Genomic DNA, 144,179 nt, shown 5'->3' with positions numbered 1-144,179 from the left:
ATTTAGACTCATTTGTTCTATAAGTACTGGAAATTGGCTACAGAGTTACATAGAGCCTACTTTAAATAAAATATATTGTTTGAGTGGTAGTCGCTGCTCTTGATGTATTCTGTGTTTTTACCCTAATTTGTTACAAAATAAAGTAGACCAACACATGCTGAAATCATTTACCAATATTACTATGTTAGATTCAGGCCTCTGGATGCTAGTAATTTGCTAAATATTTATACACAATTGAGGCTATAAGATTGGATATTAATATACATATTACATTTTTATGTGTTTCAACATGTGAGGTTTTATCATAAAATTTTAAGTAGTTGTTTATAATTTCTTGTATGATAGAGATACATGTATTTTTAGAAGGGCGGGAGTAGTCATATTTGATTTAAAAGTAAGAAAAAAGAGACCTACTCCATAAATAGATAATGACTCTCCTTTATTTCTCTATGTCTACAAGAATTAAAAAGTATATGTTCTATTATTTTTTTATAACCAATTTTATTGTGTTTACAGAACAGACGCCATCCAATGCAATACAATCATATAGAGCAGAGCTTCTCTGGGTTCAAATAATACATGAAACAGTTAATTCAAATAGCAATCCCTTCATGATTTGATCCCATGATAAGACCATCACCTCCCCATACTTTATCATGCTTTTAGGGACAACCACGTGCCTCAGATTTTATTGTTGTGCACACCAGTCAACTCTCTTGAGCTATGATTGTATCGTGAGGGATGACGGTTTCCAAAACAGATGGGCAGCATCTCTTTCGACTACTATAAAGGCCTATCCTATAAAGATCCGCTCATGCGGAATCCCCAAAGTTCCTCCAGGAGACCCAGAAGTGCCGTCCGGGGCCCAAGTCATTTGAATTGAGTGGCCCACGACTGCTGAGATGTAACAACCCACCCCACTGGGAAGTCCCATGCCACAGGATAAGTCTGCAGCAGCGTGTTCATGCAGCCTGAGCAGGTGGGAATATCCAATGTATGCGGCGTGGAGACAAATAAGTTTCATGTAGGTAGTTGATCCGGACCATGCACAGTCGTGAAGACATCACTTGTTCCCTAGGTGCCAGACACGCCCCTCTCCAATTGTCATCATCCAGTTCATCCACCCACCTCTGCTGCAGATAGAAGAGAAGCTGTCAGGTGTGTTAGCAATAAATGAGCTGTAAGTTACAGATATCACTCCCCTTACATCAGCCTACCATAAGGATGTTGGCTTCAGGCTGGCTGAAGTCAGAGTCCTGGGCATCCAGGGGGAGGTGGGTCTGTAGGGCATGTCAAAACTGAAGGAAACAGAAGAATTGTGTATGGCATAGGGCATAATGGGCTTTCAGTTCTTGAAATGATATCAGTCCCCCCTGGAGGACATCTCCCAGGTACATAATTTCAATGGAGTCCCAGTGGGCAAAGCCTTCGAGGTTGGAGACCTGCTGAAACCACGCATCCTGCCAGAAGGGGGTTAGACCCATCAGATGGCGGTTCCACTGAATGAGGCGCAACACTGCCCTCCAGAAAAGCACTGCCACACATGTGCAGAATAGCGTAATTAGTGGCATGTGGCCCCCATTGAGCAAATAAAGAAGCCCTCAAAACCCAGAAGATGAAGGTCTAGGCAGTAGGCAGGTTCATTCCAGCCCCCTGCAAACCACTCATTTATGGGCACCAAATGTGTCTCTAGAAGGAAGACTTTTGTGCTGAATTGAATGCCACACGATGGCACTTCCCAACCCATACAAAGGATATATGTCAGGAAATGGAACCATATACTGTGGATCGGATAAGGGAAGTTTGCCAAAATGTATAAATAGCATTGCAGAAACATAATTTTAAAGAATGTGATGTGTCCCATGGACATACTATTAAATTTAATAAATTTGTAATACCAAATTGTTGTTTGAAAAAAAAGTTCCCTGTGCAAGTTCCCAGCACATAGATAAAGTTCTGGAAATGTTCAAATGTATTTAAGCATTGGATTCAATCATTTAAGAGGTCTCACTGAGAAAGTAACAAATTTGTTAAAGGAGAAAGGGTCTATACAGGATTCTTCAATATCAAGTCATAACAGGAAAAAAAGTTTTTTAAATTAGTAACCAATTGAATGCCTGTCTCAAATGTAAGCTTTATGATACATGCAAAATTACAGATATTTCACTTATCCATCTCCTCATTCACTTAGAATTTAGCTCTTAATATTTTATTATTAAAAATGACATACATTTTCTTCAATAGGGAGGATGACATACTTACCGTAATCAGAGAAATCGTATATAATACAATGGTGACACAGCATCACATTTATAGAATCTTAATCATCTCCTCCAAAAGCTTTACAGAGGATTCAGCCAAATAGGAAGATTTCACATTGAGAAGTTCTGTAAAATTATTACTTGCCCCTGTAATTGAATTGGTAAACACTGTAGCTAAATCTTTTATTTTAGATGAAGCCCAGGAAAAACAGGTGGCTTATAAGATTTAACTACTACAGATTTTGATTACAGAAATAATTTCAGTTTTATCAGAAGTACTTTTATAAATCAGTGACAAAGACTGTATTTTTTCCAAAATAACCGGTAACAAGCTTTAAGGATTATACATTAAAAGAAGACTCTCGTCAGCATGTTCTGCTACTTTTAAATGATTAGTCTCATAATTAAAACCAGAAATAGTAGGGTCATCTATGATTTTGGTTAAAAAAAATTCTAACGCTACAACAAAGCTCAGTGAAGATAAAAGACAACATTGACATTCTCCTCTATTCAAAAGGAAATAATGTGAAGTTGAAACATTAAGAAGGACAAATGCTTTAGGGTAAACATAAATTAAGATGTCATAGATATTAGTATGGGAAAAAACTTTTACAGTTCCAAGGAGTTAAAAATAATATTCCATCCTACTCTCTCAATTGCTTTTTCTGCATCAATAGTGATAGCTGACAAAGGAACTTGAACATTAAGAGTATTACATAATATACCATGAAAGAATCTAGTACTGTCAGAAGACAATCTCCCTGTTTTTTTGACAACTTAGGGGCATATTAACAAGCCAGGCGATAAGATTATCGCCGCTTTAGCGGCAGAAAACTGCCGCTAAAACGGCGATAATGGGCTTGATAATATGCTCTATGGAATTCCAATTGAAACCCATGTTAGATGTAAAGGACATCTAACATGGGCCTCAATTGGAATTCCATCGAGCATATTATCAAGCCCATTATCACCGTTTTAGCGGCAGTTTTCTGCCACTAAAGCGGCGATAATTTTATCGCCTGGCTTGTTAATTATGCACTTTAGTTTAAAAAATAAAGGTTTGAGATGTAATGCTAGATTTTAGCAAACATTTTGTAATACAATTTTATTAGAGAATTAGGTCTATTATTTTTATATATAGTGGGATCTTTCTTCACCTTCATTTAAAAGAAGACAAATTATATCATCTTAAAAGGAGACATTTCCAATACTATTAGATGTGAAAAAGTTCATAATTCTAACAATTTAGGAAGAAGAATAGTGAAAAAGATAGAATAAAACTTTACTGAAAAGCCATCGGGACCAGGGGCTTTACCTACTTTCGAGTCAGACATTGCATTAATTACCACCTCAAGGGATATTTTTTGTTCTAGAGAGGATATATTTAAATCATCTCTGAAAGTCTTCTGGACAGAATCTAAATAGGATCCAGTACCTTCACCATTGGAGATAATATCAGGTACTTCAATAAGAATTTGTGAGCATCTTTATATATAAGGATGCTCACAAATGTTTTCACAATATCTTTATAGGTATAAGTTCTACAACTGCTCAGCAATTACTCTATAATTTAGTTTTCACACTATATTGAATTTCACTACATTTGAGAAGAAACTGAATTATTATTTAAGTGGAGCTTAGTTTTAACCAAATCCTGTAGTACCTTATTCAAATGTGATGTTTAAAATTGATGTTCTAAATGTTTCTATTGCTTTAAATTGTAAATATTATTTAAAGTTGCATTGGATTTGTTTATCATTGCTTTGACTTAAAAACAAAATGTATTATGAGGACTGAGGAGGTTGCTCTGAATGCATCCCAAATTATTTGAATTGATGAATTAGAGTTTTTATGACTATCAATCTATTAATGACAAATGTCTGACATTAGGAAGTAAAATTTGAAATATTTAACAATGAGTTATTAAATCTCCAATAATTAGAATGTTTTTTTAATAGAGATTAAATCAATTTTTGTAACCATAGAAGCATGATCTGAAATAATCTGCAAAAATTATTATTCCTTCTTTTAATGTTGAATTGCAAGGCCTCTATGAATCAACTAATGACTTCTGAATAATTAGGTAAGTACTGCTATTTAAACTAGGTCAATATGGCCCTCAAACTGAACATCGTTAACACATTTACAAACTTGTTCGTAATGCAAGCTCCGTAATACACAGCATTGTCTACAGGTAAACACATAGGGCATCATAACAATACCAGTCAGACCGATCTGATTCCAACCACAGAGGCCAGGAAAGTTGCCACTGCCATATGAAGATGCAACTGCTGCTACCACTTTGGTCTCTTCTACGATGGTCACATACCCCGGAATATGTTGCTGCAAGTGCATACAAATCACAGGAAACATGATGTGTACACATATACATGATATATTTGGGGCTACGCCTTCTGCTATATGTACCCCATTGCTGGTGTGTAGCGATCTGTGAACAGTTCAGTCAATGGGGATACATGCCACCAATGGACTTACCTGCATTCCGGTGTCCACAGGGTCTTACTCTTTGTGCTTCCACTGCCGCGGTGTAGGGGGGACCTGGAGAAAGGGATCCACGATCGACGCTGTCAAAGAGAAGCTGATGCACCCCAATCCTTTTGTTTTTTTTGTTTTTTCGGCATGTAAATATAATCTTTATTGCTTGACTAATAAAAATCATTGCAATCGAAAAATGTTCACATCACACGACATTTAAAAAGAGTACCACATATATACTATTTAACATTTTTCCAATACAATCATAGTAATATCCACACAAAAAACAAATGAAATCACCATACATCATTAATTACAACAACATCGTATTGCACATTTTACAGTTTAAAGTGACAAGGTGCACAACATACTAATTCCCTATATCTAACAACAAGAATAAAATCCATTAAAAAAATACTGCATTAATTTCTACAGCAGAATTTTACACATGTTGCATTTTAAAGTGCTAACATGCAGTAATTGAAACGTCTACCATATTAAAACACTGATAAGGTGCATCAAAAAGTTACTGTAACGGTGAAACTTCTATTGTTACATTTCTAGTTGTCACCCTAGCAGCACGGTCACTAAGATAAACAGGATATAGACAGTATGCAGACTATAAGGTTCCAGTGCCATTAAAATAAGAAAGCTCAAACCTATTATATCAGACATTTTTCAACTGCACCTAAAAAGTTTACCAGTTGACATAGTGGAACCGATTCTCCAGATAATGATTAAAGCCTGACGAGCTGATCTAACCACGATCCTCAAGAAATATAGTTTCAAAACGGTACGTTGAATGATAATCAGCTTGGGGCACACACACACTATGGGGGATATTCACAAGAACGTGTGATAACTACCGCAAGAGTAGCGTAACGCAACTTCCAATATCGCAGCCTATCGTGGGAAAATAACCCTGTGTCAACGTGGAATTCACAACAAGGCGGTACCCTGCGATAGTCCGCCGACATTGCGCACAATGTCCGCGATACAACCACCACGACGGAGATTAAACACAAACCACAACACCAAACAACACGCAATGAGCCAAAGAGCAATGAGGAAATCAGCGATAAGAAGTGCCAGGCCTGCATCACACACCTGGCAGACCAAACAAATCACCATAAAAGCAGAAAAAACACCCACACCCAAACTGACCTACACCCAAACACCATGTTGGCAGCCGGAGCAGGCGCAGAGGATGAACGCAACCCCACAAGCACCCCGGACGACCAGCCTGGGACATCGGGGACAGGGAAGGGCAAGGACAAGAAGATGAGGAAGACGAAGTTCAGTCCGCAGGCGAACAGGATCATAGTCATGGAGGTGATGGAACACCATCAACAACTCTTCATCACCTCCAACGTGTCATTGGGCACCAAAACTGGAATATGGCAGGACATCGTCGACAAGGTGAATGCCATCGGAGAGCACAAGCGGACAACGGACGAGGTCAAGAGGCGATGGAATGACATCAAGCGGAAGACCAAGGAGAAACTCTCTGCCAACCAGAAGGCAGCAATGCAGACTGGAGGTGGGGGCCCAGCCCCACAGCTCATGCTGGATGACATGGAGGAGCTGGTGTCGACAGTCATCAGTGTGGATACTGTGGCCGGAGTCGGGGGACCGGACACTGCTCGACAGGATACAACACAACCGCAACAGGGTGAGCGACCACCAGGTACTGGGGGGACGAGTGGAGATGGGCACGATGGCACACATGCACAATCAAGCAGGGCACAGTACACATCCACAATGACAGTGGCACCTCGCTCAGACCCACAGACTGTCACAATGTACAATGCCATGCTGTCAGAATGTCAACCTGTACCATGTGGCTACATACGTGTGGACACATTGTAATACCTCATCTCTCCTTCACATCACAGGGGCATCGTCAACACCTCCTGCAGAGCAGTCCCAGCCACTCTTCACTGATGATGAGGAGGACAACACCAGCATCGACACACAAGCCCTCCTAGACATCATTGACCTCATCCACGACTCACCTCCAGGATTAGGGCAGCTCAGCTACATTGAGGAGACCCCACCCAAACCACCCAGCAGAAGGCACCCAAAGCCCGGCACCCTTCCTAGTCCCCCAGAAACAAGAAATGGCCTTCCAATGCCGTGTGCTGGAGGGCCAGAGGGAGACGGCTGAGAAGGTGCGGGTGGGGTTTGAACTCATGGCTGCCAAACTGGATGCCATCCTTGGGTGTCTATGGTGTCTATGTCAACCACATGGTCTCCAGCGAACCCTGACTGACAATGCTGGAGTCATGACGCGGAGAGTAGAACAGTTGTCTGCTCAGAGTGGCTCCAGTGATACCAGCTGTGAGCTGGCACACACGCAGAGGCTCATGGAGGACATGGTGCGTATGGAGGTGGAAAGGATGGCAGCCACCGCTGCACATCATCGGAATGTAGCTGGGATCTATCATGCCCTTCAGACCTCCATCATGGCATTGCTGATGAATACTGCCTTCCACACAGCATCCACGTCCCCGCTCCCTGGTGTGTCAGTGCCTCACAGTGCGGCAGACGAATCCACCCAGGCCCCTGATGTTTCAGTGGCACACAGTGCAGCAGCCGGGACTGCAAGGACGTGGATGGGTTTGTGATCAGGAGGCACTAGCATTCATGTCCGCCACCTGGCCTATTTCTGCTTGGTGCCGCACATGGCCTCATGACCTTCCACTGACCCCCGATACACTCATGGACTGCCACATCCTGTTCCATGACCAATGACACGGCGGACAGACTGCAGACTTTACCCTTCCTCTCCCGTAGTACATGTCATTCCCGGATAGACTCTGGCTGGCCCTCCACGGGCCCATATTGTGTAGTGTGCTCGGCATTACTCTGTACCGCTCCAGCTGCAGAACTGCACTGGATGTGCAAATAAACATTCAGTGATGCACTGCTGTGTCATGTCTTACATCATTCAGGTATGCATGTGTGGATTAATGGGGGGATAGTGCCTTCCCTTGCGTCAATGATGTTCATCCTGTGGGATGTGAGTCTGAGGGTGCGACTTTGCATTTTGTGTACCTGGCCCCATGAACACTAAAACAGGGACACACGCATCAGTCACTTCCTTGTCCGGACATGGACTGGACCACACCCTGAGCCCTCGAGTCATTGTGGCAAGCCCTGTGCTGGTCCAGCGTATGGCAGGCCAGACCACTCCAAAGAAGCACCAAGGGGGGGCATCATCGCTACCCGTCGCAGGCGTACTCACTGGTGGTGTGCAGGTCACTGGTCTAGGTGTCAGCATGTCACAGCCACTCCCTGAGGGCAGGTTTGAACACACACCACACCCATCTGGCACAGGCATCCCTGACCATGTGACTCCGCCAACATAAGGGGCCGACGACGTCACATTCCCCACTTCCGGTGGTGACTGGATGAGGGCTGCTCCACGCTTCTCATTCATAAATGGCCCATGAGTTGTTGTGCACAGGGTTGGTGGCATCTGAGGCCTGGCGCACGACACAGGCCTACCTCCACGTGGCGCTGACTGAGCTTGCACAGGGTTAGTGGCACCAAAGACCTTGCGGCCGGCAGTGGCCTGCCACCACGTGGTGCTGACTGTGGTTACACAGGGTTAGTGGCACTTGGAGCATTGTGGCTGTCACAGGCACTCCGCCCCGGGCTTGTGGCTTGCAGCGGTACATGGAGGGACTTCCCATCTATGCGCCAGTGGCAGAAGGTGAGCAGTGAGGCCTGGGTGTGCATGGGTGGCCATTCTCCGATGGGCGGTGGGAGGGGTTGGGGTGCCTATGCCTGGGTGTGCAGGCAATGTTGTCTTGTGCAGGTGTGTGTACTTAGCCAGTCATGTATCTGGACTCTGTTTCAGCTGGCGATTCTGACTCAGATGTGTGACCTGGTGAAGTGCGATACATACCTGCAAGTGGTTGGAGACACACCGGTGGCGGCAGGTGAGCAGTGTGGCCTGGGTGCACAGGGGCGGCACTGTCTCTCTCTCCCCCTCTCTTCTTCTCTCTCTCCTCCTCTCTTCTTCTCTCTCTCCCTCTCTCTTCTTTTCTCTCTCTCTCCCCCTCTCTTCTTCTCTCTTTCCCCCTCTCTTCTTCTCTCTCTCCCCCTCTCTTCTTCTCTCTCGCCCCTCTCTTCTTTTCTCTCTCTCTCCCCCTCTCTTCTTCTCTCTCTCTCTCTCCCCCTCTCTTCTTCTCTCTCTCCCCCTCTCTCTTCTTTTCTCTCTCTCTCTCCCCCTCTCTTCTTCTCTCTTTCCCCCTCTCTTCTTCTCTCTCTCCCCCTCTCTTCTTCTCTCTCGCCCCTCTCTTCTTTTCTCTCTCTCTCCCCCTCTCTTCTTCTCTCTTTCTCTCTCCCCCTCTCTTCTTCTCTCTCTCCCCCCTCTTCTTCTCTCTCTCTCTCCCCCTCTTCTTTTCTCTTTCTCTCTCCCCCTCTCTCCTTCTCTCTCACTCTCCCTCTCTCTCCCCTTTGCTCTCTCTCTGTCCTTTGATGTGCGGAGGACACACCTTCTCATCATGATTTTTGTCTTGCAGGCTGGGACCTACGGATTGTCCCGAGGGGAGCTGCCATGTGTCTTCATTTCATTTCAGTGTTCATTTTAATAAAGTTTCATTTGCTGCTTCGAAAGTGAATCTGTGCTGCTCTTTTATGTGTCAACACATGCATGTCACCAGTTGTGATTGTGCAACGTCATGCGGATTATTTTGTGCATGTTTAGGTGTAGCTGATGTGGCATGTCTTTAGTCGGGGGAGCCAGAGAGGGGTGGTCCTGGGGGTGGTGTCGGTGGGCATTGTGGCCCCCTTGGGTGTCCGGGCCGCATGATGGATGGCTCCATGGCTTCTGTTGCCCTTCGGGTGTGGCCCTGGGCTGGTCTCCCTTTTGTGGTGCAGGCTGCCGTCCGACTTTACACCAGGTCAGAGCAAGTGTAGATTTACTGGTGCTAACACGCCTTATCGCCTGTTTTGTGTTTTTATCACCGATGTGACTGGTCGTTGTGAATGTTGTGGTGCGCTGTTGTCGCGGATTTTGGCACGGGAATGATCATTCTGCATCTCATTTGCGATAGTTGCGCAGGTTCTTTGTGGCGATGTTTTTTGCGGTGCTTTGGGCTGTTAACACCAGCTTGTGAATGGGATGATGGATTTATCACAACTTTGACTGTGATAAAGTGCCATTGACTCGGCGATAGTTTCTTGTGAATATGCCCCTATATGTACTAATGTTGGACATGGCCCTTTTTGCAGGGTCATCCCTACATTTTTTGCCTTTCTCCTAGTCTTTTTTTCCTGACATGTTGTTGGTGGTTTTAAGACTCTGGGCACTTTTGCACTGCTGCTCAGTGTAAAGTGTGTGTGCTCTCTGTGATAAACATGGCAAGATTGGTCTACACCTGTTTGGCCTATTTAATTTACCTGTCAGTCCCTTGTAAAGTGGTATCTCATATACCCAGGGCTGGTAAATAAATGCTACTGGTGGGCTTGCAGTTCTGATTGCGCCACCCACCAAAGTAGCAGGGCCTGTGTGTGCAGTGTTACTGCCGCTGTGACGTGACACCTAAAGTGTGTGCCATGTCTGTGACCCCCCTTTTACTGCATGTCAGTCACCCCTAAGGTAGGCCCTAGCTAGCCCTATGGGCAGGGTGCATTGTAGGTAAAAGGTAGGACATGTACCTTAAGTGTTTGACATGTCCTGGTAGTGACAAACAGCCATTTTGGTTTCTCACTACTGTGAGGCTGCCCTCCCACAGGAATGCATTGGGGATTCCCTGATAAGTGTTTCAGTGGTAATTCCTGATATGAGAGGAGCAAGTTGGTTAAGTTTGGTATGTTTGGAATAATAATAATAAATGCTACGCAATGGTGTGTGCAGATTTATTATAACTATTTTAGAAATGCCACTTTTAGAAGTTGGCATTTCTGTATACTATGTGTCTGCCTGACTGATGCAGATTGCATGTCTTGCTTTGGAGTGACAGGGACCCAGAACCCAGGCAAGTTGCCTGACTGTGGGCAGGGCTAAGCGGACGGCCGACCAATAATAGCATGTCCGTAGCGGAAGTCTGGCCTGAGAGAGAGGCGGAAGCCTTCCCCGCCTCCGAGAGAACCACGCGTGTCCCAGAGGGGGAAGAGAAGCCAGGCAGGAGCCTACCCCACACTGGCAAATGCACAGAGATGACGGAGACTTCACTCCATGGGTGGGGGCCTGTGAGGTGAGCAGTGACCCCGAGGCAGAGACCAGAGGAGGCCGAGCAGCAGTCTTCCTCCCGACCGACGGCAGGAAAAAGGAGGAGTCTCCGGGGCTCCTGCAGCAGACTGGAGAGGTCCCTGAAGAGACCCGGTGAGTGGGGCTCAGTTTGGTTGGTGCCACTACGGATTTCCTTTGGGGTGGAGTTCAGGGCCCAGCATAGCAGCCCCGGTGCGAAGGGGCTGAGAAGGCCCTGTGGGTCCCAGGGCTTTGGCTTGCCAGCTGCCCTGCCGGACAGTGGGCAGCAGCAACATTGGGGGCAATTGTTCTAAGAGTCCCGGAGTGGGGCTCAGACAGCACAATTAGTGCCAGGGCCCAATTTCGCACTCAGCTGCACCGCAGGAGAGCAGGCAGCTGCTACATGGGGCATTGTCATTTCTTGAGGAGCAAGGAGGGGGTAAGATGCCTCCCGCGCCCCAATGCCCAAGGCACGTTTAGTGCCAGTGCCATGATTGTTCGTCACAGCTACACCACGAGAGAGAGTGGGCCGCTGCAATGTTGGAGGGCATTTTTGTTTTCATGAGGAAGGAGAGAGATACACTCCTCTGCCCCAGCGCATTGTGCACTTTGCTTGCTGCATAGACAGCCAGAGGGCTAATTGGATAGCCCTGGAGTAAGCCCTGACATTTGGGACAGAGGGCATTTGAGGCCCAGAAAAGGCTAGTTGGCATGGGGGTAAGTTTTAGGTTGGTAGGGCGCAAAGCCCTAATGTGATGCTCCTCACATCATGTGTTTATGCCTATGAAGATTTATGCACCATGACCAATGCATAATGTATTTCTGCCTCTGATGGTTACGCAGAATGTGTTTTATGCCTAAGATGGTATATTGCTAAGTACAGTATTTCACTAGTAGTTACTGGTTGTGTTTTACATTTGCTACTTGTGCTTTGTGATGGTTCTGACAGTGGCTCAATTGGCCCTGTCCTGTATATAGTCCCCTGTGAATATTGCTTAGTGCCAGTTGGCACAGTATATATTGTGTGATTATGTGCTAATGTGTTTATGATAACACAAAGGCTATTTTTGTTAGATAACCTTGTGTGGAGTTTCTTTTGTGGTGTGCCTAGTGTGTTGCAGCGGTGTGTGTGTTGTGTAAACGCTTTACACATTGCCTCTGGGATAAGCCTGACTGCTCATGCCAAGCTACCAAGGAGGTGAGCAGGTGTTATCTTCTGTGTGTAACTCCCTTGCCATGATTAGAGTGGTGGTTTGTGCCTGATTTAGGCTCAAGCCCTAGCCAACCAGAAATCCCATTTCTAACAACTAGGTGCAGATTCCGATCCGGTAAAAAGGCCCTACGAATCGTCGTACGGAGCGTTTTCTCCAGTCGACGCGTACCCGGTAAACTGTCATTACAACCCAGGAAGTACAATTCGTACAGAAAGGCGATTTCCGTACGGATCGTAGAAAAGACCATAAAGGGGAAAATTACCTTACGAATCATCTCCGGAACAGCCTGTATGCTCCGTCCGTACGAATGTAAGCAGCGTTTTATGGACCAGCAAGTACGATCCGTCCCTACGGCACTCAGTAGGGCTCTTTTTTTACGGGAGCCAAAAACTGCTGTAAAAGCTGATTCCCCAGGGGTATGAGTCGTACAGGCCCCCCCACCCCAGCTCCGTATGTATGCGCCGTACCCCCAGCCCCGTATGTACGCGCCGTACCCCCAGCCCCGTATGTACGTGCCGTACCCCCAGCCCTGTATGTACGTGCCGTACCCCCACCCCAGCTCCGTATGTAAGCGCTGTACCCCCAGCCCCGTATGTACGTGCCGTACCCCCAGCCCCATATGTACGTGCCGTACCCCCAGCCCCGTATGTACGCGCCGTACCTACACCCCAGCCCCGTATGTATGCAACGTACCCCCAGTGCTATGCGCTGGGGGTACGGCGCGTACATACGGGGCTGGGGTGGGGGTAGCTGGGGGTACGGCGTGTACATACAGGGCTGGGGTGGGGGTATGGCGCGTACATACAGGGCTGGGGGCACGGCGCATACATACGGGGCTGGGGTGGGGGTACGGCACATACATACGGGGCTGGGGGTACGGCGCGTACATACGGGGCTGGGGTGGGGGTACGGCGCGTACATACGGGGCTGGGCGTACGGCGCGTACATACGGGGCTGGGGGTACGGGGCTGGGGGTACATCGCGTACATTCGGGGCTGAGGGTACGGCACGTACATATGGGGCTGGGGATACGGCACATACATACGGGGCTGGGGTGGGGGGACCGTACAACTCGTACCCCGGGCACAAGTGTACCCGGGGTAGGGGTCATACAGAGATCGCTCCATACGGGACGTTTTCCATACGCTTGTGCATTCGGAACACTGGTACGGATCGGACTTGTGCGCTCGGACTTCACTTTTACGACTCGTACATAAAACTGTCCGGGGACGTCTCGTAGACTTTTCCCGAGGTGATTCGTATGTATTTTTCCCGTACAAATCGTACTTCACCGTTTGAACGGTACTTGTACGATTTGTACGTAAAAAAATACGGATACGAGTCGCAAGGGGAAAAAAAAAACAGGATCGGAATCGGCCCCCTAATGTTTCTTGTGGCCATCCACATAGTCTGCAATTAAAGTCTGGCCACTGCTTAATCCATGATTGTTGCCCTCTTTTGTTGGATTTATTCCCATTCTTAACCTTAGAATAATATTTTTAAGCTTTGCTGAGAAATATGCAGTCAAATATGGCTGAATGCATAGGGATTGGTAGGAATTAATCACATACCATGCATAATTTTCCCCACTAATGCATTTTTGTCCAGCTTGTGTGATTCAGCTTTGATATGTTTTTTTAAAATCAACTTATAATTGGCCATTTTCAGATCTTGCAATGCAATTTGCAGACCAATATCCCTTAGGGAGGGTGAAATATGAGATCTCCATTTAGTAGCATAAGCAGACTTATCTATTTCTAACCAATAAATGTTACCTAAGGAAGCAGGGGCTGATAAAGACAGAGCGACCACACATTTCAAAAATTCTCCTTTTGATACCAGGCACTGTCTATGGAGACCAAACTCTAATCTTATTTCCGCTTGGCACACTGAATTGGCAATCCCCAAAGTTGCTTTAAAGACCTTGACTACCAATAGATCCAGGACCTTCGTATCTTTTCCTCTGGTGATGGGTGAGCCATATATGAGGGTTAGTTGTAATTTAGCTTTGATTACTTTAAGAATACAGTCATGCGATTGACAATTCATTGATTTTTTTAAACATTTAAAAGCGAGAATCAAGGTTACAGTTTTGGCCCTTAGGTCCTTAAAATGGAATTTGAAGGATACTCGATTATCGAACACCATCCATAAATATCTATACATTTAAACAACCTCAATTAGGCCTGCTCTGGCCTTCCATGAACTGAACTTCTGTTTAACAGAACCAATTTTCATGACTTTGATTTTTTACATTTAGTTCAAGGCCATTCTGTTGTGTATAATCATCAAAGGCGGTAATACGTCTTTGCAGGCCAATAGGAGTATGGCTCACGAGGATAGCATCATCAGCATATTGAAAGTAGCTGATTTGCACCCCCCATCCCAGGAACATTGGTTTCCGATGAGTCGAGGCAGTTGGTGGTACATTGGTATTGTCTGCTACACTACCATGCCTTTTAGGTGGCTGTATTTATCATACCCTACATTTGAACTCATATTGAGAAAGGTGAAATTCATGTATCTATGTTTATATTTGATCATTGGGACTAGCTGTATCCACTGTGTATCCATGCCTACGGCCTTATGGAGTTGTATTTTCTCAAAACATAGATATTTACTCGTGGATCATATCAACTTTGTCTTGTTTGGTGACCTCCTTTTCAAACGTTACACTCCTTAAACCAACATGGTAGAAATATTGGCTAGTGCTGTTGCACTATTGTGACGAGCGTAAGTCTTTTAAATTTGTTGATATTGGTATTTGACTTTTCTCCATTTTCGGTCTATGATAAAAAAAAATTGCACTTATATGTCTGCATAGGAGTTGTGTTAGTGGATGGTTGTAGATGTTTTATTCTGACATTCTTTCAAAATTCAGTTGAGCACCAGAGGCACTTCTCCATGGATGAGGACTCACTTTTGATACTATTTCTAAAATATCACCATGGCTGGATTGACTAGAATATAAGGTGTGCCTCTGAGAAGTTTTTGCATTTCATTGCATAGTTTTCGTACAAGTGATTTCACTAACCACACCTGGGACACTGCACATGTGATGCACCTCTGAGGAAGGCAATTTGCTGAAACGCGTCAGGTGCCTCATCATCGTTGTTGCCTGTGCCAATAGGAATAAAGCTCCTTTCTCCAGAACCAGGTAATGGCGCTTTTTTGTGTTGAATGTTGAAATACGGGAAATGCTGTCTCCCGCATGCCACGACTGCCCTGCAGGGGTGGGGGCCCTCGACAACAGCGAGCTGTTTAATATGGGGGCGGCATGATCCGCTTGCCCCACTGTGAGCTTGAGGAATTACCAGCGATTATTGCAGTGAGAGGCGAGAAAGGAAGCCGAGCAAGGCTGATGCCTCCGCTTGTCGGGTTCTGGACACAGCGCCTTATGGACATTGTGGGGCTACAACAAAGAGCTTGTGTGCTCCAGCATTTGCCTAAGAGCCGTACTTACCTGCAACATCACGCTGGGTCTGTTAGTGTGGCCAAACATCACCATGACTGCACGGGTATTCCACTGAGGCTACTGATGAATTATGGGACTTGCAGTACGGCAGCATTCAGGCAGGTGATTTCACTAACCACACCTGTGACACTGCACATGTGACGCACCTCTGAGGAAGGCAATTTGCTGAAACGTGTCAGGTGCCTCACCATCGTTGTTGCCTGTGCCAATAGGAATAAAGCTCCTTCCTCCAGTACCAGGTTATGGCGCTTTTTTGTGTTGAAAGTTTAAATACGGGAATTGCTGTCTCCCGAATGCCACGACTGCCCTGCAGGGGCGGGGGCCCCCGACAACAGCGAGCTGTTTAATATGGGGGCGGCATGACCTGCTTGCCCCACTGTGAGCCTGAAGAATTACCAGCGATTATTGCAGTGAGAGGCTAGAAAGGGAGCCGAGAGAGGCTGATGCCTCTGCTTGGTGGGTTCTGGACACAGTGCCTTATGGACAGTGCAGGGTTACAACAAAGAGATTGTGTGCCCCAGCATTTGCCTAAGAACTGTACTTACCTGCAACATCACGCTGGGGCTGTTAGTGTGGCCAAACATCACCATGACTGCACGGGTATTTCACTAAGGCTCCTGATGAATTATGGGACTTGCAGTATGGCAGCAGTTAGGAAGGTGATTTCACTAGCCACACCTGGGACACTGCTCGTGTGATGCATCTCTGAGGAAGGCAACTCGCTGAAACAGGTCAGGTGCCTCACCATCGATGTTGCCTGTGCCAATAGGAATAAAGCTCCTTTCTCCAGAAGCAGGTTATGGCGCTTTTTTGTGTTGAATGTTGAAATACGGGAAATGCTGTCTCCCGCATGCCACTACCGACCTGCAGGGTTGAGGGCCCACGACGACAGCGAGCTGTTTTTGATGTTTAATAAGGTGGGCATGACCCGCTTGCCTCACTGTGAGCCTGAAGAATTACCGACGATTATTGCAGTGAGAGGCGAGAAAGGGAGCCGAGGAAGGCTTATGCCTCCGCTTGGCAGGTTCTGAACACAGCGCCTTATGGACATTGTGGGGCTACAACAAAGAGCTTGTGTGCGCCAGCATTTGCCTAAGAACCGTACTTACCTACAACATCACGCTGGGGCTGTTAGTGTGGCCAAACAACACCATGACTGCACAGGTATTCCACTAAGGCTCCTGGTGAATTATGGGACTTGCAGTATGGCAGCAGTCAGGCAGGTGATTTCACTAACCACACCTGGGCCACACCTGGGACACTGCACATGTGATGCACCTCTGAGGAAGACAATTCGCTGAAATGCGTCAGGTGCCTCACCATCGTTGTTGCCTGTGCCAATAGGAATAAAGATCCTTTCTCCAGAACCAGGTTTTAGCACTTTTTTGTGTTGAATGTTGAAATATGAGAAATGCTGTCTCCCACATGCCACAACCGCACTGCAGGGTTGGGGGCCCCCGACAACAACAAGCTGTTTTGGATATATATATATATATCTCAAAGCTCCAAGGTTCCCACTGCGGAAGATGCACCACCTGAAAATTTGGGGTCACGGAGCTCTGTATCACGGAGTCTCAATGTAGAGGCATCCATGGAGGATTGACAAGCTGGATGTGCAAGTGGAGGCCCATTGGTGGGCTTGAAATGTCTCAGAGAGCGGCACATAACTGAGGCACACACCACTAGACCCACAAACCAATGCAGACTAATTTGAGTCGCCCATTGGTGGGCTCATATTTCAAAGTGGGAGGTGTGGCCAATATGCCAAAATGAGTTTCGCGCTTCTGAAGAGTGCAATGAGTACGAAACGGGTCAGGCGTGAATCGACAGGCATGCTGTAAACTGGATCCGCTCGCCGACCCGACTTTTACCTCATGAAGGTTGCTGCAGTGGATGTCAGAGTGCGTCTCCACAGGTGGTCGCCAGTAGGTAGATATAGTTAGGACCTATTTTCTATAGGAAATCTGCAACATTCTATTTGAAATAACTTTGGCGCCGGTTGAAGAATCTTCACGAAATTTTTAAAACTTTTGGCGAGCTCCGGTCCGCTCCTATCCTGAAAGTCTCGGGGTGATTCGTCAAGCGGGGGCCGTGAAAAAAGGGGGTCCCAAAACGTGTTTTCCCCATGCAATATCCCATAGGACCTTTAGCCGCAGATAGATAGATAGATAGATAGATAGATAGATAGATAGATAGATAGATAGATAGATAGATAGATAGATAGATAGATAGATAGATAGATAGATAGATAGAGAGATAGATAGATAGATAGATAGATAGAGAGATAGATAGAGAGAGATAGATAGAGAGATAGATAGAGAGATAGAGAGAGAGATAGATAGATAGATAGATAGATAGATAGATAGATAGATAGATAGATAGATAGATAGATAGATAGATAGATAGAGAGATAGATAGATAGATAGATAGATAGATAGATAGAGAGATAGATAGAGAGATAGATAGAGAGAGAGATAGATAGATAGATAGATAGATAGATAGATAGATAGATAGATAGATAGATAGATAGATAGATAGATAGATAGATAGATAGATAGATAGATAGATAGATAGATAGATAGATAGATAGATAGATAGATAGATAGATAGATAGATAGATAGATAGATAGATAGATAGATAGAGAGATAGATAGATAGATAGATAGATAGATAGATAGATAGATAGATAGATAGATAGATAGATAGATAGATAGATAGATAGATAGATAGATAGATAGATAGATAGATAGATAGATAGATAGATAGATAGATAGATAGATAGATAGATAGATAGATAGATAGATAGATAGATAGATAGATAGATAGATAGATAGATAAACACACCATCCAGCTCCCACAGAGTGAACCCATAGAAGCAGGCACAGACACAAGGCTGTCAGGGTATGGCATCAATGTATTCCTTATGGACACCCTCAACCCATGAGGTAAAAAAAGAGACGTGTTTCGGCAAAAGCCTTTATCAATCTAGTTGGCGCCATTTCATGCACTCTATATATAGTCACTCCTACTATAAGTAAACAATGAACATAGAAGACATACTTTCCAATGAGACTCCACAATGGATAGCTCACAGAGCCTATGACGATGTACTGCAAAATGATGTCCACAATATTAGTAAGGCCTTTCTTGAAATATTAAAATGCACAATGCATGATTTAAACAGCTTACAACAATTCCCTCATACTGGCTGACATAGATCAAATAGCATTTGCAGGCATTGTGTGCTGAAACGTTATAATGGGAATCCTATTGAACAGCTAAAAGTGCTGCCAAACTAAAACCTCTCGTAACTCCTGAACTCATAAAATACAATGTATTCATGATTAATATTCAAAACCATAATACTGCTGAAAGTCATTCCCTTGTTCCGAGGAGACAATTCCAGCCCCAAAGTAGATACCACCTCTGATCACATTAATGCCGAGACGCGCCCTCTGACCTCCATTATGCAATCTGAGTTAGCTCCTGAACTGAATAAAGATGCTGCATTCCAACACAGTTATAAAACGGCATGGCAACGTAAAAATGGTAGCCGCACTCCGGAGTATAAATGTACAACAAGTGTGCAATGTCAAATATCGGCATAAATTCCCACCACTCACCGGAATTCAAATAACAGGACTACCAATCCCAGAATTCCCCATGATGATTGAAAAAATTGCCCTCAGGAGATACTGACAAATATTGAATACCGGAGGTATTGAATAGAGGATACAATTTGACCAGGGCCGGGGTGAGAATCTCAAAGTCTAGAAGAATAGCTGTCCTTGAAGCCTCGGTGGCCCTAGACAGTGCCTTATTGGTTCTGAAATCACACGGGCAGTACTCATAGTGTTATAAAGTGATACACTCATAGAACTCTTGCTGTTGTATAATTTATATTTGGTAGGTGCACCAGAAAATTAAACAAAATTTCCCTTATAACCTACTATCAACCGCCAATTTTCACAATAAACTACAGACAAGTGTTGTTAGAAAAAGAAGACCCATACACTCAGTTATTTATTGGTAAAAAAAAATTACTTTTATTAACACAACACAAATAAATGGAAATGTAACTTTATTAGAACAACAGTAAAACATGAAAGAAGTGGGTGAGACTCCTCCGGAAGAAGCGTACAAAACCTGCGAGACAAAAAAGAAACATAAGTATGTGTGCCATGTCTAAGAGAAAAAGAAAGGTAGTGAGAATGAACGGAGGAAAGTGAGAATTGGACAGAGAGAAAGTGGGTGGAAGGGAGAAGGGGAGGGAGAGTGAAAACAACAGAGGGAGGAAGACACAGAGCGCCGGCCTACTGCACCCAGCCCTCACTGTTCACCTCCCGTCACCCGTATGTCTGGGACGCTGGGGTCCACGAGAATGAGTGCAGTCCAGCAAGTCCTTAAAATGAAACAGAGATATGAATGAGGCCAGAGATTATATTATTATCTATGGCAACATCGCTTGCCTGCACCTGTGCACCCAGGCTGCTGCAACCCAGCCCCTTTCTTCGCTCTGTGCTCAATTGCATCTCCTGCGCGCCAAGGCTTGACTGCTCACCTGCCACAACGGGTGTGTCCAAGGACGTGCTGGTGTGAGCTCCAACTCCGGGGTGCCGCTATCAGGGTGGCCCAGCAGGTCTCCGGTCGGGGACGGTGTCTTGATACCACGGTGGAAGGCGTCAGAATGCCTAGGGCATCATCAGTGGGTGAGCACCTGCTCCACCCATTTTGGCTCCACTAACCCAGTGTCTGAAAAGGGAGAAAAAATATAATGTTGGAAACGTCTTGAGGTAAATGAAGGTTTCTTTCAACGTTAATAGAGAACACCAGTTGAGTGCATCCTATCTTCTTGAAGTACGATCTTCGAACTGTTAGTGGTAATCGTGGTTCAAAGAGGAGTTGGAATGCACGAGAATACACAAGGTTAAATAATAATATGTTATGCCAATGTTCACATACAAAGGAACAGAGCGCATGCTAGAAGCATAATGTGCGTGTGTAATGCAGTGGCGCAAGCCTGTGTACATGTACACTTAGTAATCAGCTCACTACAGTGCCCCAAAAGCCAACGCCACGTGTCTGTAGGGCAGCACTGCCCGCTGGCTCAGGCCTACAGTACGGTCCAGCAGGTCCTTAAAATGAGTCAAGGATTTGACTGAATAAGGTCAGAGATCACATCGGTATGCAGGGTAACATTGGTTGTTCGCACCTTTGCACACAGGCTGATGCACCCCACCCCTCCCGCAGCACTTCATTCAACATGTGTCTGTAGGGCAGCACTGCCCGCTGGCTCAGGCCTATAGTACGGTCCAGCAGGTCCTTAAAATGAGACAGACATGTGACTGAATGAGGTCAGAGAACACATTATTTAGCAGGGCAATATCGCTTGTTTGTACCTGCGCACCCAGGCTGATGCACCCCACTCCTCCCGCAGAATTGCGCTCAATTGCAGCCCCTGTACACCCAGGTCCCACTGCTCACCTGCTGTCATTGTTGTGTGTCCAAACACGAGGGGCAGCAGTGTTCACAATTCAGGTGCAGTGTTGATTGCGACGATGGTTTATGCCTTATGGATCACTTTTTTTATTGCGCATTGTGATATGCGAGGTGGATGCGGTCAGATCAACTGAGGCAGTGTAGAATAACTGGGACATGTGGTGCCGTTGTTATCCTATTTATACGTACGCAAAGTGGGCTGGGCTTGCATACGCCAGGGGAGCGTAGGGGTGTGAATAATAGTTCCGGGGACCTGGGAATTGTTCAGCTCCTGCCTGTCTAGGAAGTGTACTTATGTATGTTTCTGTTGCAGTTTTGACATCGCAGAATGCGCAGTTTTTTTTGATGTAGCATGTACCGGGAAGGCGGCAACGATCGCTATATTGCTAATGAGATGCTGTTCGAAAACTTTGAATGGCCAAAATCACATGTCGTTGTCAAGATTGTGGATATGAGCAGACACTCATGTCAATGGTGTGCGGTATGAAAGTGTTGCTATCGCGAAGCGCACACATGTGAATGTGCTCGGATAGAGAGAGGATCAGCAGTGAGACTACGTCATAAATAGTGATAACGTTCATTATAGTTAGGGCTCCCGGTTTTCCGTTTTTACGGATTTCTACATATAAATACAGACGGAAAACTATATTTCCTTTGTCTGTATTTATATTTAGAAACGGCAAAATACTAGCAAATTTTGCCGAGCTCCAGTGCAGAGTTTCCTTGCCATGCCCTGTTTATCCGTCTCCAGCCGCTCAACCATCTAATCACCAGTAAACTCTTTCACCCGCGTCACTTTCGTCCCCCTTGTCCGACTCACTACACATGCGCGAGTCACCTTACTCATCCTGTTCAAACCACTTGTCATCCCCACTGCAATGGTGTAACATTAGCCCCCAGAAGCTGAGCACGAGCAGAGAGAAGCGAGAGGTGAACCCAGGCTGATGGAACAACCCAGGGGTAAGCGGGGCGCAAAGGGTTCACAGGCTCCATAGTGGCAGAAAGAGGCAGAGGGAATCTTCCCAGGAACCCGACCACTTTGTGCGCTTGCCTCAGCTTGACACAAAAGCCTCACAGCTTATGTATATTCATTGAACGTGTGTGTGTGTTCATTTAGACTTCCTATGCACTGCGGGATTGTGGCTTTTCGTGTTGTTGTGAAACCCGTAACCTGAGGCCAAAACACCAAGGCTCATTTGCACATCAGTTCTTGGCATCCTTTAGAATAATACAGTTTACCTCTGCGAAGACCCCTCACCCTCCCCCCCCACTACCTCTGAAGTTAGGAAAAATCTTATGCGTGACTGTGAAGCCCCCTCGGGTCTAGCCAGCGCTATATAAAACTCCCAATTAAGCCCCCGCGGTGCAGTGCCACCCCCCCCCCCCAGCCTCGTTAACAAGTGAATGGTCTTTTAAAGACCTGTGAAGTACTCGAGTGCGGCTGGCCGCTCGAAAACTGTCTCTGTGTGTGTGCCTGTCAGCATCGCCACTTCCCCCCTCTCTGCCCAGGATCTTCTGTGCCCGCCCAAGTTCATCATCAAATGAGTAAATATTAGGTGGACATGAAACCTGCATTCATACATCGTCCTTTCTGTCGGTGTATCTCCCTGTTCCTCTCTACGTGCCTGAGTGTGCACTGTCTGATTGTTTTTGCATAGGGTGAGACTGAGTTCAATCCTGTCTGTACTTTGTCTGTGTGTGTCAGCCTCTGCATGTTGGGTTGTGGTTATAGGTACCTGGCTCTCCCTCATACAAGTGTAGGGTGTCAGAGCACATTGCATCAAACACACATTACATAGAGACTTTCAATCACAATGTGTAAATCAGTGTATAGGAAATGTTACATAAGCCAAAGGACTAAAAGTGTGGGTACATGTCATGCATACTGGTAGGCAGTATAGTTTAAGAGTGCTTGGTCTGGAGAAGCACAAACGCAGAGTCGAAAAAGAAACAGCATAGTTGGGAGTTTTTTTCAATAATAATAATGGAATTCTAGCCAAATTAACCCTTTATGCAACATTAATCAATGTTCTAATGTATACTTTGCAGTGGGTATGCAGTCCTATGATAAAAGTTAATAGCTCACTGTTGAATATTAAGACTTTAAGTTATAAATTGCAAGTAACAAAAGGATGTCTTTTTTAAAAGCAGTAACCTGCTGATCTGTTTACATTATATGCACTCTGTAATCTAATTGGTACATGTTCTTTGCAGCAGGCATGTTAACCCTCAGCACTAACCTAACATAAGTTAAAACCTCAACTATACAAAACACTGATCTCTCTCCAGGAAGATAATTAATCACACGAGTTTTCTTGACATTTTTGTGAGGCCTGGTAATTACCGGAAGAAACAAATGCTGCAGCAGGTGTTTGAAAAACATACTAAACTTGCAAACACGCCGCCCCCAGGAAGGCAGCACCCGGTGCGGTGGCACCGGTCGCACCGCCCTAGAGCCGGCCCTGTGTGCATTGTCAATTTAAATAAATGTGGAAAAATACTAGCTGTAACGTCGTCTTTTGCTTGTGGCAAAAATAAATGTGGATAAATACAGAAAAATTGCCCCAAAAATAAATATGGATAAATACAGACGGAAATGGCAAGAAAATAAATACCATAAAACCGGGAGCCCTAATTATAGTCAAGCAATGCATGCCAAAAGTGAATCTGAAAGTCTCACATCTGACACACTACTATACTGGTAAAGCCTGACAACAGAGAATACAGCAATACAAATGTACACATTACTGTTTACTGTTTGTCACATCTGATCTAGGATGTGCACTCTGCCGTGGCAGATGATACTCCTTCAGGCCAGCAATACCCAGGCCGTAAGGCAGCACAATAAGGTGCACACACACACACCAGGGGCATCGTGTAACACACATTTGATTTTTGATGTAACGTTTGAGATGCATGGCCATCACATGTGGAAGGCTAATGTAGAGATCATGAATATTTATCAAGAGGATCGTTGTATGTTGTGTGTAGTAGAAGATATGTATACACTGCAAAAACACTTTTCAAAAAAGCTCTCTAAGCAGAAGGGGTGTGTCTCATCAAATGCTTTAGAGAGAATGACTAAAATGGGTGGGGTCCTCCAACTGTTACAATGGGAAATGTTATGAACTAATCAAATGCTTTTTTGTAAGGTCACATGGCAATCGCACATCGAGGGCGCAAGGAGGCCGCACCCGACAAGATTTTGAGAAAATATATTTATCACAATATAAGTTTATTACAGTTAGAAATATATAAATGTTTAACATATTTTAGATTATCGCTTGCTCTCATATACAGTTTAAAGTTATTTAGATAGCTTTAAGACATAAAAAAAATGAGAGAATGGCGTACCCGGCGTGACACCATACGTCTATGACGTAACACAGGGCCTGGCAGCGTGCACTCATTGCATACGCAACGCGCAGCGGGCATGACCCCATACGTACTTGATGTACCGCGTGGCTTGGTACTGCGTACCCGTCGGATACTTAAGTAGCAGCTGGCGTGAACTCATATGTATATGATGTTACGCGGGACACGGGGCCACGAAACCGTCGGTCACGAAATGTGCATCCTTTACGAGTGCAGTTTAAAAAAAATATATATATACATATTTTTGGGGAAGATATAAAACATTACTTTATTTTTAAAGTAAAAAAAAGAAGTATAATAGAGTTCCAAAATATTACAAAAAAAATTGAATAAATATAGGTTTTATAAACATTAAAATATGAAACTAACATTTAAAAAACCTTCGAAATTCACTGAAAAAACCATAGGTTTTACAGACGTTGTAGTTAGGAATTAGCATTTAAAAAACCTTTGAAATTCACTTAAAAAAACATAAGTTTCAGGGACGTTATAGTTAGTTGGACAATTTACTCATATAAAACCAGAGAAATTCGCCTGGTATAGTTAGTTGAGCTAACTATAACTCGTGCGCCCGCAATGCACTGCTGATGACGTCACATATTACATCACTCTTGACATGGTCAGTGACATCACTGATGACATCACTGATGACATCTCAAATGACATCACTGATGACATCACTGATGACATCATCCAGTGAATGTGTGTTTCTGTAAAGTTTAAATATTTTTCATATATATCTATGCCAAGGTGTATTGAAGAATGAATGCATTTACAAGTGCCTTAAGGGATTATTTAGTAGGTGCGTGACTGACTGTATAAGTGAGTGATTAAACATGTCTTACTGAATGCATGGGTTAGTGACTTCACTGTGTGCCTTGCATTATCCTCAGAAGCCAGTCATGGTGGGCAATTTCCTTTTTAAGGGAAGGTGTGACCGGATCTTGCACGTAACAATACTTGGTATGCCTCTGAGGAAGAAAGAGACTTTCGAAACATGTAAGGCTGAGTACCTTGCATTGCTGTAGATCTTATCAGCGGGTCCTTGCGTCCATACTTTAAGAGAGCTTGATGCTCTGTCCGGCTGCCAGAGTGCTTCCCAACGATGGGCAACCTTCGAAGCAGTGAGATATCGGCGGCAGCCTTGCCGCTGGGTTTAGTACCACCACGCGAATCCTAGGGAGCTTCACTGTTTGGTATATACTGAGCCATGACGGAGGGGCAGCGGGACAGGATTGAGGACCAAAGGTGCTCGCTGAGGCCCATTCAGGGGCGTGGAACATGCTCACAGAAATTTTGTGCATCGATTCACGGAAAATAATTACCAGCACTACCATTCCCACAATGCCTTGCCTCATCCTGAGCAGCCAATCATGGCGGGCAATATACTATTTAAGGGAAAGTGTGACCGGATCTTGCACGTAACAATACTTGGTATGCCTCTGAGGAAGAAAGAGCCTTTCAAAACGTGTAAGGCTGAGTACCTCGTATTGTTGTGGATCTTATCAGCGGGTCCTGGCATCCATACCTTAAGAGAGCTTGATGCTCCATCCGGCTACCAGAGTGCTTCTCAACGATGGGCAGCCTTCGAAGCAGTGAGATATTGGAGGCAGCCTCACTGCCGGGTTTAGCACCACCCCGCGAATCCTAGGGAGCTTCACTGTTTGGTATATACCGAGCCGTGACAGCGGGGCAGCGGGACAGGATTGAGGACCAAAGGTGCTCACTGAGGCCCATTCAGGAGCGTGGAACATGCTCACAGAAATTTTGTGCATCGATTCACGGACTATAATTACCGGCACTACCATTCCCACAATGCCTTGCCTCATCCTGAGCAGCCAATCATGGTGGGCAATATACTATTTAAGGGAAGGTGTGACAGGATCTTGCACGTAACAATACTTGGCATGCCTCTGAGGAAGAAAGAGACTTTTGAAATGCGTAAGGCTGAGTACCTCGCATTGCTGAGATCTTATCAGTGGGTCCTGGCGTCCATACCTTAAGAGAGCTCGATGCTCCGTCCGGCTGCCAGAGTGCTTCCCAACGATGGGCAACCTTCAAAGCTTCGACAATATTTGTTGCCAAAAGTGATCCCTAAGCCTGAAACCAAGTACAATGCAGAGAAGAGATGAGTCCGGTTCTGAACTGAGATCAGAAGTGAATACTGTCACAATGAAGGTGTAAGATCAATGATGGCAATACCATCTGTGGAAGATGAGATCAGTTTTTCACCCTGGGACAGAAACAAAAATCTCAGCCCTTTGAGAGGTCAAGAAAGAACATTTTGTGGTGGGGAAAGAGGTGGAAGAAAAACAGACGGTCAAGGCTAACTAACCACAAGCAAAGGAGCCAACAAGGCAGACCACAAGAAAAACAAGTAGCCAAAGACAATCTGGATATGAATGTAGTGAATTTAACAAATCTAGAATTAAATGCAGCAGAAGTTAAGACACTGTCTCATGGTTTGTCATATTGTGCCACAGAAAATATGGACTATGTCCAGACATGAATAGTCTGTTTTTAAATTGCCGGTCCAGTTGCCGTTGAGAGCTTGCACGTCCTGGGTCAAAAGGGGCGGATGTGGTGAGCGCGCACTGAACCAGGCGGCAGTTAAGAAAGCTGTGCGTTCGTTAGCTTGTGCGTTTTACCTTTTTAACATTGCTATTTTAAAAAATATCGTTTTTTACTCTGTCTTAACATTGACTTTGAATTGGTTTTTAAAGTTGCTATTTGCACTTCTCACCTTCATTGAATTGCTGGGATAGTTGTGGCATCTAGCGTGGGGACAGGAACGGTTGAACGGAGTTGTGTTCAATACTCCGGGGGCGATTGGGCGGCTGACATCTTGGGAGGAGGGGGTTAGCGGTCCAGTTGCCGTTGAGAGCTTGCACGTCCTGGGTCAAAAGGGGCGAATGTGGCGAACGCGCAGCAGGCGCGCCGCTGGCGCGCCAAAGGCGCGCCTAAGGCAAGCCCGTCTGCACCCGTCCGCGCCCGACCGAGACCAGAGGCCACTTCCCCTGCCCCTGCAGCCGTAGTTCTGCACCCATATTTGGCTGATCAACTTAAGAAACTCCGGGGCACGGACAAGTGTCATCACTGCTTGGGCCCCCCCTTTGAACAGATTAACTGCGCTAACTGCAATTTTGCCCTGAAATTTGAGGATCAAACAGATAAGACCTGTCCTCTAAACTCTGATTACAAAATGAAGCTGGTAAACCGCCACTCTCTATCTAAACATTCACTAGAAATGAGACTGCTTTTAGAAGAGACCAGACCAGATGTAATATTCCTCACTGAGACTTGGCTAACGGATTGGTCCAATCCATCGCTTGTTCAGGCGCTCCCCCAAGGCTACTCCATCCAGAGGCAAGATCGATGCCGTAGTCGTGGAGGAGGACTTGCTATTATTCATAGGAAGTCCTTTAGCTGTCGGATCTCGGATGGGCTTATCCGGGATTGCGAAAGCTGCTCCTTTTCAATCAAGTTCTCTCCCACATGCACATTTTCAGGCATGTTAATATACCGACCTCCAGGAGCCATAGGATCCTTTATTGGCGACTTGGTGGATAATATTTCCACATCGGTCAGCTCCTTGCCTAATTTCACTGTGTTGGGTGACCTTAACCTACATCTCGAAAACCGCTCTGCCACCTATGGGGAGGAACTATCTGACGCCTTAGAGGTCTTACTTCTTTCCCAGAAAGTGACGGGTCCGACTCATGTCAAAGGACACCTGCTGGATCCAATCTTTTCCAACATCCACCTCCAGGTAGAGGATCCCCAGCCGCTCCCTTGGACGGACCACTATTTAATCTCATTCTCTTGGCCGACCTCCGTGAGTAGGAAGGCTGAAAGTCACTCCAAAATCCCGAACCGGAGCTGGTCCAATATTTCTAGGGAGGAATGGGTTACCATTCTCAAAGAAACATGCCCCAGTCTTGACTCTGACCCCGGAATTGCTAATATTCAATTTAATCAATGGATTAAAAATTCATTAGATGTACTTGCCCCTATAAAACTTAAGGACATCAAAAATGGCACAAAAAAAGTTGCATGGTATACCTCGGAGTTGAGAGACCTTAAGTGGAACTGTAAGGTGCTTGAGAGACAGTGGAGGAAAGACTTTTCACCTGAGAAAAAGAAAGTCTATTGCGATGCATTGAAACTGTATAAAGCAGAGATTTTTAAAACTCAATCTACGTTTTATGAGGCAAAGATTCTATCAGCGCCCAATTCACCCAGAGAAATTTTTAAAATATTTAAATCCCTGACCACCCCCCCATCAATCTCAGTGACGCCCACTGATCTACAAGGGCGCTGTAACAATCTAGCAGAGTTTTCTCACGACAAGGTCCAGGCGATCTACTCAGCCTTCTCAACCGTCGATAACTCTGACCATGACTTTTCAACGGAATAAAGTAGAGGCCATCGAGATCAGAGCTTGGATTCTTTTCCGCCTTTAGACTCAGACATAGTGGTGTCTTTACTTAATAAAATTAAATCAGGTTCCCCAAACGACCAGGTGCCCCCTACTGTGCTGCAGAAGGTTGCTCTAGAAGTAGCACCCGTCATCGCTATACTCATCAATTCTTCTCTCGCAGCAGGTAAAGTCCCCGCACTATGGAAGGAAGCTATGGTGAAAGCCCTGCTAAAAAAAACAGGATCAGATCTGGAGGTAATGGCTAACTATCGCCCAATCTCCCTGCTCCCGGGAATAGCTAAAATCGCAGAAAAGCATGTCAACTCTACCCTCTCCTCCTATTAGGGGGAACATGACTGCCTGCACCGGACACAGACTGGCTTTAGAACTCACCAAGGCACTGAAACTGCCCTGGTTGCGGTGGTGGAGGAAACAAGAAAAATTATGGACTTAGGAGGATCAGCTGCATTAATTCTCCTAGATCTCAGTGCAGCGTTCGACACCGTCAACCATAAAATCTTGATTTCAAGGTGCTACGAGATGGGGGTGACTGGTATCGCACTGAGTTGGTTAGCTTCCTTTCTAGAAGGTCGTACTTTCCAGGTTTTCGAGGAGAACGTGTCCTCTAGGAAGATACCTCTGAAGAGTGGAGTGCCCCAGGGCTCTTCACTTAGTCCCACTCTTTTTAATATTTATATGAGTCCTCTGGCTAAAATTGTGGAAGCGTTTGGCATACAAATAGTGATGTATGCCGACGACACTCAGCTGATTGTCTCTCTCAAAGACCCTGGACAGCGACAATGCAATCTCTGTAGATGCCTTGAGGAAATATCAACCTGGATAAAACAGTCCTGCCTCCAGCTGAATGGAGCAAAAACAGAACTTATGCTGCTGGGAAAGCCTTTGCCCTCAGACTTGTCCTTGGCATGGCCCAGCTGCATGGGCATTCCACCCACTCCTAAAAACCACATTAAGAGCTTAGGAGTGTGGATAGACGAAAAATTAGACATGAGAACACAGGCTAACAAGGTTGCTGGGTGCTGTTTTGGGATTCTAAAAACAGCTAGAAAGATCCTACCTCTTCTCCCATTCCACGCAAAAAAACTCCTCCTCCAAGCATTAATCCTATCACGTCTGGACTACGCTAATGCCTTATATTTAGGAGCTCCCCAGTCCACAATAAGCATTCTGCAGAAGGTCCAGAACTGTGCGGCAAGAATCCTCCTGCAGACCCGGTGGAGAGAATCAGCGAAAGGAGCAATCAGACAATTGCATTGGCTTCCGATCCTAGAAAGGATCAATTTCAAAGCCCTATGTATTACGCATAAGATCTTGACCAAGAATGGCCCTCCAATCCTTCAAAGGATAGTCTCTCCATACCATCAGAATAGACACCTTCGCTCGGGTAATAAACACCTGGCTAGGGTCCCGAGAATCTTTAGATCCAGATGCGGAGGTCGCTGTTTCTCTTACGTCACACCTAAGACATGGAATACCCTCCCACACTTCATTCGTATGGAGGAGGAATACCTGCCCTTCTCCTGAAGACGCATCTTTTCCCTATCGCATAAGCAGTTAGTTTTCTGTCCATCTGGTTCTCAGCGCTGGGAGGCCCTCGGGTAGCCATCCGCTATACAAATGTCTCTTTCATTTCATAAATTCACTCGTAAACTGAGGTTGGCGAAATATTTTGAAAACAGGAAAATATCAGGGCAACAACAATGCAATTTGACTTTGGAAAATGACGAATTGTTGGTTTCGGATTTGAATGTTTTACGTGACTTGGACAGCCTCTCAAGAGTAGATATGAGCAATATAGCTGATGACTCACTGATTAGAGAATATGTTTTGAATGTGCATGAGAGACCTGATACACCTTTTAAACTCAGGTCCACCTTTTCTCCTATGGTCCCAAGGGATTCTATAGACCTATTTTTAGACCGGGTAGTCCAAGATATCAAAGCACTATATAGCAAATTGGAACAAATTTCGGCAGTTGATTCATCAGCAATAGGTTACAAGAGCCTGGTGTCTAAGCTACGTCTTCGTCCTGACATAGTGGTAAGACAGACCGACAAAGGTGGCAATATAGTTATTTGGCCACTAACCATGTATCAGGAGGAAACCATGAGCCAATTGAATGACAGCCAGTACTGCTCCAAGATTGACACATGTATTCTCTTGAATATAACTATGAGATATATTACAGTGGATAGCAGCAGGGCTCATATCACAAACAGAATTTAAATTCCTTAAAGTAGCCACACACATCACTCCTATCTTGTATCTTATACCTAATATTTATAAAAACATTATTGTACCAACAGGTCATCCAATTATTTCGGCCATGGGGAGCCTATTTGAAAATCCCTCCAAATATCTAGATTACTTTCTTGAAGAACCGGTTAAAAATCTAAGTTCCTACATTAAGGACACATGAGATTTTCTGAAGAAAATCTATGATATAGCGTGGGAGCAGGATTATATAATGACCACATTAGATTTCTGTTTCTTAAATACACACATTTCCCACTCAGATGGCATTAGGGCAGTCCAACACTTCTTGAGCTCTCGACCAATGTCCTTGTATAAACACACCGAAATGTTGATGTGTATGCTCGGATGTTGCATACGTTAAAACATTTTTCTTTTTGGTTCGGATTTGTACCAGCAATTAAGAGGTACTGTGATGGGCACCTGCTTCGCCCCCAGCTATGCGAAACTGTATATGGGCTGGTGTTCACTGCACAACTTAGGGGCCAGGAAGTAAGTTTTTAGATTTTACAATCTATTTAGCGGATGGCAGAATACAAACAAAAACATTCAGAAAGAGCACAGCAGGAAATACAGTGCGGCATACTCAGAGTTTCCATCTAACCAAACTAAAAAACAGTATTCCCTGCACAGAAAATTTGCATATGAGAAAAAAATGCAGCAGTTCCGGGCAGCTTCAAAAAGCTCAATTTGACCTCACAGAGAGGATCAAAGCAAGAGGCTAAAATTAAGCCATCTTAGATGAAGCAAAATGCAAAGCTAATTTAAAATCTAGCAAACAACATACTTTCACTGAGGCAACAAAAACTAGCACTCCAGATAGAACTGAACAGAAGGTTTACTTTATCATCAATTACAACATGCAACATCAGAGAATTCGAGACCTTTTTCAGCAACATTGGCTCCTACTATGCAGTTATCCCATACTGAGATCCCGACTACGCAAAAAATCCCTCATCACGTTCTGCAACACTAGATCAATAAGGCAGGACCCAGTGGTCAACAGCCCAGGGAACAGACAACATGAGATATGGTTGGGTGGGAATAGAGGCTTCAGACGGTGCCATAAATTATGGTATCAACAATAGAAGTGCCTTTGCATTTTGTAGATAGAAAATGGCAGATTATAAATCCTCTCACATGTAGGAGTGAATATGCTGTATACATGTTGAGGTGCAGCTGTCAGGAGCTGTATATTGGTAGCACCATTCTACGTGCACATCAACGTGTGTTGCAACACATCAGAGCCATCAAAAATAAAGATCGGACGTACCAAGTGGCGAGACATTTTGAATTGATCCATGATAGTAACATCAAAAATTCAGAGTTATTCGTGCTGGATCAGGTGCCAGTAAGGTCAAGAGGTGGCAATAGAGAAAGGTATCTGAAACAGCTTGAAGAAATGTACATTATTAGGTTCAATTCAAAGATTTCAAATGGTCTCAACACTGAGAGGGACATACATGTACATCTAAGCATTAATTCAGTCAGGTTACTCTCTGGCATCATTATAGTATTTTAAGAAGATACGTTTCTAGCATTTGTATATCTAAATTAATTTCTCTCCAGATCAATTCAATAATTTATATGTATGATTTTAAATTCCTGATGTTTAATGCACAGCTCACTGTACATGCACTTTATTAAGCAATGCACAGTTCGTAATAACAATGATTATTGCTGCTGTTGTGATTTTCCATGCATTTAGGGATGGATTAACCAGGGAAAGGTTAAAGGGCACTTGCCCCTGATTCTGAGTGTCTCGCTATTTTGGTGTTGACTAGTCCCACATATGCACATATTTATTAGAATGTATGTATATGAAATGTCATCAAATGGTGTGTGCGATACTATGGCAATTTAATATTGCAGACTAAGGCACTTGTCACTTTATTTTTCTGAAAAGGCAGTACTGCAGTTGAATATGTGCACGTATCATTTTAAGAATTAACATTGAACTGTCACTTTAACTTTTTGAATGTCAGGAACATATATAAATAATTCACTGAAGGCAATGGCAGATGGTTTGCCAAAGAGCGTGGCTGCGGTCGAAATGCGTGACCTGATCTGCTGTGAGCCAAATAAAGGCATCTTGAACAGTTCTGATGCTTGTTTCATATATGGAAAGCAGGCGTGTTAAGGATATATATATATATATATATAACCTACTGACGGTTGCCGGTAGGTAGTTATGGTTAGGACCTAGTTTCCATAGGAAAAGCATTTTTTTTGTCAATATATTTGGTGCCATTTGACGAATCTTTGCAAAATTTTCAAAACTATTGGGGTGCTCAGTTGACCTGTCTTGAAAGTTTTGGGTTGATTTGTCAAGTAGGGGCAGAGAATAAAGGGGTGTCCCAAAACAATTTTTTTTCATATTAATTTCCAGAGGAAACTGTGGACGCAGCTACAGCCCGAACTGCTGAACGGAATTACACCAAATTTGGAAGAAAGGTAGCTCTTGGTCCAGAGTGCACTATTTTTGTTAAAGGGTGTAAATCCGTTAAGTAGTTCCTAAGAAATGTATATATTTACAAATATTAATATCTGGTTGCCGTTAAGGATCCACAAGCCCTTCCGGTCTCGAGCCTGACTCTGATTGGTTGCCAACACTTCAAACCAGGAAGTGTTGGCAGCCATCTTGTGACTCGGTTGAACCGAGTCACAGAAAAAAGGTGAACAAATGTGAAAAGGGGGAAGGGTAGAAACACCCTGACTCCCTAGGCCTGTTTTTCTGAAAATCCCACCAAAAATGTAAAAGAAACGAAGCACAGGCTCCCACGCTTCATTTTCTTGAAGCATCCGGATGGGCCAGGTCCCGGGGGCAGTGTTTAATTATGAGGTGGGTGCCCACGGGTCCCCCGCAGGCCTGGGGACTGCCACCTCTCTGGGGCTTTTTATTTTAAAAAAATGCAAGGGGGGCTCCTGCCCTCCCACTCTGCCCTGGGGACTGCCACCTCTCTGGGGCTTTAATTGATTATGGGTTGTGGGCCTCATGGGCCCCCTGAGCCCCGGGGCTGCCAACTTCCCAGGGCTTTAATTTATTTAATGAAGTGTGGGGGAGCTCCTGCCCCCCACTCTGCCCCAGGGACCACCATCTCCCTGGGGCATTCACTAATTAAAATGTGGGGGTCTGATGCGGCCCCCCGGCCCCGGGGACCACCACCTCCCTGGGTCTTTAAACCTGATGGTAGGGGGCACGTGGCCTCCCTCCAGGAGCCCTCTGTGGCCCCGTTGACCACCACACCCCAGGGCCAAATCCAGCAATGTCCCATGGTGCCCACCCCTGGGACATTGCAGTTTGCTATGGCAGGGTGGGAGCCATTGCAAACTTCTGCCTCACTTCATGGAAGTGAGAGCAGGAAAACTGCTCTCACTTTCATGAAGCAAAGCAGAATTGCTTTTGGGCAAATGGAGCTGCATGCAGCTCCCTCTGCCCAAACGCGATTGCCACGTCGACCCCTCCAAATTAAATAGTTATTTTTAAAAAGGAGGGCAGGCCCTGGGGGATGGGGTCCCCGAGGCAAAAATTGGCCCATGGAATAGGGGCCACATGGCCCCCCTTCCATAATCAGCCTGTGGAGGGGGGCAGGGTGACCCCTCTACCTTTTCTCTGGGGAGGGGGGCTGCATGCTCCCTCCCTTTTAATTTTTTTTAAATGGCTCAGACCTCAGAAGATTGGGTCCCTGAAGCCCAAAATGGTCATGGGAAGGGGAGCTACACAGCCCCCTTCCTAAAATAAAAAACTCACTGGAGGTACCTCCCCCATCCTGCTCAACTCTGCAAATGCACCTCTTGGCATAGTCTGGGTTGGGGGATGAAGTGCCCTTCACTGGTGAGGGTCCTTAGGGGCCAACTAGCAAACATGCCTCTTGCACACTGCTAGTGGGGCCACTTGTGTCCTCAGGACCTCAGGACTATAGCAGATTTCATCAACCAAGCAGAAGTATGCCAGGAGGCGTGTTTGCAGAGTGGTGTAGAAAGGGGCGTAGCCTCTGAGCACCTCTCAGCAATCCAGCTGTAGGGCTGTAGTTACTGAAGGTAACAGGAAGACTAGTTGGACCCTAGGGAAAGCTGGAATGGTCACCTATTACTTATTGCTAAATGTGGGTGTTAAAGTGGTGTTAATGGTGCGCAAAACTCTCTTGCATCTTTCTGTACATCTCTTGCATATTTCTGCATTTCTCTGTCTTCTATCTGTACCTTACTTGCCTCTTTCTGCACCTCACTCTCTTCTTTCTGCACTTCACATGCCTTTTTCTGCACCTCACTCTCTTCTTTTTGCACCTCTGTTCCCGCTTTCTGCACTTATCATCCCTCTTTCTGGACCTCACTTGCCTCTTTCTGCACCTCGCTCTCTTCTTTTTAGACCTTTCATGCCTCTTTCTCCACTTCTCTTGCCTCTATCTGCACCTCACTTGCCTCTTTCTAAACCTCTCCTGCCTCTTTCTGTACCTTACTTGCCTCTTTCTGCACTTCTCTTGCCTCTTTCTGCACCTCTCTTGCTTTTTCTGCACCCCTCTTGCCTCTTTCTGCATACTTCTTCCCTCTTTCTGTACCTTATTTGCCTCTTTCTGTACCTATCTTCCCTCTTTCTGGACCTCACTTGCCTCTTTCTGCACCTCTCTTGCTTTTTCTGCACCCCTCTTGCCTCTTTCTGCATACTTCTTCCCTCTTTCTGTATCTTACTTGCCTCTTTCTGTACCTATTTTCCCTCTTTCTTGACCTCACTTGCCTCTTTCTGCACTTCTCTTGCCTCTTTCTGCACCTCACTCTCTTCTTTCTAGACCTTTCTTGCCTCTTTCTCCACTTCTCTTGCCTCTATGTGCACCTCACTTGCCTCTTTCTAAACCTCCCCTGCCTCTTTCTGTACCCTACTTGCCTCTTTCTGCACCTCTCTTGCTTTTTCTGCACCCCTCTTGCCTCTTTCCGCATTCTTCTTCCCTCTTTCTGTACCTCACTTGCCTCTTTCTGCACATCTTGTGCCTCTTTATGCAGTGCTCTTGCCTCTTTCTGCACTTCTCTTGCTTCTTTCTTGCCTTCTCTTGCCTCTTTCTGCACTTCTCTTGCTTCTTTCTGCACTTCTCTTGACTCTTTCTGTACCTCTCTTTCCGCTCTCTGCACCCCACTAGCCTCTTTCCGCACCTCACCCTCTTCTTTCTGTACCTCTCTTGCCTCTTTGTCCACTTCTCTTGCCTCTTTCTGCACCTCTCTTGCCTCTTTCTGCACCTCTCTTGCTTCTTTCTGCAACACTCTTCCTTCTTTCTGCAGTTCTCTTGCCTCTTTCTGTACCTCAGTTGATCCTTTCTGCACTTCTCTTGCCTCTTTCTGCACGCCTCTTGCCTCTTTCTGCACCTCTGTTGGGTCTTTCTGCACTTCTCTTTATTCTTTCTGCACCCCTCTTGTCTCTAACTGCACTCTTTCAGCACATCTGCTCGTTCTTTTGCTTCTTTCTGCACCTTTCTTACTTCTTTCTGCATCCCTCTTGCCTCTTTCTGTAACCCTCTTTCCTCTTTCTGTACATCTCTTGCTTCTTAATGCATTTCTCTTACCTTTTTCTGTACCCTTCTTCTCTTGTTCTGCACCTCTCTTGCTTCTTTTTGCACCTCTCTTGCCTCTTTCTGCACTTCTCTTGGCTCTTTCTGCACTTTTGTTGCTTATTTCTGCACTGCTGTTGCTTCTTTCTGCACCTCTCTCGCTTCTTTTTGCACTCCTCTTGCCTCTTTCTGCACCCCTGTTGCCTCTTTCAGCAACGCTTTTGCCTTTTTACACCTCTCTTGTCTCTTTCTGCACTTCTCTTGACTCTTTCTGTACTCAAATGGGAAGTGCAAGCTATCAAGTTTAAAGGTCTGCATGCTCACGTGACTGAGATATATGTCTACTTGTACATGTATTCTCACATGTGTTATGCATCTGAAGATGGTAGCTTAAAAAGCGGGTAGCTTCTCCTAAAGGTGGTCAGTTCTTCTCAGTTCTGCTCTGTCATTCGGTTGCACAGGCAGGTATGTCTTACGCATGAAGGAGTTATAGAGCCCTTCAAATAAACTATTGAATACCCATGTGCCCTGTATTATGAGCAGAAAGAACTACATACACCTTCTTGTATGCAAATTTATAGACTATGCTGTTTGAAACACAGGTATTCAAGTATTTATATGTTTATTTTTATGTAACGTCACTAGGTAAAAGCATAGAAATATGCATGCATACCTTCACAAACTTGGTGAGACTTACAACAGTGATATGTTTAGGATTGCTGTTTTACATTTGGTACGGCTAACATTCTGAGCAGTCGATGAATAGTGAACCTTCAAGAGAAAAGTGAGGTTTAAGACATTTTGGGAGAAGGATTAGTGATTAGGTTACTTTGTATGAGTCTGTGCAAAGGTAGAAATAGTCGAAATAGGTCCCTTTCTGCACCTCTGTTGCTTCTTTCTGCACTTCTCTTGCTTCTTTCTGCACCTTTCTTCTTCTTTCTGCAAGTCTTACCTATGTAGGCATAGATAGAAAATAGTATTAAAAAAACCATAGAAATTCACTGAAAAAATCACAGGTTTCAGGAACGTTATAATTGGTAATTCACATTTAAAAAATCTTAGAAATTCACTGAAAAAAACTGAAGTTTCAGGGACATTATAGTTAGTGATTAGCAATTAAAAAACCTTCGAAATGTATTGAAAAAACCCAAATGTTTCAAGGACGTTATAGTTAGGAATTTACATTTTGAAAAAACCTTAGTAATTCACTGAAAAAAACACAGTTTTCAGCGACATTATAGTTAGGCTGACATTTCACTCATAGTAAACTAATGAAATTCAGACTATAATTAACGTCCTGGCAATGCACTGCTGATGACATCACATATTACACCACTCATGACATGGTCAGTGATTTTACTGATGAAATCACTGATGACATCTCAAATGACATCACTGATGACATCACTGATGACATCATCCACATAATCTCTGATGCACCTACTCACACTACACTATTACCTATTATACCCCACTCCAAATTTCAGACTACCATTCTGAAACCATTGACACACCAATACCAGTACGTACATATCTACTCACTGATTCATAGGTCTATATACAATTCCACTCATTCACCCATAGATGCGCTCACATAGCCAGTCACTCACCAATACAGATACTGAGATATCCACTCATACACCGATACAGCCACTCATATACCGTCAATCACTCATAGAGCTACTCACACACCTACTCACTCACCCAAACACTCAATCACACAGCCACGTACTCACTCATACAGAAACCACACATATTCACTACTCATACAGATACTAACAAATACTTGCTCTCCATACAGTCACTGACACTGATGCATACAGTCACTTATATACTCCAACACTCATAAATACTGCCTTTCACATATGAGGTTACTCACCCATATACCACTGAGACATCCATTCACTCACTGACACACCCATACAGGTACTCAGATAACCACAGGTTTCAGGGACGTTGTAGTTAGCTGGACATTTCACTCATACAAAACCAGAGAAATTCGGCCATTATAGTTAGTTGAGCTAACTGTAACTTGTGCCCCGCAATGCACTGCTGATGACGTCATATATTACATTAGTCATGATATGGTCAGTGACATCACTGATTACATCATTGATGTTATCTCAAATGACATCTCTAATGACATCACTGATGACATCCTCCAGAGACTGTGCATTTTTTAAAAGTTTAAGAATGTTATATATAGGTACACATAGGAGTGGGTGTATGAGTGTCTGAATGGATGATTTAGTGGCTGCGTGACTTCATAACTGAGTGATTAAACATGTCTTAGTGAATGCATTGGTGAGTGAATAATCTGTGTGAATGTCTGTATCAGTCTGTCAGTTGGTATGTACATGGCTGCATGGGTTGGTCAGTAGCTATATGCGTGTCTATACAGGTTAATGATTGATTGTTTGAGTACCTGTATAGGTGCCTGAGAGTCTGTGTGAGTGGGTGGGGGGTAACTCCCTGTATGGATGTGTGAGTGGGTGATTCAGTGGGTGTATAGGTTCATGAGTGTGTCTGTGAGGGTTTGTATGGGTGAGTGAGTGTGTGTATGGCTCTGTTGGTGAGTGAATGGATGTCTCAGTGGTATTTGTGTGAGTCACTACATATGTGAAAGGCAGTATATGTGAGTGTTGGTGTATATAAATGACTATTTGTGAGAGTGAGTGATTGTGAGAGTGCCTGTATGGATGAGTGTCTGCTTGTCTCCGTGATTGTATAAGAGAGTAAGTATGTGTTAGTATCTGCATGAATAAGTGAGGTGGTGTGTGTATAACTGTATAGCTGAGTAAACAGCATTGTGATTGACTCTTTAGGTGACTAACTAGGTGCGTGAGTAACTCTATGGATGAGTGGTGGTGTGTGAGTCTCTGTATAGGTGTATAAGTGCATATATCAGTGGCTGTATTGTATGAGTGACTGTATGGGTGAGCGGATGTGTGTGTAAACCTATGAATCAGTGAGTGGGTATACACTAACTGGTATTGGTGTGTCCATGGTTTCGAGAATGGTAGTCTGCATTTTAGAGTGGGTTTATGAAAGGTTATATTAGGGTGTGAGTAGGTGCATCAGAGATTAAGTGGATGTCATTTGAGATGTCATCAGTGATGTCATCAGTGATGTCACTGACCATGTCATGAGTGATATAATATGTGACATCATCAGCAGCGCATTGCGGGGGCACAAGGTATAGTTAGCTCAACTAACTATAACAGCCGAATTTCTCTGGTTTTGTACGAGTAAAAAATCCAACTAACTATAACGTCCCTGAAACCTGTAGTTTTTTCAGGTAATTTCTAAGGTTTTTCGACCCCCCCTTCTTTCAAAATGTGTGGGCCCATGGGACCCCAACCCCCAGGGCCTGCACCGTTTTTTTTTTTTATAGAAAAAACAGGAAGGAGGCCCCCATCCCATAGCCAATTTCGGCCCCGGGAACCCCATCCCCCAGGGCACATATTCCTATTTGTAAAATAAAAAACTATTTTGAAGGTGGGGTGCCCCGTGGCCCCCCTCCTGAGACCATTATTGGCCCCGGGGACCCCACCACTGGGTCATTGCCTTGTTTATTTTTATGTACACAGGAGGGGCCTGCCTGAGCCCTGGGACCCACTCTCCTGGGGCCTGGCCTCAACATTGGGGACTGCAGGGGATCCCCGATGCCCCTGCGGTCCTTGCTGTCTTGCTGCCTCCTATGGGAGCCAGCCTTGTTTTTGGGCAAACTGAGCTGCTGATATGCAGCTCCCTTTGCCTAAAAGCAATTCTGCTTTGCTTCACGAGGCAAAGCAGTATTTGCCTTGGCAGGGCGGAAGTTGTGCTCCGCTTCCGCCCTGCCATAGCAAACTGCAATGTACCGGGGTGTACCCAGGGACTTTGCTAGAGACAGCCCTGGGGCCCTGCGGCCACCGGTCCATGGAGGGCTCCTCGAGGGAGGCCGCGAGGCCACCCTCCCTCATGATTGCACCCACGGCGAGGTAGTGTTCTCTGGGCTTTGGGTCCACAATGGACCCCACCCATAGTTAAAGTTTGACCCGGTAAGTGTGGGAGGGGGAGGAGCCTCCCCCCACACTTTGTATAATAATATTTAAGCCCCGGGGAGGTGGCAGTTGCCTGGGCTTGGGGGGGCCCAGAATGCCCCCCGATCATAATTACAGAAGAGGTGCACATTAATAACAAAGACCCGGGGATGTGGTGGCCCCCGGGGCTGCTGGGGCCCCCACATAACAATCATACATTGCCCCCAGGACCTGGCCCACCCAGTGGCTTAAAAGCAACAAAGCGCAGAAGACCGTACTTCATTTTAAAAAAAATATTTGGCGAGATTCATGCACGCTAATACAGCCAAAAATATTTTTTAAAAAGCTTTTTGGGGCCCCGGGGCACCTTGCGAGACCCCATGACCAGGCCTAGGGGTCAGGGTGTTTCTACCCTGCCCCATTTTCTTTTTTTTATCCTTTTCTTCCCTTTTCGCTTGTGACTCGGTTTCACTGAGTCACCAGATGGGTTCCAACACTTCTTGGTTTGAAGTGATGGCAGCCAATCAGAGACAAGCTCGTGATTGGGAGAGTTCGCGGATCCACCACGGTCACCAGATATTTCATTTTTTTTATCTCTCAGGAACTGCTGAACGTATTTACACCATTTAAAGCAAAGACAAAGAGCTACCTCTCTGTCAAATTTGCTGTAATTCCTTTGAACAGTTTGGGTTGTAGCTGCAACAAACGTTTCCTATGGAAATTAACATCGAGAAAACGCGTTTTGGGACGCCTCTTTTTTCTTGGCCCCCACATGATAAATCACACATTCAAGATAGGAGCTGACCATAGCGGGCCATTCGTTTTGAAACTTTTGCGAAGATTCTTCAACCGGCGCCAAAGATATTGGCAAAAGAAAAAAACGCTTTTTGAATAGAAACAAGGTCCTAACAATAACTACCAACCGTCGACCACCAGTAGGTAATATATCTGTATATATACCCCCTATGGGCCCCCCAGACATCCCCTTGCCAGTGGGCAAATCCTCATGGGGATGTCTAATCCCCATTAAAAGTGCAGGTGGGTGCTGCCTGCACTGTTAAAACACGGAGCGGCTTTAAAGCAGCCCCTCAGTTTTTTATATGAATGCGCTGCCCTGGGGGCAGTGCGAGTTTGCCGATGCCCTGGGTGCAGCACATTCTATGTAATAGGATGCACTTTTCCTGTTTGCGCTTGGCGCACCTGCTTTAAGGTGTGCCAGGGCGCAAACAGGAAAAGTGCTCCCTATACATAATCTGGCCATAGGTCTACAAATTTACAAGAGACATATAAAGATGTGTGAAAGTATTCTGAGGCGAGAAACAAAACCAAGCCATGCAATCATTTTTTAATACCCAGGTTTACTGCTTTTTAACTTTAGCCACACTGTTGACTTTAATTAAGTCAGTATATTATATAAATACAATGATTATACTTTTTATTTGCGACGGAGAAGGGGAAAGAATTAAATTGAGTCAACTACCTCAAACTCCTTTGGTAGATCACAAGTCATGTTCCTTTAGTCTCTATTTTCTAAATCTTCTGTCTGTTTTCTAAAAACAAGTATCTGCTTTGAATGCATTTTGTTGGTCACATGTTGCATGTCACTTTTGCTCTGTTCTATTTCATGGACCCTTCAAACCAGAAATAAGCACTTCGGGGCAAATTTACAAGCCCCTTGCGTGACTTTTGCGCTGCAGTTGCGTCACTTTTTTGACGCAACAGTGGCGCAAACAATGCTGCCTATTTACAACGTGACGTATCTAGGGAGATGCGTCACGTTGTAAAGCCCTGCGTCACATTATACCTGCGTCAGGTATAATGTATGCAGGGTGGGCGTTCCCATGCAGGAAGGCCTCGTAAAAGTGACCCAGTGAAATCTACAAGATTTCACTGCGCCGCTTTTAGGACGCCACTGCGTCAAAATCTTACGCCTGCTTCAAGCAGGCATAAGTAGTGACGCAGTGTAGTGGGAATAGGCCTCAAAACGCATTGCTGGAGTTGCGTCGTCCTTGTGACATGACTCCAGCAATACGTGACTTTTTCGCCATCAGATGCGTCAGAATTTCTGACGCATCTGTCAATCCTTGCTCCATAGTGCGCCGTATTGTAAATACGGCGCATCTATAGTGGCGCAAGGGTTTCTAAGGGTGGCACAGGGAAAGTGACGCATCTGTACAGAAGCGTCACTTTCTTGTAAATCTGCCCCTTCTTGTTCAGCACGTGTAACCTTTTGAGGGCAGCAAGCTTGGATTTTTTCCAGTGTAATTTCCATCAATATTGAAGAAGGGTAGGGTCTTCTTTTAACCTTTTATTAGAAGGAGTAGAATTTGAAGATTTTGTTGATTATATAAGCATTGAAATTTCCGAAGTTAAAATATCCTGTTTGGTAGGGATGTTATCATCCAATGTAAAGTTTATACCAAAGGAAAATGCCAGACGAGGAAGTTGAAATGTGACAAAGATGAAGTGTTAGATAATTAAATATTGCTTGTTTTCCCTGTGAATAATTGGACAGCAAAAATGAGATAAATACCAGCAATTAGGATTATACCAGAAGTCCCACTCTGAGGCAAAGAAAATCCTGCAGATGAAAGGGCATATGTACACGGTAATGGTGTGACGTGGCGCTGCTGCAAATTTTGCAGCAAACTTTGCAGCGCCGCACTGCGTCATATCCAAAACCCAGGGATGCACCGTATTTACAACAATACAGTGCACCCCTGTGTTTTCCCTAATGCTGGTGCTAAAAATAGCTGCCTAACACACACAACCTGTGCCATAGTGCAAGGGTGCCTGCGTGGCAGGGGTTATTGCTGATGTGCAGGAAGGTATATAAACAATCAATTTAGGCGATTTACTACTTCTATGTGTGCTGCATTTGGCAGCACACATAGAAGTAGCAAATCGCCACAATTTAATGATTGTTTTTGTGCATGAAGTGACATCTTCCTGCACAAACACAGTAATTAATGGTGTTTTGCTCTTTCTCTGTGTGCTGCAAAACACAGCTTTGTAAAAATGGTGCAGGGCATTGCTCCACCGGAACGTCGAAAAAGTGATGTTTAGAAGGCTCAATTTCCTTGCACATATGTTTCGAAGTCTGTGAATGCTTGGCAATAAAGTGACGAGCCCGCAAGGAAGCAAAATCATGTTCTTCACATCTCATTCTTCCATTTCATAGTGAGCATAGATTTCACCTGACGGAAATTAAGGCATTCAGGTAATAGGGACAAAGGAAGCTCTTAATATACAATATTATCACATTTCATTATATTTGAGAAGAAATTTCAGTGCATTTGTACAAGAGTATTCCACCACTGGAGCATCACTTTTTTCAACGTTCTGATGGTGCAATACCCTGCACTATAGTTACAAAATGGCGTTAGGCCAGTATGCTTGGCTAAACATCGCTTTGTAAATGTGGTACCCTTTAACACAAGTATCTGCAAGAAAGGTGTGTGCAATGGGCATTTACTATGCGCATTCTACTGCAACATGCATTGCTTTTTGTCGCTGCCTCAGATTTACATGGATGTGTAAATCTGAGGCAGTGCCACAAACTAACGCTATGCAAAAGCAGACATTATTTTGGTGCAACAAGGAGAAATACTTTTATTTCTCCTCATTCTTGCTTTTTGAATGTATGCTGCATTCTGCCCCAGAGCACGATGCCCTCATCTCTGGTGTTGCAGCCTTGGCTGCCAATTTTCAACCATTAAGCCTCCTTTTGAGGGTAGAAATTGAAAAGATCATTGCATTGATGAAGGCCATGAATGACAGTCACTGCCTATAATGCAGATGTCATTTCAAGACCAACACTCTAGAGAAAACCACATCAAAGAAACGTGCTGCAATTTACAACCTGAAATGTTGTACTTTAGATCCACCAGCAGTTTTATATGTATTTTTTTGCAAACATGAAGATCTGGGTTATGCTTGTATTTATTATACATTTGCTAACTTACCACTAATAGCCCCTAATAGCCCAATCCATACAATTAAATCAACTTTTCTGTTTTTTGCTTTCGTGATTTTTTGATGTCTGCTATGGATTAGCATCACTAATTGAGTCTCACTCACTGAGAATGTTGGACTTGGCCCTTTTTGCAGGGTCATCCCTAAACTTTTTGTCTTTCTCCTAGCCTTTTTCCTAACACGGTGTTGGTGGTTTTAGGACTCTGGGCACTTTAGCACTGATTAGCAGTGCAGAGTGCGTGAGCTCTCTGCCCTCCATAGGCTAACATTGGGAACTCCCCTCTTATGGGATGATTCCTAAATAAAACAAAATAAGTATGGCATGTTTGGTATGTGTGGAATGGAAATGATAAATGCTGCGCAATGGTGTGCGCAGATTTACTTTTACTATTTTAGGAATGCCACTTTTAGAAGTTGGCCTTTCTGTGTGCTGTGTGCTTGCCTGCATGTCTGTTTCTAGAAGTGACCGGGGCTGGTGAGGAGTGGGTGGCTCCAGGGATGCATGGTCAGGCTGAGTGGGAGGTCTGCAACTGGAGTAGTGGGCGGAGAAATCCCCTGTCCCTGACTAGGTCAGTGCCTGCCCTATACAAGGCTAGCTCCGCCCCCTACTAACACCCCTCCCAGTGCCAGTTGGGACTGGAACTTCCGAGACCCTTCCAGAAACCCCTACCCCTAGACCCTTCCAGAAGCTTCTACCCTCTTCCAGACGCAGGGCAGGGAGGTGTATAAATACAGGGGCTGGGAGCCCATGTGAGGTGGTTGTGCTGATGTGGAGGGGACACTCTGCCAGGAGGAACCGCTGCAGGACCCTGCGTGCTGGCCCCTGTGCCCAGCTCTGCCCCTTTACCCTCTACTGGACCAAGGAGATATTCTGCAGGAGTAAAGGCTGCTGTATTGGAAGGATTGCCTCTTGGCTGTGCCTGACTGTTCCCAGGAACTGCTGCTATGTCTGGTTGTGCTGTCCACCAGTCTGCTGACCTTTTCCCAGCCTTGCCTCAACATTTTTGGGTCCTTGCACTTCGTGGGCACGATATGCTAATTTCCCCCAGAGGAGCGCTGGAACTCCGCAGCGCCGAGCTGCACATGGTTTCTGAGGGAATCCCCAGCGTGGGGATTCCCCCTCGTTACTGATCTCTCGCGGGTTCCCACCCCGCTCCTCTGGATATCAATTGCGGGTGCCCACCCAACTGGTGCTTTATTTTAAATCCGGCGGGTGCCCACCCCGCATTTGTAAATGTAAAATGTAAGTTGATACTACTCACCCGCAAGGGTCTCAAGACGCTTGTACGAATACCGCTGTGGAACCCATCCTGGCTTTCCCTGTGAGGTGTCCACTCCTGGGCACCCCCAAGGTGGAGGCCAGGCATCCTTAGCGTTGTGGGGGCCGTTGTGGAGATTAAGCAAGCTATTGCCCAGAGTTGCAGAGTGGGACTCCATGATTGGAATGGCACCGAGGCGAGAATTATCAGGTCCGTGGAATTTTTGAGCCCAAGACCCGCCGAGGCGGGGAATTGAACCCTGGTCCCGGGCTAGATCTCTGCATCAGGGTCTGCTGCTCTAATCATTGAGCCACAATTGCACCGCATTGTTAGCTGTTTTCAGCGGGAGTCCACCCTGCGTGTGAGCGTAACTGGCGGGTGCCCACTCCGCACTCCGCCACAAAAAAGGCACCAAAACCTGGGTGCCCACCCTGCTCTATGCTTTAACTTCAGAGGGGGCCTACCCCTCATTGTCGCCCTGAGAAAGGGAAATCACCGCCGCGATTGCGCGACAACCGGGAAGTCCGGAAGGGTCGCGTCTCACTGCAGACAGGGCCTCCTCACGGAAAGGGAAGCTCTGCAAGTTCCTGAGAGGAGACCGGAGCAGTGCGTGCTTCAGTCCTGCTGCCCCGCCCCCAGAAGGAAAGGCAGAGATTGCGGGAAGACCAAGGAGCAGAGCGGGATTCCCGTGGACCTGGGGAGAGCCCTGCGAGTTACAGCAGTCGAGCGGTGCTCCATGAGTCTGGGAGAGCCCCGCAGGGTGGAGGAGCAGGAGCCAGAAGTGTCTGGGGACCCGAGATGCAGCGCATGGTGAGAAGCGGGCCCCGGTGACTGCCGCAAGACCAAGCCCCGGTGAGTGGGGCTGAGCCTCTCCTTTTTTAATATATTTCCCCTGGGTCGTGCTCTCCCAGGCCGCACTGGTGCGAGACCAGTACCCCTTGGGCTACACAGCGGCGCCGTGGTTGCGGGCCGCTGCAACCTTTTTCTCTCCTTGGAGGCACCAACTTTCTTACAGAGTCCCAGAAGGGGGCTCACCTTGGTCACAGCTGCCCCGCGGGAGTGGGCAGCTGCAACGTTGGGGACCAGTTCCTCCCCAGACTGGGGCCAGGTTCCTCAGTGGCGTCGCCGTAGCGGGCCACTTCAATGAGGGGGACAAGCTTTCCTTTGGAGTCCCGGAGTGGGGCCCCCCCACCTGCATATTAACTGGGCCAGTGTTCATGTGGGCTACACTGCGGCGCCTCAGTTGCGGGCCGCTGCACCGTTTGGGCAATTCTTTCTTTTAGAATTCTGGAGTGGGACTCCTCTAACACAGCAGCGCCAGTTTTGTCTGTCTCTACATCAGTGGCACCACAGAAGCGGGCAGCTGCAATGTTGGCAATTCTGTTGTGGAGAGTCCCCAAGAGGGGCTCCCACGTGGTCAGTGACTTGTGTCTCATTCATCACAGCTGCACCGCAGGAGCGGGCAGCTGCAATGTGGAGGAACTTTTCCTTTCCTTGAGAGTCCCAGAGTAGAGTGTGTTTATGCTAATGGTGATACCTAGTGCTATTATGATGATGCCTAAGGTTATACTATGATGTTTAGGTTTATGCCTAATCTTATGTGTTTGTAGGCCTAATGCATTTATGCCTAATGAGATGCCTCATGTGATTACGCCCAATGATTATGTGGTGATGCCTAATATCAGGTCATTATGCCCCGGGTTATGCCTAATGCAATGTTCATATGATTATGCCTAATGTCATACTTTGATGCATAGGTTAGGCCTGATCTAAATGGGATTTATGCCCCATAATTGTTGCACAATGTAATTTGTATACCTAATGATGTTGCATTTATGCTTATGAGGTTACCTAGTATCATGCTATGGGGTTTTAGGTTCATGCCTGATCTAATGGGTTTAGGCCTTATGCTAATGTGATGATGTTCAGTTTTCGATCTTGCCAGTATGTACTGGTCGGTTTACATTGATTACTTGTAATTTTGTGATGGTTCTGGCAGTGACCCAATTGGCGCTGCCTTGTATATAGTCCCCTGGAAATAATGTCCTGGTACCTGTAGGCACAGTGTATATGTCTGTGATTCTAATGTGTTTTTATAATACATAGGCTATTTTTATATAACCTTGTGTGGAGTCTCTTTTGTAGTGTGCCTAGTGTGTCGCTGCTGTGTGTGTGTTACGCAAACGCTTTACACATTGCCACTGGGATAGGCCTGACTGCTCATGCCAAGCTACCAAGGGGGTCAGCAGGGGTTATCCTCAGGGTGTACTTCCCTCGCCCTGACTAGACCGGGGGTTTCTGTCTGGCTCTGGCTCATGCCCTAGCCTACCGGGAATCCCTGTTTCTAACAGAGAACATTTGGAAAATTGTACTTACCACCAGACTCCACCTTTTAAAATAATGCCTGCTGCTGCACAGCTGGGTGAGGGCCAGTGCCCTGAGAGGATGCTCGGAGAGTGCATCTGCCAGTTCACCCACCGCACTATGTGGAAGATGCACAGAATGGGAAGCACAACAGCTTGCTCCCCTGGCAATGAGACACTTTCCAACCAGGTTGCATGGTCTTTTTTGTTGCTTGCTGTTGCATTTTTTATATGGCGCAAACGTAATCTGAAAGCATCAGAGTGTTTTACATGAGCACCAGTTGCATTACAGATAGACACTTTCATTTCTAGGAACGGGGAGATTAAGTGATTTGCCCAGAATCACAGGATGTTTGAGCTTCCAGCCAGATTCAAACCTGGTAACCCATCTTCAAAGTTGGCCTTCTCTAGCCGTTAAGCTACAAAGCATAACCCACTTCATCTATGGGTGCCAAACATGTAATGGCAGAGGCACTCTGCTACAAATCAAAAAATAAACCACACAAGTTGTACCTTAGTTTTAAAATTAGAAAGAAATGTACAAGAGATAAAAAGTGGGCAAAAGAAGCATTCAAGATCAGCTGGGAATCTCTCCTTTGATTATTGGGCTGCAGTGCCCGGAAAGCACACGAGTACAGCCCTTTGGACTCTCCAGGCTGCTAGAAGAGTGGCAGACCCCCACTGGAGCTTTCTGTTGGGGAATTCTGGTATGCCTTAACCTTTATTATTTGGTTTAGGAGGGGAGGGAGCCACAAGCTTTGTTAAATATAGAGAAGAGTTTGAAATTAAGCTGTGCACTTTGAAAGCTACAATCACTTGATAGTTATATTGTTATGGAAGGTAGTACCAATCTTGAATTGTATTATATGATGGCAATACCCTAGCGAAACTAGCATGCCTGGCTGGTCATTAATGAGCCACTCAGGCTTTGTTAGGCGCATAGAGGGGGTATGGTGTTTTTTGGGTTTATAGCTTGCATGTGCACGGGAGGTAAGAGGTGCCATCAGCACAGAGGCAGCTAGGGAGCCCCTCGGGGCTACTTGACCAGAGTGCCCTATCTTTGTTGTGCTCCCCTTTCAGGTTGTGAGGTCTTTTAGACGGTGTCGCTATAGGTACCCCTACCTTTCTTACTAATAATGTTTGTCAATATGAGCTTAATGTGTAATAGAGTACTTTTCCATTTTAAAAGAAAAGTCACTGATTGGACATCTAATTATTAAGTACTGTTTGTTGTATTGCTGATTTCAGAGTCTCTAGCCCACAGCATCTTATTTTTTCAAACCTTGTATTTTCTGTGATATAACCACCAAAGGCCCTGTTTTATATTAAAAACAGAGCTTTGGACTATACCATTTCCCGCTGAAAGGCAATATTGCTCTCCATGTGTTCCCATACCTGGCGTGTCACGCAGTTTGGTGCTTACTTTCCCTTCATGTTAAAGAACAGTAGATGTTTTAGTATCCAGGCTAATGCGCTGTATAGCTAAATACATATAATGTCCTAAAGGCGAGCCCAATTGCATTGCAAATGCTTGTTTTTGTTCTAAAAGCCATGCGGTTGATTTGTAAACAGATATCAAGTTCTGACTCTGCTGCAGTTTGGTGCTTACTTTCCCTCCATGTTAAAGAACAGTAGATGTTTTAGCATCCAGGCTAATGCGCTGCATAGCTAAATACATATAATGTCCTAAAGGCGAGCCCAATTGCATTGCAAATGCTTGTTTTTGTTCTAAAAGCCATGCGGTTGATTTGTAGACAGATATCAAGTTCTGACTCTGCTTCAGACATTCACATCATTTTACAGTTCAAAAGTTGTTGGAACCTTTAGAAGAATAATGGCTGCTGATTTGCATGCCAGATCTCGCCTGTGCAACTGAAGGATGGTGAAAGGTTACACGTTTAGTTTTAATATGCATGCCCTTTACTCAAATTAGTGGTAGTCAAACTCTGATGAGATCACACTGGCACAAAAGAGAGTAATGGCCGCTGCCGCATGGGATCTGACCCAGGGCGACATCTATTTTCATGGGATTAAGAGAGAAAATGAAGACCTATTAAAATGTATAAGAGATGCTAATATGCAGCCTCCAGCAGTAGGAAGGCACTCAGGGTTCATCCCTCTGTGGTGATGAGAAGGGGCTGCTCATCAAACTGTTTGCATAAAATGAAGTGGAAAAATAATTTCTGCGATTCCGCTTGGTTCTTGCCAGAGTTTGCATGTAGGCATGTATGCATGCATATGGTATTTCTATAGTGCAAAATGCAGCAGCGTGCTGTAAATGGCCAGAGACAAACTTAGAGTCAACACATAATAGGAGAGGAAGCCGGGTTCCGGATGGTTAATACATTGTGATGTAGTCTTCTGTTCTAAAGCATCAAGAGACCAGTGTAGGGTTTATGCTGATTAGGACCCACGTTTGTCACTTTGGGGGTTCATTACTTGTGTTTATATTTTCTGTACTCGCGTCTGATTTATTCTTAAGGAATAAAGAGAAGAATTTTCCCTAAAGTATGTTGAGTGAATAAACAGGGGGTACATACTTTTTAAATACAGAAGTCAAAAATATCGCATTTTCATACCATTTGTCAATACATTTTGTACATGTGCTTTGAGTGCGGAGATCACCATGTTAGACAAGCAGCAATTTCTTGGACAATATTTTTCTAAATAGAATTTTGGCTTTAGTGTTGTTAAGCTTGTGGAATTATTCAACTTCCAAACATACTGCTGAAAGACAGTTCCATAGTCTGGACTCAAAATAAATTGTGCTCTGTTGGAACAAAGTTTAGCAAAACGGGTTTTAGAGGAATATGCGGGCACATGCATCAAGCTAGGCAATTACGATTATTTAATAGCGATTATTAAGGAATCGCTATTAAGGAATCACAATTGCCTATGCATGTAGGTTTTGCAAAAATATTTGCGATTCCTACACATTCCTTAATTGCGAATCCCAAATTGCGATTCACAATTAAAGAATGCCTTCCCATTCATTCCTATGGGCCTAGAGGCCCATAGGAATGAATGGGAAGGTATTCGCAATTTGCGAGAACCATATAGGTACTCGCAAATTGCGAATGCAATTTGAAGGGTGCTAGGGGGCCTTAAAGGCCACCCTGCTGCACCCCCAAATTTGGCATGTATGCTCATGTGGCGCAAACATATGCCCTAAGGGCATATGTGTGCGCCATATGGCACTTTGAAAAATGCACTTTTGTGCATTTTTCCAAGTATTTGCAAATTACCATCAACTTGCAGTTGATGGTAATTAGCATTTCCTAAATGCGAAGTCGCATTTAGGAAAGGCTTTGATGCATCCCAAATAGGGAATCACAATTTGCGAGTCCCTAAGTTCATTCGCAATTTAGGCAATCGCAATATTTGCGATTACCTATATTGCAAATGGGTTTTGGATTTGATGTATCGGAAATGGCATTTTACCGTCCGCAAACTGCCCGATTCTGCGATTCGGACCGTTTGCGGCCGGTAAAATGCTTGATGCATGTGCCGGATGGTATATAGACCATGAAGCTGCAAATGAACTCTTCCAAAGGTGGTACATAGATATTAGACTAAATTGGTTTGAGTGCAGATCTCTGAGGAGCTCCTCAAGTGATACAAGAAATTGAAAAAAATGTTGTGCCTTACAGGCCAAAAGTAAGAGTATTGGGAGCTGGGGAGTAAGGGGGCATTGTCCTGCTAAAGTAGAGAGGACCATTTACAGTCAGGCGAGGAGAGGGTGAGGGAAAAATAAGGGTTTTGTTAGAATTTAGGAAAAGGTAGCATTACTAGGTAGTAAAGGGTTGGTAGGGTTCAGGAGCTGGTAGTTCTAATGGGTAATTAAGGACTTATAGGGTTCAGGGGAGTGTAGCATTAAAGAGTAGAACAGGTTCTATAGGTTTCAGGGAGGGATATCATTAAACGGGAGCTCAGGCTTTAAGGGTTTATGGGTGAGAAGCGTTAAGGGAAACTAAGGCATTATCAAGGTACAGAGAGATAAATTAAAGAACGAAGTGCCGATGCAAAGTCTGGGTGGGGAGATGCGTCCTACAGCAGCAGTTCCATTGAGCTCTAAGGTATGAGGTAATTTCCTTGTGTGGAGATGCGGTGTGCCCCAGCATTTCGATGTGCTGAGTTGCAAGAGGCAATTGCTGGCCAATCTCCAACTCCTAAGGAGAATTGTTATAACATAGCACAGTGGGATCAGGACCTGATGATCCCCTGGGAAGACCAATCTTGCAAATCGCGTATGCAGAGGGAATAAAATTAGGTGTGGGTGCACCTGAGCTTCAGATCACTCACCAAGCTTCACAAACAATACACTTATGATATCCCAGGCCTTAATAAGGCAATCTTGAGAGTTTTTCCCTCTTGCTGCTGATGGGGTGCTCCCGTCTATAGTATAATCACTTTAGGGCCGCTAGTTAATTTTGGTATTGTTGCTATATTGATAAAATATGATTTAACAGCCTCTTGATACTGCTGATTCTTCCTCCTAGCATCAGTGGCCTAACAAGAGCTTAGGCTAACAAGAGCTTAGGACCACTCCTCCTAAACTAACTGAAGGCCTTCCCTTCAGGAGCATCATTGGGTCCTCAGGCAGATCATTCTCCCTGGTTAAACTCTCCGAATATCCAGCCCTCCAGCCATTTGCAGGATACATGTTTCCAGCAGGAGCAATGGGGGACCTCTCCTATGGTCTAGTCCCCAGAAGTCCAAAGTGACCTCTCTTCCTTTATGGTCACTACCCTCTACTGTACCCATGAGGGAGAGTGAGCTAGCTCTTGATACACAGCCCAACAGAAGTCCCTGATGTACAAGTCCAGAGCCTATCCAATGCATAAAGGGATCCATCCACTCTGTAAATCTCTCAGTCTTCTGTTTATCCTCTCTAGTCAAAGTCTTTTCCCTTGCACAGAGGTTTGAAAATGGAGTTGACAAGTTCTGGAAAGTAGGAGTCTCTTTGTAATCCATAGATACCACATCACGCTTCCACCCCAAACTCACACTTCCAGCACACAGCCTCTAGGAATTTTCAAACTGGCAATATGTCAGAGTCCTGGCAGTCATCAATCTTTTCCTCCCTTCAAGATTTTAAAGGTAACCCCTGTGATTGGAGACATAAGTCTGCTTTCCCTGTCTTTGTCCATTCAGTGAATATCCTACCAAGGCATATCAGAGGAAGATAGCTAATCAACTTATCGAGATTTCACTCTGCTCCTTTTCTCTCCCAGGAAAAGGATAATCTTGCAAATGGGACTTTAGTTCAGGAGGAGGCTTTGAATTACCAGGGGCCAACAGAGTGATTAACTTGTTTCAGGAGGTTAGTTAAGAATGTGAATCACATTAATGCTGGTTGAGTGAAACAGTTCCAATTTTAAAATATAAAAAATGGTCACATTTAGGCTAGATCTGACACAGAACAAGTTTAGGGAAATACGAGTAGGTCCTGCCATTGGTTTTCCAATGGTGTGCCAATTAAAATTTCCATTTCAGCCACATTTTAAGAAAAGGGTAAGTACTACAGATTCTTCACATCTGCCAAATACAAGGGGATGTTTCTTTTTAGATTTAAATGGCTATAAGCAATTTGATTTGGTTTCTATCTGTGACAATATAAGCTTTGTGTAGATACCAGTAAGCATTCCCTCTCTCAGCCTCTGTATGTCTATATGCCAATGTGTTCTGAGTAGTGGGTGCGAAACTTGCACTACCACAAAATTGTATGTAGCTACATGAAATGCATGCCACAATTAAATAAATTGCTCAGATGGTCTGTTTGGTTAAAAATCTAACTCAAAAATGTTCCAAATGCTCGCACTCAAAACACTGCCGCTTGAATTCAGATTTGTAGTTTTGTGCTAAAAATTTAGCCAAAGCTTTTGCTTGGGAAAATAAATCTTACTCAAATGTTTGTTGATGACCTATGAACTGTCGCTTGTGTACACAACATTGCTTTTCGCATTTGGATTTGAAGTTTCACAATAAAAAATTACCAGAAGGTTCCTCTCCGATAACAAATGTACCTGAAATACTGCTCGCATTTAAAAATTATCCGAATTTGTACTCCTTTCTCCCTGAAATAATGGTGTACAGCCTCATGCATCAAGCCAAAATCCAGTCGGTAAAATACCGATTCGCTAATAGCTCCCGGTATTGAGTTAAAAATACCCAATCCCAATGCATCAACCCAAAAGCAAAAATCGCTATTAATTTAAGGAATCTCAATTTGGGATTCCTTAAATGCAATGCATGAAAGTTAAAAAATTAGCGAATTCGCTAATAGGGGGAGCAAATTACCATGAAGATGAACTGCATGGTAATTTGCTAAAAGTTTGAAAAATGCACTTTTGTGCATTTTTCAAAGTTTCATGTTGCGCACACACATGCCCTTAGAGCATGTGTGTGTGCAACATATGTGCACATATCAATTTCAGGGGTGCAATAGGGTGTCATTTTGACACCCTTGCACCCTTGAAATTGCATGAGCAATTTGCGAGAACCTACTGGTACTCGCTATTTGCTCATGCAATCTCCAATTCATTCCTATGGGCCTGGAGGCCCATAGGAATGATTGGAATGGCATTCCTTAATTGCTACTCGCAATTTGCTAGTAGCAATTAAGGAAAGTTAAGGAATCGCTATTTGAATAGCGATTCCTACATGCATAGCCTTTTGCTATTCCTTATTAGCGATTCCTTATTTTTCGCTAATAAGGAATCGCAAATGGTATTGTTGATGCATGTGCCCCTAAATGGCATAATCTTGGTAATTACACATAAATGTAATAATGGAAAATTAACAATATTACACCAATTACACCAGTGTAATTAAAATTTCATCCAGGCCTAGTTCTGAGCCCTTTACCGGAGCTGTACACAGCAACTGACCTTGAATGAAAAGGTAGGCACTGACAGATGCAACAAAATGTCCATTTTAAACTTAAGCTCACAGTGTGTGAGAATCAATTAGGGTGACTCACTTTTATGTTATGCAGATTTGTAAAGCACACTATCACCCAGGACAGCATTCGAGGGGCTGAACAGGTGTGAGTGCAACCAAACCTATGGCATAGTGGGATTACTCAAAGAGCCAGGTCTTCCACTTCTGGCAGAATTGAAGAACTGAGGAGGAGGCTCTAATGTGTAGCCACAGGCTTTAGGAGTGATGTAGGTGAAGGCTTGACTGCCAGATCTGGCTTTCTGTATGTGAGGAATGTGTGAAAGTAGGGGTCTGGATGAGCGGAGGTGTCTGGATGGTTTATGAAAGTAGATGTGATTGTTGAAGCATGCTGGGGCAGGGTTTTGTAGGTCTAACACTGGTAGTTTCTCCCCCTGAGGTCTCCTGATGCATGGGGAAGTATTCCCCTGACAGAGGGTCTTGGTGACCTGAAATGAATTGGAATCTGCTGAGTATTTGAATATAGTGGAGACCCATACTTGTTGTCACGTAATAAAGTGAAACACACATTAAATCTGCTCTGGAATTTAAATACCCTGAATAAAAATTTGGATTGGAATAAAAATTAATGATTACACATCCAAGATTTATAGTTATATTTTAGATGAACTTAAGCTGTCACTTGCTTTGCTTTAACCAGCAGTATCTTTCAGGCAGTTTTTTTCTGACAGTGTATTTTGGGACTAGTTAGCAGTTTTCTGCAATCAGCAATTTCTTGTTTTCAACAATGTTTACCAGACCGGAAACACACCAAGACAGCAAATCTCATATTGAAGAAGTTTTGTATTTTAGTCTAATATTTTGAGTGTACCCCTTAAAATGCATATTTTGTTACAGTGTTATGAAGTGTCTAGCAGGTGTGTGTGAGGAGTCTGAATTATGCTCCTTTCTGTATTAGGAACCAGTGGAGCTCCATCGGGTGTGATGTGATTTTGGTGTGGTGTGACGTAGGAGGTTGAAAGTGATTCTGGCAGCTGAGCTCTGTATGGTCTGAAAACTTTGGGTGAGTTATTTTTTGATCCCAGCATAGAGGGTGTTCCCGTAGCCCAGCTTGTTTGTGACAGGGGTCTCCATAACAGTTTTTCAGGTGCTGATTGGGAGCATCATTTACACCACAGGTGAAAACAAAAACAGCAGACCCAAAAGGAAAACAATTGTGGGGTTTACAGAAACCACTTCTTCAAATCTGTCAATGCAGGGATAGAGGCCTGAATAGGACAGCAAATCTCCATATCATTAGGCAATATTTGCTATCATTTTGGTGTAATTTGGGGAATTTCGTGTAACAATCGTAACATGACATTTCTGAAATTGTGCCAATTATACTGGTGCAATGTAAATTTTTACTGGCTGACCTATTGTTTAATGTTCACTTAGCAGCTTATGCTAGCCAAAGATCAGTGAGTTATACTGAGAAAGAGAGGCCTTCCAACACTATTTCTCTTCAAGGCAAATATTTCTGGACAAAGCACAAACTGCTGCATAAGCATGCAATGCAGATTGGCCCTCATATTTCTACTGCTTATAAAGAGAGCTCCCCAGATATGATTTCTAAGGTTTGCTGAAAATGTGAGGAAATCCAGAAGCCCCATGCAACTCCTATATATTTTTTGTTTGACTGTAACTTGTGTTTTTTTAATTCAGCTGAGGACTAATGCATGTATTTTTCTTTCTGCCCTGTAATGTAGTCCTTTGCGAAGAATTACTCCACTATCCCTTATCCAGCCACACAAGTAAAACGTGTGAAGCCTGGCTTAACCTAATATGACATTGTGTAGCAGGGAATATTCTCCATTTGAGCCAGCATCAGATCTTTGTAGCCAAACTGTTAAACGGTTCTTCCACTGACTCCAGCTAAACATTCCCATTGAACCACATCTTTCAGAAAGGGTGGGCATTTACAGGATGTGCAGAGATCTGTCTTCTGAGAATTCAAGAGGTAGAGTAGCACACAGCCAATTCACCCCAGATTTAGAAAAATGACTCTGTTGGAAAGTGTAAGTGTGCCAGATTATGCGAAAGTTAGGATTAACATTTAGAAGGTGAACAAATATACCACTGATCCACATAAAGATATGTCTTCTGTGATCCTACTGATATTCATATTATTTGTAGCCAGGTCTGTAGTAAAACCACTTCTGATTTCATGACAAGTCCAGAGGCTAGCATTATGCTTAACACTTTTATGGCCAAGTCCTTGCAGTACTTCAAAGTATTACATCACCAACACATAAAATTCCAGAACATAGAATGTCCAAATACCACATAAAACATCTCTTACAGCAGCCATCTTCCTCTTTTATCTGCTGCTCCTTGACAGATAAGTAACATCTTACATTGTTAATAATTTGAATGTTCGATTTAATGATGTTTTAATAATAGTAGTTTAATAATGTAATTACTGTGTAGTATCTATTCTAAAAGAAGAAAATGTGTTAATAGTATTTAAAACAAAATATTTGTAAGTGTTATAAGAATTTTTGATGTAAAAAAAAAACAACACAATTTATGGGTTCAGAGTAGGTAGGAAGGTTTTTTAGTGGGAATAGGCTGAATAGGAGTAAAGATTTATAGTAATTCCCGGTTTTAGTTTTGAGAACATAAAAATGACTGTTGTGCCGCGAGTGAGCGTGTCCCGCTTCGGCTTGGTGCATAGAGGTGAGGTCCTGTGCTGCGAGTTATGTAGTTCAGTGTTCCACGGGCATTTTAGGTACAGATTGTACCTTGTGAGTGCCCGTAGAGTCTTGCATCGTCAACGCATGTGTGCATGATGACATACAGGGGTCATTTCTGTTTGGGAATCGAGCCTACAGTACTCTGATGGCCTGAAGGTGCGCAATGCCATGAGAGTACAGTGCACTCAAGCGTTTCCTCCCCAACTGCCATCAGCTGTTTTCTGTCAGACAGCAGAGCGGGAGGAGACATGATTGTGTAAAAGAGGTTTATTGGATTTAAAGAGGTTTTGTTAAAGCACAGGAATAAGTTTTTATTTGACCAAAAGAATAGGACTGAGTTAGTTTAATTAAATAGGTAAAGATATTTTGAAGGATAAAAAGACTTTTTTTTAAAAGAAGAAGAAATGAATTTAGATAAATATTATATGTTTAAAAAATATGTATGTATATATATATATATATGTGTTCAAAGAGTTTAGCCAAACGCCGTATGCCTGCCTCCTGCTGCCGGTGCCTGCCATGGCGGCCAAGCCACAGATTTCAGAATAGCCCTTTCAATGCGAAAGAAGGCGGCACACCAAAATTATATCCAGAAGGTTTTAATGTGCAAAAAAAGAACGACGCATTTCAGCCTGTCGGCCTTCGTCATGTTCAAAGGTCATGACACGGCATCGCAGTTAAGTACGTTCTACGTAAACCATAGATACTGAAAAATACTGCTTTGCATCATATATCTTTCGAAATTAATTCAATCAATCAACATTATTTACAAAACAACATGATTTGTGAAACTGACAATGATTAATAGAAAAAATATATAAATACATTCAGCATTTTATGGACAATATTTCACGTTACGAAAATCGATTTAAATTTGTGGCCAACTGAAAATGAAAGCGCATAATATATACACACTATGTACAACTATATACAAACTTTGCTTCTTAGCAGAAATGTACAGGTATAAGTATGCTGAAGGAAAATATACCCACAACAAACTGCTTAAATAACAAGTTCTTATGAGCAATGATTTTTTGTGTTTCAATAAAGCAAATTGAAATTGTTTCAAATAGAATATAGACACTTTGCTTATTCACAGTAATGTATAGATATATGCACACTTTGCTTATTTACAGTAATGTTCTGAAAGCAACTATTCACCGGCAGCAAAAACTGCTTAAATAACTGGTTCCTGTGAGCAACATTTTCTTGTGTCAATAAAGCAAATTGAAGTTGTATCAATTAAACCAACACCGCAACAGCGTACAAATGCACGTAGAATATGTGCAATATATATAATCAATTTGCACATCTAAAAACATCAATTATTCATAATCATATATTGAAAGGAACATATGCCCTCTGCCGAGTGGCTTGAATGGGCAGGTTATAGCGAGCATTAGTTGGTCAATTAAACAATAGAAAGTAGTCAATGTTTCTGTGTGTATAAAGCGAAATTAATCATAAATATATAACCCAAGTGGTAGTGAAATTCCTTAAAGCTTTGGAGACCCATCTGAAGTCATATGAGGACACTATCAAAGCAAAAAAACAGCGCAAATTTGTGCAAGACCAAAAGGACTACGCAGAGGGCAGAATTTTGACCTATGCAAAGAGATTTGATTGGGCGCAACGGGATCGTCAGCTGATTGAACAACAGAAGGAAGGAGAGATCAATTCCACTGACTCAAGCTTTGATGTAAGCACAGATTCTGAAGACCCCACCACAACTGTCCCTTTAGGATTGCGCCCACTCACCTTCCTGCATGAGTTTCAGGTACTGAAACCGCAAAAAGAAAAAACCGAACAAACACAATGAAAAGCAGAAGGAGTAGGAAGAGGAAGGGGTCGAGGGCGACCACGAGAAAAGGGCGCAAACAAAAAGAAAAACTAAGATTAACTAGGAGAGGGGGCCATATGAAGTTTTGGCATGCTGGAAATATGAACACAAATGTTGGTATGAATCTTGTAGACAAATCTATTTTCAATCTATCTGCACGCAAGCTATAGTCGGAAGAAGAATCCCTGCTCAAATTGGGACTGTCATTTTGTCCAGTGGTTGATTGGAATTATGTTGATGTCAGAATATATATTTTTCTGTATATTAGGAAACTCAAACTGATGAAATTGCACATGATGCCTAAACGTTGAATACAAATGAATGCAGCTATAACAGCGCAATCTCCTTCCAACATCTCCAATCAATTAATGCTGGATGAGGTGGAGGCTATAATGGACATAAATGATTAAGATACCAACTCAGAAAGCCCTCCAGAGAGTAATGTGGCTGATACCCTTGATGCGATGGGCTTTAGAAGTGACTCATGAGGCAAAAGTGGTTTAAAAAACAAGTCGATATACAATCCCAATGTTCCATATGATAATGTTGAAGCCTTTCATTCCATAATGATGCATTAATTGAGGGTCATGATGAATGATGACAAATACTGCATCAAAGACAATTTAACCAAGGATCAAAGAAAAGCATTGGAGATTCTACTGTCTGATTCGACACTAATAATTAAACCCTCCGATAAAGGGGGAAATGTTGTAGGAGTGGACACCTTTTCCTTCAAAGCGAAGGCTATGAGACAACTCAATGACTCGACTTGCTTTGAGGCAATTACCGGGGGCACTTATGAAGATACTATCACAAGCTATTATAAAATGATACAGAATTGGTGGCAAGCTGTTCTCAGTGATGATGCCGAATTGAAATTTTTAAGAAACAATAATCCCCGAATTCAAAGTTTGTACTTACTACCTAAGGTACACAAGCATGCCACTAGACCGCCAGGGAGGCCCATTGTTTCTTCAAATTGTGGGCTTCAATCTATCTGGATTATTTCTTGGCCCCTTTTATTAAGGATCTGAGGTCGTACTATGGAGACAGCACTGATTTTCTTAAGAGGATACATGATGTCAAATGGGACAAGAATGTCCTACTTATCTCTTTAGATGTATGCTCATTATACACCTACATCGATCAGAACAAAGGGGTGGAAGCATGTCTTTACTATTTACAACGTAGATCTATTGATCTATATGGACACACTGTAATGTTAAAACTTATGATGTTATACTGTCTTAATGAGAATATTTTTTCTCTGAGATAAAAGATTATATCGCCAGAAATCCGGTACAGCCATGGTAACCTGCTTTGCCCCCAGCCTAGCAAATTTATTCCTGGGCTGGTGGGAGGAGCAGGTGGTATGGACTGACTCAAATCAATCATTCACCAGCCATGTACCATTATGGCTGCGCTATATTGATGACCTTTTCATCATTTGGGATGATAGCAAGGAGAAACCCATAAGATTTATACAAAGTTTATCATGCAATGATTTAAATCTTAAATTCACACATACAATCAGTGACACAGAATGTGACTTTCTTGATGTACACATAGCTGTCCAAAATAACAGACTGGTGACCAATCTTTTTAGAAAAGAAACAGCCGGTAATAGTACAGTCCATGCTCGTAGTCATCACACCAAGTCTTTGCTTAACAGTATACCCTATGGGGAGTTATTGCAAGCTCGTAGGAATTGCAGCACAGATACGAGCTTTAGCAAAGAACAAGATTTAATGCTAAGCAGATTCAAAGCCAGAGGCTATCCAGAAAAGGTGTTGAGACAAGCAGCCATAAAATTGAAAGATACCAAACAGGAAGATGTCCTATTTAAGTCTAAGAATGAACAACAGATTTGCTAGTACTGCTACTGTTTAACCCTCAGGTCAACTTGTGAGGACACATTTTGAAGTAAAACAAATTCGTAAAAGAATTAATTTTTTCGATTTAATCGATCAATTTAATTATATCAAAAAAACGTTATCGTCCTTCCATAAGACAAAATACAACAAAAGAATTACAAATCACATGAATGAAACATCATACGTGAAATAGACCAACACTTTTCAAACATACATTTCAACCATTCTAGACAGCAAACATACTGGTAGCGTTAAAACATTCACACAACTCTATCAATCTTGTGAAGAAAAAACTAAACACCTAATATTCTGATTTGTCAGACCACAGATAGTATCAATGAAATAGTGACTCTCAATATTGTTTGATTTTAAACCATTTCCAAATTCTTGTGGTCACTCAACAAGGTCTACGCGTTTCGAGAACCCTTGGTTTAGAGGGTCTCTCATCAGGACCTCTGACAAGTGAAGAGAAGATCAGCCGATCTAATCCAAAAAGACTATGGGTTATGACGCGTCACTGCTATCTTGGTGTGCAAGATCAAATTTTCAAATATCAGGTTGCTGCGGTGCTAAAAGAATCACTCGTAGACTGGAATGTCTCGAGAAGGCGTGTTACGCTGCTTAGCAGTAGTGGAACCGTGTTCAACCCGCAAAGAAGGACGCAATATTACACTCGCGGAAGGAGCCGGTTTACTTGGTCACGATTTGGAGTTGGATCTGAGTGAATCTCCATTCGTATCTTCAGTCGATAGAGAACGCCAATGCCTATTTAAGTCTAAGGTCACAACTGACAAGGACAATTCTTCCACTATTCCTAGAATGATCACCATGTTTAATTCCAGATCAAACAAATTGAGATATGTTATGAGAAAACATTGGGGCCTAATACAATCAGATCCCGTAATTGGTCATGTAGTTCGTCATTCTCCCACAATAACATACAAGAGAGCGCCCTCTCTGAGGGATAAATTGGTCAATAGCTACTATCAAATGGAGGCCCCCAATACCTGGCTAAGAAGGGGTAGAGGCTTCTTTAAGTGCAACGCCTGTAAGGCACGCTCGAATAGCCGTAGCTATAAAACCTTTACAAAACCTAATGGGAAAGAGAGATCGATATCCAAATTTATCACCTGCACAACTGATTTTGTCATCTACTGCCTAAAATGCCCATGTGCCTTTCGTTATATAAGCAGTACAAAGCTGCCTGTAAAAAAACTTATTTTAGAGCATCTAAGAGCTATAAATAATCATGATTTCAACTATCCAGTTGCAAGACATTTTTATAATGTCCATAATAGCAACAGTCAGCTCTTTAGCTACATGGGACTAGATTGCTTCATGAAAAACATTAGAGGGGGCGACCGAGAGAAGCAATTGCGTATTCTTCAATCAAGGTACATCATTGACCTGAACACTAGGGCCCTTTTTGGCATGAATAGGGAAGAAGAATTAGCCACAAATATAGGGGTGCACAGAAAAAAAAACCTCCCCCTTTGTGTTATCTACCTCTAGCTGCTAATCTGTCTCCACAGTTGCATTTTGTATATACATTAGCTAGTTTGTTATTTAGGAAATTGAGGATTTTAGTAAAGGTGTTTTCACATACACTCTCCAGTCCATTATTATTGGAAGCGATTGGCGCAATTTGGGGTATTGGCCCATTATTAATCTATGAGAGTCCCCATTTGGGGCAGCTAATTTTCCTTGTGCCTTTGCGAAAGTATAAGGGGAGTGGGGCCGGCTGGTCCCCCCTATATGACTGGAACTGGTTATTTTATTGTTTATTTCTGATTTGGGGCACTAATACACTTTACATTCCATTCATGCACTTTATTGGTTTATTCATACACTTTGTATATATGGCATATCTGGTCTGGCTCGCTGCTGCATCCTTCTACATTTACATATGACTGTGGTATATATATGATTCATTACGCTTTATACACACAGAAACATTGACTACTTTCTATTGTTTCATTGACCAACTAATGCTCGCTATAACCTGCCCATTCAAGCCACTCGGCAGAGGGCATATGTTCCTTTCAGTATATGATTATGAATTAGTGATGTTTTTAGATGTACATATTGCTTATATATATTGCATCATATTCTATGTGCATTTGTACGCTGTTGCGGTGTTGGTTTAATTGATACAACTTCAATTTGCTTTATTGACACAAGAAAATGTTGCTCACGGGATTCCGTTATTTAAGTAGTTTTTGCTGCGGGTGAATAGTTGCTTTCAGTACATACTGTAAATTAGCTAAGTGTGCATATATCTGTACATTACTGCGAATAAGCAAAGTGTGTATATTCTATTTGAAACAATGTCAATTTGCTTTATTGAAACACAAAAAAACGTTGCTCATAAGAACTCGTTATTGAAGCAGTTTGCTGTGGGTATATAATTTCCTTCAGCATACTTATACCTGTACATTTCTGGTAAGAAGCAAAGTGTGTATATAATTGTACATAGTGTGTATATATTATGCGGTTTCATTTTCAGTTGGCCACAAATATAAATCAATTTTCGTCACGTGAAGTATTGACCATAAAATGCTGAATGTATTTATAGATTTTTTCTGTTAATCATTGTTAGCTTCACAAATCATGTCGTTTTGTAAATAATGTTGATTGATTTAATTAATTTCGAAAGATGTATGATGCAAAGCAGTATTTTTTCAGTATCTATGATTTACGTAGAACGTACTTAACAGCGATGCCATGTCATGACCTTTGAACTTGACGAAGGCCGACAGGCTGAAGCGCGTCGTTCTTTTTTTGCACATTAAAACCTTCTGGATATAACTTTGGTGTGCCGCCTTCTTTCGCATTGAAAGGAGTGTTCTGATATATATATATATATATATATATATATATATACACATATAGATATATTCACTGAAAAAACCATAGGTTTCCGGCCTGATATAGTTAGGAATTAGCATTTAAAAAAACTTAGAAATTCACTGAAAAAACAATAGGTTTTAGGGGTGTTATAGTTAGCTGGACATTTCACTCGAACAAAACCATTGAAATTCCTCCGATATAGTTAGCTGTACTAACTACATCTCGCGCGCCCGCAATCCACTGCTGATGATGTCACATATTACATCATTCAAGACATGGTCAGTGACATCACTGATGACATCTCAAATGACATCACTGATGACATCATCCAGTGAATGTGGTTTGTTATTTGAATATGTATTATATATATAGCAATTTGCATTGAAGAATGAGTGGATATATAAATATAAATATCTGGATGGAGGCTTTAGTAGCAGCGTGATTGACTGTTTACTTGACTAATTTATAGTGTCTCACTAAATATATTGGATAGTGATTAAACTGTGTGAATATTTGTATCACTTTGTCAGTTGTTGTGTAAACTGCTGCACTAGTTGGTTACTAGCTCCGTGAAAGTCTATATTATTTATTGATTAGTTAACTGAGTATTTGTATGGGAGAGTTAATGTGTGTGTGGTTTGGTGGGGGATGTGTGACTGCCCAAAGATGTGTGAATAGTTGATTCAGTAGGTATATGAAGTTAAAACTACATGTTATGACAGTTGTTTGGGTGAGTGAATATCTTTATGGGTGTGGCGAAGAGCAAACATATGTCTCAATGGTACATGTCCAACAAACTAGAAAAATAAAAGCCAGTGTATGTGTCAATTGTTGTATATAAATAAGTATACATAAGACTCAGTGATTGTATGAGTGACTGTATGGATAACTGTATAGTTGTAATAGTGATTTTATAACACACTAAGTATGAGCTATTATCTATATGAATAGATGAAGTGGTGGTGTGTAATGTTGATATAGGTGTATAAGTATATTTGATAGTGTTCTATTGATCATTGACAGCATGTATGAGTGAATCTATAGGTAAGTGATTAGATGTGTGTATAGATCTAGGAATCACTGAGTGGGTGTTTAGAAACTTGTATTGGTGAGTCAATGGTTTTAATTCTGGCACTCTGTATTTTACAGTGAGTGATGAAAGGTTATACTAGTGTATGATGAGTTGTATCTGATTGTCAGGTGGATGATGTCATCAGTGATGTCCTCAGTGATGTCATTTGAGATGTCATCAGTGATGTCACTGACCATGTCATGAATGATGTAATATGTGACATCATCAGCAGTGGATTGTGGGCGCGCGAGATGTAGTTAGTACAGCTAACTATATCGGAGGAATTTCAATGGTTTTGTTTGAGTGAAATGTCCAGCTAACTATAACACCCCTAAAACCTATTGTTTTTTCAGTGAATTTCTAAGGTTTTTTAAATGCTAATTCCTAACTATATCAGGCCTGAAACCTATGGTTTCTTCTGTGAATTTCAAAGGTTTTTTAAATGCTAATTCCTAACTATATCAGGCCTGAAACCTATGGTTTTATCAGTGAATTTCAAAGGTTTTGTAAATGACAATTTTTAACGTATTAATTGTTATACTGATTTTTTTATACTGATTTACTACATTTTTTAAACTGTTTATTTGTAGATATTTTATTTTTTTAATTACATTATACATTACAATACAAAATATACTTTCTAAGAATGAATTACTTTAGTTTAAATACTTTGCAAATAGGCAATAGACTTTTAAGTACAGTAGTTACAGTTGTTGCAATGGGCAACACAATTTCAAACACAAAGCAACATTAATCTCAATGTGAATTTCTAGTCAAATGCAATGAGTTAATTTATGGATTACTTTTCAAACCACAGGACTGGATCCTAGATTCAGTCCTTGGACATATCCTGTAAACAGTTGAGTAAAAGCGTTTTGGTTACAGTAGTGATTTTTAAGGATTATTATTTTATTTTAAAAGTTGACACTGAAAATTTTTCACATACAATCCCCAATGTTATCCTATGGCAGAAAATTCACTTAGCAGGTAAGTAGTGTTATCGTTACTTTTTCTTACTCAGTGGTTGATCCTGGATCCAGCACAGGTGAATCTCCTGTAAACAGTTGAAAGAATGTGTTTAAGTCATACAGACGATTTTTTAGGAATATATTTCGTTTGTGAAAGTAAACCCTGGGTTCTCTCCAGATGAGAGGTGAGTAAATCGGAATTCGTAGTTCGGCTGATTTTAGAGGAATATTTGTAAGTTTCAAAAATGGACACTTAGAAACTTTTCTGGTGAAAACCACACAATGGATTCCTATGGAAGGAAATACAAGTTACTGGTAAGTACCCATAGAATTACTTTCCAGGGTCAGTGCTGGGCTAAAGGATGAAGCACTGGGTTCTCTCCTGATAACAGGTGAGTAAATCGGAATTCGTAGTTCGGCTGATTTTAGAGGAATATTTGTACTTTTCAAAAATGGACACTTAGAAACTTTTCTGGTGAAAACCACACAATGGATTCCTATGTAAGGAAATACAAGTTACTGGTAAGTACGCTTAGAATTACTTTCCAGGGTCAGTGCTGGACTAAAAGATGCAGCACTGGGTTCCCTCTTGATAACAGGTGATTAAATAGGAATTCGTAGTTCGTCTGATTTTAGAGGAAATTTGTAAGTTTCAAAATTGGACACTTAGAAACTTTTCTGGTGAAAACCACACAATGGATTCCTATGAAAGGAAATACAAGTTACTGGTAAGTATGCTTAGACGTACTTTTCAGGGTCAGTGCTGGGCTAAAAGATGCAGCCCTGGGTTCTCTCCTGATAAGAGGTGAGTAAATCGGAATTCGTAGTTCGGCTGATTTTAGAGGAATATTTGTATGTTTCAAAAATGGACACTTAAAAACTTTTCTGGTGAAAACCACACAATGGATTCCTATGGAAGGAAGTACAAGTTACTCGTAAGTACGCTTAGAATTACTTTCCAGGGTCAGTGCTGGGCTAAAAGATGCATCCCTGGGTTCTCTCCTGATAACAGGTGAGTAAATCGGAATTCGTAGTTCGGCTGATTTTAGAGGAATATTTGTACGTTTCAAAAATGGACACTTAGAAACTTTTCTGGTGAAAACCACACAATGGATTCCTATGGAAGGAAATACAAGTTACTGGTAAGTATGCTTAGAATTACTTTCCAGGGTCAGTGCTGGGCTAAAAGATGCAGCACTGGGTTCTCTCCTGATAACAGGTGAGTAAATCGAAATTAGTAGTTCGTCTGATTTTAGAGGAATATTTGTACGTTTAAAAATTGGACACTTAGAAACTTTTCTGGTGAAAACCACACAATAGATTCCTATGGAAGGAAATACAAGTTACTGGTAAGTACCCTTAGAATTACTTTCCAAGGTCAGTGCTGGGCTAAAGGATGAAGCACTGGGTTCTCTCCTGATAACAGGTGAGTAAATCAGAATTCGTAGTTCGGCTGATTTTAGAGAAATATTTGTACGTTTCAAAAATGGACACTTAGAAACTTTTCTGGTTAAAATCACACAATAGATTCCTATGGAGGGAAATGCAAGTTACTGGTAAGTACCCTTAGAATTACTTTCCAAGGTCAGTGCTGGGCTAAAGGATGAAGCACTGGGTTCTCTCCTGATAACAGGTGAGTAAATCAGAATTCGTAGTTCGGCTGATTTTAGAGAAATATTTGTACGTTTCAAAAATGGACACTTAGAAACTTTTCTGGTGAAAACCACACAATGGATTCCTATGCAAGGAAATGCAAGTTACTGGTAAGTACCTGTTAGAAACGGCCCTTTTTGCAGGGTTATCCCCAAACATTTTGCTTCTTCCTCCTTTATTTTTTCTGACCTGTGGTTGTTGGCAATAGGACTCTGAGCACTTTACCACTGCTGATCAGTGCTAAAGTGCATATGCTCTCTGTGTAAATTGTTATATTGATTGGTTATCCATGATTGGTATATTTGTTTCACCTGTTAGCCCCTAGTAAAGTGCACTGCGTGTGCCAGGGCTGGTGATTCAAATGCTACTAGTGGGCTGCAGCACTGATTGTGCCACCCACAGGAGTAGCGCTAAAATGATGTCTTAGGCCTGCTTGCAGTGCCTATGTGCAGTCCAGGACTGCCATGTCGACCTGGCCAGTGCACCCACTGACCAGGCCTTATCCTTCCCCTTCTGTACATGTCAGGCATCCCTATGGTGGCCCTAGGTACCCCCCTGGGCTGGGTGCAGTGTATCTGAAAGGTAGGGCATGTACTGAGGTGTGTAACATGCCCTGGTAGTGAATTACAGCCATTTTCGTTTTTCACTGCTGAGAGGCTATCTTGCCCATAGGATAGAATGGGGAAGGCTGTTTACATGCCTATCTTCCCATAAGGGCAAGATAGAAAATCCAAGTTTGGTATCTCTGTGTTCAGAATTTAATTATACATCTTTTTAGCAAGATGGTTTTTAAATTCACTGTGTGAGAATAGCACTTTTTAGAAAGTAGCTATTCTCCTGTTTAACCTTCCTGTGTGCCTGTGTGCTGGTTGGCTGACTGGTATCATGTGATGGGCTAGGTGGCTCCAGGAGCCTGGATGAGTCAGCAGCAGGGTGAATAGGGAGATCTGCTTTAGATGGGTGGGAGGAGTAGTCCCTGGGTTTGAATAGGGCTGCCCCTGCCAGCACAAAGCTGGCTCCACCCCCTGCTGGCCAGGCTGAGGACTCTGCCTCTGCTGGCACAAAGAAGGCTCCACCTCCTGCTGAGCGTCTAACGACCCTGCCCCTCACTCTGAAAGGAACCAGGTGCTCCAGAGCAGAGCACACCCAGGAACCGGTTTGAGCAGGGGAATCCCCCCACTGGAACAAAGAGAGACAAAGACTTGGAGGGGTATAAGAAGAGGACCCCAGACACCTAAAACTTTAGATCACTTTGGAACTAAGAAGAAACCTCTGCCAAGGAGAAAGCTGAAAAGGACTGAAGAGGATAAGACTGCCTGCTTGCTGTTTTGCTTTGCTGCCAAGGAGAGGGGAAGGACTTTGCTGTGTCCCCTTCTTTTGATTCTGATCTCCAAGGGCCTGAGAAGAGCTGGCTCCCTGTTAAGAAGTCCCAGGAACAAAAGGACTTCACCACCAGCTCCCCTGGAACTCTGCTGAAGGAGTTCTGACCTGCCTTGGAGTGCTTGCCCAGTCTTGGGGCCTCAGGAGGTCGTTTTGCTGTGTTTTGGGAGCTGGGAAGCAGAAGCGTGAAAAAGAGCAACTGGTACCCAACGCATCATCCGATTGCGTGTCGCAAGAACGAGAGTGCGTGGAAAATTTCATCGCGGCACCATCGCAACACGCAGGGTCCCCGCATTGCCGAGTGCGTCGAGCATCGTCCCGAAGCGTGAAGATTCCTGGCATTGCGAGGGTCGTCGCAGAACCAGCTTGCGAGCCGCACCACTGCCGGTGCGTGAAAGTCTCCAGTCATCGAGTGCATCGACGCAGAGTCCCGTCCCGTGGCGCATCGAGAGTTGCGGCGCCGGAAGACAACGCTGCGCCGCGCATCGTGCCACATCGAAGCGTGTCGCATCGAACCTGTGCGTGAAGCTTACCCCTAAGAAACCTACGCAACGAAGGCCAAAGTCATCGCATCCTCCCCTTACAGATCGGAGCCGGCGCATCCACCTCTGCTGCGTGAAGCAGGGCTGCTGCAAAGCCTCCCCAGGATCTCAGGAGTATCGCATCACCTTTGCAAGCTTCCTTGTTATAGCTTTTGGGAACCTTATCGCAACTACAGGTACTGTTGGGCACGAAAGTGTCGCATTTTGTGCATTGAGAGTCGCATTGTGCAAGACACTGACTTTTACATCCTGGAGTACTTTCTGCAAGCTCTTGAACTATCTTTGAAGTAATCTTTTTGAATTATATGTTGGTTTGTCTGTAGTATGTGGTCTTGTGAAGTTTTTAGTAAAGATACCTTATTTTTCTAAAACTGGTGTGGAGTAAATCTGTGGTGTTTTCACTGTGTTACTGTGAGTGTTGGTACAAATACTTTACACATTGCCTTTGATAGCCTAGACTGCTCAGGCCAAGCTACCTAGAGGGTGAGCAGGGGTTATCTTAACAGTGTATCCCCCTTTCCCTGACTAGAAGCAAGGGTCCCTACTTGGACAGTGGTACCTACCCTGCCAATTAGAGACCCCCAGATCTAACATTGGTGGTCAGCGGTGGGATTGAACTTGTATTTGTACTTGACCCACAGTAATTGGTGTACATCACTAGTTTAAGTGCAGACCAATAGACAACCACATGCTGTATTTTTGATCTCTATTTTTGAGTAACTCTTCAAGAGCATCATGTCTCAGGTGGCAACAAGTGAGAAGGCAGAAGTGGAGTTTTCCATTGCGGATTTGTATTCGTACGGAGTGGTAGCACTCAAGCAATTCTGCAAAGACCGTGGTTGCCCCTTTAAAAGCGGAGCTAGAAAGGATGAGCTCCAAAAAGTCTTGAAGGCCTGGTGGGAGGCCCAAGAGGAGGATGATGCAGATGAAGAGGATGGTTTTGTTTCCCAAGCTCTGCCTGTGGTCGGACCAGTCTCAAGGGCTGGCAGCTCCCATTCCAGTAGGAGTCTCACTCCAGAGGAGTTGGAGAAGAATCAAAGGGCTAGAGATCATGAGTTAGAAGTCATGAGGCTTGAGTTGAAGCTGATGGAAATGGAAACCCAAAACAAAATAGAAGAGAGCAAGAAGATGTATGCCTTGGAAGAATTGAAATTGACCTTGGCACATGAATTAAGAATGAGGGACCTTGATATGGAGCTTGAGAGGCTTGAGGCCATGAGTGTCTCAGCTGAAGAAGAAAGGTTAGCTCAAGAAGTGAGCTTTGCTGAGTTGGAGGTGGAGTCCAGCTCAGATGGTGGCAGCAAGATTGTAGTTTCCAGTGCTGAGAGAAAGGTACAAACACCCAGAGATGTGGCACCTAACTTGAAGGAGGGGGTTGACATACACCAGGGGGTTCAGGTTTATGATGTAGTTCCAGTGGAGTGCAGTGTCCCTGAAGGAGATTGGGGAACTGGCACAGGGGACCATATTCCTAGTGGTGGGAGGGACACTCTACTGACCCTAGATGAGAGGTACAGGGAGAGGGGTTCCCCCATGGTAGAAACCTTGGTGTGTGAGTGTGGAGACCGCCCAGAAGAGTGTGAGTGGTGTGACAGAGACAGTCAGGTACTGTCTTGCCAATCTCAGGAGAGTGGTGTGAGGTACTTGTGTGAGGCACTGGAGGGTGAGGCAAACGGTAGCTTGGTTAACAACTGTGGGGGGCTGTGTGATTCATTTGTTGGAGAGCATATTTTAAGTCCCTGTTTTCCAGAGCTATGCCAACACCCGGTGGAGTGTGAGTTCTCTGGTTCCAGAGAGCTTACGTTGGAGGCAGACCTTTGGTTGGATGCCAAAAGGTCTGGAGAGGCATTGGGGAGTGATCCCAAAAGGAGTGGCCCAGATATCTTCCAGACCTGTGAGGTGGAAGAGGTTCAGTGTAGCCCGGTTAGGTCCCAGTGTAGTGGGAGGGGTGTAGGGGCTCACGTCCTGTCTCAGTGGTGAAGGGGTGAGTGTGGGACTGTGGGTCCCAAGGTGCCCGAAACCCAGTCTCAGGGCCTGGAGGGTTCTGTAAGGGAACACCAGGTTGGGGGCCTAGACAGTGCTAGTAGGCCATTTGAGGGGGATCTCCTAGTGTCAGGAGAACCTGGAGCCTCTGTAAAGAGAGCTCTAGTGGTTCTGGTGTCTGGCGGTACCGCTCCAGTTGGCAGGGTGCAGAAGTCCAGACTGAGGGGTGAGAGGGGGATGTGTTCCCCAGTGGGAGAACCAGTGGGTCAGGGACCAGCCAGAAGGGCTGAGTCCCCTAGGAGTGACCATGGTGACACCACTTCTCTCCTGGGGGATCTTCGCGCACTGTCAGGTGGACAGGGGCCGGGAGATCTGCGCCAGGCAGACTGTCACGAGACACATGAGTCATGTGTCACCCTCGGGGAGATACTGTGTGAGTCCCCAGAAGTCCTGGCATGCCAGGCAGGTGTGCAACCGCAGGGTTTAGTCCCTGGGTTGGGAGACCAGTTGCTGGAGAGAGGTCCTGAACTGGAGGGAGGGACATCTGTAAGCAGTGTCTCTACCAGTTTGTCTTTGAGGTGTACCGCTCCGAGTAGGAGGGTGCAGAATTCTGGAAGGGGCTGCAGAGGGAGGGAGTCCTCGCCTCTGACCCCGGTTCACCTGGAGGGTGTAGACCCTAGGTTGGAGGGCCAGGTCCGGGGTGTCCCCCCTGACCTGGGATCCCAGTTGCAGGATAGAACCCCTCAACTGGTGGGCGAATGGTGCAGGACACCTGCCACAGGTGCCCTGACTATTCTAGAAGGGGGTACCACTCCAGGTGGAAGGGTACAGAGCCCCAAGGAAGAGAAGGACTGGGTATGGAAAAGCCTACCCCAGCCTCCTGTCCAGCCACCGGATACAGGCCCGGGGCTGGTGGGTCAGTGCCAGGTTGTCAGACCAGACCTGACAGGAAAGGAAGTGGACAAAGGGTGCCCAGCACCTGGGGCTACTGCCCCCCACCTTCTGATGCCACAGGGGTTTGAGGGCCCTGAGAGGAATAAGGCCTGGGTCTCATCCCTGACCACTGTCAGTGGACACTGTGGCTTGCTGTCTGTCTGTTGGGAAACACCTGTGAGCAAATTAAGGCTAGGTGCTGCACAGGTGGTGTCCACAGGTGAGGAGAAGGGTTCCACATGGGTTGGCTTGGTGGACCCTGAGAGTATGGATGGAGAGATCCAACCGGGTTCAGGAAGGCGTAGAACAGGAATAGTGCCCTGCTGTTTGGCCCAGTTTCCGTGTTTTATCGCCCTAAGCAGGGAATCCCATCGAGATATCGCTTGGTCTACCCTGGCTTTAGGCTGGAAGGGGGTTGTGTTGGAAACGGCCCTTTTTGCAGGGTTATCCCCAAACTTTTTGCTTCTTCCTCCTTTATTTTTTCTGACCTGTGGTTGTTGGCAATAGGACTCTGAGCACTTTACCACTGATGATCAGTGCTAAAGTACATATGCTCTCTGTGTAAATTGTTATATTGATTGGTTATCCATGATTGGTATATTTGTTTCACCTGTTAGCCCCTAGTAAAGTGCACTGCGTGTGCCAGGGCTGGTGATTCAAATGCTACTAGTGGGCTGCAGCACTGATTGGGCCACCCACAGGAGTAGCGCTAAAATGATGTCTTAGGCCTGCTTGCAGTGCCTATGTGCAGTCCAGGACTGCCATGTCGACCTGGCCAGTGCACCCACTGACCAGGCCTTATCCTTCCCCTTCTGTACATGTCAGGCATCCCTATGGTGGCCCTAGTACCCCCCTGGGCTGGGTGCAGTGTATCTGAAAGGTAGGGCATGTACTGAGGTGTGTAACATGCCCTGGTAGTGAATTACAGCCATTTTCGTTTTTCACTGCTGAGAGGCTATCTTGCCCATAGGATAGAATGGGGAAGGCTGTTTACATGCCTATCTTCCCATAAGGGCAAGATAGAAAATCAAAGTTTGGTATCTCTGTGTTCAGAATTTAATTATACATCTTTTTAGCAAGATGGTTTTTAAATTCACTGTGTGAGAATAGCACTTTTTAGAAAGTAGCCATTCTCCTGTTTAACCTTCCTGTGTGCCTGTGTGCTGGTTGGCTGACTGGTGTCATGTGATGGGCTAGGTGGCTCCAGGAGCCTGGATGAGTCAGCAGCAGGGTGAATAGGGAGATCTGCGTTAGATGGGTGGGAGGAGTAGTCCCTGGGTTTGAATAGGGCTGCCCCTGCCAGCACAAAGCTGGCTCCACCCCCTGCTGGCCAGGCTGAGGACTCTGCCTCTGCTGGCACAAAGAAGGCTCCACCTCCTGCTGAGTGTCTAACGACCCTGCCCCTCACTCTGAAAGGAACCAGGTGCTCCAGAGCAGAGCACACCCAGGAACCGGTTTGAGCAGGGGAATCCCCCCACTGGAACAAAGAGAGACAAAGACTTGGAGGGGTATAAGAAGAGGACCCCAGACACCTAAAACTTTAGTTCACTTTGGAACTAAGAAGAAACCTCTGCCAAGGAGAAAGCTGAAAAGGACTGAAGAGGAGAAGACTGCCTGCTTGCTGTTTTGCTTTGCTGCCAAGGAGAGGGGAAGGACTTTGCTGTGTCCCCTTCTTTTGATTCTGATCTCCAAGGGCCTGAGAAGTGCTGGCTCCCTGTTAAGAAGTCCCAGGAACAAAAGGACTTCACCACCAGCTCCCCTGGAACTCTGCTGAATGAGTTCTGACCTGCCTTGGAGTGCTTGCCCAGTCTTGGGGCCTCAGGAGGTCGTTTTGCTGTGTTTTGGGAGCTGGGAAGCAGAAGCGTGAAAAAGAGCAACTGGTACCCAACGCATCATCCGATTGCGTGTCGCAAGAACGAGAGTGCGTGGAAAATTTCATGGCGGCACCATCGCAACACGCAGGGTCCCCGCATTGCCGAGTGCGTCGAGCATCGTCCCGAAGCGTGAAGATTCCTGGCATTGCGAGGGTCATCGCAGAACCAGCTTGCGAGCCGCACCACTGCCGGTGCGTGAAAGTCTCCAGTCATCGAGTGCGTCGACGCAGAGTCCCGTCCCGTGGCGCATCGAGAGTTGAGGCGCCGGAAGACAACGCTGCGCCGCGCATCGTGCCACATCGAAGCGTGTCGCATCGAACCTGTGCGTGAAGCTTCCCCCTAAGAAACCTACGCAACGAAGGCCAAAGTCATCGCATCCTCCCCTTACAGATCAGAGCCGGCGCATCCACCTCTGCTGCGTGAAGCAGGGCTGCTGCAAAGCCTCCCCAGGATCTCAGGAGTATCGCATCGCCTTTGCAAGCTTCCTTGTTATAGCTTTTGGGAACCTTATCGCAACTACAGGTACTGTTGGGCACGAAAGTGTCGCATTTTGTGCATTGAGAGTCGCATTGTGCAAGACACTGACTTTTACATCCTGGAGTACTTTCTGCAAGCTCTTGAACTATCTTTGAAGTAATCTTTTTGAATTATATGTTGGTTTGTCTGTAGTATGTGGTCTTGTGAAGTTTTTAGTAAAGATACCTTATTTTTCTAAAACTGGTGTGGAGTAAATCTGTGGTGTTTTCACTGTGTTACTGTGAGTGTTGGTACAAATACTTTACACATTGCCTTTGATAGCCTAGACTGCTCAGGCCAAGCTGCCTAGAGGGTGAGCAGGGGTTATCTTAACAGTGTATCCCCCTTTCCCTGACTAGAAGCAAGGGTCCCTACTTGGACAGTGGTACCTACCCTGCCAACTAGAGACCCCCAGATCTAACAGTACCCTTAGAATTACTTTCCAGGGTCAGTGCTGGGCTAAAAGATGAAGCACTGGGTTCTCTCCTGATAACAGGTGAGTAAATCGGAATTCGTAGTTCGACTGATCTTAGAGGAATATTTGTACGTTTCAAAAATGGACACTTAGAAACATTTCGAGTGAAAACCACACAATGGATTCCTATGGAAGAAAATACAAGTTACTGGTAAGTACGCTTAGAATTACTTTCCAGGGTCAGTGCTGGGCTAAAAGATGCAGCACTGGGTTCTCTCCTGATAACAGGTGAGTAAATCGGAATTCGTAGTTTGGCTGATTTTAGACGAGTATTTGTACAATGGTGAAGTAAGGGGGCGGGGCCTTGTGTAGGGGTGGGCGGAATTTGCGAAAGCCACTTTCGCAAATTATCGCGAAAATGTTAACAATCTCCGCAAACAAGCGGAAATATCGCGAAGATGCAGAAGTTTTTTTCCTGCCCGTTCGCGATATTTTTTGCATGGTTGCGGGTCGCTAACTTACCCCTGCGGTTGCTCGCGGGCGCGGCCTTCTTGTTTTCAGTTGTCTCGCGGTGCATGATCGCGAGAAAAAAGACGTGATCGCGCGACGCATGACGTCACTGCGGACGCGAACTGTCACGAGACAGCGCAAATGGCTAAAACAATACAACATCTCATGGAGAACGCCACCGGATCGGGAAAACTTGTCGGGGAACGCGGGGATTCAGGTAAGGCGATCGCGCGCACGTGAGAATGTATTATTTTACAGCGCGAGCAAGAACCAAATTATCGCAAAGCTGCGGAATGCGGAAATTTTGACATTTCCGCGGTCTCCTCGGAACGCGGAAATGCCAAATTATCGCAAATTCCGCGAACGGAACGGAAATTTTGCCCAGGCCTAGCCTTGTGGTGACGTGTGCAAACACGCCCTGTGGCACGTTTTAAGTTGGGGAATTAATTCCTCTTCAATCCTGTGGTCCCCTGGGGGCCAACTAGCCCACCAGGTACCTCCAGCATGCGCCAGGGAGCTGCGTTGCAGAGAAGTGTTCAGAGGCCACGCCCCTTTTTACACCTCTCTGCATAACAGCTCCGTGGCACTTACTGGAGGTACCTGGTGGGCTAGTTGGCCCCTAGGGGACCTCTGGATTGAAGAGGAATTAATTCCCCAACTTAAAACACGCCACAGGGCGTGTTTGCACACATATCACCTCAGGCCCCGCCCCCTACCTTCACCACTGTGCAAACGTGCCCTGTGGGGTGTTTTATGTTGGGGGATTAAGTCCCCTTGAATCCTGAGGTCCCCTGGTGGCCAACTAGCCCAACAGTTACCTCCAGAATGCGCCAGGGAGCTGCGTTGCAGAGAGGTGTTCAGAGGCCACGCCCCTTTTTCAAAACTCTGCAACGCAGCTCCGTGGCGCTTAGTGGAGGTATCTGGTGGGCTAGTTGGCCCCTAGGGGACCTCTGGATTAAAGAGGAATGAATTCCCCAACTTAAAACGCACCACAGGGCGTGTTTTCACACATATCACCTCAGGCCCCGGCCCCTACCTTCACCACTGTGCAAACATGCCCCGTGGCGCGTTTTAAGTTGGGAGATTAAGTCCCCTTGAATCCTAAGGTCCCCTGGCAGCCAACTAGCCCACCAGGTACCTCCAGTAAGCACCACAGAACTGCGTTGCAGAGAGGTGTAAAAAGGGTGTGGCCTCATTGCACCTCTCTGCAACACAGCCCCCTGGCGCATACTGGAGGTTCCTGGTGGGCTAGTTGGCACCCAGGTACCCCCAGTATTCAAGGGGAATTAGATACCCCTCTGCAAACGCGCCAGCGGGCGTGTTTGCAGAGTGGTGCAAGGAAGGGGCGTGGCCTCTGGCCCGATCCCGTCTTTTTTTATTCTTTCTTTTTTTAGAAGGGGGGCTGTGTAGCCCCCCTTCTTTTTCTAATTTATTGGCCCTGGGGACCCCATCCCCCAGGGCCTGCTCCCAATTTCTTTTTTTTAATTAAAAAAACCCAAAAATCGGGAAGGGGGCTGCCTGGCCCCCCTCCCGAGGCCATAATTTGCCCCGGGGACCCCATCCCCCGTGGCATGGCCCTTTTTTAAAAATATTTTTGTATTTTGGAGGGGGCTGCCTTGCCCCCCTCCTGTGGCCCCTTTTGGTCCCGGGGACCCCATCCCCTGGGGCTGTTTTTTTTTTTTTTTTAATTATTTTTAGGAGGGGGGCCATGTGGCCCCCATCCCGGGCCACTACTGGCCCAGGAGAACCCATCCTCCGGGGCCTGGTCACCTCATTGGGGACCATGGGGGGGTCCCCAATCCCCAATTTAGTTTTTTTTTTAAAAACAAGCCCTTGGGGGTGGTGGTCCCCGGGGCTGCGGGGGGCCATGAGCCCTCCCACCCATGTATAATAAAGCCCCGTGGGGTGGCGGGCCCCTCTGGGCCCCCCATTATAATATACATATTGCCCCTGGGACTTGGCCCCCCCGGGGGCTAAATAAAAACGAAGCGCGGAGATTCGTCAATCGGCGCCAACGTTATTCCAAATAAAATGTTGCGGATTTCCTATGGAAAATAGGTCCTAAATATATCTACCTATTGGCGACTGCCAGTAGGTAATATATATATATATATATATATATATATGTATATATATATATATATATATATATATATATATATATATATATATATATATATATATATATATATATATATATATATATATATATATATATTCACTGAAAAAAACATAGGTTTCATTCAGGTTATAGTTAGGAATTGGCATTTTAAAAACCTTTGAAATTCACTGAAAAAACCAAAGGTTTTAGGGGCATTATAGTTAGGAATTGGCATTTAAAAAACCTTAAATGTCATGAGTGATGTAATATGTAAAGTCATCAGCAGTGCATTGCGGGGGCGCGAGTTATAGTTAGCTGAACTAACTATAACAGGGGAATTTCAACTGTTTTGTATGAGGGAAATGTCCAGCTAACTATAACGCCCCTGAAACCTATGGTTTTTTTTAGTGAATTTTTAAGGTTTTTTAAATACCAATTCCTAACTATAACGCCCCTGAAACCTTTGGTTTTTTCAGTGTATATATACATATATGTGTATATGTATATATATTCACTGAAAAAACCAAAGGTTTCAGGGGCGTTATAGTTAGCTGGACATTTCCCTCGTAGAAAACCCTAGAAATTCCCCCGTTATAGTTAGTTCAGCTAACTATAACTCGCGCCCCCGCAATGCACTGCTGAGGACGTCACATATTACATCACTCATGACATCGTCAGTGACATCACTGATCACATCTCAAATGACATCACTGATGACGTCACTGATGACGTCATCCATGTGACAAATTAGTGCATCTTCTCACACCCTAATATAACCTTTGATACACCGACTCAAAATTTCAGACGACCATTTTGAAAACCATAGATACTCCAATACCAATAACTACATACCCACTCATTGACTCTTAGGTCTACATACATCTCCACTCACTCACCTGTACAGTCACTCATACTTACAGTCACTCCGTACAGGACTATCATACGCATTTATACACCTATATAGACACTCACACACCGCCAATCATCCATTGAGGTACTGACACACCTAGTAAGTCATGCAAATAATTAATCACAGTCCAATTTACTCACCTATACAGTTAAACACACTCAAGTTCACTTACTCATAAAAATACTAACAAATTCTGATGCTAAATTACTGATACAAGCACACACTCATCCATACAGCCACTCCCGCAATCACACACTCTCACATATAGATAGTTATATACTCTTACACACATATACACTGCGTTTCACATATGTAGTTACTGACACATGTACAACTGAGATATACATTCAATCACTAACACACCCATACATACACTCACCCAACCATACAGTCCATCACAGTTGCACTCTTATAACCTTGCACCCATAGAATCACCCACTCACACATCTATGCACAGAGTCACACACACCCTAACCACACAAACACTCAGGCACCCATACAGATACTCAGACAACCAATCAATAGCCCATATAGACACTCATATAGCTATTCACAAAACCATGCAGCCACTTATACACCAACACACAGACACATACAGACATTCACACAGTTTAGTCACTAGTCTGCAGTAAGATACATTTAATGACTTACTTATAGAGTCAGTTACGCACCTAGAAAATCATCCATTCACACAATCGTACACCCACTCATTCTTCAACAGGCCTTTCCCTATATATATTAAACATATTAAAACTTTACAGAAACACAGACTCACTGGATGACGTCATCAGTGATGTCATTTGAGATGTGCATTGCGGGGGCGCGAGTTATAGTTAGCTGAACTAACTATAATGGGGGAATTTCTAGGGTTTTGCACGAGGGAAATGTCCAGCTAACTATAACGCCCCTTAAACCTTTGGTTTTTTCAGTGAATTTCAAAGGTTTTTTAAATGCCAATTCCTAACTATAACGCCCCTGGAACCTTTGTTTTTTTCAGTGAATATATATATATATACATATCTATATATATTCACTTAAAAAAACATAGGTTTCACACATGTTATAATTAGCTGGACATTTCACTCGTGCTCCATGTGCGCATGCGTACGTGCTCCATGTGCGCATGCGTACGTCGTGCGTGCTCCGTCCGTGCGTGCTCCGTACGCGCATGCGTGCGTGCTCCGTACGGACATGTGTGCATGCTCCGTACACGCATGCGCGCATGCACGCATGCTCCGTACGCGCATGCGCGCGTGCTCCGTACGCGCGTGCTCCATACGCGCTTGCGCGCGTGCTCTGTACGCGCATGCGTGCGTGCTCCGTGCACGCACGGTGCGCGCACGGCAAGTCATGTGTTTACGAAATAACACTTTTCATTGGTTCATAGTAGTTACAGTTACAGAATCTTCCAACACCACACCCACTCCCCTCATTATTTCTTCTGATTCCCTGGGAGAAGGAGCTGAGCAGCTTTTCCAGTGCTCCAGTACTTGAAAATGGCAGAGCAGCAGTCATCTTCTGGGAGTGAGGAGGAGAGCTTTGTGCCACCAAGACAGAGGAAACAAAAAGACTCATTTGTTTGAAAATATTTTACTTTTCCAGAGGGCCAGAAGAAGGTGAATGCTCCTAAAGTCACCTGCACTATTTGTGGAGTGGTCTTATCAAGAGGAGATCCTGAAAAAAAATACTCTTTTAGTATCTACTCTATGTTAAGGCACTTTAGTGGAGTACATCCTGTGGCTTATGCGCGGGAGTTTACTCGAGCTGCAAGAGACAACCCTCCAGCAGCTCAGCCAGCAGCTCAGCCGAGCACTTCATCTGCGGCCGCAGCTTCATCTTCTTCTCGACTTCTGGATATCCACCCTCTGTTCCAGAGGGTTCATATACGGTGCAATATGTGCAATGCTGTTCTCTCTTATGGTGACACCAGCATTAACCTAATAGAGACCAAGATACAGCAGCACACATGCCCCACCCCATAATTTTTGTTTCTTTTTGTTCCTCTGTTCCTCAATTAACACAACGGCTCTTTTTAGAGCCAACCAACATCTAAACACTTGCACTTGATTTTTAATTCTATTTTTTTTAATGATTTTTTGCTGCTGTGCGCGCACCGTGCGCCACCCTGCGATTTTTTGAAACCCTGCGATAGCTGAACTAACTATAACGGGGGAATTTCAATGGTTTTTTACGAGTGAAATGTCCAGCTAACTATAACATGTGTGAAACCTATGGTTTTTTCAGTGAATTTGCAAGGTTTTTTAAATGCTAATTCCTAACTATAACGTGTGTGAAACCTATGGTTTTTTAAGTGAATTTGAAAGGTTTTTTAAATGCTAATTTCTAACTATAATGTGTGTGAAACCTATGGTTCCCCCTGAGAAGGCCTAGGGGGTCAGGGACTCTCTACCCTGCCCCCTTTTCACGTTCTCCACTTGTGTTTTTAGCTTTCTTCTGCCTCTAAAACTCAAAATGGCGGCTGGGGGGTGCGCGCACCGTGCGCGCACCCCGCGATTTTTAAAAAAAAAATACAATGTTTTTTTCACCCTTCGGGGTCCTTCAGGGACCCCCTGACAAAGGCTAGGGGGTCAGGAACTCTCTACCCTGCCCCCTTTTCACGTTCTCCACCTTTCTTTTTCACTGTCACACACAAAATGGCGTCCGACACTTCCTGATTTCGACCGATTGGAATGTTGACTGACATCTAACCACCAATCAGAATTACGCTTGCGGACATTTGGTGCGCGCACCGTGTGCGCACGGTGCGCGCATATAGATATTTATGTACTTTTAACTGCAATTTTCTCAAGAACTACTGAACAGATTGACACCATATATGCAAAAGGCACATGCCTGACCTGAGGACTACCTCTTTGCCAAATTTCAAGAAATTCTGTTCAGCCGTTTGGGCTGTACCTTCGACTAAAGGTCCTATGGGAAAATGCATGGGGAAAACGCGTTTTGGGACCCCCCTTTTTTCTCAGCCCCCGCTTGACGAATCACCCCGAGACTTTCAGGGTAGGAGCTGAGCGGTGCGCCCCATTAGTTTTGAAAATTTCGTGAGGATTCGTCAACCGGCGCTAAAGTTATTCAAAATAGAATTTTGAGATTGCCTATGGAAACTCGGTCCTAACTATAACTATCTACTGGCGACCGCCAGTAGATAATAACATATATATATATATATATATATATATATATATATATATATATATATATATATATATATATATATATATATATATATTCACTTAAAAAACCATAGGTTTCACACATGTTATAGTTAGCTGGACATTTCACTCGTAAAAAACCAATGAAGTTCCCCCGTTATAGTTACTGCAGGCAACTATAACTCACGCGACCGCAAACCTCTGCTGATGACGTCAGATATTACATCACTGTATTTAGACACTTATTTACCCATGTCTTCTTCCATTAATCTTTAGCTATACATATATTACAAATATTTATTTTTCATAAAGACACATATGTCATCAGTGATGTAATATCTGATCTCATCAGCAGAGGATTGCGGTCGCGTGAGTTATAGTTGCCTGCAGTAACCATAACGGGGGAATTTCATTGGTTTTTTACGAGTGAAATGTCCAGCTAACTATAACGTGTGAAACCTATGGTTTTTTAAGTGAATTTGCAAGGTTTTTTAAATGCTAATTTGTAACTATAACGTGTGTGTGAAACCTATGGTTTTTTCAGTGAATTTGTACGGTTTTTTAAATGCTAAGTTATGTATTTATGATTTTTTTTTTTTCAGGTTTTTCACCGTGCGCGCACCGTGAATTATTATTATTTTTTTTTAATCGGAGGTGCGCGCACGATGCGCTTCACGCACCGTGCACGCACTGTGGGCGCTTGGTGCGCTTCGCGCACGGAGCACCCACGGTTCGCAGTTCGTGCCATGCGCGCAGGGTGCGCGCACCTCGCGATTTTTAAAAAATAAAAAAGATTGTTTTTTCCTCCCTTGGGGGTCCTTCTATGACCCCCTGACCAAGGCTAGGGGGTCAGGAACTGTCCACTCTGCCCCCTTTTCACGTTCTCCACCTTTTTTTTCACCCCCTCAGACTGCGAGAGACAAAATGGCGGCCGAAACTTCCTGGTTTCGACCGATTCGAATGTTTACCGACATCTAACAACCAATCAGAATTGCGCTCGCGCACGGCAGGGTGCGCGCACAGTGCACGCACGGTGCGCGCGTATAGATATTGATATGCTTTTAAATGCTATTTTCTCAGGAAATACTGAACAGATTCACACCAGACCTGCAAAAGGCACTTCCTTGACCTTATGGCTACCTCTCTGCCAAATTTCACGTAATTCTGTTCAGCCGTTCGGGCTGTAGCTGTGTCTAAAGGTCCTATGGAAAATAACATGGGGAAAACGCGTTTTGGGACCCCCGTTTTTTCTCGGCCCCCGCTTGACGAATCACCCCGAGACTTTCAGGGTAGGAGCTGAGCGGAGCGCCCCATTAGTTTTGAAAATTTCGCGAGTATTCGTCAACCGGCGCCACAGTTATTCAAAATAGAATTTTGAGATTTCCTATGGAAACTAGGTTGCGTCTGCCAATAGATAATATATATATTAATAAGGTGTTTTTGTTGTTGGTAAATTAAATAAGATGTTATGGAAGTAAATAAGTGTGCACAGTGCTCATGTTCTAGTGCAAAAAGAGATGAAGAGCTGTATGAAGGAGGTCTTACAAAGCGTAATGAGAAGAAAAAGAAGAGCAGTAAAAGGTTCAGAAGATGAGTATTGCTCTATAGAAGAAGAAGAGGGAGGTGTATTAAAAAGTCATGGGAAGAGACCTAGAAAGAGTACGAATATTGAAGTGGGTGTCAGATTTTTGGCAAAAAGTATGCATGAGCCTTGGTCTCAACATATGGGTGTCTGGGTTTATGTGTCCTTTGAAATGTGGTATTTTCTGGGATGTTTATGGATGTGTTGGTACAAACTTCTCTGTGTTCTCTCTCAGTTTATAATTTTGTCTGCCCCTCTCTCTTTATCTGCTCATAAGTGTATGTGTGTCAGTATGCGTATCTGCACGAGTAATGTATTTGTGAATGTGGACATGTGAGGTCTGGGTGAAATTTTCATTCTAACAACATAATCTTGCTAATTCAAGGAATAATGTATTATGCTTGCTATACAAAATTCCCAATCGTATGCAGCTATGCCACATTACATAATTTCTAGTCTGTTCAGGTAAAATCCTACTTCAAGAACATGTAAACGACACAAATAATCAAAAAATGAGCGCCTATGTTCATGGCACGAGTATTATTTGCGCAATAATTTTACCACTTAGAGATATCACATCTTGTGCTAAAATATAGCAATAAAAGCCAGATTTCCTTTTGACATAATTTTAATATTTTTTAAAAATAATTTCATGTTATATGCAAAAGAAAATTACTTGAATTTCACACACCCCTAGAAAGGATGGCCAGTTATTCGAGTGGGGTATGTGGGTGGGCCACACATGCGCACATGTACACTTACTCACACACATGCATTCACATGTGTGCACACATTCTTCCACAATTCACAAGCATATACACACACACAAACCCATTCACAGCATGCACTCACAAATACACATACATTCACATATACACATGCATCAATCATTGAGAAAAATAAAACTTACCAGGCCTATGGGGGGGAAATCAGGTCATGGGAAGGAAGCCTTGATGGTTCCTGGCAGTTGGTACTGCCGTCTCCTCTCATTGGCTGATCTTGCTATGGGTCAGCCAATGAGAGGAAAAAGCAGTCCCCTGCTTGTCACAGTGTGATGTGGTCAATGAGACTGCTGACCACACTCTGTAATTAGAGTCTCTGACGGTCACCCGGGCACTTCAGGGCTTAAAACTGAAACGCCCAGGTGTGAACCTACCAATGGCGGTTCCCCTAGTCATGAGGGGAAACTACCAAGAGGGGGGGACTTCCAAGTGCCTGGCTGGGCCCTTGAGGTCAAGCCCACTGGGTTGTGACATCTTCAGTCCAGCAACGTTCAGCTCAGGCAGCCAGGCACTTGCACACTTAGTGCAGTTACAGCATCTGGCTGTCTGACCTGAAGACAAAATGTGTCTATCAGGCTGACCCTAGCTCAGCCTGAAAGATTCTCATTGGAAAAAGTGAGGGGTGTGGCAAACCTCATTGAAGGACAGGGCGCTGCTGACCCCAAGTCATGTGGGCTTTGTGTCTCTGTTCAGGCAACATATTAAGGACAAAATTATTGCCTTCATTTGGCTCCTAATATTACTTAACCCAAGGTGATTAGGCTGCATTAAGTATTAAATAGGGTTCTCGAAAAGATGGAAAGGGGACATGCTCGCATTGTTCAGTAACAGAGCAAAACTTCCTAAAATAGAAGTATGCCACGCACTGAACAGTACATGTACATTATTATGCACTGGGTGTTAAAATGAGGACATTGCTTGTATATCCCTCCCTTCCTTACTGTGACAAATGAGAACACACAGCTGACCTTTAGAAAAGTGAAAGATAATTTGACTTCCTTGCAATATGCTAATTTTGCAAGGTATGAAAAAAGACACGGATTAATGTTTCTCTTTCCAAACATGTTTCAAGCAAACTTTGGCCATTAAAAAGGCACCTTTACTTTTCTTCCGCTTTGTCAAGGAGAAGGTTTTAATTCGGTATTCCGTGAAAAATAAAACAGCAATAGCGAACGGCGGGTTATTTTATCTTCCAGACGACAACCCCTCCAGCCACAAACAGCACAAACACTTCCATTAGTTTCAGCCAGGGACGATCAATGTGAAGTGACAGGGACTAAAAAAGATCCCTTCTGCTAACAGCCAATTCAGGCTGAGCACAAACACCATCCCAGGAAACAGAGCTGTGGACAGGGGCTGAGCCGACCTGCAAACGCGCTGAAGAACAAGCTTGATCAGAGCAACAATCTTTAAACACAGGCACCTGCTGCAAAATATTGCGTGATATACTGGGCCATCAAATGAGTTTGGGGGAAGGGAAGGTCTTTGCCGGAAGTGTCTTGGCAAGTCGGAAAGATCACCTTGGCAAATTACTATTATCATTGGTGCTGAGAGGACTTCATGCCACGGGATGTCCAGGGTGAAGAAAACGTTGGCAGCGCAGAGTGGATTAGACACAAGCGCTGACCAATGTCCAGCCTTTGCGGTGGATCCCTGCTGTACTATTTACAGCAGTGGTCGCTTTCAGAGATGAATTTAGCATATCATAAAAAAAACTGAAATTCACATAAAAAATGGTTAGAGTTTCTCCTGGACATAACACCATTTGCTCTGTGCATCAAGGGTTAGCCACTGTGGTTGACCAATGGTCAAATTCTACACCAACACTTCTCAGTCAACCAGCCTCTTCTGCTAATGGCCTTCAGATGGGTGCAGAGGTTATTGGCCACACGGATTTACTTATGGCCAGGTCCTGTGCACAGATCCTCTATGGAGAGTCATCTTCACATATGGACCGCCATTAACTAGCCCAGTTTTACAAAAAGTGGACTATGCATGGGTACAGTCCATGCGATTTTAGGCCCTCCCTGTGTTCAGGGGATCCTTTAGCAGTTTCTATCTACCCTCTTTTCAGGATGCAGGCTTCGGTGCCTGGCATCATGTAATGGCCACCTCAACAGCAATTTTTAGGTCTTGCCTACCAATCAGATTGCTTGGATCATTAAAGTCTCAGAAGAACCAAGAACTCAGAAAAAGGGCTTACTCGTCTAATGGGATTATTTTTTGTTTGAATTTTCTCGGTCCTTGGAGGATTTGAGGATCTGGTTCTTTGAAGAATCTGGGAAGTAACTGTCTCTAAAAATGAACACTGACAAGCCCACCTGACACTTTTTTACAATAAAAATATTGAAAAAGAAATTCTGAGCTGGTTTAAACCAATCTAGGCAAAGAACAAAAATTTACCTGAATGCCCATTTAGTGGTGCTGTACTTAAGCAAAGTCTCCTTTAGGATTCAATGTGGAAAAAATCTCATTTTTATTACCCCAGTTTATGTTTTTCCAGGAGTGGGTAGGTTAACTCTTCCAGTTATGCTGTTAAGCCACATCATGTAATTATGCTCTGTTCATGGCAAAAAGTTAGCACAAGCACAGGGGATCAATGTGAAAGACCAAAATACAGACAGCCACTGTTAGCGATGCTCTTCTATTTTGTACTATCTTTTAGTATAAAATGCATCTGTGTGTACAAAAAAGTACATGAGGACAAATTTTGCACAAAAGAATTGCACCAAATACTGGTCTCGTGATTACATGTAATTTAGCATAATCTGTAAGACTGGGAGGTGAACTCTGCTCCGTTCGCGGAGTTTTCTGCACTCCCCGCAGCTCGCGCAGTGCAGAAAACTCCGCACCGGGTAGCGCAGCGCAGTTTTTTCCTCACGTGCGTTCGCCAACAGTAAGTTGGCATGAGAGAGCTGCCTCTTGGGTAGAATTTCTACTCGAGTAGCAGGAAGATGAGCACGTACAGCAGTTTGTGCTGCTCTCTGCCACTTGTGGAACTCCACTGAGTTTTTTGTCACTATGCGGAGTTCCGCGAACTCCGCCCAGGCATAATAATTTGTCCTCAGTTTGACTCAATTAAGTAAAAACATATTAGATGTTGTACAACCCTATTTCTTTCCTGTTTTGTGACTGCCAGGGAAAGCCTGGCAAACCCCACAGAAAAAAGTAGGAATGATCCCTAGGAGCTGGAAGAAAACTCCCAGAAAACTCCCAGGGTGTCAGGGCTGTTAATTTTTTGTTTTTCAGAAACAAACTCCTGCTTCAGAGTTTACTTTTGAACAACAAAAAAGTTTGCTGAGTCACAACGTGAAGCATGACAGCCACTAAGCCAACATAAAGGGACATATTTACAAGCCCCTATTGCCACAGGAATGTCTTTTTTTGTGATGTTCCTGTGGCGATAGAGGCTTCGCTTTATTTACAAGGCGGCGTTAAGCCACTTAACACAGCCTTGTAAATAAGGACCCCTTTCACGCAAGACTTAGGATGGCGGGTGGGTCGCGTTGTGCTTTGTGCAGCACACATATGAATTGCAAATCGCCATTCTGGACACCTTCCTGCACATAAACAATCATTCCCTCAAAGCCGGCGTTGGTGATAGGCAGCGGAATTTAGTGCCAGTGCATGGAGAAATGCCGTGTTATGTCATATTATTGTAAATACTGCACATCTCGCTTTTCTAAAGAGACGGAGCACGGCGTTAGCAATTTTGGAGCTATCCCGCTCTCCACCACATTCTTGTACATATGCCATATAGTGTCTTGAGAGTAGCTGCTGTGGTCGAGATCTATGAATATGGTAGACTGAAGCAGGGCCAAACTGGGAACACAAATCAGCCCTGGTAATTCAGTTGGACCCCCTCCCCTGCCCCCAAGGGAAGGGGGTGTTAGTGAGAAGCACTGCTGCTGCTTTTGTTGCAGGAGGTCAATATTGCAGTCGACAAGTTCCATCGGAGAACATGCCTTTTCTACCCTGGCGGAAAGGAGTACCACTCGCTAAACCTCAGATGACCACCTTATTTATGAAGGCTATTTGATTGGAAAGCTTCATGCAGATGCAGTAGGGGTGCCCAAATTAAAAGCAAAGCAAATATTAATTGTGCTATATTTGATGCTGTTCCATCCATGGGGTCATGAATTATAGGCAGATGAAAAATATAATTTTCATTGAAAAGTGGTTCTCTTCTGAACGTTAAGAATCATATCTACACAGGCGAGACCTTCATTTTGTAATCTATCTATCTATCTATCTATCTATCTATCTATCTATCTATCTATCTATCTATCTATCTATCTATCTATCTATCTATCTATCTATCTATCTATCTATCTATCTATCTATCTATCTATCTATCTATCTATCTATCTATCTATCTATGTAACCTCACTAAACTATAAGTGGCACGTTTCAGTGGATTTCTTTTGGTTATAAACATTTGATATTAATTCATTTCAACACTTAAGTATAATGTTACTTTAACTTTTTTTCTATGAATTCCACTTTTTTTAGTGTAAGGGAAGATCGTACTACTTTAACTAACTAACGACTCTTTCTGTCTCATCCATACTACGTCCAGGTTTCGTTCATGCACAGCAGGGTTTGGTCCAGGCCCACCCCCTGAGGGAGGCCAACTTACCATACTCCTAGTGTGTGTAACCCCTCACTTCCTCTCTTATCCATTGTGCTGCCACTGCCCCTGTTCTCTAACTGCCCTCTGTTTCTACTTCTGCCCCATGCCCCCACCACCAATTCTCCCTTCATGTGCTCCTGCCCCTTCACACCCTGATCCATTGTGCTGTCACTGCCCCTGTACACAGCCTGCTGGGACATTTTGAAATGTCGGCATACATGGTTCATTTGCTATAACTGCTCTGGGGTCTCAGCTTCACCTCTACCTGACATCCCTGCCAGGATCTTTGCCAGCAAATCTTTAAGGGAGCCCCCTACTGGGTTAAGTCCAGAAGTCTGGGCTCCCTCCTTTGCTTAGTGGGCTTGTGCAGGCCCATCCCTGGCACAGTTTGACAGCTAGTTTATTGATGGAGAGCATTCGGCCTCACCCCTTTAATCTTCAGGAGCTAAGTGAAGCACTTGTAATTGCTATCTTTGTGTGGGGAGGCCATTGCTCCTGCCACTGGAAAGAAAAGTAATTAGCTTAACACTGCCTGAACTCTGATCTTGAGCTGAGCCAGAGAAATGTGACATTCCTGGATGACCCATGAACTTGAACTTGCAGAATTGATTTTTCCACACAGAATAAGCCCCAATTCAAGGTGACACTGGTCTCTATAAGCCAAAGGGAAGCGAAACTGCACACTAAGGCAGAACTCCCAATAGGTGTATAATGGAGTGTCACTGCAGACAAGACAGTAAACCACATTGACTTTCCCTATGAGTGTACACTAACATTATGAGGCCTAACCCAGGCCAATACCCAATCCTGCAAAGTCCGTCTGCACCAAGCTAACTGTGTGAAGTTACTGGGCTGTGCACGACAGGAGTCTCCCACACGCAACTCTCACATGTGTTCACATGTTTGGGCACACATGTTCATGTGTGACCAACCAAGTGCCCGTTACCCCTACTGCCTCCCAGCGGACTTATCAGAAAAGGTGGACATTGGTGGCAAACATGCACAGTCGATTTACGGTGAGTTTATAGTGGGTGAGTCACAGGTTATAAGGCTCCAACGCAGTAAAAGGCTGAAAACCAGGTGAGCAAAAAGTAACTAAAAATACAGGTGGATTAAATGGGCTGAACCCCATCAATTCTAATTCCTAACTATAACGTGTGTGAAACCTATGGTTTTTTCAGTGAATATATATATATATATATGATTGTGCCTATGCTTGTGAGTTTGTATGTATGAATATACATATACATACACAAAATACATATATACATCTATATATATATATATATATATATATTCACTGAAAATACATAGGTTTGAGGCACGTTATATTTAGAAATTAGCATTTAAAAAACCTTAGAAATTCACTGAAAAAACCATAGGTTTCAGGGACGTTATAGTTACTTGGATATTTGACTCCTTTAAAACCAGAGAAATTTGCCCATTATAGTTAGTTGAGCTAACTATAACTCGCACGCCCGCAATGCACTGGTGATGACATCACATATTACATCACTCATGACATAGTCAGTGACATCACTCATGACATCACTGATGACATCTCAAATTACATCACTGATGACATCACTGATGACATCATCCAGTGAATGAGTGTTTCTGTAAAGTCTAAATATTTTTCATATATCTCTATGCCAAGGTCTATTGAAGAATGAGTGGATGTAGAAGTGCCTGAATGGATTATTTAGTAGATGCATGACTGACTGTATAAGTCACTGATTGAACGTATGCTACTGAATGCATGGGTTAGTGACTAAACTGTGTGAATGTCTATATTAGTCTCTCAGTTGGTGTGTAAGCAGGTGCATGGGTTGGTGAGTAGCTAAATCAGTGTCTATATGGGTTATTGATTGATTGTATGAGTATCTGTGTGGGTGTCTGAGTGTCTATGTGGGTGGGTGGGGGTGTCTGACTCTGTGCATACATGTCTGAACGGCTGATTTACTGGTTGTATAGATTCAAAAGTGCATCTCAGAAGGGCTGTATGGGTAGCTGACTGTGTGTATAGGTGTGTTGATTAGTGAATTGATGTCTCAGTTGTATATATGTGAGTAGCTACATATGTTTTTGGACAGTATATGTGAGTGTTGGGGTGTATAATTGACTATACGTGAGAGACAGTGATTGCAAGAGTGTCTACGTCAGTGGCGGCTCCTCCATAGGGGCGTTTGGGCGCCGCCCCCCTGCTTTCTCGCAGTGCGAGAAGGCAGAAACATAAATGGTAATAACTACCATTTATGTTTCTGCCTTCTCGCACTGCGAGAAAGCAGAAGTGCCTGGTATGGGTAGCTGACTGTGTGTACAGGTGTGTTGATTAGTGAATTGATGTCTCAGTTGTATATATGTGAGTAGCTACATATGTTTTTGGACAGTATATGTGAGTGTTGGGGTGTATAATTGACTATACGTGAGAGACAGTGATTGCAAGAGTGTCTACGTCAGTGGCGGCTCCTCCATAGGGGCGTTTGGGCGCCGCCCCCCTGCTTTCTCGCAGTGCGAGAAGGCAGAAACATAAATGGTAATAACTACCATTTATGTTTCTGCCTTCTCGCACTGCGAGAAAGCAGAAGTGCCTGGTTGGGGGTGGGTGGTCCTGCTTGAGGGCAGGGGGGGAGTGGCTTGCCCACTGTTGTGCATAGGGACTGTTTGGTCGGCCCTGGGGCCGATCAAACAGTCCGTATGCACAACAGGACCGCCCACTCTCCCTTTTCTCTATGTAGGCTGCTGCATGTATCAGCGTGTCTTTTTGTGCCAAGCAATACGCAAACGCTCTATGTACTGTTCCTGGTACCATGACTTGTTAAGTAAATGTTATCTCCTAGTCCCAGGCATCAGCCACCTGTCCTCGTTGGGCTGGTGTGCCTTTTCCTAACCCTTGCTTTGATAAGCTTCCCCATGGCCACTTACCGCTTCTTGAGGTACCCTGCCCAACTTGTATGCCCATTGCCTGCAATAACCCCAGGCTCAGCCTTAACTCCTTATAAAGCTTCATTTTATGCCTCGGGAAGTCCACACGCTGCCATATCCGCTTTCCCTACACTAGTCCTCATATATATCCCGTGCTAGACCAGGACCCGGCCCTGGTTCCGGGTAATCAGCTTTTTGCCCACATCCCACTGTTGCCTTCTTCTTGTGATCTGTGTTTAGGGGAGACATTTGTATGATTTAAGCATAACAGGGCCCGTGGGAGGAACCAAGGGGCCACAATCTCATTGACACTCTCCACTGAACCCCTCTACCTTGAACTACGAGGATACACTCACTGGGATGTTTCCGCATTGCGCCAAATATGCGCTCAATCTGGAGGTGGAGGGAGATGTTCCACCTCCGCAAATAAGGACCTATCCCACTGTGCACCCCAACTCCCCCCGCCCACTCCTCTCACCGTTGGGTGCAGCTGAAGCACGCATAATTTGCAAAGTTAACCTCTAAAACATGCGCAAAATATTCAGCCAGTGGCCTCAGGGCGCGAGAACCATGCAATGTTGCAGAGATGTCTATTCAGGGCGAGGCAGGCTCTGACGCTGATTGGCTGCCTTGGTTTCTTCCTGCACATTACCTTAATAGCCACATCCGACCTGTGCAGCCACAGAGAGGAGCCGGCGAAAGGCAGAGACAGGTAAGGGGAGAGACAGGGAGGGAGATCGGGGGGCATAGGGCTGAGGTGAGATGCACTAGAGAGAGAAGTGAGGTGAGGAGCCGAGGGTCCACTAAGAAAGGTAGGTGTCTGAGGAAGGTTGTGAGGGTGAGACCCAGAGGCGAGAATGTTGAACGGTGCAGAGAGATGTGTGGGGTACCCTCAGCGAGAGCTATGTAGCCTATGTTAATAAACCGTGATTCTGGTGCCCAGAGCAGGGAACTGCCCAGAAATGAGGTTAATTAATAATCTGTACCGAAAATCATACTTGTAAGGTGATTCATTTGAGCCCTGTGAGTCGTTATGTGGCTCGGTGACGGAGGGGGGGGTTAGAAACAAGTGGCTCTTCTCAAGTGGTGTCCTTCTCATCTTTGGGCGGCCCTATGAAAATACCGTTAGTAATTTTTTTCCTTTATAAAGTGTTTCACGATGCCTTTCTGCCTTTGCTAGTTGCTAGAAATTGCTGTCGCCAAGTTTACTGCCATGCATTGTCTATGGTTTGATGCAAGGAAAACAAGGATTTGATTTCTGAACTGTGAAGCGCCCAATGGGGGTTTCTTCTAGTCCAAGGTAGGCCTGTTTAAAATGTTGGCAATTGATTTGTCTGCAGGGAGCGCCAATGACATTCGCGAGCTACTTATCTTCAACTTGCATTTTCAAGAGCAGCCTTTGTGCTGTTAAATGAAGTGTAACATGTGCATCTGGCGATTATTTTCAACCCTATTGTTTTAAAATAATGCAGTCAGGCTAAATGGATGGCACGGGTGGAAGCAGGAATGAAGCACGATATGGGACAGTTTTAAATGTGTTTAATTATTTCAAGTCTACATATCCTACCTACTTTTATAAATATTCTTGCTTTCTGAAATGTGATTTACCCTGCACCATTTGGTCCTTTTTTTTTTGTTGTTCTTCAAAATTTCCTTGGCGCTAGAGTCCTGCAGTTCCCCTTTAGTCAATCAGGCTCGCTACGACACAAAACACATTTAGACCCTTTTTTTTACGCCCACCACTTTCAAATGTCACCAGCCGACACTGGTCTACATACGTGAATGTATACTTGTATTATTGATTGTATAACAAAGTAAGTATGTGTTAGTATCTATATAAATAAGGGAGTTGGTGTGTGTATAAATAAGTCAGGTGGTGTGTATATATCTGCATAGGTGAGTACATGGGTGTGTGATTGATTTTTGGCATGACTGAGTAGATGTGTGAGTAACTTTATGGATCAGTAGCACTGTGTGAATGTATGTATGGGTGTATGAGTGGATATTATTCTGATGTAATGATCAGTGACAGCATGTACGAGTGACTGTATGAGTGTATGTCTAGCTCACAATATATAAATAGGAATCAGTGGATGGGTATCTAGTATCTGGTATTGGTGTGTCTATGGTTTCAAAAATGGTAGTCTGTATTTTAGAGTACGTGTATCAAAGGTTATATTAGAGTGTGAGGAGGTATGTCAGACTATCACGTGTATGATGTCATCAGTGATGTCATTTGAGATGTCATCAGTGATGTCATCAGTGATGTCACTGACCATGTCATGAGTGACGTAATATGTGACGTCATCACCAGTGCATTGCGGGCGCGCGAGTTATAGTTAGCTCAACTAACTATAACGGGTGAATTTCTCTGGTTTTATATGGGTCAAATGTCCAAGTAACTATAACGTCCCTGAAACCTATGTTTTTTTCAGTGAATTTCTAAGGTTTTTTAAATGCTAATTTCTAACTATAACGTGCCTGAAACCTATGGTTGTTTCAGTGAATTTCTAAGGTTTTTTAAATGCTAATTTCTAACTATAACGTCCCTGAAACCTATGGTTTTTTTCAGTGAATTTCTAAGGTTTTTTAAATGTCAATTTCTATCTATAACGTGCCTGAAACCTATTTTTTTTCAGTGAATTTGATTTTTTTTTTAATGCTAACTTCTAATTATAATGTTCATTTAACCTATAGCTTTTTCTGACACCCAAGAAGGACACAACACCCACTGCCACAACCCTGAGGACCTCCCCCCGTACAACCCCTCCCACTACTACCACCAAGGCAGTTCAGAACAGGACAGCGAACCCTCCAAAAACGGCATGGTCCCTTAGCCATATAATAGCTCAATGTTGGGAAATGTGGCAATCATTTTTTCAGTAAATTTGATTTTTTTTTTAAATACTAATTTCTAACTTTAATCTTCCTGAGACCTATGTTTTTTAATTATAATGTTCATAAAACCTATGTTTTTCTCCGCCGTACTTCACTTCAGCATAGGAGTGTGAATAAATAGGCCGGGGCTCTGGGCGTGGTTCACTTGTGAACTGTGAAGACCAACGACTGTGCCAGAGCGGCGGGCCTCACCCTGCCACGAGGCTGCCACCATGACCGTGGGTCTCCTTGACACAGGCCCCCTGCGAGCCCAGCGGTACAGCACCGCAGACTTATGTCTGTACAGACTACTGCCTTCGATCTACAATGCGGACAGCAGGCATCACAATTCAGATGGAGTAGCGATTGCAGATGACGCAGTCCAGTACACAGGATGCAATGCTACCAGTGAGGCCTCTCAGACCACGCATCATGGCAGGTTGTGCACACGCTGAGCGCCAAAGGTACCACTAACTCAGTGCACCACAAGTCATCAACACGTAGCCTTTCTGAGGCAGAATTCAATAGACAAAAGACATTGCTCTGAGTGCGGCACCCCCAGACCACGCATCATCGCAGGTTACGTACACGCTGAGTGCCAAAGGTGCTACTAACTCAGAGCATCATAAGTCATCACCACGTGGCCTTATTGAGGCAGAATTCAATAGACAAAAGACATTGATCCGAGTGCGGCCCTCCCGGAACAGGCATCATCGCAGGGTACGTACACGCTGAGCGTCAAAGGTACTACTAACTCAGTGCACCATAAGTCATCGCAAGGAAGAGTGAACAGTTCTATGTCAGCAGTGAGGCATACTATCACTCGAAAATCAGCCAAAAATACTTATAAAAAGAACAGAAGAATTGAAGTACATTAATGATTACAATCCAGTAATTTTGAAGATGTGGAATGCAAATATAGACATACAAAATGTTACAGATAACTCAATTACTGTTCCTTGCATACTATGCAAATAGAAGTCCATACCTGGAAAACATATGTCTATATGAAATACTGCAAAAGTATAGTTTTAGAAAAAATGTTACAGAAAAAATAAATGAAGGGAAATATGCTGTAATTGGATCTGATGGATGTTTCTTAAAGAATGCCAAAGGAAATTTGATTAATCACAGGAAATTAAGTTGTGATACCCCAGATAAGAGAGAGTGTTTCTATTTAGATCTTCTGCAACTCTTCAAACCTTGGAGGACTGAAATGGAGGTTTTGACTGCTATGAAGATTCTTTCAAAGCATGTAAAGACATTGCTACCAGTGAGGCCCGCCCGGACCGTACATCATCGCAGGGTGCGCACACGCTGAGTGCTTCAGGTGCCACTAACTCACTGCACCACAAGTCATCGCCACGTGGACTTATTGAGGCAGAATTCAACGCAAGCCGCAACACATGGTGCCACTAACCCTGTTCAACACAAGCCGCTGACACGTGGTGCCACTAACCCTGTTCAACACAAGCCGATCCCACATGTGGAACTGTGTCCTGAGTCCTAAATGACAGTGACCCCAAGTCCATGGCAGAGACCACAGCACCAGACTCCCTTTGATCAGTTAGGCATATTTCCATATGCAAGGCTGGCAACACGTGGTGCCACTAACCTTGTTCAACACAAGCCAATCCCACATCTGGAACTGTGTCCTGAGTCCTGAATGGCAGTGACCCCAAGTCCGTGGCAGCGACCACAGCACCAGACTCAACTTTGATCAGTTAGGCATATTTCCATATGCAAGGCCAGCGACACGTGGTGCCACTAACCCTGTACAACACAAGGCGCGACACGTGGTGACACTAACCCTGTTCAACACAAGCCGATCTCACATGTGGAACTGTGTCCTGAGTCCTGAATGGCAGTGACCCCAAGTCCATGGCAGCGACCACGGCAGCATACTTCCTTTGATCGGTTAGGCATATTTCCATATGCAAGGCCGGTGACATGTGGTGCCACTAACCCTGTTCAACACAAACCGATGCCACATGCGGAACTGTGTCCTGAGTCATGAATGGCAGTGACCTCAACTTCTTGGCAGCAACCACAGCACCAGACTCCCTTTGATTAGAGATGCGTATTTGCAAATGGAAGGCCGGCGACACGTGGTGCCACTGAACCTAACCTACGCAGGCCGGTGGTGCCACCAACCTATGCATGTGGCCGTGGGCCCTTGCTCACCGCTACCTCTGGCGTATAGTGCGGTCAGCAGGGCTCACAATTCAGATACAGTTGCAATTGCAGATGACGCAGTAGGCAAGAGACTTATCTCCCACTGCGGCATGTCCGCACCAAGCAGCATCACAGGCTCATACACTTCGACAGTGTATTCTATACATATTTCATCTTTTCATGATACGCCTACACTGCGGTCAGTAGGGCTCACAATTAAAATTAAATCTTGATTCATTAATTACAGAGTCCACTAGGCAAGTAACTGTCACAGGCCTAAAACCTACATAATATCCTTTTAGTATCCTTGCTTCAAGAACTTTTTTTACATCAGTTATAGCTTTAGTACAATCAACAAATTCATCTTCAAGTGCAAACAAACACTCAATAACAGTCTACACTGCGGGCAACAGAGCTCGCAATTCGAATTTTTGACACGTGATGCCACTAACCCTTTTCAACTCAAGCCGCGACACATGGTGCCACTAACCCTGTTCAACACAAGCCGATCCCACATGTGGAACTGTGCCCTGAGTCCTAAATGGCAGTGACCCCAACTTTGTGGCAGCGACCACAGCAACAGACTCCCTTAGATCAGTCAGGCATATTTCCATATGCAAGGCCGGCAACACGTGGTGCCACTAACTCTGTACAACACAAGGCGCGACACGTGGTGCCATTAACCCTGTTCAATACAAGCCGATCCCACATGTGGAACTGTGTCCTGAGTCCTGAATGACAGTAACCCTAACTTCGTGGCAGCGACCACAGCACCAGACTCCCTTCAGTTTTATTTGTTGTTGTTTTGTTTAACAAAATGTTTTATATGTATATCTATACATGACTAAGATTCTTGTTTGTCCAACCGCACAGGGACAATTCTAGGCCCAAGAAGATTGTTGGGGGTATATTGGTAATGTGGGAAGAGGGTGCGTTACCTGCTGATGTGGGAGAGGCAGCGTGAAAGGGATATCTCTCACAGACAGAACTCTGGTATGTTTTCAGAAATGCCTCGGACAGATGCCAGCTGACAGACTGAATCTCAAAATGGCTTTTCAGTGCTTATGTAGTGTGACTCATGAACAGTTCGCACCCAGGCTTGCAGAGGGACAACTGCGTCCCGTCCGGTCGACTCACAGACGCAGTACTACGAGCCGTTTGCTCCCAAAGGAACAGCAGCGTAGTAGCTCGCAGAGGTACAGGCACAGCAGCGTACTAGCTCGCAAAGGTAGAGAGCTGCGAGCCGACAGACTGGCTTCTAACGCTATAGCTGCGAAGGGGTGATGTTGGGAAGAGGGAGCGTGATAGGGTTATCTCACACAGATAGAGCTCCGGTATATTAAATTGCCCCTGGGACCCTTCTTTTATATTTTCACTCGATGCCAGAAAGCGCGCTTTCTGGACCATGACCTTTCTCCCGACCAGATTTGGCATAATTGATATTTGATATTTGAGGGGGTATTTCTAAAGCGCAGCGTTCGCTCCGGAGGGAGCATCATGGCGCTGAAATTCCTGAAGGCCCAGCCGAGGTAGCAGTAAGAGGTTAAATGACAGCTTTGGTGAAATCGTCGGGAAGGTTAAAAATCCAGGTCTTTAGAAGTTTTCTGAAAGGTTTTCAAGAGTTTGTTGTCTAAGATTTTTGGGCATGCTGTTCCAGGCTTTAATGGCCAGGAAACTTAAAGTTTTTCCACCTTTCGTCTTCAAGTTGTACCTAGCGGGGAGCATGAGGTTGTCCTGGGCAGATCGGAGAGATCGGCTCGGATTGTAGTGGGGGAAGCTTCTGGTGAGATATTTTGGACTAGTTTTGTTAAACGCCCGAAAGGCGATAATCAGTATTTTAAAAAGTATTCTTTTGTGGAGGGGGAGCCAATGTAGGGATCTTAGTGCTGCGGAGATAGATGATTTACGGGGCAGTTTTAGGACCAGTCGGGCAGCCGTGTGAAGAACACTTTGAAGTTTGGTCAGTGTGGACTTTTTTGTCCCCGCCAAGAGGCCGTTACAGTAATCTAGGCGTGAGATTATGAGGGCTACTGTTACTGTTTTCCTGGCGTCAAGTGGAAGAAAGTCAAAGAACTTTCTTAACGATTTTATTATTCTAAAGCATCTGCCGGCAACATTCCTGGCGTGCTGGTCGAATCATAAATCAGAGTCGAATAGGACACCGAGGTTCCTAGCTGTTGTTACGGTCTGGGGAGGGGCAACTGAGTCATCCGGCCACCGGAGGGCTGGGCAGAAGGAGATGTTCTTTCCGATAGGGAGTATCTCCGTTTTGCTCGAGTTGCATCTGAGATGGTTAGTGTCCATCCAGTGGAAGACCGCTGTCAAACAGTTTTTGAGGTTGAACTCGGCTTTGGTTGAGTTATCCTCTAGAGGTACGATGAGCTGCGTATCATCGGCATACGATGTTACCGGTATGCCGAATGATTCAATCAGGGATAGGAGAGGGATGAGGTAAATATTAAAAAGAAGGGGACTCAGGATGGACCCCTGAGGTACTCCGGAGGAGACCTTCTTCTCATTGGAGTGGAAAGGGCCTAGAGCGACAGTTTGGGACCTGTCGGTAAGGAACGATTTTATCCAAGATAGGGCTATGTCCGAAATCCCTATGTCTGTCAATCTGCTGATCAAGATGGGGTGGGATATGGTGTCGAACGCCGCAGTGAGGTCGAGAAGTATGAGAATAGCTTTCTTCCTCTGGTCTTGCAGCGTCTTTATTGTATCTGACAATTCAATCAGAGCTGTTTCGGTCGAGTGTTTGGGACGGAAACCAGATTGTTGCGGGTGAAGTATATTATGAGCTTCCAGATAATGTTTGAGTTCTCTGTAGACCATCTGTTCGGTTATTTTTCCCAGAGCCGGGAGGAGTGTGATCGGGCGGAGATTGGTCAGGTCCGACGGGGATTTGTTAGCCTTCTTCATGAGAGGTTTGACTGTACCCTTTTTCCATAGGCGAGGGACCGATCCGGAGCGAAGCGACGAGTTAACTATGTCGTTGATGATTGGGTTCACCACATCTATGAGTTGGTGGAGGATTTTGGGAGGACAGGGGTCGGAAGGAGAGCCAGACTTGCACGCTAGAATAACTTCTCTGGTTTGAGCCAAAGTGACACGGGTGAACTTCTTAAGGCTACCAGCTAGGGATTCTAGTTGATCGGGAATAGGAACCCCTTGAGACGTTTGTGAAGGGGGGAATTTACTTTGAATGGAGGCGATCTTTTCGTCAAAGTAGTCTGATATTTTGTCGCAAAAATCTTGGGATGGGGGGATTTCGGGTTGAAGTGCTTTGGGCTGGGTGAACGATTTTACTATTGAGAATAATGTTTTTTGTTTCTGACTAGCTTCATTAATGGCGTTTACGTAGAAGATTTTTTGTTGGAGAGGTAGATTTTCCTTAGATGGATGTAAGAAAGACGATCGTCATTATCATATGTTCTGCGCCATTTTCGCTCAGCTTTCCTACACAGTAGGTGAGCGGTAGCTAGGTCAGAGGTGAACCAAGGGGCGTTGGTTTTGGTATTTTTATGAGATCTACAGAGACGATTCGTTGGGTTCCGAATTTTAATTTCTTGTGAGATCCAGTTATGGAAAAGGTTTGCATCAAGTTCGATGTTACCAGATAAAGTGGGGGACTGAGATTGAAGAATAGGGTTAAGAGTAAGGTTTTCTTGGATTTTTTCCAGTTGACAGGATTGTCACAATGAGGATTTGTTTTACTGAAGGTTAGTGGGCGTATATTTATAATATGGAATGGGATCAGGCTATGATCTGTCCATATTTGGGGGAGAGGGGGTAGGGTAGTAAGGGAGGGGAAATTAGTGCAGACACCGTTGAGGGTATGTCCAAGTAAATGAGTAAGTGAATTCCGTTCAGCAGTTTGACCTGTAAGCTTGTCTAAAGTTTCCTATGGAAAATCCATTCAGAAAACACGTTTTCCCACCCCCACATAGCTACCTGTCTCAGGCGTACTCGCTGTTTTTGTTCAGGTCAGTGATCTAGTTGTCAACATGTCACGCCCACTCCCTGAGGGCAGGTTTGCACACACACCACACCCATCCGGCAAATGGGTAACAAGCCATGTGACCACGCAAATATAATGCATCGACAACGTCACATCCTTTATTGCCGGTGGTCACTGGATGGTGGACGCTCCACGGGTCTCAATCATAAAGAGTCCATGAAAAGTTGCGTAGAGGGTTAGTCGCACCCTGAGCTGTATGGCCGTCAGGGGCCTCCTACCATGTGGCGCGGACTTGACTTGCACAGGGTTAGTGCTACCCAAAGCTGATGTGGCCGTCAGGGACCTACCACCACGTGGCACGGACTTGAGTTGCACAGGGTTAGTCGCACCCTAAGTTTTATAGCCCTCAGTGGCCTACCACCACGTGGCGCTGACTTGCGTTGCACAGGGTTAGCGGCACCTAAAGCTGATGTCGTCTCCGCTATTGATGACTCAAGACTCAGTGACATCTGTGAGATCTGCCGGGCAGCAGAGCTTAGACGGGCACATGGAGTGCCCACTGGTAGGCACTCTGGTGGCAGCAGGTAATTATTTGGTCATGGATGGGCAGGGGCGGTAGTATCTCTCTCTCTCTCTCTCTCTCTCTCTCTCTCTCTCTCTCTCTCTCTCTCTCTCTCTCACTTCCCTCTCTCTCTCACTTCCCTCTCTTCACTCTCTCTCTCACTCTCTTCCTTCCTTTACTTCACTTTCTCTATCTCCCTTCTCCCTTCCTCACTCCCTTTCTTTCCTTCCCTCTCTGGCTTTTTTTTCCTTCTCTGTGTCTCACTCCTTTGATATGCGCATTACACACGTCCTTATTTTGTGCTTTATTTTCCAGGCTGTGTCGTCGACATTCATGGTCCCAACAGGAGGCTTCCGCCTTGTTGTTTTTTATTCATTTTGTTAAATTTAGTTTATCCTTATATATACGTTTACGAAAAAATGAAGTTTGGAAAAATAAATCAATAACGTTTTTGGTTGTTGCTTAAGTGCTGTGTGACTCTTTCTCGTTCTTATTACTGATATTTGGTGGTGTCCACCATGATGTTAAATTTGGGGGCAGTTATCATGGGAATACTGGTGATGTCTGCAGTTTGCGCCAGCTTCTGATTAGTGTGTTAGATTTATCTCAACTGTAGTTGCATTAAAGTGCTGGTAATGAGATGCAGAGTAGGCGTTCCCGTGGAAAAACACACGAGGTGCACCTTTGCAATTTATTCTAAATACTAAAATCCTGTATTGAATTGCACTGTGGTAGTGGGTGCATTTACAGTGTACACACAAAATCAATGAAGAAATCTCATTGCATTTATATTGATTGGGAATAGTGGGTCAGGTGCTGGATCTTGATGGGATACACTGCCCAGTTCATTTATTTTTCTGTACACGAAAAAAACACATCACAACTTTCACAACGAAAGGCAAAAACTGTGATGCAAAACAAATTCTGGCGATAACCTGCTTTCTGCTTTTGTTAAGCAGGATGACTACCTGCAGCATGAAAGAGAACACAGCCAAGAGCCATATCTGAATACCAACAGGTGCCATAGAGTCAATAAGCATGATACACGGATACCCATGAGGGCCATAACTCTCGTCACAACAACCCCAGGAAGGCCAACGCCCCCCGAACCTGCATCTGAGCAAGTATGTCCGTGTGGTCATTGTGTTCGCATGATAGGCACGGGCCCTGCAACATCATAGTGTGCTGTCTTCAGCGGATGTTACCATGTCACCTCAGCGTTGGCAGTGAGCCTGGTGATGTAGCTACGCATGCATCCTCCTGCATACACAAGCGGCAAAGGGAACGGGGTGTCTCACTCATGTCCATGTGCAAGAAGTGCGGTCAGTGTGTCTCTGTGTTCTGGTGTGGCCGCCACAAGGCCACAGCAGTTGATGTTGTAAGGTGCCATGCACCACCTCCAAAAGGCAGTGTCACGGTGTGACTGGAATGCTGCAGGACATGCGCAAATAGGCATTACAATGGTGTGCTGTAGGAGTGCAAGGGATACAACAGCGCAGCGCACAAAAGTGTGGGTGCTCGTGGGAGGGCGGAGCAGCTGTTTGGCAACGTAACACATAGTGAACCCGCCCATGTGCCACGTGCTGGGCATCTCATCCATGATGACCAGGGTCACAGACATCCCACAACACCCACGACCGGCCTTTGTACACATCCTGTATGAATGCAGCTAGAGAAGTTACTGTAAGGGTCAAAGGTTCTTTGTCTGAGCTATCCTGCGCTAACACATCTGCTACTCCGAGAAGGAACTTGCAAGTGGCCAGCCCCCCCTGACAGATACGATAATATTTGTATCCGTCTCCCATACTACCCACTGCCCGATTTGAGAACAACGAGTGGACATCCCACACTCAAAAGTCCTTCATCATAGTTAGCGTGCATGAAATGGCCTTCACACGTACTCCCACCACAACCCCGCCCAGCACCCATTCCACACAGACCCGGCTCATTGCACCAAGCTGTGCCATTTCATCCACAAGACTGGCACATGGCAAGCCAGTGCAGCTACAAGCAGAGCCACTGACGCATAGCAGGGCATCCTGAACACATGGTTGACTCCATTCACGTCCACCTATACCTTGCGCATCTGCTGCATGTCTTGGGTGCACTGCCTTTGGCAGTGCTGCGGATCACTTACCGGCTGACCTTCCCCATTACGGACATCACCAGCATTCAACCTGTATTGCAATGTCGCACATGCCTATCCGAGTGGTGCATGGACAAGTGCCTTTCCAACGTGTGGGTAGCTGACATGGATTACGACGGGTGTTGGTGCCTCCTGTTGGCACACGACCAGGAGTGTCATGGTGATGCCCGTTTATGGCATGCATGGATGTTTGGCATGCATGTTGGGAACTGGGCCTGGGAGATTGCACGTGTCGTAGTATGCAGTGAGCAAATTGACCCACTTCCCGATTCTGCTTTGGTGCACATTGGGTACAGTGGTTGGAGTCAGCACATCTGTCCCGGTCAGCTGATGGATTACGTCGACGATATGTCAAATATTCTGGCCAACCATCACTCATTAGAGATAGTGGCTTACGCAGCTGCACTTGCGTTCATGGACGAATGACTAGGTACCTGCAACCACGACTCGATGTGCCACATTACACGTGTCCCGCCGCATCATTGCAGGTTGTGCATCTGGTCACATGTCCCAAGATGACATGGCTACATTGGTGTCGACTCATGTCCAAGGGGCGGACCACCAACGCTGCTTGCCACTGACGTGTGTTGGTGCTGGACTACCCCAACGTGAACATGGACATTTTCCTACGTTCCTTATTCAGGCATGCTTCTGCATTTGTCTGCATATTGTGGCACTACTCTTGGCCGTACTGACACGCACTTTTTTTATGAAGTTTCCACATTTTGACTTGTGTTGTGTCTTCATTTGTATGCCAATGTGTGTGTCACGGACTCTCTGGCTGCCTGCCATATGTGAATTGCTACCCCATCCGGACTGTGGGTTTGTACTTATGCGTTCTCAGCTGCCTGTTTCGTACTGACGCTTTTAGATGTTTATCCGCCGCAGGCGAGTGCATTTGAGTCCTGTGTTCGATTGTGCGAATGTTTGTGTTTGGACAACATTGTGTTGGATGTTGGTGTGCTCTGCTTCCTATGTGTGTGTGCTGCATTGTGTGTGAGATGTCCCTTCATGTGAGGTTTTGTTCACCCTTCTCCCTTTCAGGCAGTGCGTTTTTCTCTTCCGAGCTTGTCTAGTGGTGTGATGTTGGCGGGTTGTGTGACTTGTGCTCCTTGTTGGTGTGTTTCATTTTGGCAATGCTTTGTCTGTAGTTGTTCTGTACTTAATTGTGCATGTGTGCCATTGTGTCCATCTCCTCTCATCCCCCACTCCCTGCTTGTTCCTCTTCCTGGTGCTGTAGTGTCTGTAATTTTGTTACTCCACACATAAATACATGTAAAGAACAAATTAGAATAGTTCCTTGATTCTTTTAAATTGCAAAACTTCTCTCTATTGGTTATTTTTGAATTTTCCATATAAACAGTTTTTTAAATATTCAAGGACACATAGAAGTCAGAAGTGCAACGTATTCTATCAACACACTTTCTAGAACATTCTACAACATGTGCAGGATAAAAGGTCATCAATTTTTTTAAACCTAACAATATTTTATTGCAACATTTTCTCAAACATTTAACGGCACGTGCAGGTTAAAACTTCACGATTGTTTTAAGTTCGAACAGTGTCTTCCAAGTTCAAGTAGCAGGTGTGGTTGAGTTGACCAAATTTTATCCTATGATATGTACTCCACGTTTAAACTTCTTTTTCTTAACCAATCACAAAGATGCTTTTCCACAAAACGAATGTGCACCCTACTTTTAAAATACGATGCTTTTCATCTCCCAATCAGTTATCGCTTTGAAGGAGAAAAAAAGGTAGTTCCCCACCTTTAAACATATCTCTTAATCTACGAACGGACTGCATGAGCTACAGACATCTATCCATACTTCCCAGCCATACCTTCAAAATGCTAGTGTGGATCGTAGGATATAGCTATGTTTTCTGGTGCAAGAGGTATGCAGAACAGAGACGTATTGACTCAGACTTAGGTTTACAAAATGTGGACATTAAATGGTTTGGACAGAGAGGATTGAAGTGGCACCAATTGTTGCCTTTGGTTAAAACCTGTTTGCATCTCAAACACCCTGACCTCATGATTGTGCACTGTGGTGGAAACGACCTAGGCACATTGACTGGGGTAGGTTTGGAAATGCTAATGAAAGACACCTTTCGACAATTGATGTTGCTTTTGCCTCAAGCTGTCTTTGTATATTCCAATATATGCCAAAGACAGAAGTGGAAATGGTCAAACCAATTTTGTCCTCAAATTGAAAAATCTAGGAAGAATGTCAACAAAGCTGTGTCTGCATACCTCAGAGACCATAGAATGGGGTTGATACAACAATAACATACGTTTTGATATGGCTGATATCTACAGAAGTGATGGAGTGCACTTCACAGATCAGGGAAATCGAGGGGCAGATTTACAATAACTGGCGCATCCCTGCATATCAGCAGGGATGCGCCAGTTATTGTGCGTCACGGCTCCGCCACCATGGATGCGCCGCATTTACAATGCGGAGCACCATGGGGCAAAAACGGACAGATGCGTAACGCATCTGTGCCGTAAAGGCGGCGCATTGCTGGAGTTGCGTCACAAGTGCAACGCAGCTCCAGCAAGGCTCTGGGGTGCCCTATCATTACAATGCTGCGTCAATCCTTACTCCTTCTTCAAGCAGGCGCAGGGTTTTGACGCAGCATGGGCTCAAAAGTGACTGAGTGAAATCTTGTAGATTTCACTCAGCCACTTTTAGGAGGCGTTCCTGCCACGGAATGCCCCCCCCTGCACAGGAACGCCTACTTCTGGCGCAGGGCTTTACAATGTGACGCATCTCCCAGAGGCGTCACGTTGTAAATAACCCACAGCATGGTGCTGGTTTTGTGCCGCCACTGCGTCACAAAAGTGAAGCAACGGCAGCGTAAAAGAGGCGCAAGGGGCTTTTAAATCTGCCCCCGAGTTTTTCTGAATAACCTGAAGCTGTGCTTCCGCACTTATATGTAGCTCCAACTAATAAACACAATGGCTCTTTTTAGAGCCACCCTATAACTGACAACTTAGACCCACTATTTTAGGGCCAGGTAACGGCAACTCCCAGACCCTCGCCAAAATGTATTCTCCACACAGCTGTGGCACAGTGGCCATCTGACTTTGAAGCACAGAGCTCTGGCTTTGATCACCGGCTCTAGTGACAGCTCAGGATAGCACCATGTGACTCTGGGCAATAGCTCACTTAATTTCCATGTCGGCCCACAGCGCCTGCAGACCCGTACGACTGAGTAGTTTGCACTTTACAAATACCTGATTGATTGGAAACGGTAGAATTGAACTTCACACTCCCTCTGTAGCACCCCCAATCACCCTACAGATGTCACACTGTTTAAAACAAAAGTTCCTCCTAGTACGTATGCACACATGATGACACTACTTGGACAGGTGTGCCGCAGCGGCCAGAAATCATGAGTTCAGAGCACAGGGCTCACGGTTTAATCCCCTGCTCCGGCAGCAGCTTAGCTCAGCACCATGTCACTCTGGGCAATGTAGAAGTGGACCTCAGCTAGGCCCACCAGTGCAAGGTGTTCGCCCTTCTCTGCACAGAGTCCTCGACCAATAGGAAGAAGTTGGCACAGAAAATGGAATAGAAAATACAAAGTTCAATAAACCTCATGAGGTGGAGCTACATTCACACAGCGCCCTTCGGTAATGCATGAAAGTAGCACACCGAACAGAAGGAGCATGGTCCTTTTATACCCACACAGGGGCTAAAAAGAAGGCGGTACAAGTACAGAAGAAGGTTTTATGTACATATAAGGTCATATAGAAATGCACAGTCGACAAGTAGGAGGAGTTAACAGTTACATACTACTAACAGCTGCAAGGACAGCTGCAAACTCAACTGGGCATGTGCGAAGGTGGAAGATGCTAAATATAGTTCATTTCTAGGCAGATTACAAGAGCAGTAAACACTGAGGGAGGACAGAGCACATGGTGAGCACGTGGCAGCACATGACAAACAAAATGGCTGCCAGAAATACTAAATGGATTCCACAAAATGGACAAGATAGCCACTAAATACTAGATGGCTTCCGCTAATGCTAAGCCGATCGCTGCCAATTTACAACAGATGACCCTTTTAGCATTAGCTGAAGACATTTGTTCCTCTGGGGTAATCTAAATATGCATCCCGTACATCTATTAGCATTATTTCGGCCACCTCTTTATTCAACATTTGTTGGGCCTTTGTTTCTGCAACATTCCTTTTGACAGGTATACAGACAGAGATGCAAATGGAGCAAAGCATTGGACCACATTGGATACATACACAGCATGTAAAAAGTATTGTAACCATTACACACAGGATAGTCAGTAGCTTCAAGCCCCAAGCAGAAACAAGAGTCCAAAACCATCCAGCAAGCGTCCAAGTACCAGTCTTTGGATGCATTTCTGCAGTAATCTTATGCAGTTTTGATATTGCGTCATATAGTGAGTGATCCGGTATGAATACGCAACAGCTGCTACCAATGATGCGACATGCACCACTTCGGTCAGCAAGAACCACATCAAGAACCATTCGGTTCTGGACACCTACAATCCGTGCAATTTGCAGCTCCTCCATAATGTTCCCAAGTGCCCTAGCTGTCTGATTGGTAACAGCTTCCACAACTCTAGTCAATCGTCTTATTTTCCTACTGTTTAATGAAGCACCCACAAAGAAGAACAAACCTAAATTAAAATCGACATATTGTTGCAGAGTAGTATCAGTTTGGTCTACTTCGTCAGCACTTATTGTCCTTTTGTATCTATTTCTAGAGATATCGTCGAATAATTTAAGGTCCCGGTGGTATGATGCAGGTGCCAGAAACACAGGAGGCAATAGAAAGGACACATGGCACACACCTGACCACCCAGCAGGTAGTTGATAATATCCGTGGCTACCACGGATAAAGGAAGTATTATGTGAGGCTATAAAACTACTGTTATTTACACCTTCAATTGTCAGAATTACAGTACATTCGCTTTTCCCCACTGGAATTCTCCCAATACTGCTTATACATAGATCTGCTTTAGCTCTAGTAACAGAAATCACAAATTGTTTATTACTGGTAAAAGTTCTCATATTTGTGAAGACATATGGTGTTGAAATATTGTCCATTTGGTCCCTTTGGCTTGAGGATAACCATCTTTATCTTGGTAGCATACTTTATTAAGGCGAAAAAGAAGCCCGCCTACTGTACGTCTTCCAGATGCAAACAAAAACGCATACCAAGCTTGACAAGAACCATTATGAGAAAAGGGAAGATGAATAAAAGGTGTTCCTCCTTTCTTTTGATGTGCAGGTATCATCCCACACACCCAGCAGTTGGTAGTATTTGTGGCATTATGAGTATGATGCAACATCTGGATAAAGTCATTATTTAAGTCGAATTGTCGATGCTTCTGTTCATGGTAGGAAAGCGTAAAGTAGTGGTGTTCAACTGATACTGGAGTAGTGGCGATCAAAAGGTCTCGAGCAGGAGCCACTTGCTGAAGGAACCAGGTTTTTACTGCTACAGCCACCATAGCAACAACAAACCCTATAGCACAAATGATCTTTCTCTTAGCAACAGTTGATCTCATTGTGGACATGATCAGCTTGTCGTTGGAAACAATCGTTGGAGCTCTTATCCCTGGGCAGCCATTGGTTTCTTCACCGAGGATCAAGACGGGTGTCGCTACACTATACAGGACTGACCCCCCCTTGCCACATCGGCTTTACGTTTCTCTAACCCAGGGTGGTTGCTCAACCAGTCTATTTCGACGATGCAGGCTCTTTCCGTGGTCTCAGTTGGTATCGGGATACTCTAGGAATCGTGTGATCTGGGAAGACTTCCTCAGGTTTGTCAGGTGATATGGCTTGGCCTCTCTCTGTATCCAGGATGTCCCGATGGTCGATCAAGGCAGCAGGATCCACCAAGGTAGACGGCACTTTCTTGCAGTGGGTGGAGTGCACCCAGTTCCTCCTGTTCGTTACTCGGACCGCAGTTCTGGTTGAAAGGAGCACCTGCTCCGGGCCGCGCCACCTCGGCTCCTAGCTGCTCGACCTCTGGAATGATCGGATCATCACCTGGTCTCCAGGTCGAAGTCCATGGCCTTCACCTGCAGACCTATCAGGAAGAGCTTCTCGAACCTGTTGATGAATAGAAATCAAACTGTCAGTCAATTGTGATAGGTAGTCAACACATCAATACACATGGTACATCATGTATGGGACGTGGTTTAGGAATTCCCCAAATGTTCATAGGCCTTCCAAATAACACCTCATATGGTGTAAGACCAGATCGCAAATGTGGCACCGATCTAATGGATAACAGTGCTAAGGGTAGTGCATTAGGCCATTTCAAAGACTTGGAAGCCTGTATTTTAGCCAGTTTCAATTTAAGTGTGGCGTTATACCTTTCCAATAGCCCTGCTGATTGTGGATGGAAAGCAGCATGACATTTATGCTTAATCCCTAATCCCTTCAGGACATATTCGACAACTTGCCCAATAAAATGGGGTCCGTTATCACTCCATAAAAGTTTACAAACACCAAATCTAGGGAAGAATTCCTTCAAAAGTATCTTTGCTGTAGTGAGAGCTGTATTGTCCTTCGTAGGGTATGCCTCTATCCATTTACTGAAGGCACATACCACTACCAAAACATACTTTAAGTTGTTACAGCGCTCAAGCTGGATGTAATCCATTTGCAAAACTTCAAAAGGTGCGGTTGACGTAGCAAACCCTCTTGTAGGAGTTTGTGTCCCTTTACCAGGATTATGCTGAAGACAAATCAGATAAGACTGCACCGTCTTTTTAGATGTGCCAGCAATTTCTGGATGCTCCCAAACTTACGTGAGCAATTTCGTTCTCGAGGAGGCTCCAACATGTGCCGGCCCATATGCCATATGAATCATAGGTTATAAATAGGCTGTAGGCAATCTCCACTTGCTCATCTCTTTATTCCTCCAACAGCCCTCATCACCCAATGTTCCCTCCTTAGACCATTGCTCAATTTCTTCTGCAGAAGCAGATTTCTGCCTATCTAGCACTTCCTGTCTGGTATCATGCCAGCGTTCAGCCTGTGACTTCACTACGTACATAGATGTGGTGCTTCGCTGCATGGCAGTTTCACGGGCTGTTTGGTCTGCAAAAGCATTGCCTTGTCCTATCTTATCAATTACTTTCTTATGTGTGCTACATTTAACAATTGCTATTCTCTTTGGGTATGTTAAAGCAGTCAAGAGATTATGTACTAATTCTCCATGCATTATTTGCATTCCATGGGATGTAAGAAAGCCCCTCTCCTTCCAGTGTAGCCAAAATCATGAGACACTCCGAAAGCATAGCGGCTATCTGTATAAATGTTCACAGATAAGTCAGTACTAAGTTCACACGCTCGTGTCAAAGCTATTAGCTCAGCTGCCTGAGCTGACTTCTGTGGAATACGAGCTGTCTCAACTACCGTCTGAAGTGTTGTAACTGCATATGCAGCTGACGTTGTACCATCTGGTAACTTCAAACAGGACCCATCAACCCATAGTTCCTCATCAACACTTGAAAGGGGCATGTCTTGCAAATCAACATAATCCTTTGTCTGTTCCTCAGTAAGGAATACACAATCATGAGACTCCTGTGACTGAGACTGAGTCACCGGGTATGGCAACAAAGTGGCTGGGTTTAGTGTCGCACATCTCTTCAGTGTAATGTGAGGGGCCAACAATGTCAATTTGTATCCTGTCAGACTGGCACTAGTTAAATGCTGCGTCTTTGTCTGATTTAAAAGGGCATCAACCGCATGGGGTACTAGCACCAACAGCTCATGTGACAAAACTATCCCTTCACTGTGACGTATTGGCACAGCTGTTGCTGCAACTGAACGGAAGCATCCAGGCAACGCACAAGCAACAGGATCAAGTACTGCTGAAAAATATGCACAGGGACGCTGTTTGTCACCGTGTGTCTGCACTAAAACTGAAAGTGCGCAACCATCTCTTTCCTGTACATAGAGTGCAAAAGCCTTGGTGTAATCCGGAGTGCCTAATACTGGTGCAGAACAAAGGGCTTGTTGCAATTTTTGGAAAGCATTTTGGCATTCAGTCGTCCATGGAAGGGGCATTGGAGTATCTTTAGTCAAAAGAGCCAACAGGGGTTTAACAATATGTGAAAACCCTAATATCCATTGCCTACAAAAAGAAGTAAGACCAATGAATGCACGGACATCTTTCTGAGTACGGGGCACTGGTGTGTCTAGAGTAGCTTGAATGCGATCTGGTGTGAGTGCACGTCCCTCCTTAGACAGAAGGTGACCTAAGTAGGTTACCTTCGGACTACAATATTACAATTCCTTTCGTGACACTTTGTGATGATGGGAAGCAAGAAAAGAAAGCAAGGAAAAAGTACATTTTTCACACTGTCCAGGGGTATCGACTGCCAACAAGATGTCATCGACATATTGTATGAGAGCCACACCTTCAGGCAAACCGAAAGAATCAAGTTATCTTTAATGCTTGACTGTAAATACTAGGACTCTCAGAATAACCTTGAGGAACTCTACAAAATCTATACGATCGATTATTCAAAGTGAAACCGAACAAATATCGGCTATCAGGATGAATAGGGATCGAAAAGAAAGCATTCTTCAAGTCTATCACAAAGAATGTAGTTGCTGTCGGAGGAATCAAAGTAAGAAGTGTCATTATGTCAGAAACCACGGGGTATTGTGGTACTACAACCTTGTTAACTTCTCGCAAATCAATAATGAATCGGTAAATCCTAGTGTCAGTATCTTTTTTCAGAATAGGAAGAATCGGACTGTTACAAACATTGTAAGGAACTTCCTCAACAACCCCTACTTCAATGAGATCATGGACAATATGTATGAGTGCTTCTTCACCTTCCTGTGAAATTTTGTATTGAGGCAAACGTGGCAGCACAGCGCCCTCCTTGACACTAATATGTACTGGTGGAATAACCATTTGCCCTACCTCAGTATCTGAAGTAGCCCACAAAGAACTAGGGAGTGAAGCTAATGCAATATCCTCTTTAACAAGACAAGCTCTCTCCATCACAGGATAGTTGTCATTCAAGATAACACGTACACCTTCTGGAGAACATCGTATCGTAGCCCTGAAATACTTGAGCATATCAAGACCCACAATATTGTCAGGTGTATTCGGGGAAAGCAAAAATGGACATGGAGCAATGGACATTTATCAACATGGAGTGCAAGTGGTTGTGACAGTGGGCTAAGGGAAGGTGTTCCATCGAAACCTATTGATGTAATGGCTAAGTCAGACAGGGGAGCCCTTGGAACCAATTGTTTAGACAAGGCACTACGAGTAGCTCCTGTATCAACCAGAAACTGATCAGCAGAACCCAAAACATGTGCTGTAACATAGGGACCCCTCTGATCTACTGGAACTTCAACTGATTCCTTACCCCATCCTAGGCAATCCTACGCATAACCAGAATCTTGAGAATCAGACGGCACATAGTCGGATATTTGATATTGGTTCCTTCTATCAAAAGTGTTAAACCCATCCTGCCCACATATATTAGCATCAAACCTAGCACGATCACCTGTACCTTCCTCTAGGCCCTGAATATCCTGAACAATTTCTCATTTGTCCCCGACCACGTGGACACTGCTGAGCACGCAGTGCTGGACAATCGGAATGAGCAGAAACCACGCAGGGGAACACCTTCGAAGCGAACTTTATTCCTTGTGTGGCGAATTCATTTTGGTAATTTATCAGCCTTCGTCAGAGCCCAAGTATCCAGGAGGCTTCCAACATCGCGATCTTAAGTCCTGCTGCCCTCTTATTGGCAGAGGGCCCACTCCGCCCCCTATGGAGGTCTGCTCACCTGTTGTCAGTTCAAGTAGTGTATGTGGACTGCAACACCCAGAATACACCGTAATGAGTCCAGGTAGGTACTGCGTGGAGAGTATAACACCTGATGGTCATGTGGAATGGCAGAACAGTTCGTAATGTAAAACCAATTTCCTGCTTGTAGTGGAACAAATCGCTTCCTTGGGTCCCCAAACTGCCTCAGCCTTAGAAATCGGGGGGTCTGTCCGGCGGGGGCAAAAGTGGCAATACATGTCACCCAGCATGTGGTTTAGTCACCTCACTACCACCTTGTTTCCTCCACAAAGACCATGGCAGGCCCAAACCTTCCAATCACTTGGGCACACAAACAGCTATCGCAGCAACAAAGCCAGTGACGTCAACTTGCGAGGCAGGGGTCTCTGAACCCTGTCTCTGGCTGACACTGAAACAATACACCAAAACCTCCTTATATCTATATATTACCCACACCCTCTGCAGTGCTCCAGACAGCGCTAGTGTAGGGCCCAGGTGGGGACGGAGGTGGCAAAAAGAGGGCTGCCTAGGGGTTGCAGCTTGTCTCGGCGGAAGCGAACACATCCTGTACTGCCTCCCTCGTGATCTGTTACTTACATAGCGCCTTGTAGTCCAGCACCCTTCTTCTACACAGTGTGTTTACGTGGGACGTGCGGAGGCCTCCGGGGGGCAGAGAGGCCTGGGAGGGCAGGGTGTTAGAAGGGCCCTGATAGGGAAGAGGGGCCTTGGTGCTATCGGCAGTACTGGTTTAGAGAGTTCCCCGTGTCTCCGGGTGGCAGGGGGTGGGCAGTATGGCTTTAGACAGGCTCTGTTGGAGAGGAGAGGACTGCGGTGTCTCCGGGGAGTCTCCGAAGGGTAGGGGGTAGGCAGAGTTCTCTGTTGGAGAGAAAAGGCCTCCAGTTTCTCTGGAGTGTCTCCGGGGGCTAAGGGGGAGGCAGTAGGCCTAGCTTGAGTGGGCAGCAGGGTTTAGGGGAGCTCTGGTTGCTTCTCTGCAAAAGGAGAGGCACTTGCATCTCCAGGGGTTGGGGATAAATATTATGGCTTCAGCAGGGTCAGTAGAGGTAAGCCCCTTGATAATCTCACTGGATCACAAAATCCTCCAGCCGTTCGGTGCCTATGAGAGGCCCGGTAAATGCTGCGTGCCCAGAGATGGAGCTCTCTCTTCAGACACACCCGGGCATGTTCCAGTTTGGTTCGCCGGTGAGTCTTACCAGTGACTGTGGCCCTGGGAGAGCTTCTTGTCGCTGCAGCTGGAGGGAAGCCCCGGGCCGCTTCAGTTCACAAGAAGCAGTCTCTCGGACCAGGCCCTGGGGTGTCTGGCTTGGGTTCCTAGCACAGGGGCTCTCCCTGCCTGTCACAGGCCACGATCTGGACCTTGCCCCCACGTGGGCCTTTTTCTGTCTGAAATCAACTGTTTGCTGGAACTTTGCAGCCAGGAATTACCAGAGGTATTTCCTGCCAGGAACAGGCCCAGACTCAGCTTTAACAGAGTTGGAATAGATTCCTCTGATTCCAAGGGGACATGCATGTCTTAAGGTGACTCAGGGATACCCCGAGTGAGTTACTGCTGTTAGGGGAGACTGTTCCTGTCTGCAGGGGCCCCAGACGGCCACTGTGGCTTCTGTGAGGTGCAACAGCTCTTCATGCAGAGGCCCGCCCAGCGATTCCCTGCCCCTCTCAGGGGCCCGTGTGGCTCTCTTTGTATGAAGAGGGACCTCGGGCAGCTTTCTCTGGGTTCCTAGGCAGCTGCTGAGGCTCTTGCTTGCCGCTGCTTCCTGTCAGTCCAGAAACTCTCAACTCTCTCTGTATGAAGAATCACCTCAGACACTCACTCCTTGTCACTCCGCAGATCCTTCGCAACTCTCTGAGTAAGAAACCTCTCGCAGCTCTCGCCCTGTCCATCTGCTAGCCTCTCGCGGCTCTCCCTGTATGAAGAGTAACATTGGACAGCACTCTCCCTGTCCCCCTGTCCCTCTGCTAGCCTCTGGCAGCCCTCCCTTTAGGAAGAGTAGCCTCGGACACTCTCTCCGTGTCCCCCTGCTAGCCTCTCGCAGCCCTCCCTGTATGAAGGGTAGCCTCGGACACTCTCTCCCTGTCCCTCTGCTAGCCTCTCGCAGCCCTCCCTGTATAAAGATTAACTTGAGCAGCTCTTTGTGGCTTCCTATTGCGCTCCAGAGGCTCTCTCTGAAGATAGTCCCGGGTCAGTTCCCAGAGGTTCCCAGACTCTCTCTCACTGTCGAAAGAGGGCTGAAGAACAGCTCCGAGCTGGTTCCTGGGGGTCTGACAAACCTTCTGACCCCGAAGAGGCCATTAAGTGAACTCCCTGTGGTTTCCTGGGATCTTTAGAATTTGTTTCCAACTGAAATAGGGTCTGGGCCACTTAATGCAGATTACTCTGGCCTCAAGCACCCTCCCCCCTGTCTGAAGACACCTGTCTTAGCACATCTCTGTGGTCTCCCTCTCTGTCTTAAGAGGGTCCGGGATAGCTCCCTGATGGTCACTAGAGCCCACAGACATCCTCACTGTCTGAAGAGGACCGGTTGGCGGCTCACGGCTCCCCCACCACCCTTTCGGTAGCAGGCTGCGGTTGGTTGTGGGCCCTGCTCGCCTCAGGTACTCACTGTGGCCTTTGAGGTCCATGTGCGCCTCCTCCCGCGCACGCTACAGCTTGCTCTTGGCCTCCTGCATGTCTTGTTCCAGATTGGGCCAGTAGGCCTCGCCGGCCCTATCCACCTTCGGGGTGTGCTGGTGCGGCGGGGAGGGCATGCTGGTACTGTAGGAGGCACAAGGTGGATGTCCTGGCGCCAGCCCCGGGGGGAGGGTTGCTGGCAGAGGTGCGGGTGGTGCTGGCCATGGTGCGGGTGCTCCTGCCCCAAACAGTGCTGCTCGGGCTCTAATGTGACGGAGATGGGCGAGGAAGGGGCACTGCCCACAGTGTCAATGTCCGAGCAGCAAGGCAAGAGTGGGGTCTGGCCACGAAATTCCCCCGCCAGAGTTTGCTCACATGGCCAGTAGTCGGTGCCAGGGCTGGCCCAGGAAAGGATGGTGTCTATGCCGAAACTCGAGGTGCTGGAGGCTTCCATGGCAGCGCTGCGTGGATGCCTTAGGTACAGCTCCTCATTCCGGGCCTCGGTGTGCCAGAGAAACACTGGCACCTGGATGCGCAGGTCAGGGGCAAACTGCTGCAAAGCTGTAAAATTCCCTGAAGGCAACAGTGAAGAGCAAAGCTCCGTGCGGTCACAGATGGAGTGAGTTCCTTGAAGACACCTCAGGCTGCGCAGACCTAGGCGCAGACACAAGTGAGAGAGCAACTTTCGGCGCAGATACCTGCAAGGATGTACGAGATCCCTGCAGATTCGCCTGGCATTGAGAACACTGGAGGGCGCAGATCTCTGTCCAGACACTTGTCAGTGCGTAGGGCTCAGTACAGACACCCAAAAGAAACGTTGGGCTCCCTGAGGTGCAGGTGCCCTGGGGGCTGCGGTAGCCGTAAGTGAGTGGAGGTGCAGATCCTGTTGATGCCCGAGGCTTTGGCTTTCACTGAGGGTCCTCCTGGCTCCAGCTGAACTTTGTTTGAAAGTTGAATGCGCTGCGGGAGCTGAAGGGACAGACTTCAGCCTCTGCGTGAGCTGATCCGCTTCTTAGCCTCTTCCTCCCCTTATGTGTACTGAGCTACCCTGGCTCTAAATGAGTGAGTGCCGTAATCTGAGACATGGGGTACAGAGTAACTTAGGGGTGAGTGCTCTTGGCTGGGTTGGCTTGGCTTGGCAGAGTGACCCTTACTCTGAAGGGGTAAGTAATCTTAGCTGGGGCAAAGGTGTACTGAGTGACCTTAGCTTTTAATGGGTGAGTGCCGCAGGCTGGGACTAGGGGTATTGTGTGTGGAAGGGGAGAGTGCTCTTGACTGGGGCAGAGGGTACTGAGTGGCCCTAGTTCTGAAGAAGTGTGTGCCCTTGGCTAGAGCAGTTGTTTCCAATTGACTGAGGGTTGAGTGCAATTGGCTGGGCAGGGGTTTCTGAATCGCTTAGGGTTGAGTTCTGTTGGCTGGGCTAGGGGTACTGAATGACGAAGGGGTGAGTGCTGTTGACTTGGCTGGTGATACTGAGTGACGAATGGGTGCCTGCTGTTGGTTGGAGCAGTGGGTTACTGAATGTTGAAGTGGGAAGCTCTTGCTGCTGGGGCAGTGGGGTACTAAGTGACGAATGGATGACTGCCCTTGGCTGGGCAGGGGTTTCTGAGTGACTAAAGGGTGAGTAATCTAGACTGTGCAAGGGGTACAAAGTGCTGAAGTGAGTGATGTTTCAGAGTGACAAATGGGTGAGTTCTCTTTGCTGGGGCAGGGTTAGTGAGTGACGAATTGGTGAGTGCCCTTGCCTGGGTCAGGGCTACTGAGAGGAAAAGGAGTGCATTCTTTTGGCTGGGACAGGAGGCACTGAGTGGCGAAGGGGAGAGTTCTCTTGGCTGGGCATGGGTACTGAGTGGAGAAGTGCATTGTTTTGGGTAGAGAAGATGGTACTGAGTGGCAAGGGGTGAGTTCTCTTGGCTAGGGCAGGGGGACTAAGTAGCGAGGGGGGAGTTCTCTTGGCCGGGGCACGGGGTGCTGAATGGTGAAGTGTGAGCTCTTGTGGCTGGGGCACGGAGTATTGAGGGGCGAGGGGTGAGTTTTCTTGGCTGGGGCAGGGGGACTAAGTGGCGAGGGTTGAGTTCTCTTGGCTGGGGCACGGGGTACTTAGTGATGAAGGTGTGCATTCTCTTGGCTGGAGCACGGGGTATTGAGTGGTGAGGGGTGAGTTCTCTTGGCTGAGGCACGGGGTGCTCAGTGGCGAGTTCTCTCAGCTGGGGCATGGGTACTAAGTGGCAAGGGGTGAGTTCTCTAGGCTTGGGCACGGGGTGCTGAGTGGCAAGGGGTGAGTACTCTCGGCTGGGGCAGGTCACTGAGTGGCCTCTACTCTGAAGGGATGAGTGCCCTTGGCTGCTGCAGATGGTGCCGAGTGGTGCCGGCGCACGCGCGGCGCTGGCCCCGCCCCCGCCGTTGTCTCTTATTGAATGTCAGGGTAATGAGAAGTGCCAGTGACAAGCCGGCGTATTACTCCTGATTAAGTCCCGTGTTCAACCTAATGATAAGGTGCTAATGAATGATTCAAAGTTCTCGGAGTTCTATTTTACTTGGAATTACCATTTTAAGACCCCATGAATCTGTGGCAACCCTGTCCCACTCGCAGACATGTCACCTGGCTGGAGAAACATGTCAGTTCATATGTTGGCACTTAAAGGCTCCCAGCTTATAATTGGTCACTTTTAATATATCTGCGAGAAAACCGTATGGCAAATGACATGGAAATGGCATTTAAAAAACACACACAAAAAACACATCAACTTCTGTAAGCATGGAAGCACCTGCTGCAAAACACTGATTCCTCAGAGGGGTAATGCTGCACCCTACTGCACGAGGGCTGTGCAATGCAGCACACAGAGGGACGAAGGCGCAGCCAGCTCCATTGGCTGGTCCATGGGCAAAACGTGCTGCATGGGGGAAGGGGGGAGGGTGGTGTCACTGGTGAAGCCACTGTAAAGGAGGACCAGGTAGGCACCCTGCTGTGTGAATGGGGTCGGGAGCAGCTTGCTGCAAGAGAGGACCTGGAGTGCAGTGTGCTGTCCGCGAGGGGCTGAAGTACAGTGTCCTGTATGGGACGGCTTGGAGTGCAGCGAACCGCACGGGAGGTGCTGGGGGCAGCATGCTGCATGAGGGGGCATGGTGTGCATTATGCTGCATGCGAGGGGCTTGAGTGCAGTGTGCTGTATGAGAGGATCTGGGGTGCAGTGTGCTGCATGAGACGGGCTAGGTGCAGCATGTTGCATGAGAGGGCCTGAAGTGCAGTCTGCTGCATGAGAAGGGCTGTAAAACAGTATACTGTATGAGATGGATTGGAGTGCAGTGTGTTGCATGTAAGGCGCAGTGTGCTGTATGAGAGGGCATGGGGTGCATTGTGCTATATGAGAGGGCCCAGAGTGCAGGGTGCTGTACGACAGGGCCTGAAGTGTTGCAGGTGAGGGCTCAAAGTGCCATGTATTACATGGGAGAGGCTGGGTGGAGTGGGTGGAACATGCTGCGTGAGAGGGATCAGAGTGCAGCATGGTGCATAAAAGGGGCTGGGTTTTGCATGGTACATGAGAGCGCCCGGGTGCAGTGTGCTGCATGAGAAGGCCCGGAGTGAAATGTGCTGTATAAGAGGGGCTGGGTACAGCATGCTGCACAAGAGGACCCAGAGTGCAGTGTGCTGGATGAGAGTGCCCAGTGTACAGCGTGCTACTTAAGAGGGTCCAGTGCAGTGTGCTGAATGAGAGGGCATGGAGTGCAGTGCACTGCAAGAGAGGCCCTGGAGTACAATGTGCTGCATGAGGGGGCCCAGAGTGCAGTGTGTTCCTTGTGAGGGCCTGGAGTGCAGAATGTTATATGTGAGGCCTGGTGTGCAGCGCACTGCATGAAAGAGCCCAGAGTGCAGCGTGCTGAATGAGAGGGCCCAGAGTACAGAGGGCTGCGGGTGTGGGCCCGGAGTACATTGTGCTGCATGAGAGGGCGCAGAGTGTAGTGTGCTGCTTGAGAGGGTCAGGGGATGCAGCATGGTGGATGAGGGGGCTAGGCAGTTGGTTTTCCCCTGGCCCTCATGCAGCAGGTTGCATTTATTCTTTTGCAGCCAGCTACAGCTGTCACAACCTCTTGAATGTTAAGGGAGCACTGGTGAGTGGTCAAGTTGAACTACCCTTCCTTGGATAATATGCCAAACTAGATTCCACTGCCTAAAACGTTTATCTGTATATAGAACGTCCTGTCTGGCCATGTAAATATGTCTATGGGCTTATATACTAACATAGGCCTTGCACGTATCTATACAGATGGTGTATATATGCACTAATGCATGCATAGACATAAAGATATACACACACATATTATACATGTGTCTACATATGTACATGTATATGTCTTGCTCTCTCCAATATATATCCACGCATGTATAGAATGTGTTTTTATATGTAAAACAGAAGTCCTCCTCCATGGCTCCAACTCCTCCGCGTTGGACAACACCTGGTGGCCCCTCGCCTTCGGAAACCCCCACACCCCGATGGATGGACAACGCATAAAACCTCAGCATCATACTTGGCTCAACACTCACAATGAACCACCCGATCAACGACGTATCAACGGCCTGCTTCAATAACATCCACATACTCTGAAAAACGTTCACATGGATCCCACCCGAATCCAGAAAAACGGTCATGCACACCCTAATCAGCAGCAAACTGGACTATGGCAATCCCTTCTATGCCAGAATCAACAAGGAACTACTTCGCAAACTCTAGACAGTCCAGACTGTCACAGCTAGACTGATCCTAGAAATCCCCCGTCACAACCACATCCCTGGTCCAGGCCTGGCGTGGGCTGGAGGGGACCCTGGTCCAGGCCTGGCATGGGCTGGAGGGGGCACAAGACCAGGCATTGTGTGGGCTGGAAGGGGCTCTGGTCCAGGCATGGCCTGGTCTGAGTGGGCACTAGACCACAGATGGTGTGGGCTGAGGGGGCACTAGACCAGCGATGGCATGGGCTGATGGGGCACTAGATCAGGCATGGCGTGGGCTGAGGGGCAATGGAGTGGGGATGCCCCAGGCTAGAAGGGAATAGGGTTCCATATTTGTTTGATAAAGGGAGATGTCCTCTACTGGATTGTGCAGTGGAGCAGGGATATATTGGGCACAAGGGGCACTGGAGCAGGGTTGACGTGGGCCAGAAGGGGCACTGGATCAGGGTTGGCATGGGCTGGAGGGGCACTGGAACAGAGTTGGGGTGGGCTGGAGAAGGCATTGGAGCAGGGTTGGGGTGGGCTAGAGAAGGCATTGGAGCAGGGATGGGGTGGGCTGGAGCGGAGCGGGCACTGGAGCAGGGATAGTGTGGGTCAGAGAGGGAACTGGACCAGGGATGGCGTGGGCCGGATGGGGCACTGGACCAGTATTGGGGTGAGCTGGATGTGGCACTGGAGCAGGGATGGTGTGGGCCAGAGAGGGCACTGGAGCAGGGATGGCGTGGGCCGGAGGGGGCACTGGACCAGGGATGGCATGGGCCAGAGGGGCACTGGAGTAGGGATGGCATGGGCTGGAGAAGGGCACTGGAGCAGGGATGACATGGGCAGGATGGGGCACTGGACCAGGGTTGGTGTGGGCTGGATGGGGCACTGGAGCAGGGTTGGCATGGGCCAGAGGGGCACTGGAGCAGGGATGGCATGGGCCGGAGGGGGCACTGGAGCAGGAATGGCATGGGCCGGAGGGGGGGCTGGAGCAGGGATGGTGTGGGCTGGAGGGGGCAATGGAGCAGGAATGGTGTGGGCCAGAGGGTGGACTGGAGCAGGGATGGTGTGGCGGGAGAGGGCACTGGAGCACGGTTGGTGTGGGCCAGAGGGGGGACTGTAGCAGGACAGGGCATGTTTACACAGTGGTGAAGGGAGGGGACGGGGCCTGAGGTGACGTATGCAAACACGCTTTGTGGCACGTTTTAAGTTGGGGAATTAACTCCCCTTCAATCCTGAGGGCCCTTGGGGGCCAACTAGCCCAGCAGGTGCTTCCAGTAAGCGCCACTGCACTGCGTTGCAGAGAGGTGGTGCAGGCCATGCCCCTTTTTACACCTCTCTGCAATGCAGCTCTGTGGCGCTTACTGGAGGTACCTGGTGGGCTAGTTGGACCCCAGGGGCCCTCAGGATTGAAGGGGAGTTAATTCCCCAACTTAAAACGCGCCACAAAGTGTGTTTGCATACGTCATACGTCTTTCTGCTCCTCTGTTGGTTCTTTCTGCACGTCTTGCTCTTCCTGCAATTTTCTTCATCTTTGTGGACTCCTGTTGCTTCTTCCTGCATTTCTTTTTTTTCTTTCTGTGCGTTGTTTCTTCTTTCATCACATGTCCTACCTCTATAGGCATAGTTAGAAACTAGCATTTAAAAAACCTTTGAAATTCACTGAAAAATCCATAGGTTTCAGGGACGTTATAGTTAGAAATTAGCATTTAAAAAACCTTAGAAATTCACTGAAAAAACCATACGTTTTGGGGAAAGTTATAGTTAGTTGGACATTTCATTCGAACAAAACCAGTGAAATTCCCCCGTTATAGTTAGTTCAGCTAACTATAACTCGCGCCCCCGCAATGCAATGCTGATGACGTCACATATTACATCACTCAGGACATGGGCAGTGACATCACTGATGACATCACTGATGACATCTTAAATGACATCACTGATGACATCACTGATGACATCATCCATGTGATAATTTGATGCATCTTCTCACACCCTAATGTAACCTTTGATATACCCACTCTAAATTATAGACTGACATTCTAAAACCCATAGACACTCCAACACCAATAACTACATACCCACTCACTGATTCTTAGGTTTTCACACACATCCACTCCCTCACCCGTACATTCACTCATACTTATGGTCACTCAGTACAGGACTATAATATGCACTCATACACCTATATAGAAACTCACACACCGCCACTCATCCATAGAGGTACTCACACACCTAGTCAGTCATGCACATAATTAATCACACTGCCATTTACTCACCTATACAGTTATACACACACCAGCTCACTTACTCATACAAATACTAGCACATTCTTAAGCTTTTATACAATCACTGATACAAGCACACACTCATCCATACAGCCACTCTCACAATCACACACTCTCACTTATAGCCATTTGTATACTTCAACACACATATATACTGCCTCTCACATATGTAGTTACTCACACATGTACCACTGAGATATACATTCACTCACTAACACACTCATATACACACTCACCCACCCATACAGTCCATCACAGATGCACTCTTGAAACCATGCACCCAGTGAATCACCCACTCACACATCTATGCAGAGTCACACACACCCCACCCACACAAATACTCAGGAACCCATACAGATACTCAGACAAGCAATCAATAACTCATATAGACTCTCATGTAGCTATTCACAAACCCATGCAGCCGCTTACACACCAACACACAGACGGATACAGACATTCACACAGTTTAGTCACTAACCCATGCATTCAGTAAGATACGTTAAATCACTGACTTATAGAGTCAGTCATGCACCTACTAAATCATCCATTCAGACACTTATACACCCACTCATTCTTCAATACGCCTTTCCCTATATATGTTAAACATATTTAAACTTTACAGAGACACACAGTCACTGGATGATGTCATCAGTGATGTCATTTGAGATGTCATCAGTGATGTCGTCAGTGATGTCACTGACCATGTCATGAGTGATGTAATATGTGACGTCATCAGCAGTGCATTACGGGGGCGTGAGTTATAGTTAGCTGAACTAACTATAGCTGGGGAATTTCACTGGTTTTGTACGAATGAAATGTCCAACTAACTATAACTTTCCCTAAAACCTATGGTTTTTTCAGTGAATTTCTAAGGTTTTTTAAATGCTAATTTCTAACTATAACGTGCCTGAAACCTATGGTTTTATCAGTGAATATATATTTTTATATATACTCAGCTCCAAGTTGCCCCAGCAGCAAGTAGCACTCAAATCAGCTTTTAATGGTATGGATGGGACATGCCTGTTGATTCCTCAAGCATCTGGTTCGCCAATTACGCCTGAGGAGTTTCAAAGGTGAAACCTTCTTCTTCAGAGGCTGACGAAAAACAGAACAGTGCGCGCCGATTAAAACTCCCATTTAAATTAATTTGCAATGGCACGCCCCTTGATGGGCAGTTCTTATGAAACAGTGCATTTTGGGAGTTTGTGTTTATTCGGCATAAATCTATCTCCAAGTGGATGCACTTTAAAAATGTACTGCCGGTAAACTCCAAGCCCCCAATAGCCCTCGGCAAGCGCTCCTCTCCTCAATCGGTTGTTGCTGTTCCATTCATGAAACTCCGTGAATACGGAGCCTCGTGTCCCCCAATTATACGGGTTGGTGCACACTTGGCAGCAGGCCGGCCGCACATAGATTCAGCTCCAAGTTGCCCCAGCAGTAAGTAGCACTCGAATCCGCAACACACTGTGAACAGTTTTTTATTGGTATGGATGGGACACGCCTGTCGATTCCTTAAGTAGCTGGTTCGTTAATTACGCCTGACGTGTTTCATAGGTGAAACCTTCTTCTTCAGAGGCTGACGAAAAACAGAATAGTGCGCGCTGATTCAAACTCCCATTTAAATTCATTTGCAATAGCACACCCCTTGTTGGGCAGTTCTTATAAAACAGAGCATTCTGGGAGTTTGTCTTTATTTGGCATGAATCAATCCCCAAATGGATGCACTTTAAAAATGTACTGCCGGTAAATTCCAAGCCCCCAATGGGCCTCGGCAGGTGCTCCTCTCCTCAATCCGTTTTTACTGTCCCACTCATGAAACTCTGTGAATACGGAGCCTCGTGGCCCTCAATGATACAGGGTGGTGCAGACTTGGTGGCAGGCCGGCCACCCATAGATTCAGCTCCAAGTTGCCCCAACAGTAAGTAGCACTCAAATCAGCTACACACTGTGAACAGTTTTTTATTGGTATGGATGGGATGGGACACGCCTGTCGATTCCTTAAGCAGCTGGTTCGTCAATTACGCCTGACGTGTTTCAAAGTTGAAACCTTCTTCTTCAGAGGCTTCCGAAAAACAGAACAGTGTGCACCCATTAAAACTCCCCATAAAGGGGCGTGCCATTGCAAATTGATTTAAATGGGAGTTTTAATCGGCGCACACTGTTCTGTTTTTCGTTAGCCTCTGAAAAAGAAGGTTTCACCTTGGTCATTCCATGAGTACATGGGTACTGATTGGAAGATTAGAGTACTGCAAGGAGAGTGCATGGTGAATTTATAAGTGCTTGGGTTTTGGTGGAGTGATTGGATAAGTACATGGTGCTGGCTGGTTGATTGAAAGAGTGCATGAGTACTGACAGGGCGCTGGCTGGACTCCATGATTAGTGCTCAGAGGATTGTAGCAGTGCATGTGTTAGTGCTTGGGTCATTGCATAAGTACATGGGTACTGATTTGATGATTAGAGTACTGCAAGGACAGAGCATGGTGAATTTACAAGTGCCTGCGTTTTGGCGGAGTGATTGGATAAGTACATGGTGCTCGCTGGGTGATTGGAGGAGTGCATGGGTAGTGACAGGGCGATGGCTGGACTGCATGGGTACTGCTCAGGGTATTGTAGCAGTGCAAGCGTTAGTGCATGAGTCATTGCATGAGTGCATGGGTAGTGACTGGATGATTAGAGTGCTGCAAGGAGAGTGCATGGTGAATTTATAAGAGTTTGGGACGCGCCTAATCTGCCACCGGACACCGGAGAACGCTGTGGGGACTCTAAGCCCCAGCCTGCCTTGCTGCTGGAGGGAGTGGCCTCTGGGGGCTCGCCCTGAAAACGCACGGAACTTTTACGCAGCGCGGGACGCGCCTATTCTGCCACCGGACGCGCCTAATCTGCCACCGGACACCGGAGAACGCTGTGGGGACTCTAAGCCCCAGCCTGCCTTGCTGCTGGAGGGAGTGGCCACTGGGGGCTCGCGCTGAAAACGCGCCGAACTATTCCACGGCGCGGCGCGGGACGTGCCTAATCTGCCACCGGACACTGGAGAATGCTGTGGGGACTCTAAGCCCCAGCCTGCCTTGCTGCTGGAGGGAGTGGCCACTGGGGGCTCGCGCTGAAAACGCGCCGAACTTTTCCGCGGCGCAGGACGCGCCTAATCTGCCACCGGACACCGGAGAACGCTGTGGGGGCTCTAAGCCCCAGCCTGCCTTGCTGCTAGAGGGAGTGGCCACTGGGGGCTCGTGCTGAAAACGCGCCGAACTTTTCAGCGGCGCGTGACGCGCGCGGGCCAAGGGCGAGCCCATTTAAGCCCGTTCAAGACCGTGCAAGGACGGGACGGGCCACCCCCCTTTTTTATCTTGCCTGGGGCTTCGACGTGTGACTGTACGGCATCCATTCTTCTTATTGACTTACCGGTCCTGTCATGCCACCAAAAGAGGCCAGAGGTAGAGTGGTCAATGCTATCCTCACAGGAACTATTGACCAGTTCATTACCAGGGTAAATAGTGTTATAGATCAGGAGATTACGATAATGGAACATCGAGTTTCCCAGGACCTTGCGATGGCCAGGAGGTCTTCAATGGGGCACATTGCTAATGTGCGGTCTCCTGCCCAGCAAGGCCAAAATAGTGGTACTGTTGTATTACCAATTTTAGAATCCCCGATTACACATTTATTACCCTGTGGCATAACTAATGTCTCTTCGGGAGAACTGTCCACGGCTTCCGATTCGTTACTGACATCTCCCCATATGTTGCCGCCTGTCCCCAGTTTAGTAATAGAGAATAACACCAGGCAACTGCGGGAGAGACACCCAGGGGCTATTCCTAAGTATAAGCAAGGGCTGTCTAATAAAAATGGCGGGAAGAAAAAGAAAGCCACAGACACACTAGAAACCCTAGACCAATTCCTACTATATCGGAGCAGCCCGATATGGATGATACAGCAAATATTGTTGCACCTTTAGTTCACCCATCACCCACCAGAACGGTATATCAGGCTGCCAGCGGGGGGACTAGCCAAGCTGACAGGGCAGAGGGGATGGCTCCCGAGCTGACCAATTTATGTGATATACTTAGACTTCTCCTTCGTCCAGTGGAGGATAGATTAAGTATGATTGAGCAGCACCTAATAAGGATTGAGCATGACTTTGTGGGAATCATTGACTCCTTAAAGAAGGATGCTCATTCCAGGGCTTCCCAACCACTGGATAAAGTTAAAGTCAGAGGAGAAAAAGTCCCGGTTGTCCCGAAAGACCCCTCAGCACTTACTACTGATCATCAGGTCCTAGTTGAAGCCAACAAGGGCATAGCTGTGGCTGCTGTCAGTAAATCTTGCCACTATAATACACCTCAGTTTAGTGAGGGTGGTGGGGTCTCCATAGCCCAGGTTCCCAGGGGGAAAAATATTCTAAATTTACCCCCGGAAGCCTGTCCGTTTGTGGTAATTCTAGCAGGGGTCCCTGAATTGGGTAAGACTGTTGAATCTCCCATAACTTTGAGGAACAGGGTTGTCCATTGGTTAAATAAAAACAGACCATTGCCACCACACATAGTGTGTAAAATACTTATGGTTAGGAGGGTGCCATGGGTAGGACACCTGGCCAAGAACATAAGGGGGGATTGCATTCTGATCAACTTCAACGACCCCAAAATAGTTGAGCATATTTGTAACTGGAGACACCCTAGCTCAGTAGTAACTATTCGCTCTCTTCCATTGACCTACTTTTATCGTCCAGGTCACTTTACATCTTTAGCGGATGGGTGGACATTAGTAGAGCGTAATGGGAGGGGGTTGTCGCAAGGGGGTTGGCATAAGCCTTTATCATCCTTAGATTGTACCCCCGTTCAAAATCGTTTCAGCAGTTTGGAGGCTGTCGATTGACTCCAGGATAGAGTAGGAGTACCGACTAGTCCCTTGTTCCCCTTAGGCAGCAGTACTTCTAGTCCTTTTGTACCACTCCAGTTTCTGGCTCCTGAATTACCAATTCCTGCCAGTGTACCACAGAGGGTTATTAACATTACTGGCCAACACTTGGATCTTTCTCCATGTGCCTTAACCTCCTGTGATGGTCTTTCCAGTCATTTTAAGATTGTTTCGTGGAATGTTTCGGGCCTACGAAATAAGCTTTCTCTACCGGACTGGAGTGATTTTATTGATGGGTATGACCTGTGTTTATTTCAGGAAACCTGGAGCCTCGAACCGCTGTATAAGCCTGGTTTTCCTGTTTCTATGTACCAGCTACTTCGGTAGGTCGAGGTCGTCCATCTGGAGGGCTTATGGTATGGGTTAGGGTAGAGCTCAATATTATGATTACCCACCATTCTTGTCCTACACTAGATATAATGAGACTTTCTCTTAAGGCTATGAAGAGTAATAATACCTGGGAACTCTTTAACATATATGCTAGAGGCACCCAAGGGGGGGCATCCCCCCTCTGTCGCTTAAGCCAGTGAAGAGATGGTCACCGGTTGTCATCCAATTGAATGCTCTAATGCTAGAATTTGGGCTAAGAGCTGTAAATGGGCGCACGACTTCTGATGTAATGGGAGCAACTACATACAACAGGGTCCCCTGTCAAAGTCGAAATGACTATATACTGGTTGACAGGAGGGCATGGAAGTTTGTGGATGATATGGTCCCTATACCATCAGTAAATAGTGATCATAACCCCCTGTCTCTTACAATGTTGGAAATGTGGCATAGAAAGGAGCACACCTCTATCATTGGATTGAGAATGCTAACTAAGACAGTCTTACCATCTAATTGTAACAGGTTCCTCAAATGGCCTAAGTTCATTCTGAATGAACTAAGACTAAGTAACGTAGAAGAAATTCTTAGTGATCAGACTCTTAGGCTTTCTGCAGCATGTAAGGATAGGGCTGCCCCCGTTGCTGCAGTAACAATTTATGCGGATACTATAGATTTGATTGGTAGCCTGTTTTTAGACCCCAGCAAAAAGCGCCCGATGAGTGCTAAGTCAGCACAGAAGTGGTTCAATAGAAACTGTAGACTGAAAAAAGCCAGTTTGGTCCTTGCTATTAAATCTAACAACCAGGGTGACGTCCGGTTGGCAAGACTACAATACAGGCAGGCCATTGTAGATGCAAAGAGGGAATGGGAAGAATCGCATTGGGACAGTCTAAAAACTGCGAGCCAGTCTAAGAACGGCGAGCTTTTTTGGACTTTAGTGAGAAGATCCAATGGTCGTGATTTGGATCAAATTCCTAATCATATAACGGATAGGGAGTGGTTCGAGCATTTTAGGAAACTGTATGCAGGGGATGAGCAATTAGGTCTAGGTCCTCCAAGTAACACCACAGCCACCGATTCTGTTCAGGTTTTATTTGATTGGATAGAGAAGAAAGAGGTGGAGGCCGCTATAAATAAGATTGTACCCGCTAAGGCCCCGGGACAAGATGGAATTCCGGGCGACCTATTTAAAGCAAACACTGAGGGATGGGTCGCTTACTTTGTGATTTTTATTAATGCTGTGCTGGAAGACTCACCGGTCCCGGATTGTTGGAAGGGGGCCGAAGTAATTCCTATTTATAAGAGGGGTCCCAGGGGGGACCCAGCCAACTACCGTCCAATTAGTCTTATAGACGCTGGACAGAAGTTGGTTGGCAGGGTTCTCCTGGAGAGGGTCCTCTCATGGGCGGATGAAAATAATATTATCTCACAGTTCCAGGCGGGCTTTAGGGCCTGTACAAGTACGATCGATCAGGCATTTAGGCTGGCGTTTTTACATTGGAAGGTGGTTACTATTGCCAGGGGCGGTCTTTACTTGGCATTCATTGACCTGAAGACCGCCTTTGATTTGGTCCCCCGTGACCGCCTTTGGCTGGTCTTGCAGGAGATGGGGATTCCTCCGCCCATTTTGAATCTCTTGGTCCGTATGCATGATGGTAATTATGCTCGCATCAGATGGGGGTCGCAGGAGCAAAAAACTGATAAAATCCCTGTGAACAGAGGGGTCCGCCAAGGATGTGTATTGGCTCCCACACTCTTCACGCTTTTTGTGAACGGTGTAGTTTCTTTTTTGCTTGAAGTCAATGCCGACGCCCCGGTCCTGGCGGGTGATAAAGTCCCCGTATTACTTTTTTCGGACGATACGTTGTTAGTATCAAAAACTCCGGCAGGACTACAGAAGCTGTTGGATTGCTTCTGGGTGTTTTGTAAGCTGAGGGGCCTAGCCATTAATACTTTCAAAACTAAGCTTCTTTACTTTAACCCGAGTAGAGCGTCCAGCTCTACCTTGTTTCTTGACGGGATGCCATTAGAGCGCGTCAAAGAGGTTGACTATTTGGGGATCAGAATTTCCAACAAGTTTAAATGTCAGCCTCACATTGATAAAATGGCGTTAAATTACAAGCGGGTAGTAGGAGTACTAGGGAGGGAACATCGTGCCTCTACTACTAAGCCCATTGCTCCTGCTTTGGAAATCTACGCTGCAAAAGCTGAAGGCTGTGCCCTTTATGGTGCAGAACTCTGGGGCTTTGGCTGTGTAGACGTGCTAGTCTCCTCAGAAAATAAGTTCTTTAGGGAGCTTGTATCCCTCCCGAGGGGCACCCCAAGCAAGCCACTCTTGAGCGATTTGGGTCGGCGCTCTATTAAAGATTTAGTCACTCTGCGTCCTCTCTTATATTGGGCGCGGCTATGGCGTACTCCAGAGCTTTCTAGGTACGCTGATGGCTTACGAGAGGTTACGAATCTCCAAGGAGCTTATAAAATTGGATGGCTAGCTAATATAAAGAAGCTTCTTTTGGCAATAGGCCTTGTAACTGCTTGGGAGTCTGGGGCACTGTTATCTAAGGCAGAAATTAAGAGAGCCTTTTGGGCATGGGTTGACAACCAAGAGCAGAGGGACCCTAACCAAGGCAGGTTGACTGAGGCATTTCGGCAGCATAAGTCTATGCCCCGCCTGGAGCCCTATCTAGACTTTATCATGAAGCCTAGGGATAGATCCCTCTTTATTCAGTTTAGGATGGGCACTCTTCCTCTTCGTGATCGTACCAGCAAGTGGAAGCCCCCGCATCAAACCCCCGTGGATTGCCCAAACTGCTTAGGTGTTACTGAAAACATTCTCCACCTTCTTTTTGTATGCCCAGCCTATTCGAAACCTAGACTGAAATGGTTAAAACCTGTGTGCCTGCAGCTTGGAACTAGGGACAACTCTGTTGCACTTAGAATACTAAAGGCTGACGTTAGTACAACCTTAGTGTGCGGGGTGGCTAAATTTCTAAGTTGGGCATGGTTGATTAGGCGGAAGGCTATATGATGTATTTGTACTAAATGTTTTTATTATTCACAAAGCTGCTAAAGTGTAATACACTGTTTTAAATTATCTATTGTAACAAAAAGTTTTTATATGACCTTTCTCTTAATGTATTTTTTATGAATCGTGTTTTAATGTATAAATGTGCTTTTATGATATCAAATATCGAAATAAAGCTTTATTGATTGATTGATATAAGAGTTTGGGTTTTGGCGGAGTGATTGCATAAGTACACACATGGCATATCAGGCCCAGCCCCCTCCCTTCACCACTGTGCAAACGTGCCCCCTGGTGGGATTTAATTTGGGGGATTAATTCCCCTTGAATCCTGAGGGTCCCTGGGGGCCAACTAGCCCACCAGGTACCTCCAGTAAGCACCACAGAGCTGCGTTGCAGAGAAGTGGTACAAGGCCACGCCCCTTTTTACACTTCTCTGCAAAGCAACACTTTGGCGCTTACTGGGGGTACCTGGTGTGCTAGTTGGCCCCCAGGGACCCTCAGGATTCAAGGGGACTTGATCCCACAACTTAAAACACGCTACAGGGCGCGTTTGCACACTTGTCACATCAGGCCACGCCCCCTCCCTGCACCACTGTGCAAACGCGCCCCCTGGAGCGTTGTGAATTAGGAGAGTAAATCCCCTTGAATCCTGAGGGTCCCAGGGACCAACTAGTCCACCAGCTACCTCCAGTAAGTGCCACAGAGCTGCGTTGCAGAGAGGTGTAAAAAGGGGCGTGGCCTCTCAACACCTCTCTGCAATGCAGCTCCCTGGCGCATACTGGAAGTACCTGGTGGGCTAGTTCGTCCCCAGGGACCCTCAGGATTGAAGGGGACTTAATCCCCCAACTTAAAAGATGCTACGGGGTGCGTTTGCACACTTGTCACATCAGGCCACGCCCCCTCCCTGCACCACTGTGCCAGGGTGTGTGTTTGCACACTTGCTATGTCAGGCCCCGTCCCCTCCCTTCACCACTTTGCAAATGCACCCCCGGCGCGTTTTAAGTTGGGGGATTAATTCTCCTTGAGTCTTGATGGTCCCTGGGGGCCAACTAGCCCACCAGGTACCTCCAGTAAGCGCCACAGAGCTGCGTTGCAGAGAGGTGTAAAAAGGGGCGTGGCCTTTGAACACCTCTCTGCAAAGCAGCTCCCTGGCGCATACTGGGGGTACCTGGTGGGCTAGTTGGGCCCCAGGGACCCTTAGGACTCAAGGGGACTTGGGGGCATATCAGCAACAACCAGCGATAATTATCGCTAAGCGCACTTAGCGCTAGGATAATTATCGCCGGCTAGCGTGGATTTTTATCGCTGAGATAGCCTGCTATTAGCAACGCTCATCTCAAAAGCAATAAAAATCCTAGCACTAACTGCCTAACGTGAGATTATCGCTGGAAACCCAGCGATAATCTCACGAAATGTGGCGTTAGCTTGTTGATAGGGACTCACAAACTTAGCCATGATATCCACCTTCCATAGGATATCATGGCTAAGTCAGTCCTGAAGCAGGCGTAAGGAAAGTAGCGATAACAGGGGTTATCGCTACTTTTCCTGCCGCTATGCTTCATAGCGTGGGACTTGATGATAGGAGAAATGTCGCTTAGCGACATTTCTCCTGTCATGTCAGGTCAGGAACGCCCACTTTGCATCTCATTAGAGATGCAAAGCTGGGCGTTAAGATTTTGTGCGCTAAAGCAAGGTTCCACGCGTTAGCATGACCTTGCTAATTAGGCGAAAAAATTATGGCCCCAGGGACCCTCAGGATTGAAGGGGACTTAAACCCCCAACTTAAAACATGCTACCTGGCGCTTTTGCACACTTGTCACATCAGGCCACGCCCCCTCCCTGCACCACTGTGCCAGGGGGTGTGTTTGCACACTTGCTATGTCAGGCCCCGCCCCCCCTTCACCCCTGTGCAAATGCGCCCCCTGGCGCGTTTTAAGTTGGGGGATTAATTCCCCTTGAGTCCTGATGGTCCCTGGGGGCCAACTAGCCCACTAGGTACCTCCAGTAAGCAAAACAGAGCTACACCTTTTGGAATACCAAAGTGCCCCGGAGGCACGCAAAGCAGGAGCAAATGCCCTTTGCACCCCGAGGGAACTTTGTATAATGCGGCCCCAGGTATGGCAAGCTGAAGAAGTGGGTGAGAAGCAATGTGCTTCCTTGCAGTTTTTCAATTATGATCAATGGGGCAGCATCATCCTATTGACATTTCAGCATCAGAATATGGAGCAAGTTGTTTATGTTCTGAGGTTCCATGTTCCTGACAGAACATAGAATATATCTTCTATTTTGATCGAAGTTGAGATGGCACACTTTAGCTACTCATTTATTCACATACTGAATGTGGAAGTACAATTTAGCAATATGTCTGCTAGGGATTTGTTACAGCAAATGTGCAAGATAGAAATTCTGCAGACAAGTGTAATGAACATTTTTTATTCTCACTGTGGAATTAAAGAATATTTGTGCTGCATAAAAGGGAATATCAAGTGCATGCTGCAGAATTTAGACCCACCAATGTGCTTTCTGGTTTTAGGTTTTTCAGTGCCTGTGATAATCTACGTGATTTGCTCAGAGATGCCAATTGAAACATTGCAGGAGTAGACTTGCAAACATCTGTAAACATCATTTTTGATTTTTTACTTGCAATCAGTAAAATAGTGTACCGATCATGGTGGGGGCATGAGTTATGGTATGCACTGTATGCTGTCTATTTCTGTTTTGTGTTTGATGATCCATAACTGATTTGTAACTGTTTCGTTTTTTGTGTGAATTTCTTCTGTTTTTATGATGTACTGCATCTACCAGGCATGTACCCATTCTGCCATCTTTTAGCCAGCCTTTACTCAGCAGAGGTTGGTCACAAGTCATGCATGGCCTTTCATTGGGCTTATTTGCTAGCTGCCAAATTTCATGCAGATTAATCTTCATCAAACACCATTAATTTGAGATAAACAAGGATAGGCTAAACGTGCTAAGTCTCTGCCAAGTGTCATGCAGAACCATGAAACATTATTATTATTATTAAAACAAGAATGTTTTGTGTTTTTGACCTCCCCTATGTTTTAGTCCCCCATTGGATCTGCACTAAACCTGATATACCTATACTAGGTGCAAGTTGCTAACCGCATATTTGATGCATATTCTTCCAAACAGCAATAAGGTATAAGCATGTGAAAATGTTATTGCTAGTCTCTTATCTTTGCACCCTCCTTGATAAATTTGAACTTATCTTTGATTGCAGCAAATTGGATTGCCACTATATTCATCACACAATGCCAAACGTATTAGCAAATTAAAACGTTTGGCGCCCCCTTTTTAACTGTTCCCCTTGATGGATCTGTGTGGGCTTGAAGATATTAAGAGTAATTGTAACATACTATGTGGCATATCAACAACAACCGGCGATAATTATCTCTAAGCACACTTAGCGCTAGGATAATTATCGCTGGCTAGCGTGAATTTTTATCGCTGAGATAGCGTGCTATTAGCAACGCTTATCTCAAAGAGCGATAAAAATCCTCACGCTAACAGGCTAACGTGAGATTATCGCTGGAAACCCAGCGATAATCTCACGTTACCTTGTTGATAGGGACAGGCAAACTTAGCCATGATATCCTCCTTCCATAGGATATCATGGCTAAGTCAGAAAAATACCAGACGTAAAAAAGCAGCGTTAACCGCGGTTAGCGCTGCTTTTTTTGTCTCTAACAGGGTTAGCGACATTCTTGATAATAGGAGAAATGTCGGTTAGCGACATTTCTCCTATTATTTTACTCTGGAACGCCCCCTTTGCATCTCATTAGAGATGCAAGGGGAAGCATAGAGTAAAAGGGTGCTAACATGCAAATTTGCATGTTAGCACCCTATTGTTGATAGGGTGCTAGTTTTATCTCTCCTTTTTTGGCTTTTAAAGCCAAAAAAGCAATGATAAAGCCCTTGTTGATATGCCCCTAACTTTTTCTGGCAAATTTCACGCACATTTCTCAGCTAGTGCCAAACTTATAAGCAAATTGACTAATCACTTTTGAACTGACAATATATACAACAGTGTTAACCCTTTCAAGCCACTCTGCACCTTATTCAAATGCTAATATCTCAAAAACTACTGAACGGATTTACAACAAACAAACAAAAGCACAATTTCTGAGTATATTTCTACCATCATCTCAGGTTTGCTATGGAGTGTGCAGCGAGACAAGGTGGCCGCTGGCAAATTTTCCTCCACTGGAGTTGAGGAACGTTTTACTCGTGGTCAGGAAGTTTCAGATTGCATTAATGCGCCGTTTGCCGAATTCGATGTTGGACGTGACGGGAAGCGGCAGGGTACGTTTTCAGACCTGAATTTGGTCTTCGTACCATTTTTTTTTCACTTTTGCCTGCCACTCCCATCACGTCAGGTGGTGCAGATGCTCTTTATTTTATTGTAACTTTTTCCGTCTACCGGTGCTCATAAATTTTGTATACAAAAGCAAAAGGAACAAATGATGGATGGATTGCTGAGCAATGCAAACATTCACCCCCATTCACAAAGATCTGGGTTTAATCCATTGTTCTTTTGCTCAGCATGCCACTCCATTTTGGACCCAGCCATATGCAAATCAGTCTTGACATTGTTCCTTATGGGAACAGTCCAGCTGGAACTGCCAATCCAGGTTCTCACTGGACTGGAAACAAGCATCCTGGGACCGGTTTCGAAGCATCACCCACATCAACCAGGCTAGCTTGAATCTAGTGATGCAGTGAGCACGGGACCCATGTCTGGGCATACCCTCCCCACTTAGGCGGCAAAAGCAAAAGGATATGGTTTTTGTGTGGCGCAAACTGTTCATTTATTGAGGAGTAGTTAGCTATCATCGTAATTACTGACTTTGCATTGCCTCAGTTACTGATGGACACTGGGATATGGCTTGATTTGATACTGGGCCAGCTTGTATTCTTTGGATGCTGGTTTTATTCTTCTGAAAATAGATTTTTGTTGGTTGTTTCTTAGCTATTGGATTCTATATTTTTTTTAAGGTAAAGCTCTACCACTAAGGTGCGGTTTCATAATGGGCACTGTGCATTCCTCCAAGACTTTGGCCTCTTCTGGGTCAATTGGTAATGTACGTATGGAGTCTGGAGGTTGGGCTAATAAAAGGGTGAAGAAAGATCCTTCCTCACCTATGAAATCCCCATTATCTTTGACATTGGAGGATATTATAGGGGAGTTAAGGAATATGAGAGCTTTCATGGCAAAGACAAGCACATCCTTGCACAGGATTGAGGAAAAGTGGTCCATTCTTGATTCAAGGCTTATTGAGGTAGAGCAACGGGTCAGCGACGCTTCAGATGTTACAGCTAAGGTGTCATATCTGACCAAGCAAGTTACACAGCTGAAGAAACTGGCTGAAGATGGGGGGCGTAGCAAGCAGCCCAAGATGATGGTCGCATAAGTGATGAGCTCCCGGACCCCGGGCAATTATCCGGTAAAGCACCACTGAACCACACCAGAGCACTGCCTGTCGCCTGCGGGCTCGGCCTGCAGTGGAGTGATGCAGTATAGAAAAACGGACAACAGTGGATGACGCATGCATAGTTGAGCCCTAGACGGTCTCTTCTTCAGGCAGTGGCGCTCGACTATGCCTGGCGAGACACGTTGCCCGAGTAACAGCGGAGCCGACTGGGCTGTGCCTGCTAATGTTGGGCGCATGTAAGGAGGAGCTGCAGTGGAGGGGGCTTAATGCTTGTAATCGTCAGCCAGCCGATTGGTATGACCATTGTTGAGTCTTCATTTTGCAGGGTGGATGAGGGGAGATGGCAACATCTATGGATTTTGCACAATGGCACTGTACAGTAAATATTAGAGTAAACTTGCATAAGACGAGGTTGCCTAGAACCAACAATTGTTTTCAGAGCGGTCCTTCTCCACTCTTTATGGTACCATTATATATTTAGAACAAAGTGATATTACATAATGCTATTAGATCACCACCCCAAGGTCGGGTTAGAACTATTTGGCACCGCCAATATCAAGAAACCCACACATTTCTTGTTACCCGATTGGACTATTTGCCTACCCCTAAAGCGAAGGCACTTGTTACCTCACAGTTTACCATATTTTTGGTTATTAGAAAGTTTGGTCGAACGACGTTGACTCGCTTGACCGAGTATTGGATACCTGTTAAATTGCTAAGCTTGATAGTGGTCATGAATTTTGTATATGCTAACACAAATACCAAATGGCAACGCCAGCTAATCCATATACCTTTCTCATCTGGAATGTCTGTGGTAAGCGCTCAATGCAAAAGAGACATAGAATATTGGCCCAACTGCATACCGATAGTATACCTTAAGGACACATTCCTAATGCCCATAGAGGCTCTCAAACTGAATAAAAGAAGGAGGGAGCAATTGCATGCTACCGTCTACTCTACTTTTTCACGCAGTGCTGCAGTGTGGATACATGCCGGGGTACCATTTGAAGTAATAGAATCCAAGATCAATGACCAAGGCAGATATGTACTGCTGAATAACACATTGGATGGAAAACATGTAGTGCTGGACTCTGTATATGCGCCTAACTCTGATCATGAGGCCTTTCTGTCCCATCTGTCGGTTGCACTGGAGGACTGGACACAATATCCCTGGCTAATAGGCGGTGATTTCAATGCGGTCCTTGATATACAACTAGACCAGTCACACCCCCCACTCCCAGGTACAGCAATAACACACCAGGCTAAGGTCTTACACCTGTGAGTGGAATCTAGAAGATATCTGGTGAGTCAAAAATAGTAGCATGCCAGAATATTCCTTTTATTCCCATCCCCATGGCCTCCATACTCGCTTGAACAGATTTCTGTGCACACACATTTTGCTCACAGCTATGATGCGTAGCACCTATTTGGGCAAGACTATCTCAAAACACAACCCGCTTGAACTGGCATTACACTGGGGCCATATACCTTCCCCGATACTGGTGTGGCATTTGCAACCCCAGCTTTTAGAAGATTCGGTATTCAGTACCACAATAGCTATTACAGTCACCTCCTACTTTTCTGAAAACGCGGACATGGCCACTAGCGGAGATAGAACGGGTGGCCTTCAAGGTAGTGATTAGTGGAGTCTCAATGAGTGCAGTAGTGGGAGCCAGACGTGAGGTCTCCCAAGACATTACTGAATTAGAATCAGGGTTGAAATCCTTGAAGGTAGCTGCCCAGAATGAGGCACTGGAGGGAGTGCCTGCGACTAATTGATGTAAACGCTTATACCCAGTGGACGCATGCAGACGCTGATAGTTCTGGCACGTTACTGCCTCTTATTATATGACAACAGCTTTCCCCCACACCCATACTATCTGTCATCACCCCTAGGCACGTGCTAGTGTTTACACAACTTGAGGAAAATATGGTGTTTTATGATTATAACACGGAACTATACACTGTCCCACCACTCCCCCCTTCAGAGTCAGTAGGCGACTTTCTAGCAATGGTACCCCTTCCTGTGCTCTCTAGTACAGATGTTAAAGGCCTAGTGTCTCCTATCACAAAAGCAGAGATTCATGGAGCCAATAAGGAACTAGCTCGCAACAAAGTACCGGGCTCGGATGGGCTTCTCGTAGAATTTTACTCTACATTTGCTCTGCTAGGGACGTTGTATGTAACGTCCCTAACAGAGGGAACCTCCAACGGTCAGGCAAGCAATAGTGACGGTAAACCGCCCATTGAGTTCTTCTCCTATCGGCCCTTTCAATCCTAAATACGGAATACAAGATACTGGCCTCCCGCCTCCTTCCCTTGCTTCCCGAGCTGATACATTCAGACCAAAGTGGCTTTATACCACGTCAAAACAGTTCCTTAATTATATGTCGCCTTTTCAACTTAATTGACACAGCCTAAGCCCAATTTCCATACGCTGGCAGTCTGTCATTAGATATTCGGCAAGCTTTTGACACCCTGGGCAGGGACTACATGCTTGCAACATTGAAAAAGTATAGGATTCCTCCTGAATATTGCTACTGGGTAGAGTTACTCTTTATGATACCCACAGCCAGAGTGAAAACTGATGAAAACATCTCCACATCATACCAGATGTTTCGAGGGATGCACCAAGGCTGCCCGCTGTCACCACTTTTGTTTGTATTGGCAATAGAGCCCCTTGCCCAACATCTCCGTCAAGCGATGAGAACATTTGGCATACTGGTGGGGCCCGTTACTCACTCGGTGTCTCTGTACGCTGTTATGTTATCACTGCTTGACCAATTTGGCTCCATCTTAGGACTACTGTTAAATGCCCCCAAATCAAGTGCATACTTCTTTTACAATTCATACAATTTGCCTGCTTCACAGTTTGGCACGATGCAACTTAGGGTGGAGGCAGTCACTTTTAGATACCTAGGCATCTAGATTTATAGATACACACAGGATGCACTAGAAGGGAACCTGGTTTGCACAATTAACTCCGTAAAATCACAGGTGGCCTTCTGGGTTAACTTGCCTTTATCCACGGTGGGCCAAGATGGTGATGTTGCCAAGATTACTATATCAATTTGTCAATTTATTTTTTTGTTTTTGTTTTATATAGCCGAAATATACCCGAAGATATCAGAGCACTTTACATAGCACCTGTTTCGTTACACAAGGACACATTCATTTTTGTTAGGCATGGGGAGATTCAGTGATTTGCCCAGAATCACAGGATGCTGAGCGTCGTTGCCAAAACTTGAACCCGGTTCCCCAGTTTCGACGTCGACTGCTCTAGCCGTAAGGCTACATCCTCACCCCTAATTTGCCAATAGTGGTCCCTGCCTGGGTATTTAGCCTCTTAGACTCCTTATTGACAGGCCTGATTTGGGGAAGGGGTCGGATCAGTCTCTCTAAACTACAATTACCAGAGACCAGGGGCAGTAGGGGGGCCCAGACTTTAAAGCGTATTGTAAAGTTGGGCAGCTCAAATGGTGGCATACTGGCTAGCGGGTCACAATTTGGTCGAATTCGGATACAGACCCAAACAACTGCTTCTAGAAACACTTCAAGCTCTACCCTGCCCAGATTCAGCAAAATTAAGAGCAGACCCCTTGCTTCTTCAGACTGCTATACACAACTGGAAGATGGCCCTAAAGTACACTAACACGCCCACCCCTTACGCCCCGAACATTCTGCTTTGTGGAATACCTACACCGCAGGGGATCTTAATGGCCCATAGACTGGCCCCCTGGGAGAATGCCGGAGTCACGACGTAGGATTCCTGTTCGCTGACGGAACCCTTATGCCACACGCAGAGATCATGCACACCCATGGAGCACCTAATACATTGTTTTTAACCCATGCTAGTATATTACACTATCTCCAGCAACACTGGCTAATGGAGAATCAAGAGCCTCCCACCTTTGAACAACTTTGTGCACTACACACAATCGGGCACGGGAGTCATTTGATAAGATGGCCGTATAGGGGCCTGAGAGAACACCTCTCAATCCCACTGCTTTCTTTAAAGGAGATATGGTGGGCTGATATAGCAAGAGACCTACCTTAAAAAGATTTGGCAACTATTCTCGTGTACCCTAAACAGTTCTCTCAGAATACCCGGTTCAAATTCATACAGCTCTCAATTTTACACAGAGCATATTTAACGCCTTCAGGGTGCATGCAATGTACCCTTTTGCCACACCAACTTGATCATATGCTCTGGTCATGCCCCTCTCTGGTGGGTGTTTGGAGGGATGTTACTGAAGGCCTATCACTCTTATTGGAGAATCCTTCTTGGTTGTCCATTGAATCCTGTATCCTCGGATTGTCCCCACTCCTTGTAACAGCTAGAGTACTGTGCCGCTTCACAAATCTCTCTCTATTATTAGCGAAAAAGATGCTAACACAGCGCTGGAAATCCCGTAAAGTACCGAGAGAAGGGGCGTGGGGGAGGAAGCTATACCCTGGGCCACTGCAAAAGGCGAGTCCCTGAAATGTGGAATGAGCTCATCCGCTGGAACAACGCCGCACAAATACCTACAATGCCTGGAGAGCTCATGGAACGATGACTCTTCTCTTTGGACCACCACGCACACCACCAGACTGTCAATCCAAGGCCCGAGCCCCCCTGTAAACATATGCACTAAAAAACTACCAGACCACTCAAGCTGGTTTAGGGTGGGAGAGGGGAGGGTGGGGCTATTTACTTCTGTTTAGAAGTGAATGTACTTTTTCTCTCTTATATGCATCCAATAAGAACATGCGTATATAGATAGATATTGCCTGCTATTATACATTTGTCAACCAATGTGATGTACACTGGCAATGATATAACCCATAGCCTATTTGCAATAGGCTAACAAAATGGTATAAATAAATGTATGCGTAACTGGAAACTAAAAAACAATTAAGTACGTGTTAAAAAAAAACAACTAGCTGACAATTTAGAAAATCGTAACAGTCGCAGCAATATACGTATTTATTGTATTCCAGAAGGCTCAGAGGGACAGAATATGATTAAATTCCTAAAGCTGCATATCCCGAAAATCGTTGGGTTAAAATTAAGCCTGGGCGTTGAACTACGCTCCGCTCGTGGAGCTTGCGAAGTTTAGGTAACTTCGTGATTCGCGTAGAGCGCGAAGTTGCAGATTGTTACGCAATCTAGTGCGTAGCGTAGTGTTTTTGCTTCCTCGCGCGCTCAATATTCATTCTCGCGCACGCGGTAACGTCTTACCGTGTTTCTGCATTCACCAACTTGCTTTTCTGTCCGTTCGCGTGCGCCACGAGATTTGTAATATGGCTGCCAAGCCCGTGAGAGTGTGCAAACGCGAACACGTCATTCAGGCGCGCGAGCTCACTTCCGATGGCTGTCTTGGTAAGATCGCGATCCCGAACATGAAAAAACTACAATCTGGCGAAGAATATCTCTCGAGCTTCATAAAACCTTCTCTAAAATGATCATTTTGCTCAGAAAAACTCCTCAGATTGTGATTTTGCTGTAGTCTTTTGTGTAAGGTGTCATTTAATTTGTTTTACTCTTTTTTTCAAGAGGAAGGAAGTGCCCCTGAGTCTCCAACTTCCTGTTCCTGTCCAGCAGGCTCCTCCCAGTACTTTGTCCATGTGCTGTTCACTTTAATTTGGATTTGGAGCTGGAAGGATCACTTTTTGTGTCTGTCTGCTGCATCATATACCATTGGATTGGATCTATTTGAGGACTTTTTGGTTTGAGATTTAATTTACTACAAGTAAGTTGGAGAATTGGTGTGTTTGTTTCATTGGGGCTTGTTTGTAGTGTACATACATTTTTCTGGGATTTTCATTTAAAAAACAATTATTGTTGTGGGTGGCCTGTACTTTCAATAGGGGCCTAGTTGTTTTTCTCTGCAATTTCAGCCAGTAGGGTACCCATGGGTCCATGTTTCGTGGTGTCTGTTGAATTTCAACATCATGTAGGGCATGGATGGCATAGGATTGAAATGCTAACTGTGGCTGTGGTGTATTTCACTGTTTGTGTGTGTGTGAAATACCTTTGTTGGATGTGTGTGCTTGATGTGTAACTTCTTTCCAATCCTTTCGTAGCCCTGTTGATTTTCATTTTTGTAATAAAGCTGTGTTGTTTACCAGGCCTCCTTTGTCCATTCATAGCCTGCTTCAGTTCATTGTTTTCCATGGCCTGTTGTGACTGTGAGTGGGCATGTGGCTTGTGGCAATTTTGTGGTGGTAGTTTAGTAGTGTGTTCTTCTTTTTCCTTAAAGGCCTGCATTTCTTTTCTTTGTTCCCCTTGGCTTATGCTTCTTGTTGTTGTGTCCTGTCCATGTGTGTGGCAGCCATTTTGTGAATTCAGGCATTGTGCTTTTGCCATAGGCTTACATTGTCTGTCTTCCATTTCTTGTTGTTGTGGGCGTGTAGTGGCCATTTTGTGGAGCCATCCAAGCAGTGTGCTTGCTTTTGCCATTCTGTTCCAGGCTTGTGGCCTAGTCTGCCAGTAGGCCCAGAGGTAGTCATCCTCAAATCTTTGGTGCATTATTTAAATTTACAGTTTGTGTTGTCTGTTGAATTATTTTTTTTACACCATGGATGGCTTTGGATTGAATTGCAAAAGGTGTTTTTTGGGGTGGAATAGCAGTTTTTGGGTGTGTGTTAAATAAATAGGGCTTTTCAGCCAGTAGGTAACCCTAGGGATTCAGCTCGCGTACTTTCGGTAACTCTGCACAGCGCGACAACGCGGACTTACAGTTTTTGTCATTTTCACGCTCTCAATATGCCTGTTCACGCACGCGATAAAGCCTTT

Source organism: Triturus cristatus, chromosome 3_2 (assembly GCF_964204655.1).
Source record: "Triturus cristatus chromosome 3_2, aTriCri1.1, whole genome shotgun sequence".
Taxonomy (NCBI): Eukaryota; Metazoa; Chordata; class Amphibia; order Caudata; family Salamandridae; genus Triturus; species Triturus cristatus.
Note: the sequence above shows the minus strand (reverse complement) of the source record.